The following is a 136,587-nucleotide window of genomic DNA, read 5'->3' on the forward strand; positions in this document are numbered from 1 at the left end:
ACAAGGGATAAGCTGCATGGTGTCCTTGAGTGTGGTTCTGGAGACCTCTAAGCAACCACTGTGTGTGACCCTGGTGGTTCAGTCGGCCAGGGTGACTCTAGTGGGCTTTGGCCACAGTCATCCCTTGCATGGAACCACCAGCTGATTGTCTGAGAATCAGTGGGAGGGAGCCCTGGTTCCCTAAACACAGCTTGAGAGGCCCCTAAACGACAACACCAATGAAACAAAAAGTTTAGAGTCCTCACCTCACTTACACTATTGAGACGCACAGTCTAAGAAACGAGGGCCTACAGGACCAGGTCTGTACTTGATGAAAACTCAGTGCCAGAGAAGTCTAATTAGAGCTTGATAGATTAAAAGTCAGGGATACTCCCACAAACGTTCTCTTGGGTACAATTTGGAGAGCAGCGCATCATTAACTGGTCACAACACAGCTTGAGGCAGGGGGGGTCCAACCCCCAGGGGACTCATCCCTACAGAGCTATTGGAAAAGTGGTTAAAAATCCAAAGCTTAATTCTTAATGAAGACTTTTTTTTCATGTAAGCTGAAAACCAGTGAATTATTTATACAATAATTACAATATACACTAGATGCTTTTTCTATAACAAATACTTTATTTTCATTAGTATCAATGGAAGAAGGAATTAGCTACAGACATTTGGTAGGAAGGTCTTTGAAAAGCAACATATTTCTCTGATTTAAGCTTAACTTTAAGAAAGTAACTTAGAGTCTGAAGAAGAATGAACCAAAATGAAATAATCTGTTCATAGTGCCCATCTTCTTTATGACCATGATATAATTTATCACTAGTCGCCTCTGACTTATTTTGGGGTTAGCTGTCTGGGGCTATTTCCTTTATACACTGTTTCGAAAACAGATTTCCTAAAACAGTATTAGAAAGTTCTTACTTGAGATGGTTGTAAAGATTAACCTTAATTTTGGCTAGAGTCTAATCTTGTCTGGAGCTGGCTCAGTGATCGGACAACAGCTGTGTTTATAAGAGAGATCAAAGTTTTGGGTTTAACTACAATTTAGAAGCAAAGATACCAGCAGCATTGACTATCTTTTACAGGAAAGAAAGAGGCACTTAATCTCACACTAAAAGTGGAGTGGGTAGAAATGCTAGTTCTATACCTCTTTAAATCTACATTGGGTTACTTTTCCGTTCTGTTGTTCATGTGGATTGTATAAACTAATATAAGTGTGACGAGTCCTGGGATAGAGTACTCTGTAAAAAATTAGTTGCGAAGGCAAAATGCTATATAACAAAGACTGAACTTGGAATAAATTTTCAGACAAATGTAACTTTATCTTACATAAGGGCAACAATTGTTTTTATTAAGGTAGTTCAAAGAACATCCTCAAAGGTCAGAAAGTCAATTCAGTGCTTTGGATTTCTCCTGAAGGCTGAATGTATGAATAGGAAAGAAACTGGTTGTGTTGAGCTTGAGTAAAGGATGTGTCATCAAACGTGTATTCATTTTTTCCTTTTGTGACCCAAGGTCCTCAGCTGACATCGTATTTTGCTGTCACTGTGCTGAGTTAACAAGTGCTTTCTATAAATTTGGTATGGTAATAATGAAAAACAAAAATTTCTACCTATGTTTTTCAGGGCATATTTCTTTAAACGTATAATTAGAAACAAATGTTAGCTGTTTTGAAATTCTTTTCCAATGCTTGTTAAAATAAATGTTTTTGAACAGCAAGGTGTTAAAGAAACAGAGTGTTCCTCTTGTCCCTGTTACTGAGAACACCGACAGATTGATAAAGATATATTGGAACAGAACGCTGCTTCTGACATCTTGACCAAGCACTCATGAAGACTGTGAAAAGACTGTGAAGTAAGACCATCAGAAATGATCATTTTTACTTGGCACATTTTAACTGGGCTCAGAGCTAAGGCTCTTACTGTTATGGTATAGAGTTGAGCTGTATTGAGCCTAACTTTTCTAGCTACAGAAAAATGGGAAATAATCTCAAGAAACAACCTTTTTCTCTCCTCAGAAAGTAGTTTTGGGCACAAGACTCTCTCATAACTTCCCAATCAGCACAATCTGGGATAATGTCAGATTTTGGACAATTACTAAAAACCAGACACAAATGTGTAAACCAGATTTCCACTTCTTCTCTACTGACATGAGATTTAAAACAGCAACAGGACCATTTCTAGGTCAGTGTCAATGTGTAGTCACAAATTACCAAAGTAAGTAACAAATTGGAGTACATGGGTGTGTGATTTTGTATTTTGGCATAGGAGAGACATTGAAATATTCACATGTACAAGCCAAATCATAAAAATAAAATGGGACTTATGATTCCATCATTTTGAAAGAGCAGAATTTAGTTTTGACATCTTGCAGATTTGTGATATCCAGACTTTTCCTTCAATAGCCTTAAATAATACAAGTTTTAGAACACAAGTACAACTGTTTTTCTCCCATATTTCTACAATGTTTGCAAGTTAAGCAAACCCAAGGAAAACAGTTTCAACAGGAGAAAAATCTTCTTAGACATGTTTATAAACAAACATAAAAAAGTACAATGGGGACACACACCCCTCTCTGTCCCCCCTGAAACACACACCACACACACAGACACACACCACACAAACAACCCCCTCCCAGTAGACACAAACCCGTTTTCAGGAATCAGAAGTTATGATCAAAATGAATATCCATTTAGACATTTTATTCTAATTAAACATTCATTCTAATTTAAATGTAGCTGACTACAAACAAAATTTACTAAGAACAAATGTACTGAGGACATTAGAATATACAGAATTTCCAGTCTTTGATCACACTAAAATTTAACAACAAAGTAGAGGTTGAAAAATGAATCCATATCTTGATGTAAGGAAAGATAAAGTTAGAATTCTTACTTTAAATTTTTTGGTTTGGGGGCCACACTTGGCAGTGCTCAGGGATGAATTCTGGCTGTCCACTCAGGGAACACTCCTGGTGGTGCTCAGGGGACCATATGAGATTGAACCAGAGTCGGGTGCATGCAAAGCAAGTGCCCTACTTGCTTCAGCCCTTAAAGTTAGAATTTTTAAAAATTAATTAATTTATTTTTTAATTAGTGAATCACCGTGATTCACTTACAGATTTATACATTTTTTGTGCTCATGTTTCCCTCATACAAAGTTCGGGAACCCATCCCTTCACCAGTGCCCATTCTCCACCACAAATAAACCCAGCAGCCCTCTCACCCTCCCCAATCCCTTCTCCCCCACCCCACCCTGCCACTGTGGCAGGGTATTTCCTTTTGTTCTCTTTCTCTAATTAGGTGTTGTGGTTTACAATAAAGGTGTTGAGTGGACATTGTGTTCAGTCTCTAGTCTACATTTGGCACGCATCACCCTTCCCCCACATGGCCTCCAACACATTTTACTTGGTGTTCCCCTGTCTATCTGAGTTGCCCTCTCCCCAGAATGTGAGGCCAGCTTCCAAGCCATGGAGTCAACCTCCTGGTATAAAGTTAGAATTCTTAATGCTTTGCAGAACATAATATATAGTCCTCCTGAAACTAAGAGTTTTAGAAGGTCTTCCTCTCATTTCTTGGGAATATATTATCTTGTAGCCACCACATAAACATAAATGTAGCACCATCATTTTCTTTAAGGTAATACTCCCTGCCTTTCTTTGACCTAACTGTATTTACACCATCACGAGTGATCTTCCCACAGGCCAGCTCCACTAAACAGTGCTACTGGGTCATTCCATTCGACAACTTTTGTTTTGGATAAACATAAACATAAACATACTTTATGAACTCTCAGTCCAGGAAATTTATTTCCTGCATACCCAATTATCCAACATACTTATTTCTTTCTTCATCTTAAATATCACCTATTTACTTCCCAAGTCAAGTTCTCTAAGCATGAGACAGTTTTCAAATATACCAGTACAAAGGATGACTGTCTTTACTTTGTTGAAAAATATTTCCTAGAATGAATTCTTTGATTTGTCCTGGTAAAAATTTCTGTCAAAATTCTTTAAGGATCACTATCTCTCATCAGAGAGATAAGGGGAACCACATCAGAAAAGCATACCCTTTGTCTTTTTAAACTCAAAATATGCTTCATGAAGGCATAAGGAATGATGTTATTTGGTAATAATGTTCTACTATATTAAGTAATTGACTTGGAAATTAGTATGCAGGTTTTCATATATACTTTAAAGCATGTAACAGTTTCCAACAAATATCTACATAATCGCAGCATTTGACTGAATTTTAAAATTAACTATAAGATTTCCTAAATTACTGAATTTTCTGGATTCCATAATTAATACAAGTAGAAAACTTGAGTAAAAGATATTGGCATAATTCACAATCAATGTCCAGGGGCTGGAGAGATCGTTCAGGACACAAAACCCAAGGGGATAGTGGGGAGAAATGACGTGAAAGTCAAAAATAAACATACATTGTAGGGAGCCATTTTACAAGCCTGGCTCTTATCTTCTAGTCAAGTGGAGGCTTACTTGGGATTCCTGTAACAAGGTCGCCACTGCTGACCTTACTGATCTTATCATTTCGCCATTTGTCTCTCACTAGCCAACGCCCATGCCTGATCTGCATTTTACTACTGTTCGTATGGGGGTCCAAGCATGCATACTATACCACCTCCTCCCAGCAGAGAGGTATAAGTATTGTAACTGCAGTAGAATAAACTCTCTCTCTCTCCTCCTCCTTCTGGCTCTGCGTCTGTTCATTTGGCTGCGTCTCCTCCTTAGCCCCGAAGGGTCCTCCCTGCTGGACAGGACGGGACCCCCACAATACATCTTTGATATAATACATAGTCTTGTAGGCATCTGCTTGCTTTTCTCAGGGGAGGAGGTTTGGCTACATGTGGTGGTGCTCAGGGCTTACTTCGGGATGTGCTCAGGGAATCCTTCTAATGGTGCTCAGGAGACTATGTGCTATGGGGACCATGGTTGGCCACATGCAAAGCCTTAAGCCCTGTAGTAGCTCTCTCTGTGCCAACATGTGACCCTCATAGTAATTCCACAAAACACTGATTCCCATCTCCATCTTATCTGAGCGAACACAGCATTAACTTGAAGGAACCGAATTTGTAGAAATGTACTGGTATCTGCACTGGATTGACAACCATATTGTATGTTCAAAGTTCTGAGGTAGCTGCCTTATGAAATGCTAAATTTCAGTGATCTGAGGGAAGGGGACATTTGCATTGCTACTAGGCATCATCTCAAAAACATTTAGATTTTTGCCATGAATCAATGATGAAGGGAAATAGATTGCCTTGAATGCCTCGCACTTATTAAAAACCTTGTTAAAGTCCAGAGATAGTACAAGGGATATAACTCTTGCCTTGTAGGTGGTCAACCCAAGTTTGATGCCTGGTACTCCATTTGCTACTTGAGCCTGCCAGGAGTAATTCCTGAGCACTGGCTGGTGTGAGCCCAAACCAAAAAATAGCACTGTAGCACTGTTGTCCTGTTGTTCATCGATTTGCTCGAGCGGGCACCAGTAATGTCTCCATTGTGAGACTTGTTACTGTTTTTGGCATATTGAATATGCCATGGGTAGCTTGCCAGGCTCTGCCGTTCGGGCAGGATACTCATGGTAGCTTGCCAGGGTCTCCCAGAGAGATGGAGGAATTGAACCCAGCTGGCCACGTGCAAGGCAAACACCCTACCTGCTGTGCTATCGCTCCAGTCCAAACCAAACAGTAAACAACAAAAATTGTATTTGAGTTGGAGTGACAGTGCAGTGGGTAGACATTTGCTTTGCATGGGGCCAACCAGGGTTTAATCTCTGGTGTCCCGTATGGCCCCTCCTCCAGGCTGCCAGGAGTGATGCCTGGGTACAGAGCCAGGAGTAAGCCCCTGAGTACTGCTGGGTGTGGCCCAAATCCCCCACTCCTCTTCCCCCCCAAATATATAATTTTTTGATAAGAAATGATCATTCATAAAAAGCAGAGAGAGAGAGACTGTTAAAGGTATTATGATATAAATCATTTTCAGGGAATGTTTTATCTTCTAGCAGATGTTGTAAGTATGTCCAGCCATCCAGTCCGAAGGAACGTGCATATAGTAAACAGGGCTGAGTAACACAGTGTCACATTTCTAAGAAACTGTAAATCATTTTTATACTGAAATAAAGAATAATCCCTTATAATAACTAAGGAAGTGATAAGATCCTATATAAATATAGATTGCATATACCGACACATGTGACTATAAGCACTTCCAAAAGAACAAACAGAAGAACGTAAAGGACTTTTTCTTTTTTGGTAATGATCTGTGTCCCTGAGGATGAGAAAAAAACAATAAATCTAAAGTGTGTTAGTTGGAGCCAGAGAGACAGTTGGTTAAGGGGCTTGGCTTTTCCCTTTGTGTCCGGGTCACACCCGGTGATGCTGAGGGGTCACTCCTGGCTCTGCACTCAGGAGTCACTCCTGGCAGGCTTAGGGGATCCTATGGGATGCTGGGATTGAGCCCGGATGGCTGAGGCCTTACCTGCTGTACTAACTGTCTGGCACCAAGGTCTTTCCGATGATCACCCTGGTTCAATCCCTGGCACTACATGTGATTGGTTCCCTGAGCACTGTCCCAGATCAGAGTTATCCCTGAACTAGGAATAGTCCCTGAGTACTGCCAGATATGTCCCCACCCCTTTCCTCAATCAATAAAAATTTAAAAAGAAAACTAAGTTTCATATAAAGTATAGAAGTTTGGGGCTGGAGCAATAGCACAGCGGGGTAGGGCATCTGCCCTGCATGCAGTTGACCCGGGTTCGATTCTCAGCATCTCATATGGTCCCCTGAGCACCGTCAGGAGTAATTCCTGAGTGCAGAGCCAAGAGTAACCCCTGTGCATCATCGGGTGTGACCCAAAAAGAAAAAAACAAAGTATAGAGGTTCTATTTTGGATAATCCTGTGATAAAATCAGAAGTAATGTTTCCCTAATCACTTCTCTACAATTGAGTTAAGACTCAATTACATCCTTAAAAGATTCAAAAATGTACATAGAGATGCACAGAATAGAGTTTTTCAAAGCATCAATATTTATTTAACAAAAGTAACAAGGGGGTTTACAGTATATTTGATATAAAAATAAGAAATTCTCCAAAATATGTATTAAAATACAAAGTTTATGGATCTAAGGTATACAGAAAATTTATGTTACATTTCAGTCACCCAAAACAGGAGCTTGTGGTCTCCTCCAATGGCGCACAGGGGCAGAGTTCTATGCCAGGAGAGGCCAGATCCAACAGGTACTGAGCCGGTGAGAATGGGCTACAAAACAGAAAAGAATTAAAGAAGCTCAGTAAATCAGTACAGTTAGTAAATAAAATATTTTTGAAAAAAGAAATGCACCAATAAACTGCTTGTGTTTATAAAGAAAATAAAAAAATTCCTTTATTTATTAAAAATAAAATCTTAGAGGTGAGATACACATCACTTGCAGCTCACAGACATGAAGGATACAGTTGTCTATGAATAAGTGGTACAGCCCACATGCAAATATCTCTGCAGCGTAAACAGCAAGCAAAATTTCTTCATTAATTTTTTGTTTCTGGGCCTCATCCCCTGGTGCTCAGTGCTTACTCCTGTGTCTATCCTTAGGGATTACTTCTGGTAGGGCTTGTCCGATCATATGTGGTACTAGAGAGTGAACCCAGGTTGGCCACTTGCAAGGCAAGTACCCTACCCACTATGTTATCTCCTGGCACCCAAGATTACTATATTTAAATCAATGCGAGAATATAATGGAGAATTAAATGTTCCTTACATGATTACTGATAAAAAAGTATGTTACCACTGGTGATTCAAATATCTAAACAGGCCTTCGCTTTCTAATTTAGTAGAAAGCAAGCTAATTTGGGGCTTTGAGTAGAGGACGCAAACTGAAAAACACACATTAAAAAAGAGAAAAAGAAAAAGAAAATAAAATCACCCAAAACACAACCACACATGTGGAACCAGGGAGAGCGCTCAGGAGGGGGTGCAGAGCCTTCTCAGGAGATGGAGTGAAGCCCTGCATCTGACCCCAGGCCGCGACAATCCGGCACCTCTGCGTGACCTTGATGGCCCCCAGCACCGCACCAGCGGGCTTGGCACGGAGCCTTCTTGTCTAATATAAGCAAGACTCTGGGAGTGGACCTCAGGGCACTGCTTTGGGAAGTGTTCCCCCTCCCCACTTCCCCCCCACACCCGACCGAAACCCAAAAGCCCACCTATAGGGTAAAATATTTCCAAACTACCTGAGTGTGTCCCAAATGATGAATCTGAAATTGGCTTGTCATTTTCCCAGGATAACCAGCCGTTGCAAACAAGTTTTCATTAATTGATGACCACCTAAGAGAAGGATAAAATAAGAATAGTAGTCTAGAGATAATTATGATTTTTTTTCCTTTGAAACAAGTTATTTCTTTTTTTTCTCAAAACACCAAGTTTATGACTTTCGCTAATGTGGTTCCACAGTGAAACTGCGAACTGCGGGGTAACTGTCTACACTCCTGCTGTGACTCTCCAGTGCTCATCATCTGCTATGTTCCACGGTCACATAAGGCTAGCACAATTCCTGTCGTTGTTACTGATATTGTGGTCCCTTTCTATGGGTGGACAGGAGGGGTGGCATGCAGGTCAGGGCCATACGTGAAGGGGCCTGTTGAAAAGGGCCTGGTGCTGGCGACTGAATCCAGGGTCTCCCACATGCAAGTCATATGTCAGCTACACCCACAACCTCAAAAATTCTTTTTTTTTCTCTTTTTTTTAAACTTGCTTTAATTTTTGTATAGGCACCATGAGTCTTCTTTTTTAATCAAGGGGGGTGACAGTGCAGTGGGAAGCATAAACCAGGTATTGGAAATATACGAAATATTTCACAAGATTTAAAATGTGCTCGGAGAGCCAGAGAGATCCCCAACACCCTAACAAGACCGGGGCGGGTAAGGGTGGGGGGAGGAGGGATAAAGAAAAAAGAAAGAGTTCGTTGACAAATAAAACTACTGCAGTGTGTTACTTTTATGTGCAGCGGGCACATGAGTTGCCTGTCCAAAGGTAATCTGTCCTTATATGCTGAACTAAACCCAACTATGTTTGCCACAGTGTGTCCAACTCTGGGGCTGGGACACAATATCTAAGGCGATGGCAGCTATTCTGGGGAAAGGGACATACACCTTCCTTCCTCTCAATTTGTTCTGACTGGTCTGAGGCTGATACCTAGAATGATGGTGACAACCTATGACTCTGAGGATGGGCGGGGCCGGGGCCAGGTCTGCACGGCCCATGGCACAACGAACTAATCAACCAATCCCCAGCCTGTTGTTAATCACCACAGTTGCGGATTTAAATGCATACTGGCCACATTTCTGAAATCAGGATGCATCTTATAATCTATGGCTGTTCATACATTTAGTGTAGGAGTACAAAAATAATAGTTTCCCCAACTTTCATAATTTTGTTCAGGGTGTTTTAAAATATAGTATATAATAAATATCCTATGGGTTTTATTTCATTAGAAAGATTTTCTATTGCCCAAAACTAAAAAGTATCCTACTGACTAGATGATACAATTGAATATTATACAAAAATGAAAAAAAACAAGGTAGATAAGCTGACTTTTTTTAAAAAAAAGTATGTTGCTTTTAAAAAGTCACAGATACATACTATCAAACATGCTGTCACTTGAAGACAATAATTAATTATTTTATTAAATCACTGTGAGATTGACCCTTACAACGCTGTTCATGATTAGGTTTCAGTCACCCAGTGTTCCACACCCACCCCTCCACCAGTGTACATTTCCCAGCACCAGTGTCCCCAGTTTCTCTCTCCTTCCCTGCCCCCCACATCCCAGCCTGCCTTTATGGGCCCAATGCCTTGTGGGTATTGCAGCTTGCACTGCAGATACCTACAGGTTATCAGGACTATCCCTTTACCTACTTTTAACACAGTTTACCTACTTTTAAACTACGTTTAAAGACAACAGTTTATAGGTGTAAGCCTAGGACCAGCCTATATTCACATCTTTCTTAGCACAGACGCTAAGGGAGCAGGTGCCCGGCGTGGCTGGGAGTGCCTTACAGTGGCGGCTTGTTTCACTCGTCATAAAAATACCCAAAGAAAATACTGGAAAAGAAGCCAGTCTCACGCCCAGACCAAAAGACAGAAACAATGGCTTCAGTTAAGAATGCAAAATAACCGTGCACAGAACAATGAGACTGGGAAAGGATTCCAGGTGGCGGCCCAACACAAAGACACCAAACTCGAAAGATCCGGCACAGTGGAGTTACCTGAATAGGCAGGCCCGGTCCACGTGGACAGGTCTCTTATCTTGTGGGTAACTGGAAAACAGTATTTTGCTTTTAATGAATGTGTTAGGCTCAAGTTGAGAAACTTAAATTAAGACTTTAAAGTTAATTTCTTTTTAAAGGACGCAATACTCATTGTCCTCAGACTATGGGAAAATTCAAAGCAAGCACAGGATTAAAACAGATGATAAATGCTGAGGACATAAACATGACTTAGAACTGCTACAGAATACCATCGTTCAATAGGATCACTGTCTGCCTCCTCCCCGCTCTCCTTTTTTCTTTACTCTCTCTGCTCTCCAGCTCTCCCTCCTTCCCTCCCTCCCTCCCTTCATCCGTTCCTTCCTTTCTTCCTCTCTCCTCTCCTTCCACCCCTTTCCCACCCAAATAACTGCTCAGCTCAAAGGTTTCCTCATATTGTTCTTTCTAGGTGACTGGAAGTAAACTTGCAAAGCAAAGGCACCCATCTAGTTTATATAAAAACCCATAAATCTGCCCATTTTACAGGAAAGGAAAGTTTTTCCTTGACAGTCAAGCCCAGTTATGCAATGACTCAGTGGTTCGTTTAGCAACAGTGAATGACTGTTAGTAAGATATACAAGACAAAGGAAGTACCTGGACCGAGTAATATCCCAAATTATCCAATCATTCCCTGCAACAGCTCCGACTTTGAAGGTGTTTTTCAGGCACCAGTGTGCTGACATTAACGGTATCTGTTCTGATTCAAGAGATAAAATCGCTTGTTGGGCCAAAAGATCATAAAACCGGATCGTTCCATTCTTCTCTGCCACCATCAGCTGTAAGACAAAGAAACCCCCCAATTCACTAGCCAAATCTGAAAAGTAGGCAGAAGGTTAAATGGTAAAAGGCAAACAAACATTAGTGTACATTGCGAATGGGAGGTCAAATGCAAAGGGAAAAAAGTTATTTCCATCTACAGAGAAGTTAAAAAACAAAACAAAACAAAAACCCAACAAAACAAAATGATAATGGAGAAATAATTATTTTGAAATTGAGTTTTAACTGGATTACAGAATTTTAATGAAGAGACAGAATTTTAACTACTATATATTTGTTTGGGGCTTGGGGTCAACCTGACAGTGCTGAGGGGCTATTCCTAGGTAGTCACAGAAGTGTTTTTGTTCGGGGGCTACACCTGGCAAAGCTCAGGGGATACTCCTGGCAGTGCTGGGGGACCCTACGGGATGGTGGGGATCAAACCCCATTCTCGGCATGCAGTGCAGGCATACTACATGCTATTGCTCAGCCTGAAGAACAGGTATGATCGGTGATGGTGCTCTGGGGACCATACATGGGGTGGGGATTCAAAGCGGGTTCAGCCACCTGGAAGGCAGTACCGCCTATATTATCTCTCCAAACTGAAACGACTGTTTACGAACAGGTAGAATATTTACTACTAACTGAAAATAGCATAGGGTCAGGGTAAAACGCACAACCAAAGCAGATGAGCTTTACATTCCCTGTATTATTTAATACTCATTACCTGTGTATGAGAAATGAATTTTCTTTTTCAGATGAGGGAATGAAACTCAGATCAAAGTGACTTGATAATGGTTTTCCTGCGAACCTGTAGCAGAACTGGGGATTACCTGGATTGGGGATTACCTGAACTGGGGATTATCTGAACACGGGTCAGAACATGTGTGTGCTGGGGAGAGAGTACAAGTGTTAAGGCATTGCCGTGTGTGTGGTGACCCTGGTTCAATCCCCAGCACCACATATGATTCTCTGGGCAAAGTCAGGTGTGAGCCTGGAGCAATGCCAGGTGGGGTCCTACCCCTCCAAAACAAACACAAAATCAGAACACACGTGCTTCTTACTACAAGCCCTCACTGTGAAGTCGGGTGAGTGACTCAAAATGGGAGACCAACAAAGACTTATAAGCCTAGTAAAAACATTAAAAAAAATTTTTTTTAAAAAAACAAACTCAGGGATTGTTAAGGAGCTCAGTCTACCTGGACACAGATCCTAAACTAGGAGGGACAAGAAAGCACAGTGAAGAAAAGTGCGGACTCCAGAGACGGTGCCTGGGCTGGCCCAGCTCTACTCGAGCAACCTGACTCAGATTCCCACGACACGGCTGAATCACGACACCAAACACTGCGCAGGACTGCAGAGAGAACAGTACGGGTGGACAGATGGACAGCATTAAGGATTCTTTTAGCAGAGAGTTGACGTCCACAAATATTACCTGGTATTACAAGTTGACATCTAAGTGAAACTTAAACTTAAATCTCGCAAATTTTTTGTTATTGTTATTTCCTGTTTTCTAAGGTGTGCTCCTTAGGCAGGTAGGAAGGGGAATCCTGGTGACAGATTTTTGGAGATGGGGAAACTGAGGCACCACCCTGAGAAAGGTGAAACTTTCATAAAAGGAGACATGTTAAGAGGAACTAAAGGTCCTGATAAGAATATGAAAAGAGCCAATTCGAGTGGCTGGTATAGGACTGGCTACCGAGGTCAGAAAAGCTACGATTAATTTTATAGGAGCATTTCTTTCTTTCTTGATTTTTAATTTTTTGCTTTTGGGCCACACCCATGATGCTTAGGGCTTACTCCTTGCTCTATGCTGGGGGATCATATGGGGTGCTGACGATCATTTGAGTTATTTCAATCAATTTTTCACATACAGCCAACATGCAATGAAAAGCAGTTATTTCTTTTGGCCCCAAAGCCAAAAACAAAACAAAACAAAACAAAACAAAAACGCCAAAGAACCAAAACCCCAAGAATTTCAGCAACATAAAGACCCAAAAAGTCAATGTTGTAAAGACCTCTTGGGGGTGAGGGTGGGGGTCGGTCACCCACATCTCAATGAGAGGTGTGCAAGTCCTTTCTTCTACTTTATGGCACAATTTCCATTTTAGAGCCATGCACATCTCAAACTGCTGGGAGAATGGGGGAAGCCCATATTCTCCCTTGAACAATGTGTATCTCTTCCCTCATAATTCTCAAAGTAGAACTATTTTATGAAGGAAAAAACTGTGCTCAATAGTGATGACAGGTGGATGAATGGACGGCAGAAGCGATACTCCTGTGGATACGCTGGATGAAGTGGACTGCGCTGATCCCCATGTGGTCCCCTGAACCCTCCAGGAGTGATCCCTGAGCACAGAGTCAGAAGAAAGCCTCGATCAACATCGAGCGTGGCCAAAAAAGGCCCCAAACAAACAAAGATAGAATAAAATTTAAGTTTAGGAACTGCTGATCTATTAGGGATATTTTTTCTTTAGACTTCCTGTGAATCATAAACCGTAGTAGACAGTGAATCTCTGGAAGGAATATCAGACTGGGTTAAACCTATGTGACCTACAGCAAATTACTTATCTTTCGGTGCTTTAGTTTCTCATCTAAAATGTGGATAAAATCCTATTAAGTTTGGAGTATTTGATGAGAATTAAATGAGAAAATATTTAAAGGACTAGTACAATATCTAATGCTAAGAGAGCAGTAAGCAAATACTTGTTACCTCTCTTCAGTTAGTAACTTTTCTCCTGGGGTCAGAGATGGTCTAAGTCTCAATTCTTTGGATGAATATTATCTTATGCCTGTTATTATTAAAGTCCTAGAAATTGAGCATCCAGATTACCCAGTAAGACCACTTCTGGGAATATATCGTGTGGGTGCAAAAAAGCACAGTCAAGAGGACAGCTGCACCTGTATGTTCACCACAGCACTGTTCACAGTAACCAGAATCTGGAAACAACCCGAGGGCCCAAGAACAGATGACTGGTTAAAGAAACCATGGTACATCTACACAATGGAATATTATGCAGCTGTTAGGAAAGATGAAGTCATGAAATTTGCTTATAAGTGGATGGACATGAAGAGTATAATGCTAAGTGAAATGAGTCAAAAGAGAGGAAAAGACATAGAATGACTGCACTCATTTGTGGAATATAAACTAACATGAGACTAACACCCAAGGACAGTAGACACACGGGACAGGAGGATCGCTCCACAGTTTGGAAGCCTGTCTCATGAGCCGGGGGAAAAGGCAGTTGGGATGAAGAAGGGGCCACTAAGCCAGTGATGGTTGGAGGATCGATCGCTCGGTATGGGAGATGTGTGCTGAAAGTAGACTTAAGGACCAAACATGATGGCTTCTTCTTATCTGTACTTCAGACCATGATGTTCAAAAGTAGAGAGACAGAGAATAAGAAGGAAGGTGCCTGCCACAGAGGCAGAGGATGCATGGGGTGGAAGTGGCGGGAACGATACTGGGGACATTGGTGGTGGAAAATATACACTGGTGAAGGGATGGGAGTTGGATCATTTTATGACTGAAACTCAATCGTGAAAGCTTTGTAACTGTATCTCACGCTGATTCAATTAAAAATAAAGACACTGGAGGTAGAATTGATGCTGAAACAGACTATGTCTAAAACTCAACTACGAATAACTATAAATCATAGTGCTTTAATTAAAAAATTAGTGTTTATTTAATGTTCATAAACATCCATTTTAACAAAGCAAGGACAAGAAGACAGTGACTGAGAGAGGTTAAGTAACTTGCCAGAGACAACATAGCTAGTGAATGGAGGAACTGGAACAGACTCCAAATAGTGCATCTCTTTGTTAATTTTCCCTATTTTAGGTTTTTGAGTTCAGCAGTGGCATAAGGAAACATATTTTAAGATTCATCTAGTGGCCAAGAAATAACCAAGGGATCAGAGGCAGATGCCTTGCATGTATAAGGACTCAGTTTGAAACCTACCACGTGGTCCCGAGAGCACTTGAAGGTGTGGCCTCAGTACCTCTGGGTCCAAGCAGTGAACTGTCTGAGCTGGTTGACCAAGTTGCACTGGACCTGGTTTTGAGTTTCCAGAACACTTCCTGGAAGCCTGCCTCCCCAACATAAGATTGTCTGATTAAAGTAGGTTGGATATGACATAATATAGATACATAGAATCTAATTCTTTTAGTGCCAATTAAAGTCTCTAAGGTGGAAAAAGTCACTGATTTCTCTTCTCTATGCATGTATGTAGTATACATGTAAATATCTTTTCAGCTTGATAAAAGACAGATAAAGTTATAATTAACAACCTTAAAAGATTCCTCAGGATGCCAGCATACACTCATTCCAGGTGAATGAAGAACAAAATGAGCAGTCTGTATACCTTCCAAGTTCCAAATCCTAATAAAAGAATAGGATAAGAAATCAGACATTCTAATATATTGCAAAAAGTGAGAAATTTCATCAGTTTATTCAAGGCAATTACAAGACTAATAGACAACATATATAAAATAATCCACTTAGAAAATGGGCAAATATTAAAGAAACTTGGTACATCTACACAATGGAATACTATGCAGCTGTTAGAAAAGATGAAGTCATGAAATTTGCATAAAAGTATATTGACATGGAGAGCATCATGCTAAGTGAAATGAGTCGGAAGGAGAGGGACAGACATAGAAGGACTGCACTCATCTGTGGAATAAAAAGTAACATAATGGGAGACTAACACCCAAGGATAGTAGAGATAAGGGCCAAGAGGATTGCTCCATGGCTTGGAAGCTGGTCTCACATGCTGCGGGAAAAGGTAGCTCAGATAGAGAAGGGACCACCAAGTAAAGGATGCTTGGAGGGCTCGCTCAGGATGGGAGATGCGTGCTGAAAGTAGACTATAGACTGAGCATGATGGCCACTTAATACCTGTACTGCAAACCATAACACCCAAAAGGAGAGAGAGAGTAAAAGGGAATGTCCCTGCCACAGAGGCGGGGGAGGGGGGGCAGGGTGCGTGGTGGCATAGTGGCTGGAGAGATACTGGGAACATTGGTAGTGGAGAATGGGCACTGGTGGAGGGATAGGTACTCGATCATTGTATGACTGAAATGTAATCACAAAAAAGTCTGTAACTAACTGTACCTCATGGTGATTCATCAAGAAATTAAAAAAAACAAACCAAAACAAAAACTATAAAATTAAAAAAAAGTATTGCATGTGTGTGTACGTTTGCAGAAATACCATGATAGCAAGGGATAAGTGGAAATAATAATCATTAGAAAATGGCTGGAGCGATCGCACAGTGGATAGGGCGTTTGCCTTGCATGTGGCCGACCCTGGTTCGGTTCCTTCATCCCTCTTGGAGAGCCCGGCAAGCTACCAAGAGTATCTCGCTCTCACAGCAGAGCCTGTCAAGCTACCTGTGGCGTATTCGATATACCAAAAACAGTAATGACAAGTCTCACAATGGAGATGTTACTGGTGCCCGCTTGAGCAAACTGATGAGCAACGGGATGACAGTGACAGTGACAGAAAATTGGCATCAACATAACTTGTTCACATTTTCTATTAATAAATTTGATAGTAGCAACAAAATATTTTTCAGAAGCATCTAAAGCACAGTTCATGCACTAACATATACTCTATGCTATCACTTATAATTTGGAAGTGTGAAAAAATCTAATAAATAGGCATAAAAAAAGAAAATGGGCAAATAGTATAAAGAAGTTAATTTTTACATATAAATTGTGGAAGTCACATTTTCTCTAATTTTAACATAGCAAACTGTTAACAATCACCAAATTAAATTACTTATATGATCTTATTTTGTGGGCAGAATTTTGAAGTTTCTAGATCACCAATCAGGTTGCATTCCTATCTAAGTAGTTATCTCAGTTAATATTAATTTCTACCAGGAGTGCATGATTGTGAGTGTACAAGAGCTAGCATGCGTGCACACACACATACACACACACACATACACACACACACACACACTCCTGTTTTTGAAATAACATAAAAAAGGTGCTAGTATGAGAAACTGTGAATAGTACTGTAAATCACAGAACCTTAATCTTGGGAAAAAAAGCTAGTAAGTGGTGATGGGAATTTTGGGAGACAGTCATTTTCTTTTTTGTCTTTGGGGTAGAGGAAGGGGTGAAATGGGAGGGTTGGGTCACACCTGATGGTGCTCATGGGCTACTCCTGCCTCCGCTCACGAATGACCTCTGGCAGTCATCTGGGGACCACCTGGGGTTTGAACCATGGTAGGCCCCATGCACAGCATAAGCCTTACCTCAGGTAGGCTCTCTGGTCTCTGTTGCCTATTCCTTCTGCCTTTGCATTTCTATCCCAGGGCTATTTGCCAGTTTAAGCCTTTTCTGATTCTGTCTCACTTCCCTAGTGCTCTTTCTCATGGAGACACCATGATTGACAGCCGCCAGCTTAGAGGAGGCTGAGGGAACAGTCACCTGGTTCCCTCTCGCCTCCCATCAGTACATCCACATCCACAGTGAGAAGGAGCAATGACATGGCTTTTCCTCTGAAATTCCTTTTTCAACTCCAGAGCGGAGATCAAGACTCTGACTCCCTCAAGCACTACCCCCCACGCAGACTGCTTGATTCCCAGCTCTTGCTTACGTGTAGCCACTGTTCTGTGCCATGAGTAGTACAAAGTAGGGCAGTTAGACTGGTGAGAGAAAGAAGTTAGTGAGTGGTTGGCAAACGCGCAGAGAGTTCTAGTCCCTAAGAAAGGAAATCATTGCCAAGGAAATTGGAGAGCGGGGGATAGGGCAGGGAACAAGGAAGAGGACATGAGGGCACTGGTCACGGGTATTGGACCTTTCCAAGTTTAGAGGTGAGATAACTATTTTGTAATATCAAAACCCTAAGTTAACACTACGGTAAGCACATGACCCGAACTTCAGTGACTTAAACAAAAATTTGCTAAGGAGGTGGCGTGGGACCTTGGATCACTGGTGTCGGACAGTGAAAACCAAATAATGGTTACTTTGTAAATCACAGGGGGAGAAAAGCTGCAGGAGAAAATTCTCTTGGAATTTTGCTTAGAGTAACTGATTTGGAGGTGCAATGGAGCTGGGTTTAGTGAGACTGGCTCACTGTCACTTTCAGAGAAATGATGCCTTATCATTTCTGGGAAAAGTCACAGGCTCAAATTACTGTTTGTTAGGTGTTCATGTTCAAAGGTCAAAGGTTGATGTGACAAAAAGAGGTTTATTCATGGGCAAGCAACCCGAGAAGCTGGTGGGTTCATGTCCCCAAGCCTAAACCATCTTGCCTGAATAGGTTTATGAGGAAAGAACAGGGTAGGCTACAGACCCAGGAGTGGGTGTCAGAAAGACCAGGTCAGTCTCTTCATCTCTCCTGAGACACACTCGGAACAAAGCAGGAGTTAGGGAAGGGTAAACTGAGACCAAACTGTCCTTACTGTAAGATTTGGGCAATGGCATTCATCCTTGTCTAAGGTTGAACTTTGGCCCTATTTCATGAACAGAAAATCCAACTGCGCGTGAAATAAAATACTTGACTGGAATTTAGCGATCAACAAATACCAGATAAATTCTCTCAACAGAGAAAAAAGATGAATGATCTTGCCATGAACTAGAGAATCTTGTATAATTAGCATATAAAAAGGTGGTCAGAGTACATAATTTACTATGTAGATTAATTTATTACTAAGATATTTTAACAATGAAACAGATTGAGTTTTCTGGGGGAAAAAATATCACGAATTCACTGGACCCAGGAATGTGACTCAGTGGTAGAGTTAATGAGCAGTGGTAGCACTTACTGAGGGGAGGGGGGGCCTGGTGCTACAACTCTGTGTACTAGCACAGTGTCCCCCAAGGCACATAATGACAGCATAGAGGAAAAGATAAGGGGAAAGGAAACTCAGTCACTGCAGTGCTCTGGGGCTTTTCCTTCCAGGTTTTATCATTCATGTTATAGGGGACTAAGAAACTATTTCAATAAACTTGAGGAGTGTATCTTTAAGTCTAGGCAAAATTTATTTCAAAGGAAGCAGACATATTTATTGGACAATACTATGATTCTGAGCTAAACTGCATTATTCCAAATATTTCCCCCCCAGTGGAGATGATAGGGTCGCCAATTTTGACATTAACAGTTACATATGAACTAACGCAAGACCTTTTCAAAATGGTCATCTACTTCAGCACTTCCCAAAGTGCAGTATACAGCTGTGGCGGGACCCTGGGCCAAAGGGGGTGGGACACTATTCATTTTTATTTTCAAATTGGGATTTTATTTTTTCTAAAAAGGGGATGGTAGTCCAAATAAGTCTGAGAACCTCCGATGATTAAATAATTTAGAATCATACTCTTTTCACTTGTCACATCAACACTTTGTTTGCTTTTTTATTTGCTATACAAGGGAGACAAATGCAATTTAACTGAAGAGGGGAATAACATTTCCCAAGGATTCATGTAATTATGTTTTACTCTGACAATGAATATGATGATTAATTATGACAATGGATGATTTATTTACCTATTGTTTTATGCATAATACAGTGCTAGGGCCAAGTATATCTTTTGCCACTACTGAAAAACTAGAAACTCTGTCTTCCAAGTTCAGCGAGCCCCTGAGAGAATGGTTTAAAGGCTCTAACCTTTTTTGTTTTTGTTTTTGGGTCACACCTGGCGATGCACAGGGGTTACTCCTGGCTCTTCACTCAGGAATTACCCCTGACGGTGCTCAGGGGACCATATGGGATGCTGGGAATCGAACCCGGGTAGGCCGCGTGCAAGGCAAACGCCCTACCTGCTGTGCTATTGCTCCAGCCCCAAAGGCTCTAACCTTTTCATCTTATTCTAATATGCATTTGATTTTTGGTTGCTGTTATGCATAATGAATACATGTCAGAATATTTCTGTGATTTTCCCCCTTCAAGAGGAGGAAACAATAGGTAGAATAAATGGGTAAATACATATATAAAAAACATCAATGAAGCATATTTCTGTCCAACGAATAAAACTTCAGAGTATTAGTTTTAACAGTATTTTATCCTGAGCAATACCTGACACCTAAAGAAGAATAAGAAAATGAGGGAAGTTAGAGAAGGAAATAAATCAGGGAGGTGGGGGGAAGACAGGAAGCAAATCGGGGGGTAGGGGAGGGTAGGGCATTAAGGGGTCAAGAGGATTCAGGTGTGGGTACATGAGTGGCGTGGAGGAGTGGTATAGTTACGGATCCAGACCATGGAGTCAACAACCTTGAGAACACGAGATCCAAACTTCAACAACCAAAGTTAAAAATGTGTCTGTCCAGGGGCTGGAGCGATAGCACAGCAGGTAGGGCATTTGCCTTGCACGCAGCTGACCCGGGTTCGATCCCCAGCATCCCATATGGTCCCCCAAGCACCGCCAGGAGTAATTCCTGAGTGCAAAGCTAGGAGTAACCCCTAAGCATCGCTGGGTGTGACCCCCCCCAAAAAAAATGTGTCTGTCCGGGTGGCAAGCTGCAGGGGTGGAGAGGGTGGGCGGGAGGGAGCATGGGGACACAGTGGTGGGATTGGTGCCGAACACTGTACATCTAAAACTCAACTGTGAATACCTTTGCAAATCATGGTGCTTTAATAAAATAAAATAAAAACTGGGAAAAATGAGGACACTGGTTCAGATTATGTCACACAGGACTAGGACAAAATATGGCTTATAATTATATGCCTGGTAAATAGTATTGGTGGTTACATAATCCAAGTGTTAAGTAAGCAAATACAATAAATTGTACTGAAATGAGTTATTATGCTGAATTAGCTACAGATGATACAGTCTTAGTTTCCCCTTTGATAGGTTCCATAGTCAAGCGTCTCTTAAATCCTTTTGTGTAATTCGACTCACTTCACTGTGTTTTCACTACATGGCTTATTGAGTTCAAGTTAGTTCTATGAGACAAAGACACATTAATCTTTCATAAATTCTTATAGTATCTTACACAAAAGAATAAGCACAGCTCAGAACACACTGAAGTAGAATAACATCCAAATCAACAAACATTATTTTCAAAATGCTACAAGTTTTTTGTAATTCCTTCCAGCCACTTCTCCTTGTTCCCTCATAAAAGTGCTAATTAATTCTGACTTCTACATCATAGCTTACTTTTGCCTGTTTTGAACACCATAAAAATGGAGTCCAAGTGTGTATTTTCTTGTCCGGGCACAATCAGATTTTGTGAAGTTTACCAAACATTACTGCTTATTGCTGCCCTTTAAAAAATTTTCATTACTGTACACAGTATTTTAGTAATTAAGTAAACCCATTCCACTGTGTAAAGACATTGAGTTGTTCCCAATTGTTGGTCATTACCAAGAATGCCACTATAAATATTCTGGCACCTGTATCTCAGTGAACACTCACCTTGCCTCAATGCCAGCCTTTCTCCCCCATTCAGCTGTGAACCAGCTAGACCATAGCTTATAAACATGTTCAATATTACCAGGCATCATCACATAGATTTTCAGAATGGTCATAGTTCATTTTTTTTCAGATTTTTAAAACTAATCAACTGAAAAAGTCTTAACTTCTTCTGTCAAATTTCCTGACAAAAGCAATCATTTCTTTGAATAGCATAAGGTGTTGATGCTCTAGTTGCTCTGGAGAGATAGTATAGTGGGTTGGGTGCTGCCTTGCATGCCGTCAACCTGCATTCGATCCCTGGCATCCTACCTGGCAACCTAAGAAGCACAGCCAGGAGTAAGCCCTGAGCATCACTGTGCGGCCCTGAAACAAAAACGCAAAACCCCAAATTCTCATATCGTTCATTTCTTGCATTATTATGTATGTATGCATGATAGATGTTTTCAAATGGTAAGGACCAGAATGTATATTATGTATAGTGACAGCTTTCTTTTTCCAAGGCAGGAGTTCTGAGCCACACCCACCGGTGCTCAGGAGTTATTCCTGGCTCTGTGCTTACAGAACCACATGTAATGCCAGTGATTTGAACTAGATTTATGGCTGGCACAGCAACAAGCCAGACAAGTGCCTTACCTCCTGTACCATCTCTCCACCCTTAGTGAAAGTTGTCTTAATTCACCTTCTTCTAATAGACTCTTTGTAGAAGAGATGGGAACAAAAGAATATTTCCTAATAGGGTACATGTGCACTTGCTGGAGGTTTACTAAAAGGGAAAGAGTGGTCTTTGGTCAGCAAATCACTGCTTGTAATTGACAGAAATTCCCGTTTATTAGTGTAATTATATAATTAGTATTACATATACATATATATGCACAGAACACTAATGTGAAAGAGCTGTTATAAGAAATTAAGTTGATGGAAACTAAATACCTACATTAAAAAAAACCACTATTAAATTAGGCATGTATGCGAGTTACACAAGATTAAGAAACAAAAAATAATATAAGTTGAGCTATATGAATGAGGGATGGTGATCAAGTATTTTACCCGTTGGCGTGATTTTAAGGATATTAAGGATGTTAATATTAAGGATGTAGTTGATGCGGAAAAAAAAAAAAAAAGAGGTCTGGCACCTATTAACTCATAACCAGGGCAGAAAATGTCTTGGCCTAACACAAAAACAGCAATACGGAAAAATTTCATAGGAGGTATATATTAAAGCAAGACAAAAAGACTTACAAAGATTATTCCCCGAGCTTACGTGTGTGTGTGTGTGTGTGTGTGTGTGTGTGTGTGTGAGAGAGAGAGAGAGAGAGAGAGAGAGAGAGAGAGAGAGAGAGAGAGAGAGATCTTGGCCATCCACAGCTAGAGGATGGAATGCTGCCTGGGCCCAATGGTGTGGGGGATTACCGTGGCCACCAGGTGATGCGTGGGGGCCTCCAGAAGTGCACCTAGCAATGCTCAGAGGACCATGGGGTGCTGGGGACTGCAAGGCATATGGCATATGTCTTAACCTGCACTATTTCTCTGGCCCCTGGTTTACTGACTTTTAGTCATCTAAGGAACTATGGCTTTAGATCATGTCAGATAAGGGTGTTTACTGTAACATGAAAAAAAAAATCAGACACTTGGGAGCTCATATATTAATATTTTCATGCTTACTGTTAAATAATTTATAATGCCAATTATAAAACCAAGCTCCCGGAAGAGAGTGATACAGAATCTCCTGCCCCCAAGCCAGGCTGTCTTCACCGGGATCCCCTGGATGGGGGAAGGTTGAGTTTCCATCCCCGCCCCAAGCAGAGCCCCGGTAGCTGAAGACCTCCAGAACCCAACCATGGCCATGCTCAAGGCCACTCTCCACACGCTATGATGAGACTCATCCCTGAAGGAACCGACAGAGGAACCCAGGTATGCGGGACCCGTGGCTGAGATCTCCAAGCCTGCCTGGATTGGGACTGAACCTCCTCCACCCAGATCCCAAGTTTTCCAGTAGCTCCCGGAAGAGAGTGATGCAGACTCTCCTGCCCCTGCGCCAGGCTGTCCTCACCAGGACCCCCTGAGAGGGGGGCGGGTTGAGTTTCCCTCCCTGCCCCAAGCAAAGCCCTGGCAGCCAAAAACCCCCAGAACCCAGCCACAGCCATGCTCAAGGCCCCTCTCCACACATTCCGGCGAGCCTCATCCATGAAGGAAGTGACAGAGGAACCCAGGTATGCAGGACCCAGGGATGAGATCTCTAAGCCTGCTTGGATCAGGACTGGGGCTCCTCCTCCCAAATCCCCAGTTTTCCAGTAGCTTGGCAGTCACACCCACAACCTCCCCGCCCCCATATCATGTAATCTCATCAATGGCCAAGATCCAGAGACTATAAAACCAAGCTCCTGGAAGAGAGCGACGTAATTTTTCCTGGAGCACGAGGCCGCATTTGCAGCTGTGAGGCCTCTTTATTTTTCCGGCACGGCAGATCCTGGCAAACTATCTGTGACGTATTTGACATGCCCAAAATAGTAACAACAACATGCTCTTCATCTTCCTAGAGGAGCAGATGCCACTTGACTATACTAGCATGCGAAAGGGATGAATGGAGAGACATTACTGGCGCCTGCTCGAGCAAATTGATGAACAACGGGATACAGTGAATTTATAATACATAAAGCTGCCTAAAAGTTTACTGCTACAGGAGCATACTTTTCAGGAAAGTGGTGTGGTGTATCACAGAAAGTGAAAAGATGTATGAGCTTAAGTTTAATGTATATAGTCAGACACAAGAAAAGGTAATAAAGGTATACCCATATCAAGTTGAACTACCTTAAACAATCAAATGTCAGAGGGAATCTAAAATATTTATGCATGCCTTGTTAAATGTCTTTCAGGAAAATTTCAAAGGAAAAGATTTTAAGACAGAGATGACTTCTGATATATTAAGTATGGACATATCATACTGGATCTGGATCAAACGGTTCTGAAGTATAGACAGAATCACTTGGTAAGTAAAATAAAATGACAATTTGACACATTTTGACCACTTAAGAAACGTCTCCACTCTTCTCTGCTCCTATGTAAAACTCTAATAGCTATAAAAAACACAGATAAAGAGCAATCTAGATCTAAGATTATGACTTACACTTACTTTACCTTTGGTAGACTATTGCTAAAATTGTTTCTTTTCACTTTGAATGTTTTCAGAACATTAAGTATCACAACCATAGTGAAATAATTCCATTTAATCCCTAAAAAGTTCCTGTAAATTTGATGTTGGCATGCTGAGGAAACCTTGACATTCCGATATTTTTTTGTTTGTTTGTTTTAATTGACATGTATTAGGGAGAGATGTTCCCTGAGAATTCTAGAGTAAATTTCCTGGGCAATACTCTGTTCTTTTTAATTTGTTTGTTCTCTGTTTTTAATTGGCAGCTCATTGTTTGTTAGGAAGTTCACTGCAGAAGCAAAATTCTGCTACCAAATGTGTCTGACAACAGAGACAAAAGAAGAATGGATGACATTAAATGACACATCTGTATCCATTTGGTCCTCATGGCTAAAAAGAAAAATATGGGCCGCATTCTTTCTGAAAGATAGGATAGGCTCCCATGAATCACTGTGTTGATTTTGTGAAAGCAAGAACAAAAGTATACTGAGATGTGGTTACAAAGATGTAAGGCAGCTAACAATGTTATTGGGCGAGGGAGAGTGACTTCCAATGTTCTGCAGTAAGAAATACAACTTTTTTTTTTTTTTTTTTTTGCTTTTTGGGTCACACCTGGTGATGCACAGGGGTTACTCTTGGCTCTGCACTCAGGAATTACTCCTGGCGGTGCTCAGGGGACCATATGGGATGCTGGGAACCCGGGTTGGCTGCGTGCAAGGCAAACAACCTACCTGCTGTGCGATTTCTCCAGCCCCTAGAAATACAACTTCACTGAATTTGTGATAGCAGAATAATTTCCCCTTCTCATTTTGAAGTAATCAATTAGTAGGTTATTCATGGTGCAATGAGGGGTTCAAGAAGAGCAAAGACGTGTGTGTGTGTGTGTGTGTGTGTGTGTGGTTGTGTGTGTGTGTGTGTGTGTATCTTGGTGAACATAATAGGAAGAAAGGTGAGACAAGTTACAAAATTTAGAGCAAAAAGGAGCCTGAAGAGTAAAAGGAGTTCAGAGATGTGAAATGATATAATTAAGAGTACAAATCGAGAGTAGGTGGACAAATCTCAAACCCTGGGTATGGCAGATCAGAGTGGTAAAAGAAACTTTGCTTGTGATTAGACTTTGAAGAAATTTTAAAGTTAGACACCAACTTTAATAGCAGGAGCAATAAAATGATACAACAGTGTCAGCTAATTCTATACAGGATACATCAGTATGCGTCACTGTTTCAAATATATCAAAAATGAGAGTAGTTTTGCTTTTTTTAATGACTGGAGATTACTAAAGAAGAGATACTGATGTATTGATAGTATTAATGATAGAAGACATGGATTTCCTTAAGTTTTACTGGCTGGAGAGCAAGAAGAAATTTAAGGGTGAAAATGAGAGTTCCTGCATATTTATTAGTTCACCCTTCAATGTTTAAAAGAAACGAGTCAGGTAAGTAAGCCAATAATCAAAGGTTGTAAGTTTGTAGGACAGGAAAATGAACCGTCGGAAACATAACCAACACTAATAAACTAATTATACGTTCCAAACAGAGCAACCGGGGGGGCTGGGAAATGGCTCTTTGGCGCTGATAAGTGCGAGGCTGCGAGTTTGAGCCTGGTGCCATCACATGCCCCGAGTGTGATCTCGGTAGCTCTGCTGTCCGTGATTCCCAGGGCTCCACGGGACCGTGACACTGCGGCCAGAACTCTGTGTGAGCACAAGCAAACGAGCAAGTACAGGCTGAGATCTCTGGGCAGCCGCGTGAGTGAAACACAGTGCAGCCCCTGCAAGGGACCGTGAGCAGAGCAGCGGCGCTGACTCCCCACTGCCTACCCCTCCCCCCCCAACAGCACCAACAGGGGGAAGGGCCAGGAACCCAAACCCAATCTGCCAAAGCACAGGGGTGGGTGGGGGAGACTGTGTTTAATGTACATGGTGTTGCTTCCTTTTCTTCTCCTGACATGACAAATGGAACAAAAATGATGGCAGGCCTGAGGATAACGTGTCCTGCTGCTATCACGGGGATGGGGCCTGATTCCCTGCCTGGGCCACGCTCTGGGTGGAGTTTGTATGTTCTTCCCATGGCTGTGTCTAACTGTCCCTGCAACATAAGGGATCCTGTGTCCAGGGTGGCCCTTGTATGCCTTGAGCTTACAGCACAGACCACCCACAACCCTGAACTGAAACAAGCAGGTTGGAAAATGAACGAATCAATGAATGAAATAAAGGGTGGGCTAATACTAGAAGTGCTTGGGGGACTTTATTTTCACGTCATTTTTGTGACTAGAAACATCTACAAAGAACTCCTGTTTCCATCATTAGCCTTCAGCTAAGGCTGCTCTTGCTCCCTGCACCAATCAAGGATGTCAGCAAAGATTTACTAGAGTTACTGCAGTGAGAAACTCCTGGGGGTCACCTAGAGAAGTTTCTATGTCTGTCTGTCTATCTCCCAAGTGGTGCTCAGGAGGCCTGTGGCTCCCTCCCAGCAATTCAGCTAATTGCACATCAGTATTAGAGTTATCTGGTCCACAAGGGCTGTACGCTGTACCCTGGCAATACTCAAGGGTCTGGATGGTGATGGGTTTTAAAATGGCGCTGGACTCTTACATAGCCTGAGCTTTAGCCTCTGCACTTTATCTCTTGCCTCATCTTATTTTTAGATAGGCAAACATATATATATATATTTATTTATTTGTATATATATATATATATATATTTACTTTTTGGGTCACACCCACCTATGCACAGGGATTAATCCTGGCTCAGCACTTAGGAATTACCACTGGCAGTGCTTGGGGGACCATATGGGATGCTGGGAATCGAACCCAGGTCGTCTGTGTGCAAGACAAACACCCTACCTGCTGTGCTATCACTCCAGCCCCAAACATAAATTTTTGAAGAACAAGAATCATTTGAAAATTTGTTACACTTGAAAATAGAAGCTCAAAATAAAATTCTTTGATGCAGAGAAACCATATAGCAGTTTTCAAACAGATTATATGTAGTAATTTTATCTTTAAGAAATTCAGAGTGAAAGATATTTTTTTTTCTTTTTTAAAGTTTTATTTAAGAAATATGAGAGGGAGTGGATAAAGGAGAGGATCACAAGAAGACAGTGGGAGAGTTCCAAAAAGCCAAGGAAGAGAAATTACACTCCCATTATCTAATCTGGGATATGGGTGACTTAAAAAAAGGAGCATGCCAGAATTTTTTGTTTAACTAATACACCCCTTAAACACAAACATCAGAAATACCACCCAGGAGTCATCAGCATTTCATATGTACAGAAAAAACTTGATGTACTTTACAACTTACAATTTGTTAATAAGCTATTAATGAGGAAAATTACTATTTATTCACGCAGATGGATTTTCAAAACTGCCAAGTGTTTATTAATATGCCTCTCATACAATTAACTGACTATAATTAATAAAATAAGCTTAAATTACTGCAATCACTGATATGGTAATGCACTTTATAAAATATTTTTATATACATTTTGTAAAGCTAGAAGGTTTTCATTGAAACTTATTTAGAAAGATGTGAGGGGAGAGAGAGAGAGGGAGAAACGTATGTTCGAGAGAGAACACAGGCTTCTCCAGAGTGGAAAACAGCACGCAACGAAACATGAAGACAAACAAGCGAGCTTGAGGTGGGGGACATTGTGGTCCCTGTGGTAGCAGCACCCTGGGGCACTTGGGAGGGCACTTTCTGTTTGTTTGCTCAAAGAAGAGGGCCAGGGAGGGGTTGAGTCATCTTTTTCTGAAAAGGAGGTAGTAGGCCAAGTTTGGGAGCAAATTCATTACTATAGTGATTGTAACTAGTATACAAGCATATACATTTTATTATTATTATTTTTCTTTTTGGGTCACACCTGGCAATGCATATGGGATGCTGGGAATCGAACTGGGGTCAGCCGCGTGCAAGGCAAACGCCCTACCCGCTGTGCTATCACTCCAGCACTGCATATAAATTTTAAGAACCTCCCTTGATTACTCTAAAACATACTAAGATATTTTATTTCTTTATTTTGGGTTTGGGGGCTGGAGCAACTCAGGGCTTACTCCTGGCTCTTTGCTCAGGGATCACTCCATGCATGTACGGAGGCCCATAGGTGGTACTGGGGATGGAGCTGGGGTCAGCCATGAGCAAGGCTGAGTGCCTTAACCTCTGTCCTACCGTTAGGGCCCCCCAAATCTCTATTAATATTTCACTGTAAAATCAAATAAATGTTTGCCACTGTGAACAATAGTCTTTAGTGTAATTTTTGTATAGTTCTTACAGAATCCTTACCTTTACTTTATTGGGAATCTATCAACTGAAACTTAACTTTATTCTTCTTTTCAGAATTATGCAATAAATGCTCTTGATTCACAATGTTACAGAAATTAGAGGGAATTTTAGAAGACAGGCAAAGAATTTTGTTTCTTGCTTTATTTGCCCCTAACATTATAATAATAATATATATATATATATCCATACATATATATATATATAAATTCTTCAGACTTTCTTTTGTACCTGCAAATACTTAGTGATGGCTAATGTGCTTCGAAATGTGGACTGCCGTCTTAAGGAATGCTTCTCTGTTCTGCGTTGAGAAGGACCCCACACTGCCCTTTTTACCCATTTTTATTAAGAATTATTTAAAAACAGGTCACAAAATTTGTGATTGTGACAGGAATCAACATGGGTTCCTGAAGACTTTGAAATGTACATGGACTGAAGTTGGAAAGACCCCCACTTGTATGGAGGCCACAAAAGTGTTTGATAAACATCCCTTTCCTTATATAATTTTTTCCCAAAACAGTACTACTGGCTTAGTGAACAGCATAGGAAATTTAGTATTCCCTTATCCAGTGATTCGGTTACATTCATAAAAAAGAAAAAAAAATCCCCATCCTATTCTTTCTTATATTCTATCCCTTCTCCCGTTCTTTATAAAAACGATGACAGCAAGAACATGACAATTACTAATATCCTGTGCTTTAGAGACAGAGTAAATGGCACATTACGTGCCTCTATTATTATAGTCTTAAACTAAGAATTTTTTAGTTTCTAGAAGCCAATTTTCCTTCACCATAAATTTTTATCTAATATTTAAAAGATTATAGGAGGGATGGAGGAGGAAAGGGATTTACTTCTGACATCCTTTGTACAGTGAGTAGTGCTAAGTCTTCTATTTCTTTTGTATCCCCTAAAGTACTAAATGTTGGCTATACTGAACGTGTTTAATAAATACTTGTTGATCTGACTTGTTCTTACAGAACAGTACTGTTTCTAATATACAAGAACATCTGTTGTTTGGCACTGACTGGGAATGAGATGTTCTCTATTAGTGAGTTTTTAAAATAATAAGCTTAACCCACTGAATACTTAAGCATCATTTTTACCTATCCTTTGGAGGCAGGGGAAAATTTATCTTTGTCATGAAAATGTACTCATTTACCTCAAGTATGATATTACATATTACCTCTCAATTTTTATAAAAAGGGGTATCTTTTTATAAAAATAAGAATGTCACTTTTCTTTCTCACTCACTGCATACCCACAAGGGTATCTCTGAGATGCTCTGCTAGAGACAGGCAGTAAAGTAGGACTAAGCCTCAAAAGTTCCTTCTTAGTGAAGTGACCAGCGCAGTCCACTGTGGGGTGACTTTCCTCATCCTCCAGAAAAGCTTGTTTCCCGTTACCTTTCTTTCCCGCCTGCAAACAGTGCTGGTGAAGTCTGAAGAAGGAACACGCCACTTTCATTTCGACAGTGGTACTTGCAAAATTAAAAAAACTGTAAGTACCTCACAAGCAGGTGACAGACCTGCCGTGGACGGGATTCTATAGCACACTCCTATAAATTTTATTAAGCCCGACAGCATGCTTGATTTTGACCAGAAAAACAGGTAATACAAACACCTGCCTTTTCAATAATATAAAAAGGTAGAGACTTCCTAAAGAGCCTTTTCTTTAGGAGAGGAGAGGTCTGTGAGGTGAAAGGATTCTGCACACCCCACGTTGGAATGTAGGTGATCCAGAACAGTAGAAGAGAACAGGGCTGGAGAGAGAGAGCACAGGACTTAAGGCGCATCCTTGCATCAACTAGCCCTGGAGCACTGTTCCAGTTCCCCACCAACCCACTGGCCCAGCTGGCTGAACACTGACGGGAACTTCAATGCCCCCCCCCCCCTCCAAAAGCCCCAAACCTAAAACTCCGCTCCCCACCTCTGCTAAGGAAACCAGAATAGAGTGCACTTTCAAGGCTGACTGCCTACAGGACTACTTAATCCACATAAAATGTTTAGAATAGTACCTGGTGATAGTACTATTTTTTTTTTTTTTGAAAGGGTGTGTGGGGGAAGGGCTGGGCACATCCAGTAGTACCCAAAGCTTACTCCAGTCATGGCTCAGGATTGAACCCTGGTCAGCCACACTCAGGGCAAACGCCCTACTTGCTGCACTGTCGCTCCAGCTCAGCTGGTCACGTATTATTATCTAAATCATTACGGAATTCCAATATGGGATTACTTTTGACTGTTCCACCGATTGGAGTGTTACAGTCATTCAGTGCATGAGAACCAAGATTCCATATACTTTCTATGACCTAAATATATTCAGTAAATTTTAGAATTAACTTAGAAAGTAGAGGATATCTCAAGAGAGGAAGATTTTTTTGTAGTCTTTCCTGTTTCTTGTAGTCTTTCCATGTCGTCCATGGCATAACAGTAAATTATTTTGACCCTATACATGTAAAAACTGGCTCATTTGCAAGGATATTGTTTATCCTTATTTTTCAATGTGACATACTATAACTGTAATTATGCTATTTCTGTTTGGCTAACATTCCTTCCCTGTATCTCTTTTCCTCATTTATATTTATTTTTATGAGTTTTATTTTAATAGTCCTGGTTTGCTCTGGGCCATGTTACTGCAGAACTCCAGATGGCACTATTTACACTGTGCTATATACAGGTCATAAACCTGGAAGGAGACTCGACAGTCGTACCTCTGCTTTACATAAGCTGTCACCCGATTATTCTGATACTGAAATGTAGGCACTATAAAAGGGGCTAAGATTTTCTTCTAGAGGTATTATAAAATATTTTAACACGGGGGTATTGGGACTGGTAAAGAATAAGTGACTTAAATGAAAATTCAGTTTTCTTATGAACTTTCAGATGACAGGATACTGAAACTAGAAGGAGTTCTAGATAAAATTAACTTTGTCACAGTCTGTAATATTTCCAATTTGAATAGTACCCAGACTAATTAATTCATGAAGTTTATATTACGGAATGTAGAACAGTTAGAAGTGGACACTGTCAGAGAACTTTCTTCTGTTCTTTATAGTACAGATGTTACAATCGACCCCACAGGACTGACAGTTCATATAACACAGTACCTTTTATATACGTGTACTAGTGTAATACTCCTTTGCATAGGCTCTAATATTTTACATGATAAAGTTTAGAATTCAAAACATTTCATTCATCTACCTTATTCACCCTTTAAGCCATTTCTAACGTGTGCAAACCAGGGGCTCTCAATAGATTTACAAATGTGTACAACCACTATAAAGTTCTAAAACATTCTCTTCATCTCCCAAAGTTAAATCATATCCATGACAAAGTCACTCCTATTCTCCCCATCTCTTAGTCTTGGCAATTGCTAATCTGTTTTCTATCTGTATGAATTTATTTAGTTGGGATATTTTCTTTAAAAAAAAAAGTGCTATCCCATTATATTTTATGCCAAGCACAATTAACAATATGTTTTAAAGTTTTGTGCATATTGTAGCACTTACACACTTCTTTATAGAGCAAAAAATATTTCAAAGCAATATTATATCTACATAATATTTTAAAGTTACAATTATACCACATTTTTGTTTATCCACTCATCAATGTTTATCTATACTGATGGCCATACTATTTTTTTGCTACTGTAAATAGTAAAACAAAAATCTACAAATTTTTTTTTTTCTTTTTTGGGTCACACCTGGCGATGCACAGGGGTTACTCCTGGCTTTTCACTCAGGAATCACTCCTGGTGGTGCTCAGGGGACCATATGAGATGCTGGGAATCGAACCCGGGTCGACCGCGTGCAAGGCAAACGCCCTACCCTATTGTCCCAGCCCAAAAATCTACAAATTTTTTTGCACTGTTTTTAATTCTTAGGGCTATATACCTAGGAGTGTGCCTGTTTCACCTGATTATAAAGCTGCCAAACTCTTGTTAAAGGAACTGTCAAAAGTGTTCTATAGTAGCTGTATCATTTCATATTTCCACAAAGTATGAGAGCTTCAATTATCTACATTCTTGTAAAGACCAACCATTTTCTATTTTTTCATTATTTTCTCCTTTTTAACAGCTACATGAGAGTAAAGCAGTATTTTATTGAGGGGCTGTTGATTTGCGTGCTACTAATGACTGATGACATTCAGCATGGGTTCATTGGTTGTTCATATATCCACTTTGGAGAACTGTCTATTCAACTCTTCATCCCATTTTAAAATTGAGTTTTAAAATAAAAGTATTTTTATTGCTGACTTATAAGGGTTCTTTTTTCCTCTTTTTCTTATTTTTATTGATATAACATTGATAGACAACACCATTTAAGCTTCCAGACTACAACTTCACACCTTGGCCAAAGTATAAACCACACCACAGTCCCCAGCAAAGGTATAGTTAAGAGTCCAAAGAGTCAATTCCTTGGTTATTCTCATTGTTCTTAAGTTCATGAGCTCTTAACATAAACGGAATCTCAGATTCTTATCAAATGTGGACTGGTGCGACAGCACAGCTGGTAGGGCGTTTGCCTTGCATGCAGCTGACCCGGGTTCGATTCCTCCGTCCCTCTTGGAGAGCCCGGCAAGCTACTGAGAGTATCCCGCCCGCATGGCAGAGCCTGGCAAGCTACCTGTGGTGTACTGGATATGCCAAAAACAGTTACAAGTCTCACAATGGAGACGTTACTAATGTCTGCTCAAGCAAATCGATGAACAATGGGACACAGTCCTACAGTGCTATCAAACGTGCTCTCTACAAACATTTTTTCACCCATCCTGTGAGTTATCTTTTCACTGTTCTGTTTTGTTTGCTTTGGACCCACACCCAGAGGTGCCCAGGGTTTGCTCCTGCTTCTGTGCTCGGGGATCACTTCTGATTGTGCTCAGGAGGTCATATGGGATTCTAGGGAAAGAACCCAAGTCAGCCAGGTGGACAAATGCCTTGTCCACTGTACTATCTCTTCATTCCCTGTCTTTTTTATTATCTTGACAATGCCCTCTGGTGTCTAAAAGTTTTAAATACCAGAGTCCAATTTATCTGTCATACGTACTTTCAGTGTCATATTTAAGGAGCCATTGCTAAATCCAATGTCGTGAAGAACCATTATATACTTTTTCTAGGAATCTTCCAGTGTCTGATGTCGAGACTTTTTGTTTATATATTTGTAAGGAATACTAGTCTCCAGTTTCTTCCTTTCATGTCTTTGACTAGCTTTGTATCAGAGTACTACTGGCCTCGGAGATAGTACAGTGAGCAAGGCACTTGCTTTGCATGTGGCCAAGCTGGTTTAACCCCTGGCATCACAATATTCTCCAAGCACCACCAGAAGTGATTCCTGAGCACAAAGCCAGGAGTAAGCCTGGAATACCACTGGGTGTGGTCCCAAAACAAACAAGTATGGATACCAACAAACTGTGATTTGCTACAAAGTAATGCTGGCCTCAAAGAGTAAAGTAGCAAGTGTTTCCTTCTATTTTCTGGACATATTTCAGAGGCTAGTGCTAATACTTTTTCAATGTTTGGACAAATTCACCAGTAAAGCAGCTTGTCCTGGTCTTCTTTTGTTGAGAAGTTTTAATTACTGTCGAAACTTTTTTATTTGTTATAGGCTTATTCAAATTTCCTATTTGGAATAGCTTACTTCTAGAAATTTGTTAATTTCATCAAGGTTCTCAAGTTGGTGTATAACTATCACAGAACTTTCCTAAAATTTTTTAATTTCTCTAGGGCTGTTTGTATTATCCCTACTACCTTTACAAATGTTAGTAATTCAAGTACTCTTGTGTCTTGCTAAGGGACTGTTAAGTTAGTTCTATCTTCTGAAAGAACCATTTTTTTGAGGGGGCTGAAACTGACTCTTGTTTTCTAGTCTGACTTGCTTAGGTCTACTCTTTGCTACTTCCCTGCTTTGGTTAAGTTTGGGTTTCTTTTTTTTTTTTTTTTTTTATCTTTTTCACAATTCCAGGGACTGAGCCTAGAGACTCCCACATGCAGGGTGAGCACTTTACGGCTGAGCTATTTCCCCAGCACTTCTTTCATTTCAGTGTCTATTGCTATCTTCCCTTTAAAGCCTACTTTTGTTGCATCCCAATAATTTTGTTTGGTGTGTTTTTATTTTCACTCTTCTCCAAGTATATTCTAACTTCTCACGTCTTCTTCTGATGTTTAAGAGCGTGATGCTTGGGGCTGGAGAAACAGTGCAGCCAGTAGGGCAGCTGCCTTGCATGAGTCCAACTCAGGTTTGATCCTGGGCACCCCCTATGGGCCTCCAAAGGTCACCAGGGGTGATCCCGGAGGCAGAGACAGGAGAAAGCCCTGAACAACACTGCCAGGTGTGGTCCCAAACCCCAAACCCAAACCCAACCAAACAGACCCCCCACAATGACAAACAACAACAATTAAAAAAAAAAACAAACCCAAAACAACCTTACCAAAAAAATCCAAACAAATAACAACAAAAAAATCCCTAACCCAAACAAGAAAGCCTGGTACATATTTGTAGATGTTCCAGTTTTACTTTTATTACTGATTTTTACTTTCATTCTATTATAGTCAAAGAAGACATCTCATATGCTTTCAATCTTTTAAAACTTATTTAGACTTGCTTTGAGGGCTAACATATGGCCATCTGAAGTATGCGCCATTTGCACTTGAGTACAGTGTGTATTCTGTTGATGTTGGGAGTTTTGAAGTGTTTTGTATATGTCGGTTAGGTCTGGTTGGGTCATGTTGCTTATAATGTTCAAATCCTCTGTTTCTATATTGATTTATCCTATTTAGTCTAATTATTCTGTTTTGCATTTTTCTTTTTTTTAAGCATGGTATTGCCTACATGTGTGTGGGAAAAAAGCCTCATCCAGGGTTAGAGGGAAGGTCAAACGGAAAACAATATGGACACTTATCAGCAAAGAACTGAGCTTTCATACAACCCAGCAATTCCACTTCTTATTCTTAACATCTATCCCCAAAGCCCAAAGACACTATTTGGAAAAGCCGTTTGTGCCATGTTCATTGCAGCACTATTCACAATAGACAAAATCTAGAAATAACCTAAATGTCTAAGAAGAGATAGCTGGATAAAGAAACTGTGGTATATATCCACAATGGAATGAATATTACTTAGCTGTAAGAAATGATGAAATTGTACAATTTTCCATCACATGGGTGCAACAGAGATTATAATGCTGAGTAAAGTCAATCAGGGGGAGAGGGACAGGTCCCAAATGAGCTCTCTCATATGCAGATATGAAGTAACATAGTGAGGGAGCAACAAATGGCCAAAGACAAAGAACCAAGCACTGGTGTGTAGAAGTGAGTTTACCTGGATGGAGGGTGGGGTGTAGCAAGGGTGGGAGGGGTCCCGAAGGCACTGCTGATGAGTGGTGCATTATGTTGGAATGATGCTTGCATGAAATTACCTTTGACTGTATTGTAAATCATGGCACATCAATAAAAATAAGAAGAAAAATACAAAACCCAAAAACATTCCCAAGATGATACAGATTTTGACTATGATTGGACAAAGACTCACTATGTACGTTTACCACCACTATGCCAACCAGACTGTGGTCCGTGTTACATTAGTATGGTGGCAAGAATGATCTCTGAGATGTGAATGGTTGCTTCCCCGGCCCCAATCACACTACTGCCGTTGGTTGGTATTATCTTTGTAATATGGCAGTTCCATACTTTGAGTTACTGAAGTTGTACTATTGTTTCAGAATATCAATTTTCCTTTGTTACCCTGACAGCATTATACTTACTACTCTCTTACTCTCTATTTCTCCCTTGAGGACCACAGCCTGTGGTGTTCAGGGGACCAAATATGGTGTTGGGGATTTGAATCATGTTTTCAGTGACAGATGTATGCAAGGCTAGTACCTTAACTGCTGCTCTGTATTATCTCTCTGGCCCCTGCTTATTCTCAAAACGATTAATTTACTTTATCTTTTTTTTTTCCCCAACCACAGCTGGTGATGCTTAGAGGTAACTCTTGGCTCTGGGCTCAGGCACTATACCTGGCAATGCTAAAGGAACCATATGGGATGCCAGGGATCGAACCTGAGTTGGTTATGTATAGGACAAAGGTCCTACCCCCTGCACTACCTCTCCAGCCCATGTTTTTTGAAACTCTTTTTTATATATTAGCTTTCAGTCTGAGGATGATTGACTTTAATAGTCAATCAGAACTGTCCTTTATAAATAAAAGTTCTATTTAATAATGCCAGATGGGTCCATATGCGCTCCATGTTTTTCTCCTTCTAAGGTCAGTAAGTAAGACATACACAGCAGAAGACAGAGGACAGTATGTTAACACAAATCAAACAGTAGAAGTGGCTGCTTACATCACATCTGTCAACATTACATTAGCTACATTAACTCCCATGGCTTGGTGCCAGAGAGACAGGCACTTGATAAGGCCTTATTTGGGATAAGGGCAGTCTAAGTGTTAGAGAATTAAATGTCATTATTTCTATTGATCAAATAAAATTTTTGCCTTAAAAATGATATCTTTTAGGGTTGGAGCGATAGTACAGCAGATAAGGCATTTGCCCTGCACATGGTCAACCTGGGTTTAATTCCCTGGTACCCCACTTGCTCCACTGTGCCCCACTAGCGTGGGGCAGAGACAGAAGAAGCCCTAAGCACAGCTGGTGTGGCTCAAAAACAAAACCCTCAAAAACACAAAAAGAAAAGAAAAAAATATTTCATTTACTCTCCAAAACTCTATATGACTTGGTTTTTTAACACTTGGGACTTTAGAATTTTAATGTCATGAACATTTTTGTATGTCCCTTACATAATAATTTCAACAGGCAGTACATAAGAATAATGGCTTATGATTTTATACATTTAATTTAAGTTAGCTTTTAGTGTGAAAGGATACTTTTTCAAGTTTGATATGTATACTCTATCAATTTGTTTTTTAATGCTGACACTTTCTATTTCTGTTTCTAATTTGTTTTATTAAACCTTCAGAGATGTATACTATTTATCAGTGTTTACTTAATTCTGGGATTTTCTTGTATCTTTTTAAATTTGAAAATTCATATATTTTTTCTTTAATATTAAAAATATTTGTGGAGGAAAAAATGAAGTTTAATATGTACAACCTGTTTATAAATCCTACTGATTTTGATACAGACTTGTCAAGCATTAAAACCATGCAAAAGCTTTTTTGTTTTGGCTTGGAGTATGTGAAAACAGATGAAGCAATGGGTATTCCTCTAGGGACTAATTCACCTGATTCCACTGCACTCTTGACTCCTCAGCTCAATTTTACCTTGTACATCTTCATCTTGTTCTTTACTTATGATATTTTCTGGCTTTAGGAAGCAGCAAAATGTTATACACACTTCATCTGTTACCAACTAGGAGTACAGCAGTACACTGTGATACTGAGTACATCCACAGGAAACCTTACGTAGCAACTCAGGAAAGTAAGAATAGATTACACTTCCCATGAAGCTTGCTATAGGCAAATATTTTTCAATGTGGGTCATACTGGCCCTGGGAGTGGGGACATAGGGGTTCAGATAGAACATCTTGGGTGGCACTGACCTAGGGTGCATTTGGGAGCATTCGTTTTTCATTTGCTTAAGTAGATTTTCAGAGGGTTGGTCATTTTTTTCCCCCTTAAAGCTTCAGGCACCTCAGCTAAAATAAATGAGCTTTGCAGTTCATTATTAAACACCAGTTTATGATATGACAATCCAAGTATGATATGATTTGTAATCCAAGTAATCTTGTCTATATTCAATAATTTAACCCCATATGGATTTAAAACTCTTATAGATCAGTTTATAAAGTACTCCCTAAAAGTGCAGAAGACAGAGGTACCCAAAAATCAGTAAGAAGATTCCATTAAATAGGATGAGCACTTAAATTGACCAGTTTTGAAATTCTTGCTTGTGCCATATTCACAATTTAAATAATGTGTCTTGCCCTCTCACCTCCCACCCACTACACACACACACACACACACACACACACACACACACACACACACACACACACACACACAAACACACACTTTGGAGAATATACAGAATTTATATTTTCTCTAGTTTTCAAAATAGAGTTAAATTAAAGATAAAAATTCAAAAACGTATTCTGCATTTAAGCAACATACCTGCAGGTATGATCATCACTCACACTTGCAATTTCTTGGCCTCCTTTGGGATCAAACACCAAACCATTAATGAAATCAGAATGGCCTTCTAAAATCTGACACAAAGAGAAAAGTTAGTACAACACAGGAAAATAACCTACAATATTCCTACCTAATTTTTAACTTCACTACCTTAAAAAGCTTTCACTGCATGCTTCTCTTTTCCATAAGTATTTCTCAAAGTAGTAATCTGCTACTTTTTTAAGTTTTTTGTTTTTTGGGGTCACACCTGGCAGTGCAAAGGCTTACACCTGGTGGGCACAGGGGCCCATATGGGTGCTGGGGACTGAACTTGTGAGCCGTGTCAAGGCAAGCACCCTACCCTTTGTACTATCACTCTGTCCTGCAATCTGCTACTTTTAAAGCCTGATTTATGTACATACTTTTCTGGAAGGTTTGTCTTAGAAAGAGGCTGATCATATGATACATTATCATAATCATCCTTTTCTAGTACTTATTTCATATAAAAACATACTTTTAACAGCATTTGTCTTTATATCACTTTCTGTCTCACTTAAGATATTATATAAAAAAAATTGAACAAAGAATGTCTACAAACACTGAAACAAAGGCAGCCTCTTTTTTTTTTTTTTAAGCCTCATGCTTTCTTCTGTGAAAATGTGTTGCTACCTAATAAACAATACAATAGGGACTTCACCTTCAAAGTCTTTATCTACTTGCTCAATGTAACTGCCAGCAACAGAGTGTAATAAGCCCTTTATCACAGCAATCCAGAAATTCTCTTTGAGCTAGAGAAGGAAACAAATTAAGAACTTGCAATTGGAGGACTATCTAAGCAGACAGGTTCAATTAGTCCATATCTGTATTGTTAAAAACCCATAGGTACATCTGGATCAGAAACTCAATTTTGTTTTATTATTACTGTTAATGGGCTGGAGTGATAGCACAATGGGTTGGGTGTTTGCCTTGCATGCAGACGACCTGGGTTCAAGTCCTCCGCCACTCTTGGAGAGCCCAGCAAGCTACCTTTTATCTTGCCTGCACGGCAGAGCCTGGCAAGCTACCCGTGGCATATATGATATGCCAAAAACAGTAACAACAAGTCTCACAATGGAGACGTTACTGGTGCCTGCTCCAGCAAACCGATGAGCAACAGGATGACAGAGACAGTGATATTACTGTTAATATTTTCTTTTTGGCCACAACCAGTGGCGCTCATGTCTTACTCGTAGCTTTGTGCTCGGGTATCACTCCAGACAATGCTCAGAGGACCATACAGAGGGCCAGGTCAAACCAGTGTTTGTCCCCCTGGTGCTTTCTCTGTCCTTTAAAGAAGACATTGCTGTGGTGCTTATAGCTTCTAGCATTTTGGGTTAGTCTCTAGTTAGATGAACTGGGGCAGAGTCCACAATAGAGTAGGATCATATGTGTCCCTGGACTAGAACATTTCATTGTTTGTGGAAGAAAACCATGATTGTCTCATGAACCCTGAAGGGCCTCTGGCCTTTCTGTTTCTTTACTGATGCTCTGATGCAAACTAATTTTTAAAATTTAAAAAAAAATTTATTTTTATAAAGTTGTTCACAATAAGGACTGGAGCGATAGCATAGCGGGTATGGCGTTTGCCTTGCACGTGGCCATGCCGGGTTCGATTCCTCTACCCCTCTCGAAGAGCCTGGCAAGCTACCGAGAGTATCTCGCCCTCCGGCAGAGCCTGGCAAGCTCCCCGTGGTGTATTCGATATGCCAAAAACAGTAACAAGTCTCACAATGGAGACATTACTGGTGCCCGCTTGAGCACATCCATGACCAATGGGACGGCAGTGCTATAGTGCTTTTAAAAAATTTTAAACATAGAAACATTTATGCATAATTCAATCCAATCAAGCAAATAGGAAATGGGATTAACAAAGGGGGAGTGTCCCCCCAAACCATGTCCCCAAGGCATGATGGTCTCTACAGCAGGACCCCAGGACCCCTGAGGGCCTCAGTGGCTCCCGCTTGCACTCCAGCTGCTTGTTCTTCCACCCCCTCGCTTGCTCGTGTCCCCCACTTCCGCCTCCCCGACACAGCACCAGCACATGCGGACCGGCTGCCCCCTCAGGTCTTGGCCGCCCACTCCTCCTCGTGGGTCCCATACTCCACCAGGCCGTAGCCCTTCAGGTAGTCCCTGTTTTACCTTAATAAAAGAGAGCAGATTTGTAATCTGCAGTCCTTCCTAAGGACATAGTTTCTAAAAATCTACTACAGAGTAGGAGCGACTTAGAGTACATAAAGATCATCGCGCTAACTCACTCTGGGGCTGAGGCTAAGCCCTAAGGGTAGACCGCATGCCTGGCATGTTTGAGGCTCTGGGCTCAATCCCTGGCACTGAAAGAAAAAAGTCATTTTATATGGGGATCAATCCAATCAGGAAAGAAATAAATGGGCTGGAGATAGAGCCCAGTGGGCTGGGAAGCCTGTTTCATGCGTGGGAGACTCGGGTTCGATCTCTGGCACTGTATGGGTTCCACCCACGGGTGGGAGCCACTGCAGTACAAGCTAGACAGAGCCCCCAATAGCCACTGGGTACGGCCCAACCACTCCCACCCTGTTTTAAAAAATAATCAAAACGTGCTTTAAACTAAAAAAAATTATACATACTTTGTATTCGTTTTTCTCCTGAAGATCCGAAGTAAATAATCTAATTTTCAAATCAGCAGCTGAAGTACAAAATCTGGAAGCAAACAAACAAACAAACAAGTCCAAATTCTGAGCTCTGTAAGTTTTCCTCACACTCCAATCACCAAAACTATTAATATAACTCATAACCATGTTTTTATTTATAAGGGAGGGATTTTTTGAGGGAAGAATGCTGTGATCGTTGTTAAAATGTTATGTTAGAGAGATGTTGGGGTTCTTTGTGGAAGAAGGTGAGTACATTGGTAATAGGTTTAATGTTGGAATTTTGTGCGTGAAAAAGCTTTTTTAAAACAAAACAAAACAAAAAAACCCCTGATGTACAAGGTTATCCACAGTACAGCTGTTTCAGGCATCCTCTGTTCCAGGAGTACTCCCACCACCAGTGTGACCTTCCCTCCCCCAGGTTTGCCCCATCCCCTTCCGGCCTCCTTGGCAGACACAATTTTATTTCATATTGCTGTTTACAACAAAATAGCAAACGGAATCATCACAAAGATAGGTCAATCAAAGTCAATCTGAGAGACCTATTTTATCTCAATGGTGTTACTAAAGTCACTGAGGATTTTCTGAGTTGGCCGAGCCTTTTGTGCAACTGTTTGCACTCACTGAGTTTAGTGGGCTTCTAAGCAACTTGCCCATCAAATTTACTTGCTCCTCCGAGGCTGTTACTACTGTGAGATCTGGAGGCACTGCACAGCTGCACTCCGGGAGCTGTGACGCTGGGCTGCTGATAGGTTAGAAGTCACCCGCGGCTGCTCTTGGGCCTCTCTGGAAGGGAGCCGGATCTAAGAGTTTTCAATCTACCTGGGATGATTTAGTGGCTTGTAGTCTAATTACTGCATTATTGCAATACTGTTAATAACGGTTTCTCATTGTTATCAAGAAACCATTAAAAATAAGAATACATTATTGACAGAATTGTAAGTCACAGAATCTCAATCAAAAAAAAATTAAGCAAAAACTATTACATAAAAGGATGGATTCTTGGGGCTGGAGCCATAGCACAGCGGGTAGGGCGTTTGCCTTTCACTCGGCCGACCCGGGTTCGATTCCCAGCACCCCATATGGTCTTCCGAGCACCGCCAGGAATTATTCCTGAGTGCATGAGCCAGGAGTAACCCCTGTGCATTGCTGGGTGTGACCTAAAAAGCAAAAAAAAAAAAAGAAAAAGAAAAAAAAAAGGATGGATTCTTAAAATATCTTCAGGGGCTGGAGAGATGCCACAGTGACTAGTGTTCTTGCCTTGCACATGGCTGACAGGGATTCAATCCTCATTATGTACAATCCCTGAGGCCGGTTAGGAGTGAACTCTGAGCACAGAGCCAGGAGGATAAGCCCTGAGCACCACTGGGTGCGATCCCCAAACCAAAAACAAACAACCAACAAAATAAACGTATCTTCATTTTACCCAGGTCAATTATTAACATAAAAATACTGTTTTGGAGCTGATGCAACAATACAGCGGGTGCCTGCCTTACATGTGGCTCCACAGTACCCCTTGTGGTACCCTGAATCTCACCAGGAGTGATCCGTGAGTGCAGAGCCAGGAGTAAGTTCTGAGTACTGCTAGATGTGGCCCCAAAACAATACAAAATACTGTTTTTATAAAAAAAAAGACATAATAAAAATATTTTTTAGTTTAGTAATTAATCTTCCCACAGCAGATAAAGTAATTATTTCACTAATTCCCTGGAGAAATATAAAAACTAAAAAAAATACTGAATTAAAATAAGAATTGTTACTGACAAAGAAGAATTAGTCGAAGTCACACTTTTGCATTAACTAGGTTTTCCATGAGAACATATCTTTTAATCAGATACATACAAAAAAAATTGATTATATTGAGGGATGGGGACTTAGCACAGGGGTGCAACAAAACTATCAAGAAAGAAAATGGTCGACTGGTGGAAATGTCACCTAGTCCAACCTTTGTGACAAACAATATGGAGATCTCTCAAAGAAGTAGGAACGGAGCTTCCATTTGACCTGGCCATCCTGCTTCTACAAGTACATCCTAACATACACTATGTTCACTATTGCTCTTAGAGCAGTAGCCAAGATATGGAAGCAACCCGAATGGTCAACAACTGGTGCATATTCACAATGGACTACACAGAGGCCCTAGGGAAAATAAAGTTATGCAGCTCATGGTCACTCCAATGCAACCAGAGGGTACCCTGTGAGTGAAATAAGCCAGCGGCAGAAAGACAAACACAGGATGATCTCACCCCTCAGTGGTACACAGAGAAACAAAGCCAAGGTTTTAGATGATACCCATCAAAAGCAAACCAAAAATATAATAAAGCAATGGTTGGGGTGGGGGGAGGACACTGTAGGCCTGCAAGTGACACAGGGATGGGGAGGACCGCGAGCACTTTGGTGGCAGGGATGTAGAGTAACTTCACACAGCAGTATCAGAGGCTTGAACACTATTATGACTTAAGATACCTAACTACAATTTAAAAAAATAATTAAAGAGAAATGAGTGGCATAATAATTGATTCTCACAATTAAGATTTTAAGGGAAGGGAAAGGACTGATTAGGGAGGACACATGGGGAACTCTGTTGGGAATGTTCCATTTCTTTGGGTGTGTTTGTTTGTTTTTCTTTGGGGGCCACACCCAGCAATGCTCAGGGATTATTCCTGGCTCTGCACTCAGGACTTACTCCTGGTGGTGCTCAGGGGGACTGTACAAGAGGCTGGAGATGGACACTGTGCAAGGCAAGTGCCCTTGCCGCTGTCCTATTGCTCCGGGCCCAAATGTTTCATTTCTTGAGTTAAGAGATCACTATACCGGGTGTTTATCTCATAAAAATAATGTAAACTACATATATTTTCCTGTGTAATTTTGATATACTCACTATATTTTACATTTACAAGTAAAAAGTAAAAATAAACTTGAAACAAAACTTTATTCTGTTTAATTCTTCTCCTTCGACTTTGTCCAGTACTGTTCTAGGTGCTCACTATTTCTGCAGTCAGAACAAATCAGTCACAATAAACATTGCTAATGTGAGGGTCTCCGAAAGAAAATTACTAGCGTGAGGTGGCTAAGTTCAGTAAAAATATCAGAGAAGAGGTAGTGACCAGAATCTAAAAATACTAAGAAAAAAAAAACTAATTAAAGAATCTTACTAGGATTTCTCCACCTTCCAAAAAACAAGAGAAAAACAAACAAACAAACAAACAAAAATACCCAACTTTATGGACAACACTGTGCTATTCCACTTTTCTCCAAATCTTTACTACTTTCATTTATAAGTAGGAGGTACTGAAGTCATCCTTTAATTAACCCAGAAAACTCCAGAGAACTGAAGTAAGGTGAAGTTTATTTTCTTGCCCGTAATAAAGAAAAGCAAGTGTGATTAAGAAAAGAGGTGAATGATAGAGAGCAAAGAATATTCAGTTGTCTTAAGGCAACTAAACACCAAGAGCAAACAATTAGGAGGGTACCTATAGATGAAGATAATAGGTACTATAGACTAAGCTAATGGCAAAAGATACACAAAGTAGTCCAGTGATTTTGAAAAACTACCATCTTAGTCATGAAAAAAATTATCTTTAAAATACTATGGAAAAAATAATAAGGTAAAATCAGTAGTTTTGTAACTTAATAAAGTTTAGCTGTAATTATATATAATCATTCCCCTGACCCTGAACAAGACAGGGACAGATGGGGACGTTACTGGTGCCCGTTTAAGCAAATCGATGAGCAACGGGATGACAGTAATACATGTAAAATTATAAAAAAATGAAAGTATTGAGTATATAATTGACATTTTAATTTTTATATTTCTGTAACTAAATTCAATATAGTATACTATTTTTATAAAAAATATATAATTTATTTGGAAACAAAACTGTGTTGTCAGCTTGCTCTAAAAATATGGCCTTTAAAATTAATGGCTGGTTGATGTTTTTAATTCATTATTTATATTTAGATAGATCCAAAAAGGATAGAGGTAGCTAATCAAAATGCAGCAACAACAAAAAAGATGAAACAATACAGCAAATCCATTAAAAGGAGGACAGGAAAACAGGCGCCAAGCAAAACTGGGCGGAAGAAAATGATTTCTATAGCTTTCAAAATCTGCTGGGGAATGCAAGGAGGCTGACTTTATTTAGTTCAGGATTCTGTGGGCACTTCCTTTTTTAACATAAATGAAAATGAACAGTAGTGGCTACTGACAAGAACTTATGTATGAATGTTGACAAGATTTTTATATATATCAAAGGTCAGTTAGTTATGACCTATGAAAGTTATAGAAAATAACAGCACATTTCCACAAACTTACAAAAGTTTCTTAGATGGAAAATAAAGCTCACAAGCAAGTACTCAATATCAGTAGTCATCACGACATGGTACAATTCAGAATAGTCAACATTAAAGAGATTGCTAATAATAAATGTTAAACTATGTGAAGCAATTTGAACACCCTTAAATTATTGGCGGGAATATAAAATAGGAAGACCATTATGGAAACTGGTACTCTCTTAAAATGTTAAGTATGTCTCTACCTCGTGATTTAGCAAGTCTACTCCTAAGATAAATGAAACCATATATCCACTAAAAGCTTTACAGGGGAATGCTTTTCAACTTTGGTAGTAATAGGTGAAAACTGGGAACTTTTGTAGAAGAACTGGTTTATACAACGTAATATTCCTCATAAATAAAAATAATTAAACCTTTTAATCTCATAATTAAAAAATAATTATGCATAAATGTGGATATACATAATATGAACAAATCTCATTGAGCAAAACACAAAAAACATGAATGACCTCATAGATATGAAGTTTGAGAATAGGCAAATCTATGATGCTTTCATAGAAGATGGGCTACAGACATGAACTAAGAAGCATGAAGAATATTTTGGGGTGACAATTGCCATATAATCCCAATGTAATATATGATTTACACAAGCGTACGCATTTTCAACACTAATTAAACTGAATTCTCAAGGTCTGAGAATTTGATTATATGTAAATTCTCTCTCTCTCTCTCTCTCTCTCTCTCTCTCTCTCTCTCTCTCTCTCTCTCTTGTTTGGCGGGGGGTGTCCACACTTGGGGATGTTCCAGGATTACTCCTGGCTCTGCACTCAGGTATTATTCCTGGTGGTGCTCAGGGGGCCATATGGGATGCCGGGATGTGTACAAGATCAATGACCTATCGTCTGTTCTATTATTCTGGCCCCTGTAAATGACCTCTTTATTAAAAAACAGATTTAGAGCTAACTTATGTTTGCTAAATACTGTTCACCAAAATAAGACATCTCTTGTAGACTTGCTATTGTGGATGTAGAGTTAATTTTGCAACAAATCTTAAATAATCTGACATTACTGCCCTTGTGAAAGCCTCAGAGGTACCCCTAAGCTTTTGTAAAATAGCAGTTTGTTTCAAAAACTTTCACTGAAACTAAAGCCAAGGATTAGAAGTATCGTTTCGTGTACCACATTAACCTTGAAAATGTGATCTTGGCTTATGCGTGGAGACAATATGCTTGAATAGTAATTCAACCAAAAGAACTGAACAGAGCTGTACTTTTCATAAGTGGTTATGTCACTGGAGAATATATGAAGAACTCAAATGATTTGGATGAATTTCAGAAAGAACTCTGTAGTGAGGTCCAAACACATCACTGCTTTTGTTGTAGATTTGTATCATAAATCCAGACAATATGCCTAAGTCACAAAGTGTCAAAGTATTTAATATCTGACGTTTGGAGAGAAAATGCAAATGAAAATATGTCCCCGTGATCCAAGGCTTCAGATCACTTAACACAAAGGATATTAATAAAATTTTAAAAATAATCTGAAACCTACTTGACTACTGGAGGCAGTGCATCAAGTCTAGTCTCTGGGCTCCAAGCTATGCCATCAACTCTGACCCCATGCTGGAATGTCCGCAAAGTCTTATATCGAAGTCCTTCAATGTCTGCTTCTTCCTCCTGAGCGGACACAGTGAATGTTTTAATAATGACAACAAACAAGACAATGTATTTCATTATAATGAACAATTTACCACGAGGCCATATATATTCTTTTCAAAAGTTCAAAAGCAAATGAGAAATGAAGATTTAATGAGTTCACTGACCAACAAGCAAATAAATTAAGCCTCACAAGAAAATCTATCCAAGGCAATGGTTTTCAATGGCTGGTCTATGCACTGCTAGCTGTCTGCAGATGTAGAAAGAAGGCTGAAAACTACTGCTCTAAGGCACTTGCAAACAGACAATATGTTATACTTTGTCTTAATTATGGGGCATTTACCCAGAATACTCAATGAAACAAATGATTCTACCTGGATTATCAACAGATAGTCTGATAAAATACTGTAGCACTGTAGCACTGTTGTCTTATTGTTCATCGATTTGCTCAAGTGGGAACCAGTAACGTCTCCATTGTGAGATTTGTTGTTACTGTTTTTGGCATATCGAATATGCCACGGGTAGCTTGCATGGCAGAGCCTGATAAAATACACTAAGTGAAAAGTTTTGAGAATGTCCAAAGGTACTCTATTTGGGACTTAATTATGCCATGGCCCATTAATGAATATCAGTGATTTTCACAGTATTTCATATTACTGTAGCACTGTCATTCCATTGCTCATCGATTTGCTCGAGTGGGCACCAGTAACGTCTCCATTGTGAGACTTGTTGTTACTGTTTTTGGCATATCGGATATGCCATGGGTAGCTTGCCAGGCTTAGTACACATTATATAAGCACTATGTACTTATATGTACTGCTGTATATAAGCCCAGTCTACAGATATGAACATACAAATAACAATATAATTAATTTAATCTGGTGGGTACTTGGACTCTTGGTACTAAGGAGCTTAATAAAAGTCAGTTTATTAGCTTGGTTCAGTATGACTAAAATGATTTCCTCAAGGACAGATAAAGAAAAAAAAAGAATCTTAAAATTCAAATCGCCTATGCCTGGCAGTATGAACAATAACCTGAGAATCTTCCCATGACAAAAATACAAAATCCTACATTCACATAAGCATCTCAGCTTTGAGGCAGCAGCCACTAGACGGCCACCATCTACCACCGATAACTGACGGCTTCAGCTGACAGGCTGAGTGCCTGGTGCAAGGGAAGATGCCGGTCACAGACCCCTGCATGGCTCTAGCACCTCCAAAGGTGACGACGCAGGGAAGAATCCAACCCCAAACAAAAACTGCTACGGAAAAGATGTACCATGGGTGAAAGTTAAGAAAAGTCTCTGTGAGAAATCTCAAACCATTAGCTGGTCCTAATGTGAGTTTGGGACTTGAATCCACTTAGCTATGTGTTTCAGAAAATGACAATTTATTAAAAATGGTCGGTCAGGGGCTGGAGCAATAGCACAGCGGGTAGGGCGTTTGCCTTGCATGCGGCCGACCCGAGTTCGATTCCCAGCATCCCATATGGTCCCCTGAGCACCGCCAGGGGTAATTCCTGAGTGCAGAGCCAGGAGTAACCCCTGTGCATCGCCGGGTGTGATCCAAAAAGCGAAAAAAAAAAAAAAAGGTCTAAAAAAAATGGTCGGTCATACATTAGGAGTTGGTCAAGTTTTTGACAAAGATTACCTCTTGTGGGTGAGAAAGAATGGCACTGAAGTAAGAATAATCAGAGTACTTAAAAAAAAATTGCCAATGCTCCATTTCCATTTCTTAGGCAGCATATACAGGGACTGATTTTATTATTATTCTTTATGCTTTTATATAAATAATGACTAAAATATTTTATAAGCTTAAAATATTTCAATTTTATAAACACAGCTATTGTTATTTAATTCAACTTTGGGTCTGAAGACTAAACAACAATTTTTATGACAAACTTATTCAAGGAGTCTTCTGTACTCTATGACTACAATGACCTTCTAAAACAATTTGTAGGCTATGAAATATCATCAGGGGAAAAGAAAAGAGCAAGTAAAACTTAGTATTTAATGGAATAAGATAGGAATTATCTGAAGGCTGTTCTGAGAATTCCAAACAGCCTGATTCTAAATGCAGTTTTATAATGTGAATTTTTAACAGAATCCTAGTGGATGTATTGATTTTTCTGGGATAGTCTTTGAAATTCGAGCAAAGTCATTTCAGTGTTTTACACAAATCTTTCTCTGCATAATTCACATCACCCCTTGAAAATTACTTCAAATTCCAGGTGAACTGAAGAGTTAACATCAGAACATCTTTCCAAGAATGAGAAAATAGGAATAAAAATACATTTATCAAGGAAAGAAACACACTGTCAAATTTTATTACTTCATAATTGCATGTATAAGAACTGCATAGCTAACAGCCAGATACGCCAAGATAGCAACCACTAAGCAATTTAAAAATAAGTTTTTGAGCCTAATCATAGCTGACTTCATAGCTTGGGTTACATCTACTTTTCCACACTTGACAAATCAATCTTCCGAAAATGAAGTTTTTAACCATCCAAAGACATTATTTTGCTACTGTAACAATGGTGTTGACAATTAGGTACTATGACTGGTAAAAATATTGGGTGGTCATGGGGATAAGAAATCCCAGGGCCTGAACGGCCCTAAGCTTTAGGTATTAACAGTGAAAGCTTTTTTTCCTGGCACCAGTGCCTGCCATTGGAGCCAGACTAAAAGGCCAGGGTGTGTGTGGTATAGGCAGAGATGAATGCTATTTTGGGTTTAGACTAGGGTGTAGGCAGTATTGTATAGGCAGGAAATTAAGATACTTTGGAAAACTTGCCATAACACAAATTACACAAGGTTCCAGCATATTTGAGGTTGGGGCAAAGCCAGGTTGAAGAAAGGGCTAGCTTCAGGGTTCGGCAAACTTTCCCACCACATTTGTTTAAAGAATTTTCTTTAAATAGAGAATTTTTAGATGAGACTGTAAAATTTATCTATTCCACTTTCGTCTAATGTTCAGTTCTCTTAGAACATTTTGCATAAGTTTTCTCTGAATGCTTTTAGTATGAAGAAACAGGCTACTTCTTGTGAAGAACTTACTCAACTTGAGGGTGGTTCTAATTATTAGAAGAGTTCTCCTAAAAAGTAAACCAAAATCTATTTCCGTATAAATTATACTCAATGCTTGAAATTCTGCTCTCAGGAGACAAAGAGAGCTCAGTCTGCCAGGGAGGGTGACTGTCTGGCAACAGCCGATCTTGTCTGGGTAAAGATTCAAAGAAGACTCGGCACTAGTTTTAAAGCAGTGCAAGTGACAACTCTAGTCACAAAGAAATGACAGCACAAGATCTGTGTTACTACTCTAAATCAAATCCTCTTCAATTTTTAAATATTTTAATATCATCCGGAAATTTGTCTGCAAAAGCATTATCTCCTTTAAGTCAGAATGTACACCAGAGTCCTGAACACGAACCAACCCTGTCAATTCAGGGGATAGAGAGCTGTGGAGCCCAGTGTAAGAGCTAGTAGCTGAGATCTGTGTATTTTATGACTTATAAAATGCATTTATCAAAGAAAGGAACATAGTGTCAAATTGTATTATTCATAATTCATGTATTCTACTTTATGATCGCAGATTCTAAAGACTTAGTATAAGAAATATAGGTCAGTAAGGGTGGGTGGTGGTAGGAGAGAGTTTTCTAGGCTGGAATGCATGCACCCTTTGCCCACATCAATCCCTGGCACATGGTCCCTTGACCACCACCAGGTGAACCCTTAAGCAGAGCTGGTAGTAGGCCCTGACACTGGATGAGGCCCCAAATGACACATTCTTAAAATAATTTTTTCTACTGGTTACATTGGATCTTTTTGAACATGCTGAGTTAAAATTTGAATTATCAAATTATTTCATCTGGGGCTCAAGGGGCTAGTGTATGCTTTGCATTCAGGAGTCCTGGGTTGGATACCTGGTACCGTTGGGAGGTACTCTGGAGTAATATGCTGTGAATAACCTCTGAATACCACTGGGTGTGGGCCTTTCCCCCCAATTATTTCACTTTTCATTTGTCATTTTCCCTCTGACTTTCACTTTTTCTCCTCCCCATCCATCATCTCTGCCTTTCTTTTCATTTGATTTTTACCTCTTTCTTGACTTTACTCCCCATCAATATTTCTTAGCTATGCATAACGTAGACAGATAGTATATTTTTTCAGTATTTAAGAATGTATTTCTACATTCACAGCTATTATTTTTAAAAACTAGGAAGTTAATAGTGAGCTTCACCTATACGGTACTGCTTTATTCTTTTGTAGGCTAGTAGCCCCCAATAGAAAAATGGCTTTCCTTGTCTTTTTCAAAAATGTGTTTTATTATTCCTCTTAATCATGTGATTTAAAAATAAAAGATCCTACCCTGGGCATCCGGCTAAAGTCAAATTGAAAATCCTATTTAGCCTAAACACTAAAAATATTCCAGCCTAAAGAGACATTTTTACTCAGATACTAACAAATGAAAGACTTTTCATACTTCCTCCTTTGGATAAATATGACTGCAATCCAATGTATAACTTCATACATTAACTACACTACAAAGTGCAATTAGGCAAACTGCATTTATATGAGATGAGATCCTGAATGTCTTCCAAATGATATCATATTCTTGAGTTATTTAAATTTTTTGAAAACTATTTGTGCAAAAAACTATTTTGTGCAAATTCATAACTCATCTCAGGATGAACACAACTTAAGTCTAATGTATAACTTTATATGTTATACTGCATTTACATGGCAAACAGCATTTATATCAAAATATTGTAAGGCACTGAACTGCTTCAGTAATATAATGCTCATATTTCTTTAGTGATAGTTATTTTAAATATTTGAAAATTAAGCTTTCATTTCCTTGATTTTCACATCAGAGCCAATTAGGTTTATTGAGGCATGGTTATTGCCAATTAAAAATTAAATCTCTGAAAATTGATCACTGTCAAATTAGCTCATTGATGCTAGTATTTAAAAATATTAACTAATAGAATTGCAATATTATAGAATTAAAATAATATGCCTTGAATAATATGTGATTAAACTGCCTATCCAATTATTATGATTCTGTACTTTCTATACTCTAGAAGTATGCCTCAGATATACACAAAATAGGAGAGCAAAATAGGAGAACTGAATACCATAGTACAACTATTAAATTTTCTAGAGGATTATTTTTAAATTTCCTATATGGACTTATTTCCTATGTCAAAGTGGAAAGTAGGAAAACCGGATGAATTAATTATTCTTCTTTAACTGGTATTTTCCCTGTAATACAATGTTTAGTCAATAACCTTCAACTAACAGAATATTCCACGACTTCAAGGCAAAAGAAACCTTAGGTTCTTTTTCACGAGTTAACACTCACACAAATCTCAGACATATTATTATACTGGAAATGTATCTCTCATATATTCTTTTTCTTTAAAAAAAGAAAAAACATTTAAACTCAACATCCTATCAAAGTTTAGCGAAAGCTTTCCAAAATTTGTCTAATTTTTCATTTTCTTATCCATGAAATATCTTCAATGTCACTCACTTTAGTTTTGTACACTAACCTGAAATGTACATGTGCCAACTACCACATAATTATTGCCACCATAGGCAATAAGGTTTCCTGAATCCCCACTCTCAAAGGGATTAAATTCTACCACATGCACGTAATCTTCACAATCCACTGTGTAGGTAGCATTTCTCATAGCATCTTGCTTCATCTTGTAGGTCAAAATTCCAGCAGTTCGAAAAATAGGTGGGTCTTCAGGAGGGCTGTGGATTAAAGCACAAGACACAAACAGTCAAAGTGTTGCTAACTTTCAGCAAATCAATCCATACGGGCATGGTACTGCAAACGTCACAAAGAATTCAAATAAAAATTGGTCTTTAACTTTGTGAAAACGTGCAGAATGAATGACCGTGAAGTTCCTTGAGATGGAATCGTTCTATTAGAAAGTATATTCGTAAAAAACTAATGACAGTTAACAAGTGTTATGGTGCAACTCCACACTAAACATTTAACCAAGAGTTTTCCACCTAAGTTTTGCACAAATCAAAGCGGGAGGCATGGACTATGACCCTCATTCTATCCGGGGTCTGGGGGGGGGGGCGGGGGAGAGGGGGGAATCGAGACTGTAGGGAGTTGACTCTGGCTATGTTTCTGAGTAGGGCCAGGATTCAGAAGGCTTCAAGGTGTTGGAAAACGATGCTAGAGAAGAAAAACTCAGTCCTCTGCCTTAAAGGAGAGTAGGTTGAGTCATGATTCTGAGTGTGAATCAAAATAAAAGAACTGGAGGAAGGAATGCCAACACGTGAGACAAAAACATTCCCAACAGGAGGCACAAAACTTCAGCTAAGCCGTGATGGGCTACTGCACACTCTGAAAGTAAGCTTCCTGGGAGAGCCTTAGGGAGGCTAAGTGCTAAACGCATTTTGTTTTTGTTTTTTAATTGGATGCAGCAATTGTCTCGAAAGCAAACGAGCTAGGTGAACAGGTCAAACACCTGATGAGTATTTGAAGCACCAGATGTGCCCAAGATCGGGGAGTTCACACACTGATCATCTTCTAGGAGAGGGCATCGGGGACTGGTCCTGCCTGAGGGGTGACCGACCGCCAGGGGACACGCCTTCAGAGCGCTGTCAGGACTGCGGAAGGGTCTAGGCCAGGTGGACTCGGTGACCCCCCGCCTCCTCGCTGCCCGTTAGGGCAGTGCCCCATGTCCCCACGATCTCGGCGTCTCGGGGTGTGCTTGGACCGACCCTCCAAGGGCCTAAAGGCTCAGGTGGCAGACACCCAGGCAAGTCCCCGCGCCCAGCATCCCCGACGCCGGCACCCGGCTGCTGGGGCGGGGGTAGGGAGGGGGTCAGTGCCGCGAGACCCCGCTACCACACCTCCCCTACCCCGAGCTCTGCGGGCAAAAAGGGGCGGGACACTGCTAGAGGTCGGGAGCGTGGGGCGGCCGGCAGAAAGGCAGCTCCGGCCCCGAGACCTCCCACGCAATACGCACCCGAGCGAGCCAGGAAGCAGGTCCAGGGGGAGCAAGCGCTGGCAGGAGGCGGTGGCCGGCCCGCGCCGGGACTGCTTCCGGGTTAGAGGGCGGGCGCCGTGATTGGCTCCCTGACTCTCCCGCGATATTTAAACTGTACCCCCGGGACTCTTCCAACCTGCGGGATGTCACCGCGGGGCTGAACCTGCTTCCCCGCCCACCCGCCCACCCGCCTGGCCTGGATTCTACGCTTTTCTGCCCCTGGCCAGGTCAGTATGCTCCGCTTTCTTCCACACTTAAAGAGATTCGACCTCAGCTTTGGGGGAGGGCTTTTGGGTGACAGCAAAGCGCCCTGTGACCATCCGGGACTTAGGGCATTCTATGGGCAGTGACCTCGAGTTGCAACTAGGTTAGGTGGCAAACAGAATGTACAGGTTCTGGGGATGGATGGAGCTGGAAGGTACTGGGGGGATCAGCTGCAGACTGCAAGACTGTGGACCATAGAGGCTTACTTAGGTGCATTAGTTATGCAGGAAAGCAGGCAAAACCTTAGTCTTGACATTTTTTGCCTTCTCCCTACTCTTATTCTCCCCCCCCCCACCCCCCTTATATTCTACCAAACAGCATACAGGATCTGCATTCTGACAATAACAGTAAGGAGAAATGACCCTTTTAAAAACAGCACCTACTAAGTGCTTGGGCACTGGATGGATTATTTATCCTACCTTACTTATGTCTTTTAATGGCACGAGGCACGGGATATATGTCTGGTTATCAGAGAATATAAATGCAGAGCATACAGCTAATAAATGGGAGAGCCTGGATGTGAGCTTGGATGTCTTTCTGTCTGGCTGGCTCAGATGTATAGTTTTTTTGGTCTTTTTTTTTTTTTCAGTAAGTGTTTATGGTTGCTGTTGCCTTCTCTTATGGTTTTGTATAGTATAGCTTGGCATTTGGGGTGCTTGCATACTCATTGGTTCCTCTAGCCTGCTGGAAGGTCTTAGTCACTATTTTCTGTGTCATGACAGCTCTATGGAGATAGTGGTGTGTGTGTCTGTGTGTGTGTTTGCTGGAGCTATAGAAGAACTGACAATAGGATGGAATTGGCAAACCTGAAGTCCGCTTGCTTTGCCTGTTATATGTGCAGCCAGCTCCTGAGCTAAGATAGGAATTTGAATAGTTACGTGGTCATAAAATCTCAAAAGAATAATAGCATTTTATGACGTGCGAAAATTACATGAAATTTAAATGTGATTGCAATTAAGTTGTTGGAACACACTCTCTGGGGGTGTGTGTGTATGTATTGTCTGTGCACACTGCAAGTTCAAGTTACGTCATTGCAATAGACCTGTGGCTAGCAGGCCTCACACAGGTTTTGTTTGGCCATTTCCAAAAAATGTTGATCCCTGGATGAGACTTGATTTTAATGTGCTCGGCACTGTTCTAAAAGCCTGGTATGTATTTCTGTCTTTTATTTTTCACAGAACTGAAGATAAGAACTATTTTCATTTCCAGCATAAGGGAGTTGAGGCAGGGATTAGGCACCATAGTTACCAAGTCTCACAGCTGGTAAATCAGGGATCTAGGATTCAGACAGTCTAATTCTATATTGGTCTTCATGTTTAGCAGTTTGGCCTCATGAACTTTTGTGTTTGTGTGTGTGTGTGTGTGTGTGTGTGTGTGTGTGACCAAATCCACAGCCTTACAGTTGTGAAGCATGTGCTCTACCTCTGTGCCACATTTTAAGCCCTGAGCTCATAACTTTAAATAGTACTTGTAAATAATTTACCACTGAAGATTTATTTCAGGGAAACCGATCATATGATTGATGATTTTCTTTTTTGATGTTTTGTTTCTAGTTTTGTGGTGTCAGGAGCTAGAACCTAGGGCCTTATACACACAAGGCTAACATTCTGTCGCTGAGCTACATCCCCAGCTCCACTTTTTCTTTTAAGAAATTAGAGTGATACTTTGAAGAGAGGGCTGGAGCGATAGCACAGCAGTTAGGCATTCGCCTTTCAGGCGGCTGACCTGTGTTCGATTCCTCCGCCCCTCTCTGAGAGCCCGGCAAGCTACCGAGAGTATGGAGCCCGCATGGCAGAGCCTGGCAAGCTACCCGTGCGTATTGGATATGCCAAAAACAGTAACAATAAGTCTCTCAATGAGAGACGTTACTGGTGCCCGCTTGAACAAATCGATGAGCAACAGGATGACAGTGACAGTGACTTTGAAGAAAAGATGAATATTCCATTGTTATGAGGAATTATATTTCTGTATTTTAATGTACAATCTTCTACCTGAATCTTTAAACTACAGCACTCATTATATCTATAAGTAATCATTTTGTAAATGTTATTACCCTTTTCATTGATCATGCAAGCTCAGGATATCTAGTAAACAGCTGGACTTCTGTTTATGCCACATAAAAATGGAACAAAAAGATAACAGAAAAGTAAACAAATGGTACATAGGTAGTGTGTATATAGTAAAATACTCAATAAAATAATACCCTGTTAATATTATATAGAGAAGTGTCTATCTGGGGAACTTTGGGTCTCAGTCATTGGGCTTTTACCAAGGGATGGGAAGGTAGGTATCCTTGGATTCCGGATTTTTAGGTTCAGAAGGAAAGCATGTGCTCAGCCTAACTAATGTTTGGAAAGACAGGTCCATGAGCCCCTCGGACTGAAAGCCCTCCTGAAATCTTAAGAGCCAGCTGCCTAGAATAGACAAGGAATAACTAAGAAAATGATGACTGGAGGAATCAGTCGGGATGGGAGATGTGTGCTGAAGGTAGATAATGGACCAAACGTGATGACCTCTCAGTGTCTGTGTTGCAAGCCATAAAGCCCAAAAGTGGAGAGAGGGTATGGGGAATATTGTCTGCAATGGAGGCAGGGGGAGGGTTGGAAAGGAGGTACACTGGGGATATTGGTGGTGGGGAATGTGCACTGGTGGAGGGATGGGTGTTTGATCATTGTGTGATTGTAACTCAAACATAAAAGCTTGTAACTATCTCATGGTGATTCAGTAAAATTAAAAAAAAAAAAGACCAGCTGCCAAGCAAGGGCCGCCCGCAGGCCTGTGAAGGCCAACCTCAGAATTCCCGTGTGGGTATTCTTGTTAGATCCGTTAGATCTGAATCCAGTCCAGATTCAAAGGGGTGGAAAAAAATTAAATACTCTCTTTTGGGACTTTGTTGGAATGGGGGGAAATATTATGGCCTTTTCTTTTCTTTTTCTTTTTTGCAACCTACCATAGATAGTAGTCTCTTATATCAAAACTATTAAAAAAATATTCATTTGCTATGTCCATGTCTATATGTTTTCATAATTTGCATACCTGTTTTATCTAAATTTTCAGATCCAAAGATACTTTGTTAGTTCAGAGGATTTGACTTAGAAACCTAATGCAGAGGAAAATTCACATTTCACATTTTCAAAATTCACATTTTCGGGCTGCGACAGCCCGAAATTTTCTATTTCTATTTTCCTAAATTTCATTTGAACCGTTTTTGGTAAATTAGAATGACCCCTCATTCCCTACTTATTTTTCTCTAACTCTGCCCGTTGCACACGGTAAATGTTAGTTTCCAGTGAAAATAAGGCGTGTTAACACGGTATTCTGCCCTGCTTTCCACAGGATGGCTGTGCTCAGCCAGAAGTCTGTGCTGGATATGATCAAAGAGCTCAGGAGGAATTGGCACACGCTCTGCTACTCCGAGAGGACCACTGTCTGTGGGGCGGACGCCATGCTCTCCGTACTGCAGCTTTCTATGGCTGAGAACAACAAACAGGTCAGTTTCGTATTTTTACGATACTGTTTCTTTTTCTTCTTTTTTTGCGATGCTGGGGATCAAACCTAGGGCCTGACACACGCGAGGCACACACTCTGCTGTCGAGCCAGTCCCACGTTACCCCTTTTCTCTATTTATTTATTTGCAGTTGGATTTTGATGGCCGCACATCTGAATAAACTAAATTATTTTCTTTGCAACATATGCCCTCCTACGATAGCATCAGAATATTGTTTTCATAAATGTGTCCATTCTATCTAGCAAAATATGATTGGATTGGAAAGGATTTATTCCAAATTGGAGTCTTCTTATGTATAATTTCACAAATGCCACATAAATTTGATGTTTAATTTTGAAGTCTTAAGATAATACTGCTATTATTATTATTTTATAAGGGGTCTGGAGTGATAGCGCAGCGGGTAGCGCGTTCACCTTGCATGTGGCTGACCGGGTTCGATTCCTCTGCCCCTCTCGGAGAGCCCAGCAAACTACCGAGAGTATCTCACCCGCTCAGCAGAGCCTGGCAAGCTCCCTGTGGCATATTTGATATGCCCAAAACGGTAACAACACAGTAATTCACAATGGAGTATGCCAAAAACAGTAACAACAACAGTATGCCAAAAACAGTAACAACAACAGTAACTCACAATGGAGACATTACTGGTGCCCGTTCGAGAAAATCGATGAGCAATGGGATGACAGTGATACAGTGATACAATGATTTTATAAGGCATTTTATTAAATATTATAAATGATTTTTATTTAAATATAGCCAAAGAATTTGGCAGGGGGGGTGCTTAGGTCACAGTCAGCAGTGCTCAGGAGCTATTTCTGACTCTGTGCTCAGGAGTGACCCCTAGTGGTGCTTGGTGGACCATATGTGGCGCCAGGTATTCCAACTGGGGCGGCTGGGTGCAAGTCAAGTGCCTTACCTCCTGTGAGTCAAAAGAATTTTATGACATTTTAGACTCTGGTATAGATTCATACATTGATAGATTCATTATTCCTAAACCAGGTAGTCAATGACAATCTTTTGATTTCTTGATCGTGATGAATGTAGATTGGAGTAGTAGACAAGGTTTCTTGGTGTACAAATACATGCATGTGTAGACTTTGCATATTACACACATGCAAATCTCTTATTATTCCTCTTATTGTATGAGCCATTCAATATTATCTTTGATTCCTTGGTGTTATACTGTCACTGTTATCACTGTCATCACTGTCATCCCGTTGCTCATCAATTTGCTTGAGCAGGCACCAGTAATGTCTCCGTTGTGAGACTTGTTGTTAATGTTTCTGGCATATTGAATATGCCATGGGGAGCTTGCCAGGCTCTGCCGTGCGGGCGGGATATTCTGGGTAGCTTGCCAGGCTCTCCGAGAGGGACGGAGGAATTGAACCTGGATCGGCCGCATGCAAGGCAAACACCCTACCTGCTGTGCGATAGCTGTGGTGTCATACAGGCTGTGGTTTTGACAAATGTCCTGCTCTTACTAGTGTTGCACTGAGAAGTTTACGGCATTACATATTCTATACTCTGCCTCTTCAGACTTCCCACTCCCCAGGTACTTGCAGTTACTGATCTCTGGATGGTCCCTGCAGTATAACCTTTCCTAGAATGTTATAGAATTGCAGTCATAGGGTTTGTCGTCTCTTCCAGTTGTGTCTCTTCCCTTAGTGATGTACATTGAAGGCTTTTTCACGAATTTTTCTGGCTTGGTAACTCATTTCTTTTCTAGCAGCGATATTTCTTTGTATGAATAGCTTAGTTTATTATTTTTTATCTTGTTTGACTTTCTCCTAATTGATATTTAGTAAGATATTTAATACTTCATTGTTTTTTATCTTAATTGATTGGATTGACCAGATTTCTTTTTCTTTTCTCGCCATTATCTTCCAACAGCTCTGATTTGTCCTCTCTAAACCCAAAATCATGTTTTTGTTTCGAAGGTATCATGTTGTCTCCTCTGAGAATATTAGTATTTTGTTGAGGTTTTTTTTTTCCTGTGTAATGTTTTCTCCATGTTCTTTGTTTTTCTTAGTTTTCTTTGGGAAGAATTTTCTATTAGAGACTTAGTTCATGATGGCCTGTGGCCATCCATATATACGTGTATTGTTATAGAGTGCCCAGATGCTCATTGGGAACTCTGCATGTAGCCTGGTCACACGAGTGACACTTGTGTGGCTGATACCCCTTTTGGATACACAGGTTCTTTAGTGGAGTCTTCTTTTCTCTTGCAATGTAAACTTGAGCTACCCTAGTGTTGGCTGCCTGAAAGGAGTTTCAGAATTTAAAATTTCAGCTGTCATGTGATGTCTGTGGCTCATTAGGATACTTGTCTCCTGTACTTGTGCAGGTCAATAAGTGTTCTACCTTTTATTTTGGCAGTATTTAGTTATTTGGCAAAAATCTAAATTACGATTCCCCAGAGAGGTAAGAATAACACTGAGGCTGCCTCAGCAATCTCTCCACTGGCGGGTATCTCTAACATTCCCTCCTGCTGGGCACATTTTTTTCTACTGGGCAATCAAAGTACATTGCTCTTTAGGGGTTATGGTCTTATTTAATATTTTTGATGACTAGCATGTTTAAACATCCTTTAAAATTATTATTTGATTTAGTACAGGTAATGTAATGTTTTAAACTACCTTCCTATTCTTAACTATTTTACTGTAAAATTCTGTCTCTTACTGTTTGAAAGTGTTCTGTGTGTATTTTAGATACTCTTTTTCTGCTATTCACTTTGCCTCCTAGTATGTGCCATTTTATATACTCCCAGAATGTCTCTTGGATTGTTTTCACCAGTGATTATATACAAGTCCTCTTTCCTGATAAGTCTGCTCTGGTATTAAGTACTCATGTATGATTAAGTACTCATGATTAAGGACCTTTTAACTTGCTGTCGTGTTAGTGCCCATCAGTTTCAAAAAGAAAAATCCACTGTTTCTTTCCTCAACCAGTTTTCTTATTCATGTTCATCTTTAAAAAATATTCTGCATTTGGGCCACACCTGGCTATACTCAGTGCTAACTTCTGACTTTGTGCTCAGGGACCACTCCTTGCTCTGTGCTCAGGGGACCTTCTGGGGTGCCGGGGATCTAACCAGGGTGAGCTGTGTGCAAGGCAAGTGGCTTCATCCTCCTAGTCATGTTCTTGTTTTTGCTTTTGGGCCACACCAGGCGGTGCCCAGTGCTGACTCCTGGCTCTGTACTCAGGGTTCATACCTGGCAGTGCTTGGGGCACCGTGTGGCATTCTGGGGATTAATCCTGGGGCATCTGGGTGCAGAGCTGGTACCTTACCGTCTGAACTATCTGTCCAACTTTGACTCCACTCATCTTCTTAATCTCAATGCTGTGTACCATTGTTCACAGCCACTGAACTAAACACACAGGGACAATTTGGTGTCTTTTTCCTTTGTTCTCCACTAACTCCATATTCAAGTCTTGTCATTTTTACTACTCGGGGGACCATAAGTGGTGCTCGGTATCAAACATGGGCCAGCCACATGCATGTCAAGCACCTTGGCCACTGTGCTCTCTCCAGCACCTAAACCTTTCTTTCTTTGATATTGGCTTTATATAGTTCAAATCAATAGTAATTATGTTGTTAAGACTATGGCTCACCTTAAACAGCTTTGAGAAGGTTACAGATGTTCTTTTGGCTCGAACAGAGGTGTTCATCTTGTTACTTCATGGTCGATAAGCACAGCACCTCTGAGGACCTGGCAGATTTGAAAGTGACTGCACTCTAACAAATAATAAGAAGCAGTTTTTTAAAATTGTATTGTGTTTTGCGACAACACTCTCCCCCCCCTCCCCAGCAAATACTTGATTCTGAACAAGCAAAGAAATGAATCTGGCATTTTGGTTGCATACCATTTATCAGATGTCATTTAATCTTTGCTTATGTACCTCACACATGAGTGAACATATTCTTGGACCACTTAGCCCATTATCATGAAGGGAAATATATATATATATATATATATATATATATATATATATATATATATATATATATATATATATATACCTCTCGGAGAGCCCAGCAAGCTACCGAGAATATCCCACCCACACAGAAGAGCCTGGCAAGCTCCCCATGATGTATTCGATATGCCAAATACAGTAACAATAACAGGTCTTATTCCCCTGACCCTGAAAGAAGCCTCCAATCGTTGGGAAAACGAGTAAGGAGAGGCTGCTAAAATCTCAGGGCTGGACTAATGGAGATGTTACTGGTGCCCCCTTGGGTAAATCGATGAACAACGGAATGACAGTGATAACAGTGATATCGTGATGTACTATTTATCAGATGTCATTTAATCTGTGCCATCTCATTTTATAACCAAGGAAACTTAGTTCTAGGAATTTCTGTATTTTCTCCAAAAGCACAGAGCAAATGAATGTCCTTAAGAAGTAGATCTTTGTCCTTTTAATAGCAACAGTTTGTTAGTTAAAAAAAATTAAGTTTATTTAAAAATTTGAATTATTATGAAAATAACTTTGGTAAAACATGGAAAGTCCAACTGCTCTGAAGAATTGTAACACGCACCTTTTTTCTCATTTAATTCATGTGAAATGCAATCCTTCTTATGTTCATCAGAGAAGTAGAGGGTTGAACATGTTGAACTTCCTTCAGATGGTGGCCAGCTGGCACGCTTTCCTAGCAAAACAGTTTCTGATTTGACCACAGACCTCCTCAATCAGTTGTTGCTGGTTCGAATAATAGGATCTGCTATCAGAAGGAGCACCTGATCATGGAAATGGATATCTGGAGCGCGTTTTTACTTGGCTTTAAAATGTTTTCACAATCCTAGTATAAACACTGCGAATCTAGTCAAACCTCTTCTCACAAGAGCAACAGCTTGTATGGTTTAACTGGTTACTGTCAACAGATAGAGAAGAAGTGGCACCATATACATTAGGCAAAAGTCTGCACTTATTTCTAACATGAAGGATGCTATGCCAAAACGCTTTCAGAATTTCTGAAGTAAAGCGAGGCTTGTCACTCTAAGTAAACTGGATATATTTAACGAAAGTAATATTTGGAAATCCCACCGAAATTTTGGGCTTGGACTCCAGGCTCAACGAGACCCGGAAACAAGATCCTCTGTCTGTCTCACCAATCTCCGGCGCCCCAGGGATCAAACCCAGACGACCCACCCTGCCCGCGCCAGATAAATACCTCATGGGCTGACCTCCACGACCTCCACTACCCAGCAATCACCACGCTCCAGGCTGCTTTCCAGGCCACAAAAGACACTTAATTCCCATTTTCCATAATTTCCGCACCATATTTGATGGGGTTCAAATATGGTGTGAACCATGGGAACATCTTTAAGGGTGATTGGAGGCCACCCTTAAAGCCTCCATCCCTCTCGGAGAGCCCAGCAAGCTACCGAGAGTACCCTTCCCGCATGGCAGAACCTGGCAAGCTACCCATGGTGTATTCAATATGCCAAAAACAGTAACAACAATGGGACTCATTCGCCTAACACCAAAAGAGCCCCCAACATGGCAGTGTTAAGAAGGATGAGCAAGGAGAGGCTGATAAAATCTCAGGGAAAAACTAGGCTGGCAAAACGAAGAAGGACTAAAATGACTGCGATCATTCCTGGTAGTTCTGGGGGACCCAAATGTGGTAATGGGGATTCAAATGGGGTTAGTCCCATCCAATCCACCGGTACTATCTCTCTTGCCCTAGTATTTGTAGCTGAATTAGGACTGGCATTTTTAGGAAGGCACTGTTATTATCTGGGATATTATGTAGGAATAGAATGCAGCCAATTAAAAAGAACTTTAATATGTCTACTGGGATAATCATATTCAGAGTAAAGAAAGAAAAAATTTTACAACTTTTTTATAATTAGTCATATCTGACAACTTATAGTAAAAAAATTTGTTCATTATACTTTAATGTGTCTGTGAACAGGGAAGAATTAAATTCTTCTCTGACCTAAGATTTTAGCACGGGCACTGTGCTTTCTCTAAAATAGTCATGAAATGAAACAGTATTTTAAAGTTTAATCTTTATAAGTTTATGATTTTAAAGACGAACAACTGGAATTATGTTTTATGTTAGAATTATGTTTTATTGATGATTTAAAATGAGAGATTAAAAATATATTGGCTTGCACGCGGCCGACCCAGGTTCGAATCCCAGCATCCCATATGGTCCCCTGAGCACCGCCAGGGGTAATTCCTGAGTGCAGAGCCAGGAGTAACCCCTGTGCATCGCCAGGTGTGACCCAAAAAGCAAAAAAAAAAAAATAAAAAAATAAAAAAAATATATATATATATTAGCCAAAAGTACTAAAAAGAATTAAAAATTGGCACAAGCAGATATTCTTCCAATAAGTAGTACCTAAATATAGGTCATTGCATGCCTACCCTCACTTTGTGAATAAGACAGTGATGATATGTTTGCCAGTTTTGTCATGTACAAATTGTCATAATCCATATTATATAAAATCATGAAAACATTTTTTATATCTGTTTGTAAAATTATTCCACAGCTCAACTTGGATATATTTGTTATGTTCAAAGGAATTCATGTATAGTTACTATAAAAAAATTCAATCCTCACTTTCCTTCTCAGTGATAAATTGATGATATTTTAGCACTAACTTTTAATTTTGCGCATTATATCTTTCAGCATAGTGGAGAATTTGAAGTCTCTCTCAGCGATGTCTTATTAACCTGGAAATACTTATTACGTGATAAATTGAACATATCAGTTGAAGATATGGAAATGACTGACCATTATGAGGACATTCGAAGGACTTATGATGATTTCTTAAAAAATAGCAACATGTTAGATCTGATTGATGTTTATCAAAAATGCAGTGCTGTAGTTTCTAATTGTGAAAATAATACCAGCATATCCCCAGTAAGTATGTTTTAAAAATAAAATAATTCTATCATAAGTTAAAATTGAGGTAGATTTATTTTTTTCAACTATAAGGTCAGTATTTATAGTAATTTGATAAACTTTTGCTTTTCAACTTGTGTTGTGAATGGAAAATTTATCCACCTGAAAGCTAGTCATTACCTGAAATAAATGTTAGTAAAATTTGTTTCAATTGTCTTATTATTGTATGGTTGAAATATCAGAACAGTTTCTTATGATATATTTTAAAAAACAGAAATCAGTCCCAAAGTTTAGATTTTTATTTTGCTTTCTTGGTTTACTGTACATATACTTATTTGACATGTGTTATATAAATTACTGCTATAATGCTTTCTATGGATTATAAATATTTGACTGAGATGGGACAGACTTTTTTTCAGGTGATATTGAAATATATATATAGTAATAAACTATTCTTTTACGTATAGTTATTGCCCTATTGTGTAGTATAAAATGAAAGATTAATGGGGTGATATCTTTTATAGTTTGGTTTTGTCTACATTCGATTTAGTAAACTATTTTAAGATAAATTTGGATCTAACTAGTTTGTTTTAAAATATTGAAAATATTTTTCCTTACCTTGACATTTAATAAGTGCCTATAAAGTATTACTTTAAGGGACCAAAAGCTAAATAATTTTAGCTATAATTAGAAGAAAATGTTTATAGTATATTGTGAGATATTAAAATATTTTATAAATATTTCTGGGAGTTGAGAATAATGTTTGGGCTTGTTAAAAATAGAAGCCTCTACATTGACAGTGGTTTAAGAAAATGGAAATATATGTTTGGCTTCTCTTGGGGGTTACTTACAGTGGTACTCAGGGCCTCACAGGCGATTCTCAACCAGCTGGGCCATTGGATGCACGCCAGGCAAGTGCCCTAAACACTATTATCTCCTGGCTCCAAAATCAAAGTATAGTTCACCATTTATAAAAGATGTGTAAAAGTAAGTGTCAAGGACAGATGTGATAGCTCTGTGGTCATCAGAGACTCAGACTTTTTTGTCATTCTGCTCTCTTAGTTACTGACTTCTGTCCTCAAGATCACCTGTGGTCCAAGAGAATTCTAAGAGCTCTAGACAGTATTGCATTCTTTGTAGCAGGAAGAACTGTATTCTCTTCTTCTTTTTTTTTTTATTGGGAGAGTGGGGAGGGGTGCTGAATGGGAAATGACAAGTTGGGCTACACCTGGCAATGTTTAGGGGTTACTCCTGGCCCTGCACTCAGGAATTACTCCTGGCAGTGCACAGAAGACTATATAGCTTGCAAGGCAAGTGCCCTGCCCATTGTACTATTTTTTCAAGCCCCTCTCTCTTTTCCCATTTTTTTTTTGTTTTCTGTTTATTTGGTCACATCTGGCGATGCACAGGGGTTACTCCTGGCTTTAGACTCAGGAATTTCTCTTGGCAGTGCTTAGGGGACCATATGGGATGCTGGGAATCAACCCTGGTTGGCTGCGTGCAAGGCAAACGCCCTACCCACTGTACAATTGCTCCAGCCCCTCTTTTCCTTTTATATACAGAGAGAGGCCACACCAAGATACTATGGATGATGGAAATGTAGTCTTTATTCTTGGTAGTCATGTATGTATGGAAATAAAACTAAAGCTCTCTTATGAAGGAAATGCTAGGAATGGAATATTGGTAATTAGTTTGCTATCTTTGTCTCAATGGGCTATCATGCAACCTTTGTTGCCTTGTAACTTTCACAACATTTGCATATACATGTAATTGCACATCTGAATATATGTAATAGTGGTGGTATTTTTTTCCTTACTAATTTCAGTTGCTTGCTTACAGAAATGTTTTTATTGTATACTTTTCACTAGCTTAGAGAGGCTTAACAAATACAATAAACTAAAGATTGTAGGAAGAACAAAGATCTTACTAGCCAATGATAGTATCCAGAGGTTTGGGGGCCCATAAAAAATTGCTATCCATTGCCCCAGTCTATATCTTTTAATAAATCTCTTCATTTAAGTGAGTATATGTGCAAGTGTTTACATTTGGGGGAGTTCTGTGTCTCCAAATACCAATAGTTTTCTTCTGCAAAGATATGGAAGCTGCTTAGATGGTTGTGAAGTACAAAATTTTCTGTGTTTAAGCCTTGGAAGACTAACAATGCTGAGACTTAAGTTTGCCTAAGTAAATTCTCAGTGATGGAGAAATGAGCATAAGAATATATTCCTAGATTGATTCATCCAAAATTCCCTAAATACAGCACCAATGCATCTTTAAGAAACATTTTGGCTTGTTAAAATTTTAACATCTTATGAATTTCATGATCTTTAATTTTTCTTGTTTTGTTTCTGATTGTGGACTAAATGAGAGCAGAATTATGAGGAATTAAGATAAAGTTAAATTTGGATCACCCTATCTAGAATAACAGTATTTAAAAGCAGGAAAAGAAAGAAGAAAGAGTACATGAGAGAAAATTTTGAAATCTTAGGGTTAGATCTAGAACCTGTGGGCTGGTGTGGGCCAGTGCTGGTCTGTGGGAGTTTCCTGGTGCTCAGCCCAAAATATTCCCATTGGTCATGTGAAGCTCTAAGCAACAGCACACTTCACGCTGACTAAAGCATGCACTTTTATAACATTGGATTTAGTAAGATATCTGCACAGGTTTTTATTTTTATTTTTTAAATTTTTTCTTTGTTTTTGGAGTGGAGCTATAGCACAGAGAGTATTCCTCCCGAATGGCAGAGCCTGGCAAGCTCCCTGTGGCATATTCGATATGCTAAAAACAGTAACAACAAGTCTCACAATGGAGACGTTACTGGTGCCCGCTCGAGCAAATCAATGAACTACAGGACTACAGGACTACAGTGCTTGGACCACATCTGGCAATGTTCAAAGGTTACTCCTGGCTCTGCACTCAAGACTTACTTCTGGTGGTGCTTGGGGGACCATATGGGATGCTGGGGATTGAACCTGAGTCGGCTACATGCAAGGCAAGCACTCTGCCTGCTGTATTTTCACTCCAGTCTTGTTTTTTTTTCTGTCTTAGTCTGCTACATATGTCTATTCTCTTTGGTACACAGATGTGAAAAGTTGAAGAACGTTGATCTGTAGAGCTTTAAAAGTAAAAGGTATCCCAGATGTAGAAGAGGTCATGCTTAACTAAATAACACATTTGTTATAATTGTATTTATTATGATAAAAATAATCCCTAAGCTGAAAATAAATTTGAGTCTGCTGATTAAGAGTGTTTGTGAGCACCCAAAAGGAGAGAGAGAGCAAAAGGGAATGCCCTGCCGCAGAGGCGGGGTGGGGGGAGTGGGAACAGGGTAGGGATGGTGGTAGGGATGCTGGGACCATTGGTGGTGGAAAATGGGCGCTGGTGGCGGGATGAATACTTGACCACTGTATGACTGAAATGTAAGTACAGAAGTTTGTAAGTCTATAACTGTACTTCATGGTGATTCACTAATAAAAAAAAAAGAGAGAGTGTTTGTGAAGTTCCTAACTGTATTGAGGAGAAAGGACTCATTGGTGAGCTTAGCCTGGTAAATTTCTGATTTCTTAATATTAGAGATGAATATTATAAGTTTCTGACAGAAGTAACAGAAAGTTAAAAATATAGTTCTGAAAGTAGGAAAAAATGATCTAAGAACCTTAAACTCAGTTACGATGTTTATCAACCCAGGTAAAGGATTTGTGAAGTTATGCAAAATTGTGGAAACTTTTCTCCTCATCCCTCACTTTGGAGCTTATTTTTCCAATTATCCTAATAGTTTAACAGATGAGTTAGAACAGCTTTCTTTATAAAGGAAGATGGTGGTGAGCAATATAATTTGGAGCATGCTCATGTGTGCATGGTGCACACATTCTTTTGTGTATATTTAGTTAAAATGAATAGATGGAGTATGTAGGTGCTAAAGTGGGGAACATTAATGGAGAACCCCCTTCATTTATTTAGGATGAAAACAGCTAAGCATTGTAGTATGTTGGAATAAGAAGTTGGCATTATTACTTTTGAATAATAATAGAAAATTATGGGTCTGATATTTGAATCCAGAGGAAGTGAAGGTAACCATCAATGAGGACAGAAAGTGTAGTGTGTCTGTCAACTTAATGAAAGGATAGAAATAGAGAAGCACCTTTCCAAATCAATAAAGTCACACATGAGTCAAATTAATAGCATTTCAGCAAGTGCTTTTGTTGTGATCTTTATGCTTGTCCCAGAAGACTTTATGCTATATGATTGAGAGTCTCTGTAAAAATTCTATGTTCCAGGACCTCTTTCAGTAGTTTTTCTTTTCTTTTTTGTTTCTTTGAAACACATCTGACATTTGGGTTCTACTCCTAGCCATATGCTCTGAGATTGCTCCTGACCATGAATGAGGTGCCAGGGATTGAATTTAGGCCTCCCTTATGCAAAACATGCACTCAACCTATGGAGTTATCGCTCTGGCCCCAGAACTACTGTGGTGCTCATGGTTTACTCCTGGCTTTGTACTCCATGATCAACACTCCTTGTTCGAGGACCATATGTAGTGCTGGGGATTGAACCAGGGTCAGCCGTGTCAAAGGAAAATATCTTATCCACTGTAAGATCTCTCTTTCCCCAAAGCTTTTCCTTTTTAAGAAGTGTTTGTTTTTGATAAGTTATAGATATTTTAATCATAATTCATAACAGTGAGAGCAAGAGGTAAGTATTTCCATTGGGTTTTGCTAATTCAGTTTATACTTTCTATTTAGATCTACTCATTGGGTAGTGTGTGTGTATGTGTATTATAGTTTGGTCCTTGTAATGAATGAAATCATGTATGGAGATGTTTAAGAATGCATCAGAGTGCTTAATAACTTTAATTTATTTTATTCATAGAAACTATTGTTTTGAATATTGTGCCTCTTAAGTCATTAGATTTACTTGTATCTATTTATCTCTATATATTCCAACATTAAGCATTTGTTATAGACCTTAGGTAAGACTTATAAATAATAAATAATAAAGGCTCAGATTAAATTTCCATGGTCATCTTTTGACTTTGAATATAGAACTATAAAGAGGGTATATTTGGAAAGAGATTGAAGTTTTATGTTAAGAAATTTAATTTTATGTATGCTCATTGATTGCTAACAAAGATTAGATAATTAGGTACTAAACATTGAAACATCAATAACATTAGATTTAAGTATGAAATAAGTTTAGTATGGCAAATTTGTTAGTTATTCTTTGTTTCCTATAGAGTCAACTCCTGGATTTTCTGTCTGGAAGTCAGAATGTGGTAAATGATGAAACTGATCCTTATGTACTGAGATCACCAACGAGTAAATATAACCAAGATAATGAGAAGGTAACTATAATGAAAAAATGAAATGGACAATGAATTGATTAAATTAAAATTCAGGGTCTGGTCCCCTTCAAAACACTAGAATTTAATTGTAACTTTAGTTACTATTTTTATTGGGGGGGGAGAGGGAGAGAGAGAGAGAGAGAGAGAGAGAGAGAGAGAGAGAGAGAGAGAGAGAGAGAGAGAGAGAGAGAGAGATAGAGGGAGGGGAAGAGAGAGAGACCAAGACTCAGTGGTGCTCAGGGCTTACTGCTGATTGGAGGGTTTGGAGGACCATATGTGGTGCCAGAGATTGAACCCAGATTGACCACATGAGAGGCAAGTTTCCTACCCACCGTGCTATCTCTCCAGCCTCTGAGCATCAGTATCTTAGTGATTTGGGACTGAGACATTGGGCAAAAATAGGTTTCACTCTGAGAAAAGTAGCTTAAAGGTTCAGACTGTCAGAACTTTTGGCCTTAAAACTTTCTTAAAAATTGATTTACATTATTGCCCATGCTTCTGGAGTGCTTTAATATATATCTTCAAAATAAATTGCCATACCATACCCACCAGCAAGCAGCTGAAAAAAATTTTTTTTAAATTTTATTGAATCACTGTGAGATAGTTACAAGCTTTCATGTTAGGGTTACAATCACACAATGATCAAACACCCATCCCTCCACCAGTGCATATTCCCCACCACCAATATCCCTGGCATACTCCCCCTTTCCCACCCTCCCCCTGCCTCCATGACAGACAATATTCCCCATACCCTCTCTCTACTTTTGGGCATCATAGCTTGCAACACAGACACTGAGAGGTCATCATGTTTGGTCCATTATCTACTTTTGGCATGCATCTCCCATCCCGACTGATTCCTCCAGCCATCATTTTCTTAGTGATCCCTTCTCTATTCCATCAAGCAGCTGAAATTCTTACCATCTATGGACCCCTCCATATTACTTTGTATTTCCACTCCTTCAGCAACCTCAGTTCTGCAGAATCCAAAGGTTGTTCTTATCCATTTCCATGCTTTGTTCCTTTATACTCATCTCACAGATGAGTGCCACTATTATTTTAATGAAAGCTTGTATAATTAGTAGAATCACCCAACAACAAGATCAAAGTTCAAAATTCTTGGTAAATAATTTATATTTGATGTCTTTATTTAAAAAAAAAATTCTTTTGGGGGGGCCACACCTGGCGTGCTTAGGGATTATTTCTGACTCTGTGCTCCTGTTTCATCCCTAGCAGTGCTTTGGTTACTCAGTACAGCTGAGAATCAAACTGGAGTTGGTCATATGCAAGGCAAACACCTTATCTTTCTGGCCCTATTCAATGTATCTGGGGCAAGGGACACATTTCTGGCTCTGTGCTCAGGGCCCACTCCGGACAGTGTTCAGGGGACAATATGAAGTGCTGAGGATTTAAGTTAGACACTTAAGCTCGAGTCATTGCTGTACCTGCATGCTAGGTAGAGTCTTAACTCCTGGACTCTCTCATGCCATTCCATATGTTGGTAAAGTATGACATGTGCAAGGCCTCGAATATACCTTCCAGAACTAAAGTTGACTCATTTGGTGAATCTTCTTCATTTGAGTTTCCTTCAGTTTTCAGGAAATATTGGTAAGATAGATTTTTCTTTTGTGGCTCATGTTACAGAGTTTGAACTTCTACAAATATATTTTATCAAGCCCTGAAAGAAATGCCTATTTACTTCCCAGATTCACTTAATACTATGATTTTTATGATTTAATAAAAAAGAAAACCTCCTACTATCTTTTACTATCGTCCATAATCAAATTTTTCCATTTTTCCATCCGAGGGATTTTTTTTGTCTCTTAGAATTTTATTCCTTCATTTGACCTCCCCCAACCTGCCCTTTTAATTTTATTTTTACTTTCTAAATTAATTTATTACTGAAATTATTTAATATGTTTCTTCAGTAACAAACTGGAAATTGTATCTAAAAGTTTGCTTCTATTGAGGTTTAATTTTTTGTAACTTTGTAACTGATGCTGAGCATTCATTTTATATCACATCAAGATACATAAATTCAGTTGTCCTGAATTGCCTCATCTCTTCTTTAGGAAGATACAGCTAGCTTTCTCTTTACTGTCAGCAAAGATTTCTAAGGGTGATTTTCTGAGACTGTGTACATATCCCATTTCCCCAAAACCATTTGCCAAATGGTCTTAAGCATGTGTTAAGGATCCCTGTCTGCAGCAGGGATCGTTAGTTTGCAAATAAGTTTCTAACCCTATTATTATTTTTTGTGTGTTTCTAATCCTACCATGACTTTGTATTAATTAACTATCATTTCTCAGTGAAGAAAAACTGAGAAGATGAAGTTCTTTATGGTAACTGCTAAAATTCTGTTTACTGTTGAGGTGATAGTGACTTCTGGGAGACAAATTATATATATGTCACTATCACTATCACTATCATCCCATTGATCGTCGATTTTCTCGAGCGGTCTCAGTAATGTCTCCATTCGTCCTACCTACCTCTGAGATTTTAGAAGCCTCTCTTTACTTGTCCTTCCCAATGGAGCCTCATTGGAGGCTCTTTCAGGGTCAGGGGAATGAGACCCATCATTGTTACTGGTTTTGGCATATGAATACGCCCTGGGGAGCTTGCCAGGCTCTCCCATGTGGGCTACTCTTGGTAGCATGCCAGGTTCTCCAATAGGGAGAACTAGGCTGTAAGATGTCGCTTGGTTTTATAGTCTCTGGATGTTGGCTGTTAATGGGATTACACAGCACCAGGGGCAGTTTCTGGGTGTGACTGCCTAGCTCCTGGAAAATGGGGGATCTGGGTGCAAGAGGCCCAGTCCCGATCCAAGCAGGCTTGGAGATCTCAGTCCCGGGTCCCACACACCTGGGTTCCTCTGCCAGTTTCTTTATGCGTGAGGCTCGTCAAAAGTGTGGAGAGGGGCCTTGAGCATAACTGTGGCTGGGTTCTGGAGGTCTTCGGCTGCCAGGGCTCTGCTTGGGGTGGGGAAGGAAACTCAACCCACCACCTCTGAGGGACCCCGGTGAAGACAGCCAGGTGTGGGGGCAAGAGACTAATATTTAAAAGATTTTGTCTTTAAAAAAATTTTTTTGTGTCAGTGGGGAAAATTATAAGATATAAGTATTTTATCAACTCAATTCTGAAAAAGTTTTTTCAAATTGAGATTAAATGTTTGCATTTATAGTTAAGGGATTGGAAAAGATACTCAGAATTGTCACAAAGTTTAAGTAAAATTGTTCAGTTCCTAAGCAAATATTATAAATACTTTGTGGTATGGATAGAATCAGTTTATTAAACAAACAGAACAGTATCTTTATTTTTGGTATCTCAGCTAAAGCTTCAATCTTGTGGATTATTTCAATTTAGGCCCTTGTTTCTGGACATTGTAACTGTATTTATGTGGACTACTTTTCCAGAGAGCCTCTTTAAAACTCACTTACAAATACAAGAGCAGGGAAACCATAACTGCCATGTTATCTGACCATAATCACAGGGGTAGATTTCCAGCTGCAGCTCCAGTTCAAGAAGCACTCTCACTCTGAGCCCTTCAAGATGCTTGTCATCTCACATGACAGATGAGGACAGAATTAATTTGTCTTAAAGAACGAGTTTGAGATTGGGGGGTTAAACCCTAGTTATCTTCCTAATAAAGAAAATCTGGAGATGCTGGTAAATCCTCATGATTTTTTTGTACAGTAGATGCATGGCATTCAATTAAGTGTAGGAGTAGAAAAAAAGTCTTAGATTATAGTGTGGGTGTCACTTTTCCTATGCCTTAATTTTTGGCTTAGTTATGTTGCTCTTCCCAAATGCCAAAGGGATGAAGATGACACTGGTGTTTTAGAGGGATTACAGAGGTTAGGATGCAAACGTTGCATTATAGATTCCTATATTGCCATGACATATTTGATATATAAGCAGGAAATGGTTATGCCTTATTTTATAAAAGTTTAGGATAGATCTCAAATGATGGTTTTAACTTAATTGTAACCTAGACCAGTGTTTTTCAGCCTTTTTCTGACTGTGGCCTCCTTCTGACCTTGTTTTCTTCCTGTGGCCCACCTCTCTTATTCGTTTCCCAGTCTTTGTCATCACCCCCTTTTTGCATAATTTTCTTCTGTGACCTTTTGGGATATCTTGGGTTTTACTAGGAGTAGTAGAGTCTTCTATTGAGAAATTCTGCCCTAGAGTATTTATAAAGGCAAAATACTAAGGACATACGAGCACTTATTTGATTCTAGTAAATTTATATTTACAGAATTTCAAATCCCTGTATTATTCCTTTTGCCATTCAAAAGTGAGCCATTAAAAAAGTGAGTTGGTTGCTTAATTTGTTTCCAGTCATTATCCTAGATATATATCTAAGATAATGATATCTTATGTCATTAATATGTATCTTAATATATATCTGAAAATATATATCATTTGTTCGCTTGAAACTCATGAAGTAGTAGAGAGATAAAGAAAATAAGCAAAACATCAGAAAAATCTGTGCAGAAAATTTTACCAAAGACCAGAAGGGAAGTATGTGAATCACTACTTCAGTTTTTTTTTTTTTAATTATTGGATTTCTGTAAATTTCGGGCTTGAGCGACAGCACAGTGGGTAAGGCGTTTGCCTTGCACGCTGCCAACTGGGGTTCGATTCTTCTGTCCCTCTTGAAGATCCTGGCAAGCTACCGAGAGTATCCCGCCCACACGGCAGAGCCTGGCAAGAAACCTGTGGCGTATTTGATATGCCAAAAACAGTAGCAACAAGTCTCACAGTGGAGATGTTACTAGTGCCCACTCGAGCAAATCGATGAACAACGGGACAACAGTGTTACAGTGCTACTGTGAATTGCAGAATTACAAAGTTATTCGTGATTGAGTTTCAGGCATACAACTGTTCCTTTACCAGTGTTTACTTCTCTTTACCAATGTCCTCAGTTTCCCTCCTGTCCCCTGGCCAGCCTCTATGGTCAGCCGTATTCCCTGCCCCCCAATTTAAGCACTGATAGGATATCATATTTTATTTTAGTTCCTTTCAGCAGCTCGTCCTGGTCCAGATGTGACCACTTTCTCCTGTCACTGTCCTGGAAGTCACTACCTTAGATTGGGAAATCAAGGAGCTTCCCTGCTAAGGTTTCAAGTTCATGTTTCAATTTTACTTTCTGTTTTCTTTTTTTGTGGGTGTGGGGTGTTAGGCTGTATTTGGTGGTGCACAGGAGTGCCCCTGGCTATGCTTATCGGACCATATTTAATGCCTGGGAGCTAACTGCATCAGGTTCATATAAGACAAGTAAGCACCTTATCTTCTGTGCTATTTCTCAAACTCTTCATGTCCTCCGAGGTTTTTAAAAACTGGCTCTGACTGGGGCTGGAGGGATAGTGTCTAGTACCACATGGCCTCCTGAGCATCTCTAGGTGTGGCCCTGGAGAACCCCAAGCATGGTTGCATGTGACCCTGGTGGGCGTCAGCACCATAGTGCTTGGGCAGCACCCATGGGCCCTCACGCTGAGCTGCTGGCCAATTGGTCGAGAACCACCACGAGTGACCCAGGCCTCCAAAGTACAAAAATCTATAAAATTGCTCTGAAGGTATACATAAAATTAAGAACCTCTTAAAAATTATCTATAGGGGGACTAGAGAGATAGTACAGATGGAAGGGCGTTTGCCTTGCATGCTCCCGACCTGGGTTTGATCCCTGGCACCCAACATGGTCCGCTAAGCCCCACCTGACTACAGAGCCAGGAATAAGCCCTGGGCACAACCAAAAAGGAGTAAAGTGTGTTGTCTGAGGGTACCATATAAGAAACTTAACTTTAGTGAAATATAATTCGTTATTTTCCTATTAAGAATTGTATTTTTGGCATTGTGTGTATTTACTTTTAATTTACTTAAGCTTGAAGACTGATTTTCCTCCTATGTTTTCTTTTGAAAGTTTTAGTTTTATGTTGACCATGTAGTTCTATGATCCACTGAGTTAATTTTTATAATGTGGATGAAACTTGGGTTGAGAGTCATTTGTTTTGCTAATTGATAACTTAGACACCAATTGTTGAAAATACATTTTTTCCCTCAATTGTGTCTTTTGTAGAGATATCAAAAATCAGATGACCACGTGTATAGGTCTGTTTATGAATACTATTTTGTTTCATTAATTTAGGCATATTTCCCTTTGCAAATACTGTACCTGTATAGAGGTACATTAATAGCTAACATTTGTGAAAGTGTGGATATATAAAGTAATACTAAAGGCAGAATTTAACTTTAAAAGAACTTCAGTAAGAATGGTAAGAATTACAAGCTTGTAGTTACTCAAGATAATACAAGTTAGAGCAATAGGGAAGAGCTTGTATGATTGCAAGAATGGCCACAGACAACAAAAATAAAATCTGTCACTATCACTGTCATCCCGTTGCTCATCTATTTGCTCCAGCGGGCAACAGTAACGTCTCCATTGTGAGACTTGTTACTGTTTTTGGCATATCGAATATGCCTCGGGTAGCTTGCCAGGCACTGCCGTGCTGGTGGGATACTCTCGGTAGCTTTCCGGGCTCTCCGAGAGGGATGGAGGAATCGAACCCGGGTTGGCCACGTGCAAGGCGAATGCCCTACCCACTGCGCTCCCTGGATGGAGCTCTGCCTTCTCTCCAGGCGAGGGGTGGTGTTCTCTCGGGCCTGCAGCCTGCTTTCTTTCTGCCCTTCCCTGGCATACACCAGCACACTAACCTACCCTGACATGCTCTGACATGCTCTGACACGAGACCCGGCTGGCCCCTCAGGACTCAGGCAGTCCCCAGGGGCCTCCTGGGAGCAGAGGCTGCACCTCCCCTGCATGCATGAGGCCCCCCCGCTCTGTCCCACAGGACCCCTGCCAGCACCTCGAGCATCCTGGTCCAGCTGCCGGGCCTCTGGCCCTGTGCACATCTGGGGCCTCCCCCAAACAGTAAAGAACAGGCCAGTGAGACAGCCCAGGAGGGCCCTGCCCTGCTTGTGGCTAGGTGGCTGCGACCCGGGTTCAAATCCCTGAAAGATAAAATATTAAGTTAAAAAATGTAAATGTGTTTTAGCGACACTGGAAAGTATCTAGAACATTGAAGTGAGAAGAATATTTATTTCTAAAATGCAATTAGAAAGATAGGACTTTAGTTTATGATGAATTTGTGCCGGGATACTCCCCAAATCACATGACTGTGGTTATAGAAAAAGGAAGTAGAAATCAAAGCTAGAAAAATAGCCAGAATTTAAAATTCTCAATTTAAATTTCCTATTGCCAGGAAAAAAACCCTGACAATCGGAGACTCCAGGGGATCCATCAAGAACACAGAAATCAGAAATTAGGTATTCTAGGTGGACTCAGTGATTAGGAAGCAGAGCTATGAGTTTGAAAGTTAGCTCAGCTAAGTGCTTTCCACAACTATGCATATAGCTTATGTGAGCTGGACAGGCTTGGAGTGTTATGCCTTCAGAAACTGAACCAGTTAAAAAACAAATTCAGAAATCCCCGGGGAAAGAAAACTCCAAGGAAAATAAGCTGCCGCTCTCCATCTTGGCTGAGTGCCAGATTTGTCAGGCAGAGGGAAGACCTACAAAAGACAAGAGAGGACCAGAGAGATAGTACAGGAGGTAAGTGGCTGACCCTGGTTCGAATCCCGGATCTCCTTATTGTCCCTGAGAACTGCAAGGAGTGACCCCCGAGACTAGAGCTGGGAGTAAGCTCCAGCACTGCCAGCTCTGGCTCACCCATTTCCCACCCAAATTACTGTACAATTACAAGACATAGATGCTGTATTTATGTTGTTATCTTTTTGTGTTTTTTGTTTGTTTGTTTGTTTGGTTTGTTGCTTTTTGGGTCACATCCGGCAATACACGGGGGTTACTCCTGGCTCTGCACTTAGGAATTACTCCTGGCGGTGCTCAGGGGACCATATGGGATGCTGGGAATCGAACCCAGGCCGGCCGGGTGCAAGGCAAACGCCCTACCCGCTATGCTATCACTCCAGCCCCCTATGTTGTATCTTTAATCCTATTTTCTAAGAGCCATTTCCAACAACTCTGCTAGTTTCAATTTACTCACAGGTTCTCACTGGTAAAGAGTTAATTGATTGTGCAGCCCGAACTTTTAACTTAATGCAGTTCTTTAATCCAGATAGCAAAGTGAGATGCTGACATTGAGTGTTTCATTTGTGTATGAGAGAGAAAAAAAAAAAGACCCATCATGGATTTAAGATAACCTTAATGAAGAAAACATTTTTTTTTATTGCACAGGTACAGTTATTAGTGAAGAAAATTATCTGCTCCTATTTAAGTCTGCTAGTGAATTCAAAGAACGATCTGGCTCTGGCTCATATTCTGAATATTCCTGATAGAGGGCTTGGGAGAGAGGCATTCACGGATTTGAAACACGCCGCTCGAGAGAAGCATTTGTCTATCTTTTTGGTAAGGACAAGTTGCATTTCAGGGGATTTGTATTTCCCACACCTGGTGGTAGTTGGGGGCTGCCCGGGCACTGTGCTTGGGGATGGCTCTGGCCGTGTTTGGGGGACCCAGCGGTACTGGGGCTGGAACTGGGGCCTCTTGCATTTAAAGCGTATGCTTAAGCCCCATGAGCTACCTCTCCCACGCTCATGTTTTTAAAGACTCTTTGAGCGTGTGTTTTATTTTATTTTATTTTTTATTTTTTTAATAAAAATTTTATTGAGCGTGTATTTTAATTCATGTACTCTAATGTTAAGTATACTCGTAATGATGATAAAGTCATTTTGAAATTTTTAGCTTTTGTTCTGCTTTTATTTGTTTCTTCTTCTTTTGGCAAGGGAGAATCTTTCTAGGATAGTATTTTCCTCTGTGTGTTGTATGGAATTCTGACCTTGCTTTATGTCTTCTTGAATATATATTTCCAAAGTGTGTGTGTGTGTGTGTGTGTGTGTGTGTGTGTGGGCACATGTGTGTGCATATAAATGTAATCCCCGTTAAATGCTTCTTAAATAAATGTTTCTGAAGTAAAAAAAGTTGAAGATTGTTTATATCTTTATTGGCAATTTATAATTTCTATTTGTGTCTCAACAATTTTGCGAAGTCTTGCCATTAAAATAATCTGCTTAAGTTAGCCTTATTATGTAATCATCATTTCCTATATTATTTGGACAGTGACTTTCTTCCACCCCCAATTATTCATATTGCATGAAATTTATTTTTCTTAGGAAATACAGTGAAAAATACTGTTTTAGAACACTTTATTTTGATGTTCATATTATTATTATTATTTATATGTACGTAAGACATGTATTTTATATTTATAAAAGCAAGATCTTTAATTTTACATGATTGAATAATCCAGAATATGAAAGTTAGGTGGGACACTATGATGATCCAGCCCAAATCTTCATTTTATAAATAAAGAAGCTAAGACATAGAAGAATGCAATTGCTTGCCAACTTGAATAAGCCAGCATTTGACACTGTTGACAATGAGAACCCTTTTGTTTTATATAACAGTTCTGGGAACCGGTAGACATATAGAACATATTCACAAATGAATTCTCTGTAGTCAGTGATATACTCATGAATATATTGGTTTGCCCAACTTGGCTCTCAGTGTCCATCTCCATTGCTCTTACCTTTGCTAGCATGAATTCTGCATGGCACCTCTTTCTTTGATTATTTGCTTTTGAGTCAAAGCACAGGATGAGTTGTAAACAGTGCTTTACTTTATCTGCATACCCTGAATTTTATAAATATATCTAATTTTATAAACTATAATTTAAACTTACTTGTAACTCATTATACATAGCTAAATCATTTGTTTTCATTTACAGGTTGCCACATCTTTTATTAGAGCACTGGAGCTTGGAGGGAAAGGATATGCACCATCACCATCTGATCCTTTAAGGACACATGTGAAAGGATTGTCTAATTTTATTAATTTCATTGACAAATTAGATGAGATTCTTGGAGAGATTCCAAATCCCAGGTATTGACTTCAGAAGTCCTTTCTTTCTCTTCTTTCTTTCTCTCTTTCTTTCTCTCTTTCTTTCTCTCTTTCTTTCTTTCTTTCTTTCTTTCTTTCTTTCTTTCTTTCTTTCTTTCTTTCTTTCTTTCTTTCTTTCTTTCTTTCTTTCTTTCTTTCTTTCTTCCTCCCTCCCTCCCTCCCTCCCTCCCTTCCTTCCTTCCTTCCTTCCTTCCTCCTTCCCTCCCTCCCTCCCTCCCTCCCTCCCTCCCATCCTTCCTTCCTTCCTTCCTTCCTTCCTTCCTTCCTTCCTTCCTTCCTTCCTTCCTTCCTTCCTTCCTTCCTTCCTTCCTTCCTTCTTTCTTCCTTTCTTTCTTTCTTTCTTTCTTTCTTTCTTTCTCTCTCTCTCTCTCTCTCTTTCTTTCTTTCTTTCTTTCTTTCTTTCCTTCCCTATCTTTCTTTTATTTTTTTTCTTCACACGAGCATTGCTTATGGGCTCTTCCAGACTCTGTATTCAGGAGTGACTCTGGCAGAGCTGGGGGTCACATATGTGATACCTGGTATATGAACTGGGTATATCACAAGGTGCATATCACAAGGCATGCACTATCTCTCCAGTCCCTTATGTTTGCTATCAATCTATCTTTAAAATTTCAGAGAATCAATGATAGGAATTTAAGACTATTGAAATGACCAAGGATCTGATCAAACAATAGGGAGAAGCAGCAAAATATTAAAGTGAATTTTCATTTTGCCAAAGTCAAAGTTTTTCTGTGGGCTGGAAATGGCCAAACAAATTCTTTAAACTTTTTATTTTTCAATAAAGGGAACCCATACCAAGAAATAAGGAAATTGACACAGATATAACAAATTCTCTATTCTATTTTCTAGTAGTTTAAAAAAAATTTTATGGTATACATTTTTGATGCATCTAAAATTGACTTTGGTAATAGAAATAAGACAGAAAAATTGGATGAACTCCTATTTATAAGCATATTGGATAACGAATCATTTTTAGACTGATTTAGGTGGGGGGGAGATTCAGAAGTAAGTTGTATATATACTAGCAGTCACTGTCAGGTTTGGTTGGTATATCACAGCACAGGGCTCCTTCAACATTTCCGTCTTGTGATCCTTTTTTAATCAAGAGATGGAACATGGTGAGCACTAACAGACACACCAAGGACTCATGGCACAGTTCATTTTTGAATTAATTTTTGGCTTCTTACTTTCAGAAACCTTTTACCATTGCCAGGTTTTTCATGCCCCTCACATTTTAAGAAGTTGGGAAATAGCATAACATTGATTGAAAAAATAGCTGTTACCTACTGAATCCTTACCATGTGTCAGACATTGTACTGACCTCTTTTGGGGATGGTCATTGATTGTGATAGTGAGCTGGTGTGACAGTTATTATATAGTACCCTATATAGACAGGAAAGAGCTGGATCATTGGAACCTAGTCACATCGTGGTAACTAACAGAGCTGTAACCTTACCTCTGTTCTGACATTGGAACCCATTCTCTTAACCACTGTATCTTTTTTTTTTCTTTTTCTTTTTGGGTCACACCTGGAGATGCACAGGAGTTACTCCTGGCTCTGCACTCAGAAATTACCCCTGGTGGTGCTCAGGGGACCATATGGGATGCTGGGAATCGAACCCGGGTTGGCTGTGTGCAAGGCTAACACCCTACCTGCTGTGCTATTGCTCCAGCCCCAACCACTGTATCTTATTCCATAAAACATATTTAGTTTTAAAGATTTCAAAAGAAGATTCTTTTTAGAATAGGATTCTGAACTGCATCCTTCTGTGTCTGTTGTGGATACCCATAGTAAAGAAGTAAATTTGGCAGAGGATTTTAAATATGACTCACACTCATTGTCAGTGACAGCTTCTGAAACTTCAGATAACATATTGGCAGGTAGTAGATAATTAATTTTTAAAAATACTTTATTTTTAATAAAGCAACATAGGTTTTTTAAAAAATGTTAGAGTCAAATGATGCTATAGACATGGTAAAAAAGGAACTCTCAGGGAAATTGACTAAATGTTTATTTTTTGCTGCTTTTTAAAAAATATTCTTGTTTAAATGAAATTTTAATGTGGTTATTTTTGATTTTTCAATTTTAAACTTATTGACTTCCTGTGATGGGAGAAGAGGATTTGCAACCTCTTGCCAAACTCTGAACAAACTCTGAACACCTCCCGCCACTACCAACTACACAGACCATGCATACACATCTCTGCCATCCTCCTAGAATATTGCAATTTTAGTTTAGGTTGTCATATTTTAGAGTTTATATTATTACTAAATATTATCTACAATTAAACTATATCATGTACTATGATTGTAGATTTTTGTTTCTTTTCTCCTCTATAGATAATTACCTACTTTCCACTTCCTATAATATTTATCATTAATAACTTTAGTAAGCTTGTAATGAAATGATGCGGTCTGGCTTTACATTTTTTTGGTTGTAATTTTGGTAACGTGGTTATAATAGTGTTAACCATTATAGTGTAGAAACACAAAGTCACTTCACTGTCACCATCACAAAGGGCTAGAGACCCTTCACCACTGATCTGCCTTCACCTTCCACCACTGGCCCCCCATTCCTTACCATCACTCCCTCACCCCACTAGTAATATGACTCCTGTAATTCAAGGCCAAAGGTTTGTCCTCATTTGATATTATCTGTTCCCTTGTTTTCTCTCAGCACCACAGATAAGTGAGACCACCTGGTACTTGTCCTTCTCCCTTTGACTTATTGCACTTGACATGATGGTCTCCATTTCCATCCAATTTGGCTAACTGCATGATTTCATCTTTTCTTATATCGGCTGTAACAACTTACCTTTTTTCCATGCCCTTTCCCCTCCTTCTCTCCCTTCCCTTCCTCTTCCTCTTCCCTCTTTCCTGTTCATACCACATTCTGTGATGCTTAGTGCTTAGAATCACTCCTGGTTGTGCTCAAGGAACCATACAGTGCCAGGGATTGAGGCTAGCTGCACAGAAAACTGGTTCTAACACATGCAATTCTCTAGCCCTTTGAACCATCCCTCTGGCTCTCATTATTTCTTCTTAATATGAAATCATCCATCATGCCTGGTTTTTCCCTTTGAGAGTCTATGCTGACCTGTTTTAGAGGGGCAGCTATGAAACTTACTTGTCATGTTGTGAGTTATCTTTGTCTCTGCCTTGTTTTATTTTCTAACTTTTTAAAATTTATTTTATAAAGTAGTTCACAATACTTGGTTACATTTAATATTCAAACACCAATCCCACCAACATTACACCTTCCCACCACCATATTTCAGGTGTTTCCATCCCGAACCCCAATCCTTGCCCCAAAGCAGAACTGAAATAATATATTTTGTATTGTTTGCTATGAACACCCCCCCCCCCCCCGAAAATGCTACCAAAAAGTATCCTTAGAGGAAAGAGTGTGAAGATTATTGTATTTCACCCAGGGATCATTAAGCCCTTCTACAAGAGATAACTGACGTGTTGTTAAAGTTTGAGCCTTGTGTAGCCTTTGCCTCATTTTCTGGATTGCATGACTTTACTTGTAGTTGGCAAATGCTTTATTTTGCTCAAATAGTTTTCTAAGGGAATGTAAATGGGAGGCAACTATTTTTGTTTTAGTCTCACGCTTCCTTATGTAAGATCCTATTTTCATGTTGGTCCTGGAGGCCCTTTGTCTTAGCTGAGTATTTTCCTTTTCATTTGGTTCTCTTCCATAATTGTGCTGCTTTTTGTATTTAAGAAGGAGGCCCTGGGAGCCTGTGGAACATCTCTGTGCAGTGAGCTTCAATATTGCACAGTGGCCACTTGACTCGGGCAGGGATCCTCCAGCTCTTTGTAACAGTGGGTCTTTCGTTCAGGCTTTATACAAAATTCTACAGATGGGCTGGATATTTGGCTCAACTTGTAGACTACATGCCTTGCCACGTGTGAGATCCTGGACTCTAACCCCCAGCATCATATGGCCCCCAGCAAGATTGGTTTTTTTTTAAATTATTTTGGTTTTGGGTCCATACCCGATGATGCTCAGGGGTCACTCTGGCTTTGCACTCAGGAGTTACTCCTGCCGATGCTCGGTGCCCAGGGATCAAACCCAGGTCGGCTGCATGCAAGGTAAATGCTCCACCCTCTGCACAAGTATTGCACCAGCCCAGCACAGTAAATTTCTTAAAACCATAAAGGCGATCTTCAGTCTCCTTCTGAGGGCTCTCTACTCTAGGCTTTAAGGAAATGTAGGCAGGTCCTAATCCCCCACTCAGGATGCAGACTTCTCACAAAATCCCTCCATTCTCGGTCCATGGTACCTCTGGTTCTGGAGCTTCTCTGGACTCCTTTCTCCAGAGTAATCCCACTCCGTGCTGAGAAGAAGGGAGAGCCCGACTGCTTGGAGAGGGGGAGGTTGACGGTAGACCATCAGTCAGCTCCTGGCCAGCCCCACCGTCACCATAGCTGCCAGTACTGCTTTGAACCCCGAGAGTTTCTGAGGTTGCTGCATTTTCAGTGTCTCTCTGAGCAGTTACTTAGGCTTTTGCTTCTCTGTTCTGGGTCGTCAGTAGTCCTTGTGCATCTGCTTTTCATTTTTTCCATTCTTTGCTATATCGTTGTTGTAATTGGCTAATGTCATCTTCCATTCCCCTTTTCTTTGTGAATTTAAAATACCTTCTTGCCTTTTTTTGTCATTTAGTGGGGTTTTGTGGGGGAGTAAATATGATGATGTAAATGCATATGTTTATTAATTTGTTATGATTATTTTCCCTCTGGAGAAATTTCTTTTTGGTATAAATCATCAGTGGGATAGATAAAAGTACATTTATATATGTGTTTTTTGACTGCACTATACAATGCTCAGGAGTTACCCCTGGCTCTGCCCTCAGGAATTACTCCTGGTGGTGTGCAGGGGACCATATGGAATGCCGGGGATCGAACCTGGGTTGTCCAGGTGGAAGGAAACCACCCTATCCACTGCTCTATCACTCCAGCCCCCATGCATATATTTTTGTAAAACAGGATATTAGTACATTTTATTTATTTATTTATTTATTTTTGCTTTTTGGGTCACACCCAGTGATGCTCAGGGGTTACTCCTGGCGGTGCTGGGGGACCATATAGGATGCTGGGAATCAAACCCAGGTCACCCGCATGCAAGGCAAATGCCCTACCCACTGTGCTATCGCTCCAGCCCCTCCATTTTATTTATTTATTTATTTATTTATTTATTTATTCATTTATTTATTTATTTATTTTCGCCAGCCGAGAGTAAGAGTCTCAGGAATAGTTGCCTGGAGGGCTGTTGTAAGGTTGAAGTTGGAAGAATTATTCAGCAGAGCAAATAAGGGTGAAAAGAAGCTCAGGTGGTGAAAGTGGGCAAAGTTATTGGGGCATTGTTTCATCAGTTAATTCAAAATTCATTACATAAAATTAAAATTTTATTCTGTGTCATGACTTCAACTTCTATTTAGCAAATTAACCATAGTCTATGACAATCATAATCAAAAGCAGCAAATCATTGCCTTTCTTTTAAAGTTCTCTCTTCTTTGCCAGCTCAATTGCTTTGTTGCGGGGGGCAGCCTGCTCTTACTTCCACTTCCCAATTGCTATTTAATCTGTTTCTTGCTGTGAGGACTGCATTGGTTTTCTGCACTAAGATTCTCTAGCCCTGGCTCAGAGTTTGATTGTGGGTCTTCTTAGTGTTGATTCGCTTGTCTGCACTTAACTCACTTTTCTACTCTTCTAAGATACTTTGCACTGTACTCTTCTAAGATACTTTGCACTGTTATAATCTTCTGGTTGTCATAGTCTTTGGTTTCTTTGATTTCTCAAATGAGATAATTTTTATCTCTAGAACTCTTTTCCCTATGACTTCTGAGATTTTAATCTCTTCCTTTTTATCTTGCTTCATGTAGTATGGGGTCTGAAACAATTTTACTGAAGTGGAAACATCTTCTGAGTTTCCAAAATATTTTTTTCAACTGCCTATAGGTTGTTACTTTTTTATTTTTAGTATAAATGCATCTTCTTTTATTTTATTTTATTTTTTTCTTAACATTAAATAAGATGTGGTGGGGGCCTGATTCCATGGAATTATTTTCTTTTTAAATTTATTTATTTTTATTGAATCACCATGTGGAAAGTTACAAAGCTTTCAGTCTTAAGTCTCAGTTACACAATGCTCAAACACCCATCCCTTCACCAGTGCACATATTCCACCACCAAGAACCACAGTAAACCTCCCCGCCAACCCCCACCCTCACGAGCCCCCCACCCCGAAGACTTTAAAGACAACTGAAAATATGGCCTGAATGTAGTCTTTATCTTCTGTTTTTGTTTTCTTTTTTGGGGGGGTCACACCCAGTGATGCACAGGGGTTACTTCTGGCTTCTGGCTCTACACACAAGAGTTACTCCTGGCAGTGCTTGGGGGACCATATAGGATGCCAGGGATTGAACCCAGGTCAGCCGCGTGCAAGGCAAATGCCCTACCTGCTGTACTATAGCTCTGGCCCCTGTAGTCTTTATCTTCCTCTGCAAATCTCCCTTACTTCCTGAAGTGCCCTTCTTTGCTGTTCTACCACCAAAGCAGAAATCTGGAATATATCTTAAATCCCTTTTCTTCTTTCTCTATCTCATCATTCATGAAGATTCTTAAGCTCTTCCATTTTTGAAGTCCTTTTTTCTCCTATGGCTATTATTTCTATTCTTTAGACTTCCTGTTGTTAGACTTTAATTCTTTCTTCTCTAGAATTAAATTTTTTTTTTTATCCATCTCTGAGTTGTCCATTCGACGTACAATCTTGATTTGTTCTGTCCTGTTCTCACTGCTGTCAGTAATCAAAACACAAGATCTCGACTCTGTGATTAAAATCCCCTCAAGATTCTGTATTAGGTATAAGATAGCACTCTAGAAATCTGAGAATGATATATTTGATCTCTATGTTCTAACTCCTGCCAGTCTCACTTTGGTCTTCTTGTTGCTCAACGTTAAAACTTAGAGATCAAAATGTACTTAACTCTTAGAACCTTGGATAAGTTTATACTATTCTCTGGTTGACAGCAAGGTGGTAGGGAATGGCAGTGATCTCTGAGTCCAAGAAAGAAGGAGAATGCGTAGAAGTGAAAGAAATCAAAGAAGAATCTCTGCTCACTCTTGCCTCCCCACTGTTACCTTTCATCGGACCATTTTATCTATAGTTTGGCTGCATTTCTACACTTTGCCAGTAGGTGCCACCATAAAATGCATACTGTGCTTTCTTCTGAGCAGTTTTCAACACTTAAAACGTTTTCCTGATATTTAAATGTTTAAAATTGTTTGAAATTCCATAGCTTATTAGCTAACATTTTTAAATAGTGTGCATCCTGTAAATGATCTAAACTATGTAAAATGTTTACTGGTGAAAATTACCTCATCTAAAATTCTCATGCAACTTTTTGTCATTCAAATATAAATAATTAAAAAAAAATTAAGATATCAAATAAGATTCAGAAAAATGGGGCCAGAGAGATAGTTTAAGGGTTAACGAGCATGTCTTGCATGAGGCCAGCCCTACTTTGACCCTTAGCACAACATGGTCCCTCTAAGCATTGCCAAACCCTGCATCCTAGAGCCATATTCACTACATTTTACATAGCACCCTTAATTATATATACATATATATATATATTTTTCCATCATGCCTGGCAATGCTCAGGGGTTACTCCTGGCTCTGCACTCAGGAATTTCTCCTGGCAGTGCTCAGGGGACCATATGGGATGCCGGGGATTGAACCCAGGTCAGCCGCATGCAAGGCAGACACACTTCCTGCCGTACTGTCGCTCCAGCCTCCTCTTAATTATATTTAAAATTTTATAGTATATTTTAGCAAATGGTTATCAAGTTCTTGAAGAGGTAAGAAAAAAAACCAATCATTTCATCAACTGCAGTGATGCTTGCTAAGGTATAATCCATCATTTTTTTTCTATACTGTTATTTATTGTCATCTTTCAGTTTGTTCTGGTACAAGCGTGAAGATTTCATTGTGTTCTTTTCCTACTTGCCTCCTTTTCGTCCCGTTTCTGTGCCAGGACTGAGATGTGATGTTTCTTACTCAAATTGACTTCTTCATCATCTAAGTTTTCTCTATTAATGTTTACCCTGGGAGGCTTTCTCAAATCCTCCCCTTTTCCCTTAGTCTCTACTCAAATACCTGCTGCAGGATCTCATTGTACCAGATAATCATTTGTGCTGTTTCTCTGAAAGAGTTTATTCATTTTGTATTCTAAGTGCTTCATGTTAGTATATCTTGGAGTGATTTTTTTTTCCAAATTTTTTTATTAGTGAATCACCATGGGGGTACTGCTACAGATCCTGGAGTGATTTGAGTTATACTTCAGGGGTTTCTACTCTTAAAGGTGAAAGACTTTGAAATATATCACCTTGTCACCAAATACATATTAGAAGTACTAATAGTGCTAGTAGTGAGTGTATAGCAGTAAATAGTCTGAGTACTGACTGGTGTTTGGGAGATTTTCCCAGGGGACATAATTTCAACTTTGTCAGGCAGCTGAAATACAAATCATAAATTCTTTTCATAAATATAATTTATCAGCCTCTTATATCATCTTTAAAATTTGGCATATTTGTTCCTGAGAAAAGGGGATAGCACAGTGGTAGGGAATTTGCCTTGTACGTAGCCGACCTGGGTTCGATTCCTCCACCTGTCTCGGAGAGCTTGGCAAGCTACCAAGAGTATCTCGCCCACAAGGCAGAGCCTGGCAAGCTACCAGTGGCGTATCCGATGCCAAACACAGTAACAACAAATCTCACAATGGAGACATTACTGGTGCCTGCTCAAACAAACTGATAAGCAATGGGATGACAATGATATATCATATATTTAAATAAATGATTTGTTGGGTCTCTAGAGATACTACATCAGGGTCAGACTTGCAAACTTTGCATGCGGCCAATCTGGGTTCGATTCCTGGCACTCCACAGAGCCCCCTGAGCCCTACCAGGAGGGATCCCTGAGTGCAGAGCCAGGAGTAAGCTCTGAACACAGCTGGGTCGGGCCCCAAATCAAACAAAACTAATGATACTTTTTGTTCTTCAAATTGACATCAAGACAATCTTTCATGCTTTATTAGATTTTAAATCTTTAACAAAACTCTTCTGTTTAAGTCTCAGAAAAAAAATGCATATAGCATTTCTATTTTGACTTTGACTACATGTTAGCAAATTTTCTGTGCTTTTGATAGAAAGTTAAGAGAATAAAGTGAAAATCAAAGTGCCTATAAATGTAAAAGAACTATGGAGTCCGAGTTCTGATTGCAGAGGATGGCCGGCTGGGCACCCTGATTGCCCCTCTATTTTCATTGAAAATTATTAGCATTGCTCAATAGAGTTTTTATTATTATTATTATTATTATTATTATTATTATTATTATTATTATTATTATTATTATTGTGGGGGGGATTTGAGCCACTACTGGACAGTACTCAGGGATCACTCCTGGCAAGTGTGCAGGGACCATATGCAGTGTCTGGGATGGAAGTCCTGTGAGCCACGTGCAAAGTAAGCGCCTTTGTTGCTATCTCTTTTGTCCATAAGAATGTATTTTAAAAATGTTTCTTAAATGTACCAGGGAGTTGGCAAATTAATGATGAAAAGAGGCCAATGAAGTGTGGGGAAGAAGAACAGCCAGAGAGGTTAAGTCCATGAGGAAGGAGAACTTTCCCTTTGGTATCCTTTATTGAGTGTGGAGATCTGGACTGACCCGGATATTTCACCACTCAAGTCTGCAGTGACCGGACACAAGAGGGTAGGGTGGCTACTCTGCGGGGCTGCCCCTCAGTGTAATGTGAACTAAGGAATAAGGCCTTTCGCCCAAGATAGGGATTCTCGGAAAACCATAGTGGCCAAACATTTCAGCATCCTTTAATTTTCAGGTTTCGATCCAGCCAAGAGTTCAATTCTTTCTAGTGTAGCATTGGCTGTCCTGCCCAGTCCAGTTAGCCTTAACTGGAAAGAGAAGAGAAGATAGAACGATCGAGAATGAGCACAACCCCTAATTACGTGTTCATCTTATGGAATCTGTGGAAAGTTCTAAGAATTTAAAGGCAAATTATTCATATTAGTAGGAGAGTTTAAGAACTATGTTCGGCACAGAGTTAGTAAACATAAAGAAGTTGTATTTATAGAAAATAGGAAAATGTTAAGTTCAGCTATAAAAGATATAGCATGAATTTAGTAAATGCCATGCTGGCTCCTTGCTCCTTGGCAAGGGCAGATTCAACGAGAGTATTATTGCCTTTTCAAGGGCTCCAGGTGTCCATAGACATTTTGGGAATTCCACTCATCTTGCTTGCTTACCACCCAGCACTTCAAGCTCTAGTTTGTTTCTCTTTTGAATAGTGGGATTGGGTGTTCAGTTTGAGGTTTTTTTGTCTTTGTTTTAGGGCCACACCTTATGGTGTTCAGGGCTTACTCCTGGCTCTGCACTCAGGGATTACTCCTGGTGGGGCTTGAGGGACCATATGGGATGCCAGGATTAAATCCAGGTTTGCCCTTTACAAGGCAGTTTATTATTTGGATACTATTGAATTGGGTTTTAAGATTAAGTTAAAATAATAGCATTACATTTACTTTAGTTGTATCTAAAGGTATTTATTTTAAACAATTTTGAGTGTCTAGAAGTACATATATGGACCTGCTAGCTTACCTAGCACTAACTTCTCTTTGGCTTTCAAATAAAGGAATAAGTAATTTACTTTGTGGAAGTGACTTGCTTTCATAAAAATTTGAAGATGTTGTTTCTGATCATTTCTGATCCCTCCCCCCCACCCCCATATGATATTGGTTGTTGTAAGATCAAAGCTATATTCTTTGAAAAGTGTTGATTAACTCTGAGAATTATGTTTTCAAGCTTACAAAAACATTTTTGTTTATAATCCTATGATAAAGATGATCTTATTTCTATTTTCAGCATTGCAGGGAGTCGGATACTGTCAGTGATAAAGATGCAGCTGATTAAAGGCCAGAACAGTAGGGATCCTTTTTATAAGGCAGTAGAGGAAGTTGCTCAGAATTTGGACTTGAGGATTAAAACTATTATCAATTCTCAACAAGGAAATGTCACTGTGAGCACCACTGACATCAGTCCTGCACGGGTAATGAGCTTTTCATTCTTCATTATACGCCTAGACATGCCATTACTTCTTCTACTTGTAGAAATGTTTGGCTTTCATTACTTAAGTTAGAAACATGTATTTCTTGTATTATAAGATGTTGAAACATTGTAGTGTCTCAATAGGATTATGTAGGATTATGTTTGACTTGGGCAAATCATAACAACTTTGAGCCAAATTGTATTTATTAAAGTAGGGAATTGAGGAATCCTCAATATTCTTTGCAACACTCCATATTTATAATTCTTAATGGATGTGAAGGAATTACTATGCTTTAGTAATTATTCTTATAATAGTTATTTTCCTGTTTGTTCAGATAGAAAATAAAAGCCTGATTTTTCTAATTCTGACTCAAGTATTAGGCATTCTCCTGAACAACAGAAATAATTTTTGTGAATTTTTCTTTGTAGATGTTTTCTATTTCTGTGGTCCCTTATTTTCTACGTACATCACTAACCTATTACAAATATTAGGAGTTAGTACTTAGAATTTATTTATTTATTTATTTTTGTTTGTTTTATGGGTCACACCTGGCGATGCACAGGGGTTACTCCTGGCTCTGCACTCAGGAATTACTCCTGGTGGTGCTCAGGGGACCATATAGAATGCTGGGAATCAAACCCGGGTTGACTGTGTGCAAGGCAAACGCCCTACTCTCTGTACTATTACTCTAGCCCCAGTACTTAGAAATTTTTTTACTGTGTAGTTTCAGAACATTAACCTTATTATTTATAATGAAATATTATGCATAGCTATTGAACTATTGAGGAGAAATTGCCTTTAGTTCTAGAGCAGAATTTTGGGTTATGTATATAACTATGTTTTGCAGTTTAATCAAGTAGCAAAAGTCCCCTATTATTAGGTGTGATTGTGATAGCTTGTGTATGAAGAAAGACTACTTATTTTTTATTACTCATTTATTTATTCACAACCTCTTGCTACTATTTTTAGCTATTTGCCTATAGCAGTGATGTCTTTAGGCTAATTTTTCTGAGCTTGCAGGCACATCATGAAGATTTAGAATTGTTGCTCATATTTTTAATTTATAGTAACACTTGCTATAAGTATTCTGGTCAAATAACAGCTAGGCTATTACTATAAATATCAATACAGAACTGTCACATTTCACATGATTAAGAGAAGCAAGAAACCATCAAGTAATTTTAACATGTAAGGAATATTAAGGCAATGAGAGAGCTTATTTCCAGTCAGAAGAAATAAAGATACTACCTGGTTCTTACTTATATGTTTTCAAATTTAAAACTTTGCAAAACTTTGGGATCCTGTGATTTTCAAGGAGGTTAAAATTAAAATAAAACTATAGACTTCTCTCCTACTATGAAAATGTATGTTAAATGTCACATAGTAAGAGATATTTTGTTATAAGACCAGTGTAGCTATACAATTCATTATAGTTTGCCCAGTAGCCAGGATTGGCCAAGTAGAAAATGGTGGCCAAGACCATGGTGATGAAAGCTGAGGAATATGGCACAGAGTGAATGTGAATGTCACCCAAAGGGCAACTCTGATGATTCAGCAGTGACCAGCAACTTTGTCGCTTAGGTACATCATCACCTCTATTTATCAGCCAGTGTAACTTAAGCTCATTGAAGTAAAATGATTTTTCCTTAGTTACACGGCCTACATATTTAGTTATATAGTGTCAAATCCAGTCAGAAATGCCTTAATAATTCAATCTATAAATGTATATTTTCTATATATGTATATGTATAATGTTATATTTTCCTTTATTTAGTCACTAAATTTCTGCAGCTCTTCCCTTATTATCTGTTTTTTCTTATTTCCACTGCTGTATCTTAGTCCAGACCTTTTTTATTGTGTTGTTCTGTCTCCATAATGGTTAGTAATCTTCTCCTGGAATGTATTGTACACATTGCCATCATTTGTCTAGAATCTAAATTGCATCATTTTACTTAATAAGTAAGAGATTGGAGCTTAGTAACAGATGGGCTTCTTTGCATTATATATAAACCTTCCCTAGGCTCAGATCACCCTACTTACTCTCTGTTACCGGGTCTTATAGTCATATTATACTCTTCGCTCGGGGGAAGTGCCAAGGTCCTGTGTGTGTGCTCCAGGGCATTGTCTTATATCTGAGGGGAATTGATCATTCCCTCTCAGGAGCCCCTTACTGTGCCTCACATACATACTGTTAGAATGCTCTTGGCACTCTACAATGAAATATTCTTACTTGTTTATCTTATCAAGGAAACTGGGGCTATTTGAGACAGTGATTTTTACCTTTGCAGCTGTACTTCAAGTACAGCCATTGGCACATGATTACTAACGATAATATTGAGTATTTGTTAACTGGTCTTTTATTTTTTGCATTTAATCTGTTCTTTGGGGTTGGTGTTCAGATTGCTATAACCTGATCCTGCTTTGCTGTAAAAGATTACACGGGGAATTTAATTCATGAGACTGAGATCACATTGGGAGGTAGTGGCTAAATTTTCTGACTTTAAGGTCTGTTTTGGTTTTTCTGTTGTTTTTGTATCACACCCGGCAGTGCTCAGGGGTTACTCCTGGCTCTGCACTTAGGGATGACTCCTGGTAGTGATCAGGGAACCATAAATAATGCCTAGGATTGAACCTGGGTTAGCCATGTGCAAATACTCTACCTGCTATTTTATCACTCTATCCCCAATGGTCTAATATTATTCTGACCAGAATTTACTATCATTCATTGGGGGATATGTGTGTGTGTGTGTGTGTGTGTGTGTAAAATATAGGGATGTGTGTATGTGTGTGTATATATGTATATAAAATATGTGTATATATAATATGTATATATATAATGTATATTAGAAACACATATGTATTTAGTGTTTCTGGAAGTAGATAATGGTGATTTTATTTTAAAATTTTTTTAATTAAAATTTTTTTCAATTCATGATTTTTTATTACATGTACATTGTTAATGTAATGGATTTTTTCCATAAATCCCATATATATATTTTAATTAGTGAATCACCATGAGGTGCAGTTACAAACTTATGAACTTTTGTGTTTGCATTTTAGTAATGCAGTAATCGGTTACCCATCCCTCCACCAGTGCCTATTCTCCTCCACCAATGTTCCCAGTACCCCCTCCCCCCTGCCCTCCCCCCCCCGCCTCCCTCCTCCCTTCCCCCCCTCCCTCCTCCCCCCCCCCCACCCTGCCTCTGCAGCAGGGCATTCCCTTTTGTTCTCTCTACTTTTGGATGTTGTGGTTTGCAATAGAGGTATTGAGTGTGGTACTTTACACTAAGTGGGAAAGACTAGATGATTGATTCAGTCGGAGTGGTGATTACATTTCCTTAAGACTGCTTTTTGTTCTAGCCAAAATCTTATACCATAAACCATGGCACGGCATACTGTGGCAGAGATACTGTGAAAATGTTACTGGTTCTCTTGGATGAAGAGGCAGCCAGTGCGCCTACCAAAAACAAAGCAGACCTTTTATATGATGACGAAAACGCAGTTCTTCCTAATGGAATTTCTATACTTACACTTTACAGGTAAGTAATATGGAAGCTGTAGATGTGTAAAGGTAACCCTTGTCCAGGACGGATTTTTGAAAGAACACTGATTATAAAGGAAATAACTGTTGTGGTACAAAAGATGGAAATTCAAGAACTTATAAAGACTGAAGACAGAAGTTAAAGGGAGACTGAACATTTCAATGTGAAGAGGTTACTTATGAAAAGGTAACATTTTGGAGAATATGGCAGGTATTTTTAATTAAAAAAATGATTTATTGAGGGGCTAGAGAGATAGTACAGCGGGTAGGATGCTTGCTTTGCACACAGCCAACCCAGGTTTGATACCTGGCATCTGTATGGTCCCCTGAGCGCTGCCAGAAGTGATTCCTGAGTGCAGATTCAGGAGTTATCCCTGAGCCTCTCCAGGTGTGGCCCAAAAACAAACAAAAAAAAATTTAAAAAAACAATTAATTTATTGAATCACCATAAATTACAAAGTTACCAAGTTATTCACGATTGAGTTTTTGGCATATATCAGTCCCTCCACTATGTTCATTTTCCTCTGCCAGTATTCCCAGTTCCCTCCCTGCTTCTCTGGCAGATACTTTTCTTTTCTTTTCTCTTTTTCCTCTTAGGTACTATGATTTATAATACTATTACTGATGGGGAATCATGCATATTATTTTACCTTCTTTCAGAACCCAGCCTTCATCCAGAGGACTTTCTTTTATCATTTTCTTTTTAAAACTTTAACACTGTAGTTTACAAAGTTGTTCACAGCGCAGTTGTTTTGAATATTCGATGTCACCACTAGTGTGACATTCCTTCCACCATTGTCACCAGTTTCCCACCCACCCTGCAAGCCTGCCCCTGTGGCATGCACAAAATAATTTATTTTGTATTGCTTGTTTAAACAGAATGCCAAGTGGGAGATTAAAAACTAGTTCCATAGAACACAATTTTGTGAAAATTGTTATCTCACACTGGGGTTATTAAAGTCCTTATCTGAGGGCTTCCTGAGCTGTTCGCCCCTGGTTGAACCTTCTGTGTTGCTGTATTTGTTAGCTTAGTTGGATTCTATGCTATTTTCCTATCCAGTTTGCAGTGCTCTAGCTGGGATGTCAGTATTGAGGAATTCAGAGGTGTTGTGTGGCCACAAATGTAACCATACACCCCAGGAGCTCCAGGATCTGGGGAATTGGGATGATTCTTGTCCCATCCACCTCCCAAGGAGGCCCCAGAGCTTCAGTCCAAAGACTGGTGTATCCTTGGGTTACATTGGCTTGTGAAGCCGGCCATTGTTTTACGTGGCAGCAGTTGTGGGATGTGACTGTGGCCGCAGAGACATCTGGCAGGATGAGGGCTAAGGGGAGGCTGCCCACTCCCACTTTGAGAAGCCCCCAGAGTTGTCAACCTGACAACTGTACCTGTGAGTTTCCTAGGCTTGGAATCTCTGCAGAGATCAGTTGCGAAGCATTGAAGTTGAGCCATTTGTATGGTGACGGCTCTGGGGTATAGGTAGCACTACTGCGACTTTGGCAGAATGGGGATTTGGCCAATCTCCCATCTCAAAAGGGCTCCAAAGTTTTCAGCCAAAAACCAGTGTACCCATGGGGGGCACTGGCTTGGCTTGGCATCTCTTCTGAGACTTGTCTTGGAGCTCTGAAGCTGGGCAGTTGTTTTCATGTGGGATGTGGGTGTGGCTACTGAGGCTTTTGTACTGGGGGGAGGTATCATTTACTATTTAGTTGGGTTTGTTTGGGATCCACACCCAGGAGTGCTCAGGGATGACTCCTGGCTCTGCACTCAGGGATTCCTCCTGGCAGGCGGTGTGTGTGTTGGGGGAACCATATGGGATGTCGGGGATTGAACCTGGGTCATCTGCATGTAAGGCAAACATCTACATTCTTTTCCTTTCTTTAAAAATTTTTTTTTTTAAATTAATCACCATGGGATACACAATTACAAAGTTGTGTATGATTGAGTTTCAGTCATACCATATTATATGACTTCACCAGTGCACATCCCTTTACCAGTGCACATTTCTAGCCACTAATGTCCTCAGTTTCCCTCCTTCCCACCTTCTTGCCTCTGCAAACTGCCTCTATGGCACACACTTCTCTCTCTCTCTCCCCCTCTGTTTCATTTTCCTTTAAAGCAATGTGATTTGCAATAGTGTTACTGAGTGAGTACTTTTGCATATCACTTTACCTCCTTTCAGTACTCAGTTCTTGTCCAGAGTGATCATTTCCAACTATCATTGTCATAGTGACCCCTTCTGTGTCCTAACGGCACTGACCCTCTTTGAGGCAAGTTTCTTACCATGAACCAGTCCTCCTGACCTTTGGTTCTATTGTCTTTGGGTATTATTTACATACTATTATATATATGTGTATATATACACATTATTATATTATATATTATATATATATGTATATATACATATATATATATGGAAGGATTTTAAAAAGTTGGAAAAAAAAATCTCTGCTCTTTGTGTGTGTGTCGGTGATCAAACTTGGCTTTAACCATGCAAGATATGTTTCTCTTTTTTTCAGGTTTTTTTTTATTTTTTAAAATTTTATTGCATAAAAATTTATTGACCGTGAGATAGTTACAAGCTTTCATGTTTGGGTTACAATCTCACAATGATCAAACACCCATCCCTCCACCAGTGCACGCTCCCCACCTCCAATATCCCAGGTATATGCCCCCTTTCCCACTCTCCCCCTGCCGCCATGGCAGGCAATATTCCCCATACTCTCTCTCTACTTTTGGGCATTATGGCTTGCAACACAGACTCTGAGAGGTCATCATGTTTGTTCCATTATCTGCTTTCAGCATGCATCTCCCATCCCAACTGGTTCCTCCAGCCATCATTTTCTTAGTGATCCCTTCTCTATTCCATCTGCCTTCTCCCCTCCGCTCATGAAGCAGTCTTCCAGCTATGGGGCAATCCCCCTGGCCCTTGTATCTACAGTCTTTGGGTGTCAGCACAAGATATGTTTCTCTCACTTAGCTGTGTCCATAGCTTCCACATCCACATCAGTTTTTATTTATTTATTTATTTATTTGGGGGGGGGGGTCACACCTAGCAGTGCTTAGGGCTTACTCCTGACTCTATGCTTAGGGATCATTCCTGTTGGTGATTGGGGAACCATATGTGGTGGTGGGGGGGTGGTGGGGGGTTCAATGGGGATTGAACCTGGGTCATTCACATGCAAGGCTAACTCCCTACCCTCTGTATTATTGCTCTGGCCCTACACATCCATTTTTAAAAGGTCTTCTTTTTCTGCTCTTAGTCATGTGGGGCAAACAAAGTTCAATTATTTACTATTACTGTAGCATTTCCAGTAGTGTTACCATAGGGAACTGCCATGAGTGGTAAAATAAAACTGTTGTGCATTGAAATGATAAAGGATAGTGTGATGGATAAACATACATTAGAGTAAGGTTATCAACTATAAGGTTATCAACTATATAAGGTTTTCAACTATTTTTTCTTGAATATATGGTATTACGAACAACTAGATTCACTTGTCTTTGATCTAATAACTGCTTTTGGGTAGAGAAAGGCTAAAAATTAGTTCAAACTCTATATCACATTAAATGAAGCAAAGCCTGAAGAAGGACAAACACAGGATGATATCACTTATATGTGGTATATAAGAGTTACTGGATGAGCAAAAGTAATTGTTTAAAGGAACAATGACTAGGTCACCCTCGGCTCCAGAGTTTAGGGAGGAGAAAGAAAGAGAATGAAGGGGAAAGGGAGAAGAGTTAGATGAAAAGCAATGGGGCAGAGGTCAAGGGAACTCAGATAAGTGGGTGATGTCAAGAAATGATAGAGCTAAGTACCCAACCACAGAGTCAAGAATACTGAAATCACGAGACCCAAATTTTAACAGCCAGATTTAAAAGGTGTCTGTTAAGATGGCAGGCTAGAGATGGGTGGGGGGACAGGACAGGGAATCTGCAAACACTGGTGGGGGGAGGCTGACACTGGTGGCGGGGTTCTTGATGGACCAATGTATGTCAAAAACCCAACTATTCACAGTGTTTTATCCAAATAAAATTTGGGAAGAAGAATCATAACAACAGAAAGATGGCAAATCCAAGGGGAACAAGATCTACTTTATAATTTTTTTCCTACTTTATAAATTTTTACTGTTTCTGTTACATAGGTCTCCCACGCAAGTGAATAATTTATCCATTAAACCCCTAAGAGAACGCATCCATGAGTCAGTTCAAGAGACGAAAATTAAGGTAGGATTTAATGTGCTGCTATGAAAATGATGAAATTGTTTTAGAAGAAATATATATTTAAAACTGAACTCAATATTATAAATGTACACGTAGATGGGGCAATAGGAATTAAATAGAAACTGATTCATGCCAGTTGACATGCAAAACATTCTTTTGATTTCATCTTGATTAGTCTATTTCTGGCTTATTTAATGGACTGATAACCTAAACAAGGAAAAGGAAATAAAATTTACCTGCTTGGATAAGTTTCAGTAACTAGGTGTTCAATGAATAAAGGGGAAAATAAGGAAGATATATATATTTTTTAATTTACATTTCTCTGATCTTCAACTGAATAATTTTTTTTCTTTAAAGAATTCTTCTCTACTAATATCCACGGCCAGGGAAAACAGGGACTAGGAGGACTGGGCAGTGGTTGGCATCAACCACAAGTGTGTGTGGGGCGGAGGATAGGTAAGATAGAGAAGGGACCAGCCTGACAATAATACCTGGAAATGATCATGTTAGACATGAACTGAGTGATAAAAGTAGGTAGAGGGATATTCTTGATAACCTTTCAGTATTTTATTGTAAATTGCAATGCCCAAAATGGGGGGAGGGGAGAGGGTAAGGGAGAGAGAGAAAGAGAGAGAGACAGAGAGAGAGACAGAGTCTGCCATAGAGGCAGAGTGGGTGGGGGTGAGGGGTGATGGGAGGGGTGCTGGGGAATGTACACTGGTGGAGGGATGGGTGTTGGGACACTGTATGACTGAAACCTGATCATGAACAGCTTTGTAAGGGTCTATTTCACACGATTCAATTCAAATTTTTTTTAAAAATATAAGAATTCTTTCCCTATCTCCACCCTTCTTTCCTTTCCTTTTTGTTGTTGAGCTGAGTGGGGATTTCACACACACACACACACACACACACACACACACACACACACCTGGCTCGGGTAGTGGAGTTCAGGGAGGGGAGCATCCTTCAGTTGCGGTGCTTACCGCCGTGCTCTCTGCATTCACTTTCTTTAGTTGTGGCCCTTGTGCACTTTCTGGTCTTTTGCTTGCCCCAGGGATGCTGTGGTGTTCACTGGTGATGGAGCTTCCTGGCTGGGCTGCTCACATACTTAGATGTAGGGCTTGCCAGGGACCCTTTGTAGTTGTCCTCACTCTGCCTGATTGTGGTGTGACCAGAATTTGCTTGTGATGTGTGACATCACGTGTAATAGAGCTTCCAGCCTCAAACACCTGAATGGCTTGGGTCATCCTTGGCGGCTATGCCCGCCCTGACCTCACACTTGCAGGGCAGACACTCGAAGCCTCTGAGCTAACCCCTGACGCTCAAATCCTGAGATGTTATAATTCTGGTCTGAAAATTAGTAGAATAAGTTTAGATTTGAGACAGGAGAACATTGCTTGTTGTGTATTGATAGCACCAGTTGTTTATATTTTCATTTGGTTTGGACTGTTTTTTTTTTGTTTTCATTTGAAATACGTGGGCCTATAAGTAGTCAATAGCTTGTTTTTCAAGTGTTTACAGTTTCTTTAGTCTTATTTTTCAACAAGAAATTGAGGTGTAGCTCATTCTTTTATTTGCCAGACATTCAATGAGTATCTGAGCAGATGCAGGGCACTGTTCCGTGGCTGGGAATTCACTCACTTAATTCAACAAATTTTTTATGTAAAGTTTACAATGATCTGTGAATTATCTTATATTTTATTCATGTCAATACAATTTTGAAAATTAATTTGTGTGCTCTTTATATTCTCATTTGGAAAGTCCCAATTAGCAAAGCTTTTATTTATCATTTATCTATATGCCTGAAGTTCATTTAGTTCATTCATATTAATAAGTCTCGTCTTTTTTTGATAGCAGTTGTTAGTAATTAATAAATCATTGAGTTTTTTTCTTCTTTTTTTTTATTGAATCACCATGTGGAAAGTTACAAAGCTTTCAGGCTTAAGTCTCTAGTTACATAATGCTTGAACACCCATCCCTTCACCAGTGCAGATATTCCACCACCAAGAACCACAGTAAGCCTCCCCCTATCCCCCAGCCCCCTCCTCCCCCCTAGCCCCCCACGCCGCCTGTGTAGCTGATAAATTTCACTTTACTTTCTCTTTACTTTGATTACATTCAATATTTCAGCATAAAACTCACTATTATTGTTTGGAGTTTCCCGCCCCCCCAAAGTCGGACCTGCTGGAAAGGAAGCATTTGATAATTTGCTTTCCATTGCTGAGAATGAAGAGATAACATCATTGAGTTTTATGTGATTTTTCTGTGAATGCAATTTGTCAACTGCTACATTAAAATAAGTAAGTCCTTATAGCCAAAGCATGACATTTATAAAACAAAACTATCCCTTGGATTTGGTTAGAAGCAGGAAAGGAATATATACTTTTTTTCTTTTCCTTTTTTAAAAATATTGAATCACCATGAGATAGAGCATTACAAAGCTGTTCATGATTGGTTTCAGTCATACAGTGTTCCAACACCCATCCCTCCACCAGTATACATTTCCCAGCACCCGTATCCCCAGGTTCCCTCCCACCCCCCTCCCAGTAACTCCCCAAACCCCAGTCTGCTCTATGGCAGGCATCTCTCCTCTCTCTCTCAGAATATATAATTATCTGCATTTAAATATTTAGATATATTTAGAGAAATCAAATATTTAAATATTAAATCAAATATTTAAATATTAAATCAAATATTTAAATATTAAATTAACTATTTAGAGAAATATTTAAATATTTCTCTCTGCTAATTCATATTGATAAACTTTAATCTTTTTATTTAATAAGTTTTTATTTTATTAGGACTAAGCATATCAAAATGAAAAAATCTAAATAAAAGTCCCGAGAAAGCACAAGATTTCGTGGCTACTATAATTTTTTTTTTCAGTGTGCAGAAGCCATGGTTTAAGAGATTATAATTAGATTAACTTCTCTTAATAAATAGTATAGCTGGCTAAGTCTTCATAAAACTTTGAAACTAAATGGCTACAGAGAAAGGAAGCAATTGGTGTTTATGATCAAATTTTATAGTAGGGTACATTTTATAAAACTAAAGTGTGAAAATAATTAGTTTAGCCAGGTATATATATATAGCTAAACCATAGCCAAGTAGAGTACTGGTTGGAATAGCAAAAATCATTACTAAATATTTGCTACTAAGTAACTATGGAAAGTAATTTAGCAGTTTATTACTATGTTATCCTATTACCTTTGCTCTTTTGGCATGTTAAGTCATTTTAGTCATGGAAAGAATATATGATGTATGTGTAAAATACTTTCTAAAAATAACACTTTAATGGTAGGAAATATTAGGGAACATTAAATTTTAATGTCACTTGAAGATATAAGGACATACAGAATTTTAATGCCATAAATGATGGTTGGTTGTGGAATATTTATGGCATGATATAGGGCAGAGTGACTTGGGTTTTAAGTTTTCCCATTTATTAATAGAAATGGGAATTCTGATCACAGGGCCTCTGTAACTACTTTGAAAATTTATGTAAGTCTGCAAGGTCTATTTCCTACTGTGATGTATTAAAAACCTATCTACGAGGACCAGGAAATCCACTCTAAGGAGGTTAGGAGGTTCTTCCTTAACGTTTATGGTCTTGATAGGAACCTTTGGTGAATGCTTTCTTCCTATTCTTACCACAAAGTTTCCAAGCAATTTATACAAATCCCCTTTTGCCTTTTCATTAAAAGACTGTTCAAGGAGCTCCCTGCCTTCTATCATCCCGTAATTGCATTCGTTTCAGTCCTTTCAGCTTGTCCTTTCAGCATTTTGCTCTTCAGGCATAATTGGAAAGTCATATGTGCAAGTCATTTCCGTATTCTGAGTCTAATGTTTCCCCTCATATTATATGTATGTCAGAACAATCAGCAGCGTTTGCTGACTTAATAACTTAAGTCGGTTGAGCAAGAAAGCCCTGGATGTTTAAAGCATGGAACTGTGGACTTTGGGGCTTAGGGTATTGTGAAGAAAGTAGACTGACTCCTACTCAGAAGCCACTGGGCAGATCTGTGCCCTTACTGAGGAAGCAGTTCTTCTTTATTCTAATTCGGCTGTTAGAACACTTGGGGTATGTCTCGTTTAAGAGGCTGATTAAGTTTAATACATAGAATTTCTTTCCTTGATCACTGTCACTATTTCACTGTCATCCCATTGTTCATCGATTTACTTGAGCGGGTGCCAGCCCTTCTTAAAAGATTTCATCTCGAGCCTTCATAGTCCCTTTATGACTATTACGGAGCATGTAATAAAATGTACTGGATAAAGGAGGAGATAGGAAGATTTGTCCTTTAAAACACACACACACACACACAGTAGAGACAGACTCATAATTGATCCCCGTAACAGAATTAACTCACAAATAATTGAGTTATTTATAAATGAATAATATAAAATATAAAAAATATAATATAAAAATGAATAATTATGTTTTTATGTTATAAGTTAGTTCACAATATTTGATTACGTTTAATATCCAAACACTAATCCCACCACCATTATATCTTCCCACCACCAAATTTGGGACGTTTCCTTCCCAACCCCAATCCCTATCCCAAAATACAACCGAAAGAATATATTTTGTATTGTCTGTTATGAAGAACTGCTGAACATGCTTACAAAAAGTGTTCATATAGGAAACAATTGTGATTGTTCTATTTTGTCAGGAGCCATTAATACATTCTATAGGGTATCACTAACATGTTGTTAAAGTTTGGGTGATGTGAGCTTTGGTCTATATATCTAAAAATATGTTTATATGCATTTATATATATATATATTTCCCTCTCTGATTTTTTGCCTACTGTACTGTTGCCTACTGTCTGAACCCCATCAAATATGGTGTGGCAATTATAGAAAAAGGGTAGGGAGTGTCTTATGATGTGTCACGCGGCCGCCAAAGCCAGGAATATGTTCACTCATATGTGAGGCTCGGTCCAAGCGAGTGGGGAGTGGCCTGGAGCATGGCGGTTGGGTTGAAGAGATCGGCTGCCGGAGCTGGGTCCCTTGGGGCAGGGAGGGCGCTCACCTGCCCCCCTCTGGGGCTCCTTGAGTGAAAACAGCCTGGTGTGGAATCTGGTGGCATGGCTACAGGGGCCTCATTTTATGTTCCCTTCTGGGAGAAGCAGCAGTGTGATCTCAATAATTAAATATTTTTCGACATGTAAAATTAATTAGAGGAAAAGACAGGCAAATAGATTTAAATGGGGAATTCTAACTGAGGTTTAAGGTCTGTGGTACCAATAAACACTTGGGAACTGTTGAAACAAAAAATTAGGAACATAATAGGTCAATTTTAATAGTAGGTCACACACTGGAGTGGGCAGCATCAATAGACGTGAAGATAGGTTGATGGAAAAACCTCTAGACTAAAGCAAGGAGAGAATAAAAAATAAGTGAACAAGAAAATGAGAGAAAGTATTTCAAGTTGAGCGGACAATCTGATGAAAGTATGAGTTTGCCTTACTAAATATAAAGAGAATGTGTTTTAGGTAATTGTATAGAATAAGTAGAATAAATCACGTGAGCAAGGTCAATGAAAGTGGTGTGCATGTGTGTGTGTGTGTGTGCATGTGTGTGTGTGTGTGTGTGTGTGTGTGTGTGTGTTTGGTTTTAAGAGACAATTGTAAGGATATGTGCATGAAAACCCTAAAAAGGCGGAAAGTTTGACTTGCACATGAGAGAATGGGCCTTAAGAACACTAGCTGCAGTACATACTGTACATACATGAGCTTTTCTCTTCAGTCATACGCCCCTCTCCCCCTTTAGCCACATAATTTCCTTACTCTTTTGAACTGAGCAGTTTACTCTGCACTTTTCTGTCTCAGAGCTTTGTTCTTAGGGTGACTTAGCAGTACTTTGCCCATCTACTTCCTCCTTTCTGGAGCATGTGGCTTCCTTCCTCTCTCTTGACTATTCTTTACTCTTTTTTCAAGCTCCACCGTTTTGCTTATTCATTGTTCTGTACTCTTGTACTTGCATCGTCTGTGATACACTGAATGTAACAAACACTTATTAATCGCCACCTGCATACCAGTCTCTGGCCTAGGCATTAGGGATGCATGAGGGCATGAGTAAACCAAACAGACCAACGCTGCTGCTCTCAGGGACAAGTTTCCCTCATCTGTTTATTGAGTTGGCTACAGGACTATAAATGGCAGCTTCTAGACTCTCTCTGTAGCCCTGTCAACCCTAATTTTGTCCCATAGTCGTAGGGACCCTCCACCAAGAGCGTGGCACACCCAATACTCTATTACTCTGCCCTTGATCTTAGAGGAGAAGGCCAGTAGAGCCAACCCCTCGAGCAGCTTGAGCAGAGAATTCTGGGGTCCCCTTGGCTCAGAATGGAATAGAAAAAGGAGGCCCTGGTGGCCTATAGTGGCTGTGTCATACACCTGGTGACTCCTTTTCCTGTGGGGAGGGGAGGACCACAGGAGTTTCAGGGTTGCTGAGCAGATGCCAAACTAAGGGCTTTTATGATTATGATGAGGTGATAAGTTATCAATAATATCAATTTTGTTTATTTACAATAATTCTCATGTGATAAATGATCAATAAGAGATTAAGTGGCACTTACGTTTTAGTGGGGAGAGGAGATGTTAGACCAAACAAACAAGAGTTATAATTGAACGGTATATTGTGGGATGGAAAAAAGCGGCAGAGAGTGACTTTTTCAGTGTCTTTGGGCCCTAAATTGGATGATTTATAGAGATTTACATTACGCAAAGACATATGGGATGAACTGCACCTTTTTATTATTATTAGCACCACGCTCTAACCAACTGAGCTAACCGGCCCCCTACTGAACTGCACCTTTTTAAAGAATGAAAATGGAGTGTTTTTGTTTTAGACAGCTAGAGTTGGACTTGTTTAGACTGAAGGGATAAGGTTGGGACTTATTTGGTGTCTACTGATTGCCAACTATCATATGAGACCTTTATATACCAGTTAGAGACCCCTTGTTTGGCTCTGGAGGGCATCAGTTCCTAGACCAGATAGCTGGCAGTAGCAGAGTCTACATTTAATGTAAGATTTCAGATACTGCTGTTGCCAATGAGTCAATGAGCAAAGACATAATGAATATAATGAGGAGTTATAAAACTGCAGTGCTTTGGTTGGAAATACTTTGTTTCTATTTAGTAAAATCAATGAAATTTCACAGATGAAGAAATGAATCGTTTGAGACAATTATATGCCATTAGGGTGCAAAGCTCTGTTCTTTAGAAAATGTGATAGTATAAGAATGAAAAGTTAAATGTAGAATATTTATTCTTAGTTCAATGTCTAATAGGCGTATAGAGTAATGTCCCTCAATGTATTTGTCAATAGAAAACGGGGCTTAGGAGCTGGGTAGGGCGCTTGCCTTGCATGCAGCTGACCCGGGTTTGATCCCCAGTACCTCATATGGTCCCCTGAATCCCCCAATCCCATATGGTCTTTCTGAGTGCCGAGTTAGGAGTAAGCCCTGAGCACCACTATGACCCAAAAACAACAACAACAAAAAAGGTGGTGGGAACTTAAATCTTTCATTTTTTTATTAATATAGCTCAGTCTGACTTTTCAATACTTTGACTCATTCATCTTAATTTAACCAGGAACAGGCTTTCCTATATGAAGTATAATTTTCCTCCAACTGGGAACCTACTAATAATTTCATTTTAAAAGGAGCTAGTGGCAAAAGGACTTCCAATTCTTGGCAGGTTTGAAAGCCACTGCAATTTTACCATGGATAGAAATCTTTCCGAAGAGGTGGGGAGTATGACTTTACAAAGGAAACGTTCAGTCCCTTTCTCATGTGACTTGAACAGAAAATGATTTTAGCAGCCATGAAACTGAACATTATGCTTAGTTATTTAGTATTTTTAAAAGCATTTTCAAGAGGGAATTATTCTACTTACTTGTAATTCCAGATCAAATACATAGGGAGATTTGGGTGATTTGCAACAGAAAGTAATCTTAAGAGTCGTCACTAATCTTGTATAGGATAACAACTTTCATTAACAAAGGAGAAGCAACTTCTTTAAAGTTATCTATATAACTTTATTCTATTTTAACATAGTATGTTGTATATTTAACCAGGAACAGGCTTTCCTATATGAAGTATAATTTTCCTCCAACTGGGAACCTACTAAGAATTTCATTTTAAAAGGAGCTAGTGGCAAAGGACTTCCAATTCTTGGCATTTCCCTTGCACGTGGCGGACCCAGGTTTGATTCTTCCGCCCCTCTCAGAGAGCCCGGCAAGCTACTGAGAGTATCTCACCCGCACGGCAGAGCCTGGCAAGCTATCTGTGGCGTATTCGATATGCCAAAAACAGTAACAAGTCTCACACCTGGAGACATTTCTGGTGCCCACTCGAGCAAATCGATGAGCAACAGAATGACAGTGACAGTGACAGTGATAACTAGTTGATCTTTTGGATATTCCATCATCACTATAGAGCTACCTGGCCTTATCTTACATTTTACTATGTTTATAAAGACTATGTCTTGGTCAGTAAAGGTGGTTAGCTACTTTTCTTTCACATCTGGACCCATTTCAAGTACGCATTGCTGGATCTCCAAGAAGAGTAAAATAGAGTCGTAAGGTGGTTTGTGCCCTGTGCTCTTTTGTGATTGTATTTTCATAGAAAAAGAAAGATTTTTGTTTACCCAGATGCTAATAACTTACAGATATAGCATAGCTTTCTAAACATTTTCTTTTTCATTTATGTTGAATATAAGGTTTGGAAAATATCAGATATTCATATTATTTTATTTATTTTTGTTTCATATTAAATAATACGATTATTGTAGTTTTATTTAGGGTATTTTTTGGGTGGTGTAACTAAAGAATTTGCAGGGGAGGCTAAAGTGTGCCAGGCCACCTGGAGTTCCATTACTATTCAAATGCTATGGGAGGAATCCTAACCAGCTCAGTTCCCAGTATCTACTTGTCTTCCTGGGCTGACTATACTCTTTATAGGTACTTGATTTCAAATTCTCTGAGTGGCAACTGGTGAAACGAAAGACATATTGTATAAAAGGAGACAGTAGCAACTTTTAGTAGTAGTTTTTCAAATGGCTATGAAATATTTGGTGGCTGCTACAAATAATGATATCATGTATTGTTATGTAAAGTTTGTTTATTAACAAAATTAACTTGACTAATTTTGTCTGTTGCTTTGATTCTCTATAAAGATTAGTTGAATTCAGAAAGGGCTAACTAAACGTTTTTTTGAGATATTTTATTTATTTATTTATTTATTTATTTATTGAATCACCATGAGATAGTTACAAGCTTTCATGTTTGGGTTACAATCTCACAATGATCAAACACCCATCCCTCCACCAGTGCACATTCCCCACCACCAATATCCCGGGTATACCCCCTCTTTCCCACCCTCCCCCTGCCTCCGTGGCAGATAATATTCCCCATACTCTCTCTCTACTTTTGGGCATCATGGCTCGCAACACAGACACTGAGAGGTCATCATGTTTGGTCCATTATCCACTTTCGGCACATATCTCCCATCCCGACTGATTCCTCCAGCCATCATTTTCTTAGTGATCCCTTCTCTTTTCCATCTGGCTACTCCCCTCCGCTCCTGAAGCAGTCTCCCAGCTATGGGGCAATCCTCTTGGTGAGAGGGCTAACTAAACTTCCAGGGTCAAAGAAATAATCCAGGGGATGAGGGAATTGCATTCTTGCATGTGGCTGACAAAGGTTTGATCCCCAGTGCTGAGCACCACCTGGGATGATCCCTGAGCTCAGAGTCAGGAGTAAGCCCTGTGCACCACTAGCTGTAGCATCCCCCAAATGAATAAAACCTACAAATACATACGTGGCCTGTGGAGAAAAGTGTTTGGGCCGTACACAGCAGTGCTCAGGGCTTGTTCCTGGGATCCATGTGGTGCTGGAGTTTGAACCTAGGTCAGTCTTCGATTCTAGTCCCTTACTTGGCATCTTTTTATTTGGTGGTAAGAATTAACTCAATAAAGTAATCATATTGTTTAATACAGATAACTGTTTTCCAAACCTCATGTTCAATACAAATGAACTTCACTTTATAGTTTTCTCCTAAGTATGATATTTGAAAATGCATGTAAGAGTATATTCTGAATTTTTTCCCATTTAAGTTCAGTTGGTCAAATAAAATCTTCCTGGTATTGTTATATTTGAATCTCCTCTCATTTTAAAAAATATATTCAAATGTGCACTGGGAAGGGATGGGTGTTTGAGCATTGTATAACTGAAACATAAGCCTGAAAGCTTTGTAACTTTCCACATGGTAATTCAATAAAATAAATTAATTAAAATTAAAGTTAATATATATATATATTCAAGTTGTTAATCAGGAAATAATGTTTTCTACTCACATTTTGCTTTTTCTTTCAACTTGCTTTAGTTTTCTATTAGTTTTACTTTTACCCTCTCTCTTTTTTAGTGTTTTTCTCTTTCTTAATTTGTAAATGCCATGTTTTTATTCCTAAATAAATATATTATATAATTCTTAGAATTCGCATGTTTTTATGATTTTATATTATTATTAAACTTATACTAAAATCACTTTATAAAGAAGCTCTGATGCAGGCTGTGTAATGAAAGTCTTATGAAGAGTCTAAAATGTAATTTTTTTAAACAGCTACAAAATACATAACAATATATATGTATAAAGCTGATATTATTAAAAAGAATAAAAATGCAAAAAGCAGCAGTAGATGAGTTTGTAAACTTTGTGTGGGGGGTACTGTAGCACTGTAGCACGGTCATCCCGTTGCTCATCGATTTGCTCGAGCGGGCACCAGTAACGTCTCCATTGAGAGACTTCTTGTTACTGTTTTTGGCATATTGAATACTCCATGGGTAGCTTGCCAGGTTCTGCCATGGGGGCAGGTTACTCTCGGTAGTTTGCCGGGCTCTCTGAGAGGGATGGAGGAATCAAACCTGGGCTGACTACGTGCAAGGCAAACGCCCTACCCGCTGTGCTATTGCTCCAGTTCAACCGGTTTTAAACTGGTTGTAAACTTTAAGGGGTTAAAAGTTCCCTACGAATTATTGAAAAGCCGTACCCAGTGATGCTCAGGACTCATTCCTGACTGTTCAGGGACCACTCCTGGCAGTGAGTGAGGGACTGACCATATGTACTGCCAGATATTTGTCAGTGGGATGCAAAGCAAGTACCTTAACTTCTATCTCTTTGGCCCAGAATGATTGAATTTTTGTGGGAAATTCGATAGATTGATTTCACAGTGTTTTTCTATCTGGATGGAAATATAAATAAGAATAATGGATTGCGTATCTTTTTTCTGTTACCAGATGAGACAAACCTTAATTAGATCTCAGTTTGCTTGTACTTACAAAGATGACTACATGATAAACAAGAATAAACAAAATAATGTTGATTCCGCATCAGAGCCTTCGAATGTTCTTCACATGAAAAATGACCTTTCTGGTAATTGACCTTATTTGAGCAATTAATTATTATTTAATTTTAGTCTTCTGCAAGTTGGTCTTATGTTGAGTAAAATGAGAACTTTTTTAACAAAATATGAAATATAGTATGTAAAAATCTATATATATTTATTTATTTATTTTTTTTTGCTTTTTTGGGTCACACCCAGCGATGCACAGGGGTTATTCCTGGCTCTGCACTCAGGAATTACCCCTGGCAGTGCTCAGGGGACCATATGGGAGCTGGGAATCGAACTCGGGTCGGCCCCGCATGCAAGGCAAATGCCCTACCCGCTGTGCTATCACTCCAGCCCCAAATTTATATTTTTATATTAAAGAAAGTACTTAAACTTAAGTTTGGGCTAAAACAGTTTGATTATTTTTTCCATTTATTATAATTACTGTATTTTTTCTTTTGTCTTTTAGGTAACATGGCTATAATAGTGTTAATGTTTGTAGTTTTGTTGTACAAAACTGCATTTTGTTGCATCTTCACCACATTCACCATCACCCAACTGTAGAAAGGACAGTTTGATTTAACTAAATGCATTTTAAAAATAGTTTCTAGCATTTAGTACTGGCAAATGCTAGAAATTTCAGGCATGTAAACAAAGCAAATATTGCTTGTAGGAATGAGAGGTGATATGGTAAAATTAAAAGTAACATATGGGAACACATATGAGGTACACAGTAATGTGTAAGCAATACGTTCTAAAGTAGAATTATGTCTGCATTTGTTCATTGTGTAACAGAATTATTTATTGCATATCATAAGTTCTTAATATTCCTGAGGCCTCTTTGAAGTTTATTGTAAACTTCTTATGTATAATGATAACTAAACATTATATAATTTCTTTCCTCTTTTCATCTTGCATAACAGAGAGTGTCAGTTCCTCTGTTGGAAGACCCACAATTGGATCAAACTCTGGAAATGTCCATCTGGACAGAAGTAAAAATGAAAAAGCAAGAAGACCAAGTAGTCAGACAGGAAATAAAAGCTCAAAAAGGAAACAGGTGGACTTGGATGATGAAAATATTCTGTGTGATAACGGAAATGAACCACCTCAACATAAAAATGTTAAGCTCCCTAAGACTTCAAAAAATTTGCAGAATAAATTGGATGGCAAACTAACCAAAATTGCAAGAAGCAGCAAGAGTACCAGCAAGAACAAATTGCTTGCTGGCCAGACGAAGTTAACTCAGTTTTTCAGACTGTGAATTTGTCTTGTGTATGCTTTAGATTTATATCTAAAATCATTCACCAAAGGCTTGCCCTTAGTTTTTAAGATATCAGTATGTAAATTATGGTATTTTATTATTTTCGTTTGAAGCATATAGAAGACTATAGATATGTTTAAAAAATACTAGGAAGTCATAATTATGCAGAATATTCACAGTTTAATGCACAAATAAAATCTTTCATTTATTAAGAGAAGACATATCTTAAAACTTTCTTTGTCATCAGACATTTAAAATAACCCAAGTCACAGTAACATTAAGGGCTTTTCTTCTAACAGACACCTAAACGATTTTGTTTTCTTCTGACAAGATGATGTGGACCAACAGGTATCAGACTTGCCAACAGGGACGATAGACTCTTCCCAGCATACACCTGAGCACTGCAGGGGGGAAAAACATCATGTTACTTAAACTAGTCTCATCACATAGAATTTATTCTAAAAGAATACATCTTATATTCTAACAAAGAAGGTAATTTATTCTAGTAAATGTGACTAATTCTAAGTAGATCAACATTGCAATGAATATTTAAATGTTTCTAATCCTATGTGTTTTGCTGAGGTCATTTAATATTAAATCTAAATGAAGCATAGTCTTATTTTATCCCAATACAGTTAAATTCAGAGTTATATTTTGGATATTAAGAGAGAAGTAAATTTTAAGAAGGCCACTCACTGTCAAAATCTCTCCTTCCTATCGGAAATTTAGCTGAGTTTTCTTCATCTCCGATTTCTCTCTTTTCTTGTGTTGATTCAATGTTCTGAACTCCATTCTCAGCTGGAAAAGCTACAGATCCTTTTAGTGCAAGATAAGGTTTTATAGCCATATTCAGTGGTAGACCATGATTTAAGAAATTGTGCTTGGCAGCTGCATTCTGTAAAAAAAAGGTTGATCCGTGGTTTAGTGATCTTACAAGAAGTGGAAGTATAACACAATTGTATAGTGACTGTATTGATCAACTTAAAGATGTAGACTCTTTAGAAATACTTAGGCAAAAGTTTTACCTTTGGATAAAAAGTATTGTCCCAGATGGAACAACCTGGCATTTGTGAAATGTCATCAGTTGCCCTTGTGACTATTGCACATACTCTATTTGCAAAGCCAAAGCACCAACTAACTTTCAAAGGATTAATAAAAATAATGCAGATTTCTAATGAAATAAGGTAAAAGTCACAGTCACATTGCCACTTACCTTTGAATTTTTGTTTTCCTCATCATTCATGAAACTGGTCTCGTCAGTTTTATATTGTTCCAGAGAAGGAGCAACCACAGATTTTTCTGCATTATCTTCCTTCTGAAAGGCTTTCCCCAGCCTGAATGTATTAAATACCATGTCGTCTTCTAAATTTCTTATGGGCTTGGATGCTGAAAATAAAATGCCATGAGAAAGCAGAGAAAAAGTTAGTATTAATACATAGGAGGAGAGATTCATTTTTGCCATTCTTGGTTTGATGTTTGCATCCAGGCAAACAGACTGTCTTGAATGAAAGTTTCTCAGTCAGCCTGCTTTATAAATGATACCCACCTTTATATATTTTCCAGCTTGAATACAAAGCACTTCAAATATACATTCATCACTTTAGAAATGACTCATCGGAGACTAAGCCTTCGTACAGCTGTTAATACCCACATTGTTTTGGGTTTAGTGTCATCTTGTTTATTTTGAAAGTGAATTTTCTCGGAATCTGATTAAGATCCTTGATAGAAGCTTTCTGAAGAGTAGAAACTCTTGAAATATGGGTTGTTATTAAGTAAGACCACAGGACACCAGGCTCTCCATGTTCTTACTGTTCCCTCTGCTCTATTTTTCTGATTAAGTTATTAAAACTCATGTTACTTCATTCAAGGATGTCAAGGATAAAAGTTGTATTTACTTTTAATCCTGATTAAATTGGAATAATCTTCAAAGGAAGTTTCATAATCTCTGATGATTAAAGTATTCATGCCTGTCAATATAAACAAAGTCATTAGCACTAAAATTGACATGTCTGGTGGGTTTTTTCTGCAAAAGGATATTACTGCTACTGATGAATTTGGAAATTAATGGGTAAGACATATGAAGACAATACTTATATACTCATCACAAATATTAATTTTGGATGGTGAATTTGTTGTCTGACTTCAGTGGGGTGAGGGGTGGACCATTCTTGGTTGTGCTGGGGGTACTTCTGGCTCTGCTCAGGGGCCACTCCAGGTGGTGTGTGTGTGGGGGGATCAGATGTGGTGCTGGGATCAAGCTGGGGTCAGCCACATGCAGAGTAAGCACCTAAATCATTGTGCCATATCTCTAGTTCTATTGTCTTATTTTCAACTGAACATTTCAGTTAATTTCTGATTTTGACTCCACCAGGTAAGCATATACATTCTTCAATATTTGCCTTCTGGTACATAGTGCGTGCATTTTTCTAGAGTATGGTCCTGGGCATTGAGTTGCTGTTACTATGTGTGTGCTCAGCTTTACTAATGCCAAAATATCTGTAGATGGCATAGTTATATCCATTGCTGTGTGTCCTAACCACAGCTTTCTGTTTTATTGTGCTTTGGATTTGCATTTCTCTAATTACCAGAGGTTGAATGAATGTCTTTCCATGTTTACGAGCCATTTATCTATTCTTTTCTGCGGAATATCCTTTTAAGAATTCTTCGTTCATTTTCCTAGCTGATTATCTTTTTTTTTTCTATTTCATTGTCTTTTTTTTTTCCCTATTAATACACTGGGATGGGGGAATGGGCATTTTGGAAATGCCTATACCTGATAATTGTGCTGCTGAGTTGGGGTGAAGGGGATATCAAGACAAACTTTACAGCACCAGTATTGCAAACTATAATGCCGCAATGGAAAGAGAGAGTTAGATAGAGAGAAACATGAAAAATGCCTGCCATAGAGGCAGGCTGCAGGGAGGGTGGTGGGAGAGAAACTGGGTCATTGGTGGTGGGAAATGTACACTGTGAACGAGGTGACGGGGCATTGTATGACTGAACCCCAATCATGAACAACTTTGTAACTGTGTATCTCATATTGATTTAATAAAAAAATAAAGGGAACTATTCTATTTAAAAAAAAAAAGACTATACCTGGATTGCTGGGACCTGGGGTTGGACCAGGGCCTTGAACATGTTATGCATGTGTGTGTTTTATATGTGGGTCACAGCCCCTTGGCTTTTCATGTTAACCTCTCAGTGATCTCTTTGGGTGAACTGAGTTGTTTCATTTTAATGTTTTTTTCCTCTTTTATATAAAATAATTTTATGTTGCTTAAAAATCTTGCCCAGGGCTGGAGCGATAGTACAGTGGGTAGGGCATTGTCCTTGCTGCCTGCCGAACCTGGTTCATTCCCCTGCATCCCCTCTCATTCCCCAAGCACCGCTAGGAGTAATTCCTGAGTGCAGAGGCAGGAGAAACCCCTGAGCAACACTGGGTATGACCCAAAAAGCCAAAAAAAAAAAACTTGCCCAATCCTGAGTTTTAAACATAACTCTATTCTTTGGAAATGTTTAAAGTTTTGACTTTCACGCTTAAATTCTTAATTCGTCTGAATTTTGTGTAAGACTTTCCAAATATATTGATGCATCTCTTGATTAATGTGTTAATCTGCAATGCTTTTCTGCAGTATGTTAGATTTCTTTATTGGTGACGCCTCTTTCTAAACTACATTCCATTGTTTATCTGTCACTGTATCATTGTCATCCTGTTTTTCATCAATGTCCTCCAGTGGGCACCAGTAACGTCTCCATTCGTCCCTGCCCTGAGATTTTAGCAGCCTCTCCTTACTCCTCTTTCCCAACGATTGGAGGTTCTTTTCAAGTTCAGGGGAATGAGACTGTTATTGTTACTGTATTTGGCATATCGAATATGTCATAATTATTTTCACATTAAAATAATTTCTGATATGTAGCAGCTCAAGTTTTCCAGCCTGCTACTCCTATAAGTTTTTCTTACACAGTCATTCCCTTGTCTGTCTTTCTTTCTTTCTTTCTTTCTTTCTTTCTTTCTTTCTTTCTTTCTTTCTTTCTTTCTTTCTTTCTTTCTTTCTTTCTTTCTTTCTTTCTTTCTTTCTTTCTTTCTTTCTTTCTCTTTCTTCCTCCCTTCCTCCCTCCCTCCCTCCCTCTCTTCCTTCCTTCCTTCCTTCCTTCCTTCCTTCCTTCCTTCCTTCCTTCCTTCCTTCCTTCCTTCCTTCCTTCCTTCCTTCCTTCCTTCCTTCCTCCCTCCCTCCCTCCCTCCCTCCCTCCCTCCCTCCCTCTCTCTCTCTCTCTCTCTCTCTCTTTCTTTCTTTCTTTCTTTCTTTCTTTCTTTCTTCCTTCCTTCCTTCCTTTCTTTCTTTCTTTCTTTCTTTCTTTCTTTCTTTCTTTCTTTCTTTCTTTCTTTCTTTCTTTCTTTCTTTCTCTCTTTCTTTCTCTCTTTCTTTTCTTATTGAATCATCATGAGATACAGCTACAAAAATTTCATGTCTGCATTTCAGTCATACAATGACCAACCACCCATCCCACCATCAATGTCCCCAGTACCCTCCCCACCATCCTACCCTTCCCCCTTCCTCTATGGCAGACAGCCACCCACCCTGCTCTTTTTTGTGTTGTGGCTTCACACTCTTGGAATTCTAAAATTTTAGATAATTAGTGTCTGGAGAAATCTTTGCAGTGAGCTGCTCCATTCTGAGATTCTTTTGTGTGTCTCTGGATCATGGCCATCAATGTGCTTAAATAGCAGCCAGAGGCAGTTTGTGGCTGTGACCTCCAGGGTTCCATAGGGACGAGGAGATGAGAAGGACGGGTTCATCCCCTACCCCTTGAGGCCTGGAGTTTGCTGTCACTGAACCCGCCTACTTGCACTTCTCATTGGATTTCGGAAGTTGGCATTCTCAGGGCAGGTGGAGAGATGACCTGTTCCCGTCTTCCCTCGCTATTCTTATCTACTTCTTTCTCTTATAAATCTTAAAATTAACTTGTCAAATTCTATTAGGAAACAGTAAGCTATTGAGGGCTGGAGCAATAGCACAGCGGGTAGGGTGTTCGCCTTGCACGCGGCCGACTCGACTTCCATTCCCAGCATCCCATATGGTCCTCCGAGCACTGCCAGAAGTAATTCCTGAGTGAATGAGCCAGGAGTAACCCCGGTGCATTGCTCGATGTGACCCAAAAAAGAAAAAAAAAAAAAAAAGAAAGAAACCAGTAAGCTATTGAGAAAAGTTACATATTTTCTGTAGATTAATTTTGGGGAGAATTTGACATCTTTAAGATGATTTATTTTCTTATTTACAAACCAAGTACTTTTCTCTGTTTAGATATTTAATAATACTTTTTTAAAAACAAAGGTCTTAGATTTATCTTTTGTTGAAAAAATAACTAACTTAGTGATCCCCTCTCTTTTCCAGCTGCCTTCTCACCCAGCCATAGCCTCTCGGTATCTATATTGCAAAACCTCATGCCCTGAGAGAGAGAGAGAGAGAGAGAGAGAGAGAGAGAGAGAGAGAGAGAGAGAGAGAGAGAGAGAGAGAGAGAAAAGAGAGAGAGAGAGAAGAGAGAGAGAGAGAGAGAGAGAGAATGGGGGAAATTGTCTGCCATGGAGGCAGGAGGAGGGTTGGAAAGGGGGGTATACTGGGGACATTGGTGGTGGAGAATGTGCACTGGTGGAGGGATGGGTGTTTGATCATTGTATAAAAGTCAAACATGAAAGTTTTGTAACTATCTCATGGCGATTCAATAAAAAAAAGTGATAATTATTTTAAATTTAACAATCAACTCATTTTTTTTGTTGTTATTATGAATGGTATCTTTAAAAACGAATGGTAGGGGCCGGAGCGATAGCACAGCGGGTAGGATGTTTGCCTTGCACGTGGCCGACCCGGGTTCGATCCCCGGCATCCCATATGGTCCCCCAAGCACCGCCAGGAGTAATTCCTGAGTGCAAAGCCAGGAGTAACCCCTGAGCATTGCTGGGTGTGACCCCCCCCCCAAAAAAGAATGGTAGCTGTGGTTACAATGCTATTTGCGTTTGTGGTGGTGATGTGCACAGCTGCTGTTCCTCACCACCACCGAAAGTGCCCCTGACTCCACCACCGTCCTGGTATCTCTTTTAATCCTTCTCTCCCACCTCCTCCACATCACTTGCCCCAGCTTGATGGCTTCGGTCTATTCATGTTTACTTAATATACACTTCTTGGTGATAGTCTAAGAATTGTACTATGTTAAAATGAAAAACTTGTTCTTTCAAAGGTGCTATTCAATGAAAAGATAAGCTACAGATTTCAAGAAAGTAGTTGCAAAATACGTATTCCATAATGACTTGGCATTCAAAGTTCACAAAAGAATTTTTTAAACTCAGTAAGAAAATAGCTTAGACAAGCTACTAGTGACGTATTTGATATGCCAAAAACAGTAATGATAGGTCTCATTCCCCTGACCCTGAAAGAGCCTCCAGTCATCTGGAAGGATGAGTAAGGAGACGCTGCTAAAATTTCAGGGCTGAGTATAATAGAGACATTATTGGTGCCCGCTCGAGTAAATCAACGAACAATGGGATGACAGTGACAGAAGAAGATAGCTAAATGAAAATATGGGCAAAGATCTGAGGAGATGCTTCGCCACAAATGATATAAAGATGACAAAGGAACTTAGGAAGAAATGCTCAACATGGGCCAGAGCGACTGGACAGCGGGGAAAGGGCTTGAACTTGCTCAACGCCGATCCGGGTTTGATCCAGGATAATTTAAAATAATTATCACTTTTTTTTATTGAATCGCCATGAGATAGTTACAAAGCATGGAATCCTGCGCTTTGCCAGACCGGTCCACAATGGCTTTTGTCTGTATTAAAAATGCAAGTGGGATCTTTTTAAAATTAACTTTCTAATGTTACTGCAGGTTCATACATAGGTTCTGTGTGGTGCTTTTCTTTATCAGTCACTTTTTACACTCTTAAATTCTAATAGCTTACAAATATTATTTATTTGGGAATTATCATGAAAGCAATTGGTGTGAATAATAATTTTAAAAAGCACCATTTTTGTTTGTGTGTTTCTGCATGCACTCAGACTGAAGCATCTCTGTAAAAGCTGGATATGTAGGTAACAGACATCTTGCAGTACTACTGATTTTACAGATAATCTAATGTTTCAAAACCATGAACATGAAGTTCTAGGTTTTTCATACACTCTTTAACCTGCTGATCATTTTTATCTATTTCTGGCTACTCGTTTTAAATTTCGTTTTATTTTTCAAAATTTTAGAATTTTAAAATTTTATTTTATAAGTTAGTTCACAGAATTTGATTACATTTAATATTCAAACACCAACCCCACCACCATTATACCTTCCCACCACCAGATTCAGGATGTTTCCATCCCAAGCCCCAAGCCCTGTCCCAACACATATATTTTGTACTGTCTGTTATGAAGAACTGCTGAACATGCTTACAAAAATGTTTTCATATAGGAAACAGTGTGAAAAATTTTTCCATTTTGGTAGGAGCCATTAAGACATTCTATAGGATGTCACTAACATGTTGTTAAAGTTTGGGTGATGTGAGCTTTGGTCTATATAACTGAGAATGTGTATATATGCATATATATATATATATATATATATATATATCTCCCTCTATGTTTTGTTGCCTACTATCTGAACCCCATCAACTATGATGTGGTAATTATGGAGAATGTGCAGGGAGTGTCTTACGATGTGTCAGGCATATGTTCACTCATATGTGAGGCTCGCCCAAGTGTGTGAGGAGCGGCCTTGAGCATGGCAGTGATTGGTTTGTGGAGGTTTTCAGCTGTCGGAGCTGGGTTCCTTGGGGCGGGGAGGGCTCTCACCCGCCCTCCTCTGGTGTGCCCAGGGTGAAACAGCCTGGCACAGAGTTCAGTGGCATGGCTATAGGGGCCTCATGTATGCTCCCTTCCAGGAGAAGTAGCCGTGGGATCTGAATGGTGGCCGGTGATGAGATTATCTGGTGTCGGCAGGAGGTGGTTTATGGGCATGACCCCTGGGTCGCTGGAAACTGGGGGAAGTGGACAGAAGATCTCTGCTCCTGATCCCGTTGAGCCCAAAGTCCAAGGTCACAAAGTTCTTCATTATCTGGGCTTTGTAGGACTTCACTCATGTGTGAGGCTCGGCTAGAGCGCATGGGGAGTGGTCTTGAGTGGGCAGCGGTTGGGTTGTGGAGGTTTTCAGCTGCCAGAGCTGGGTCACTTGGGATGGGGAGAGCTCTCACCCGGCCCCCTCTGGATTGCCCCATGTGAAACAGCCTGGTGCAGAGTCTGGTGGCATAGCTATGGCGGCCCTCAAAATTTTATTAAAGCACCATGATTTTAAAAATTATTCATAGTTGAATCTTAGACACACAACTTTCCTCCACTAGTGTTCTCAGGTTCCCTCATAATCTCCCCCTACCCCCTTCCCAGCCTGCCCTCTTGACAGGCGCCTTTCTAAGTTTGGTTGTTAAAGTGTGGGTCTTTTGATTTCAATGTTGTTGACTGTGCAGTTTGGATATTTGGCTCTGTCATTCCGTCACAGCACCTTTGTATCTTAATCCCTTGATATGGCCCCCATTGCTTCTCCTCTGTCTCTTCTCTCTCTCCCCTCCACTCTTTCCTTCTTCTCCCTATGTTCTAGGGCCAAGGTTGTTGGGGGCATTCCCCCTTTTAAAACACTGCCTTCCCATATCCAATTATTCTAAATACCACATGTAAGTGATATAATTTTGTGTTAATCCTTCTTCTGGCTTACTTTTTTAAAAAAATTCTTTTATTATTACTTTTTTTTTTTTTTGCTTTTTGGGTCACACCCAGCGATGCTCAGGGGTTACTCCTGGCTTTGCACTCAGGAATTACTCCTGGCGGTGCTGGGGGGACCATATGGGATGCCGGGGATCGAACCCAGGTCGGCCGCGTGCAAGGCAAACGCCCTACCCGCTGTGCTATCGCTCCGGCCCCTTATTATTACTTTTTTAATTGAATCACCATGAGAATAGTTACAAAGCTTTCAGGTTTAAGTCTCAGTCATACAATGATCCAACACCCATCCCTTCACCAGTGCACATGTTCCACCACCAAGAACCCCTCCCCCATTCCACCCCGCACCCTGCCTGTGTGGCAGATGATTTTCACTTTACTCTCTCTTTACTTTGATTACATTCCATTTTTAATAGAAAACCCAATATTATTATTTGGAATTTTTCCCCAACAATCAGACCTGTCGGAAAAGCATCATTAGATCGTTTGTTTTCTATTGCTGATAATGAAGAGCATATGATGTTTCACGGCCGCAACAGTGGCATATGATGTTGCACAGCCGCGCAGTTTTGGAATTCTGGTATTTTAGTAATTAAGTCCAGAGTTATTTCTGCCAGCAACCACTGTTTTCCGAGATTGATTTGTGTACGTCTGGTCTGGTTTACTTATTTTAACATGATGCCTTTCAGCCCATCCATGTTGCTGCAAATTGCATAATTTTATCATTCCTTACAGCAGTGTAATATTTCATTGTGTATATATACAACGTCTTCCTGATCAACTCATCTGTCATTGGATATCTAGGTTGATTCCAAATCTTAGTTATTGTACTGGGTGTTGCGGTGAATAATGATATGTATACATTCTTTCAAATGAATGTTTTACTGTCCTGAATGTAGAACTCGAAAGTGGAATTACTGGGTCATGTGGGAGCTCAATTCTGAGTTTACAGAGTACCCTCCATGCTGTTTTCCATAGCGGTTGACCAGACAGTATTCCCCTTCTTCACCACATCCCTGCCAACAGATTGTTCCCAGTACTTTTGATATGTGCCATTCTCATTGGTGTAAGATGATATATCATTGTTGTCTTGATTTGGATTTCCCTAATAATAGTGTTGTGAACATTTGTTCATGTGATGTTTAGCCATCGTTGGTCTTCTTCAGAGAAGTGTCTGTTCATTTCTTCTCCTAGTTCTTGGATGAGGCTTTTAGATTTGTTGTTGATGTTGACCTTTGTGAGTTCTTTATATAACCTGGTTATCAACCCTTTATTTGATGTGTTGAGTGCAAATATTTTCTCCCACTCAGCTGTTATTTAGTTTTAGCCCATGTTTCTTTTGCCCTACAGAAACATTTTAGTTTTTTTTTTTTTTTGCTTTTTGGGTCACACCCAGCAATGCTCAGGGGTTACTCCTGGCTTTGCACTCAGGAATTACTCCTGGCAGTGCTTGGGGGACCATATGGGATGCCGGGGATCGAACCCGGGTCGGCCGCGTGCAAGGCAAACGCCCTACCCGCTGTGCTATCGCTCCGGCCCCAAAAACTTTTTACTTTTATATAGTCGATTTTTTTTAAATTTTTTTATTGATTCACCATGTGGAAAGTTACAAAGCTTTCAGGTTAAAGTCTCAGTTATACAATGCTCAAACACCCATCCCTTCACCAGTGCACATATTCCACCACCAAGAATCACGATATACCTCCCCCCCCCCACCTCCCCAGCCACCCACCCCGCATATGTAACTGGTAAATTTCATTTTACTTTCACTTTACTTTGATTACATTCAATATTTAAACAAAACAATTCACTATTATTGATTTGGAGTTTCTCCCCCCTAAAGTCGATCTGCTGAAAAGAAAGCATTTGGCAATTTGTTTTCCACTGCTGAGAATGAAGAGATATGAGGTCAGGAGGCCACACTAGCAGCAGCATAGTTTTGGATTTCTGTATTTTAGTAACTAAGTCCAGAGAAATGTCTGCCAGGAATCGCAACATTGTAAGCTTGTACCTCCAGCTACTTTATATTCCACATATGAGTGCAATCTTTCTATGTCTGTCTCTTTCTTTCTGACTCATTTCACTCAGCATGATACTTTCCATGTTGATCCACTTATATGCAAATTTCATGACTTCATGTTTTCTGACAGCTACATAGTATTCCATTGTGTAAATATACCAGAGTTTCTTTAGCCAATCATCTGTTTTTGGGCACTCTGTTTTTTTCCATATTGTGGCTATTGTAAACAGAGCGGCAATGAACATGGAAATGCAGATGTCATCTCTACTATACCTTTTTGCCTCTCCGGGATATATTCCCAGGAGTGGTATTGCTGGGTCAAATGGGAGCTCAATTTCTAACTTTTTGAGAATCGTCCATATTGTTTTCCAAAAGGGCTGGACGAGTCGGCATTCCCACCAGCAGTGAAGGAGAGTCCCTTTCTCCCCACATCCACGCCAACACCGGTTGCTTTTGTTTTTGGGGATGTGGGCCAGTCTCTGTGGTGTGAGATGATATCTCATGTGCCTCTCAGCCATTCGGATTTCTTCTTTGGAAAAGTTTCTGTTCATTTCATCACCCCATTTTTTGATTGGGTTGGCAGTTTTCTTCTTGTGGAGTTCAACCAGTGTATTGTATATCCTTGTTATCAACCCTTTATGTGATGGGTACTGCATAAATATCCTTTCCCATTCTGTAGACTGTCTTTGTATTTTGGTCATTGTTTCTTTTGAGTTGCAGAAGCTTCTTAGTTTGAGATAGTCCCATTTATTTATCTTTGTTTTCACTTGCTTGGCCAGTGGTGTGTCAGCTTTGAAGATACCTTTGGCTTCAATGTCGTGGAGGGTTTTGCCAACCTTGTCTTCAATGTACCTTAGGGATTCTGGTCTGATGTTGAGGTCTTTAATCCATTTTGATCTGATTTTTGTACATGGTGATAGATGGAGGTCTAAGCCCATTTTTTTGCATGTAGCCGTCCAGTTTTGCCAGCACAATTTGTTAAACATGCTTTCCTTGCTCCACTTCACATTTCTTGTTCCCTTATCAAAGATTAGCTGATCATATATTTGGGGGTGTATGTCAGAGTATTCAACCCTATTCCATTGGTCTGCAGCTCTGCCTTTGTTCCAATACCATGCTGTTTTAATGAATAGTCGATTTGTTTTGTTTTAATTATGTAGCCTTGTCAAGCCTTATTGAATCCCTCTTTTGCATTTTAATCTATGCAGTTGATTGCATCAGTCTTTCCTTATGGTTGTAATTTTGTGAGCAGGTTATTCTCATGTTAAGTCAATAATATGTTCGTAAAACTTAAATAAAATTGGAGTCCCTTTAGTTGGATTTAGTTAGTACATTTTGCATTTATCATTGAGTGATAGTCGACTTGATTTCCCTTATAGCCTTTGGCTTGTATTAAGATAACTCCTTTTATGAAATGAACTCGAGAGACTGGGGTTTTGAGGACCCTGGTCGATCCTTAGCATCATATGGTGCCCACACCCCAGCACTGCTGTTGGCCCTGCTGAGGCACATCTTCTGGATTTAGCATTCAACCCTTAGTGGGCTTCGCCAGGTATCTGTAGAATGACTTCCTATTACCCAGAACTGTTTGAGAACACTATCCCCAAATCCTCCATCCTGTCCCAGGATGACTGAAAATGCAATCGTGTACAATTTTGTAATGCTCTAGATCATGATGATTCGGTAAAAATTAAAACATTTTTTTAAAAAAGACTTCAGGTGAGAGAGTGCTAATACCAAACTGAGTATTGCATTTGTCACTAAAAAGTCTCAGGATAATTATTCTCTTCTGCTCCCCACCACCCCTCCTTCCCAGAACCATCTGGACATAGACACCTTTCCTTCTGCTAGCCAGATTTAAAGAAAAAAATTTTTTTTTTATTACGGGGTTTCCAGCTTTGTGTGGGAGTTTCTGATCTGACCTCTCATTTTCTATGGAGCGTAAACTTTTTCTTTTGTCCCCACACATTTAAGCCATTAAAACCAGGTGCTAGGCCACCAGGAACTCACAGACTCTCTTAGCGAATACTAGCTTGAATGTTTGTTAGCTCTTATGCAGTATTGCACTTTCTTTTTTCTGACCTCCTCTGGTTTCCCTTAATTTACCACCACTTTAACTTTACTTCCCCAAGGATTTTTCCATTTACGTTTCCATGTGGGCTTTGCTGAGAGACACCCTCTATACAAGTGGTCTGCCATCTGATGAGGACTTATTCCTTTTTTAATTAAAGAAAATTGTATTGAATCACCATGAGATATAGTTACAAAGCTTTCATGTTTGAGTTTCGGTCATACAATGATTGATTGAACTCCCATCCCTCCACCAGTGCACATTTGTATGATCACTTAATCTTTGATAAAGGAGCAAGAAATGTGAAGTGGAGCAAGGAAAACCTCTTCAACAAGTGGTACTGGGAAAATTGGACAGCTACCTGCAGAAAAATGAACTCTGACCTCTGTCTAATGCCTCACACAAAAGTCAGATCAAAGTGGATAAAAGACCTCAATATCAGACCTGAATCCATAAGGTACATAGAGGAAAATGTAGGCAGAACTCTCCATGACATTGAAACTAAAAGCATCTTTTTTTAATTTATTTTTTTTTATTGAATCACCATGTGGAAAGTTACAAAGCTTTCAAGTTTAAGTCTCAGTTATACAATGCTCGAGCACCCATCCCTTCACCAGTGCACATATTCCACCACCAAGAATCACAGTATACCTCCTCCTACCCCCCCACCTCCCCAGCCCCCCCCACCCCGCCTATGTAACTGATAAATTTCACTTTACTTTGATTACATTCAATATTTCAACAAAAAACTCACTATTATTGTTTGGAACCAACTTAGATATCCAATGACAGATGAGTCGATCAGGAAGACGTTGTATATATACACAATGAAATATTACTCTGAATTCTTTATCGGAGAGCTCAAGTTTGTAGGAAACGTCTATTGAGGCATTTGGACTCCTTTCATCGTCCTCTCCTTGTGGCAGGGATTTGCGCTGTTTCTTCATATTGTTGTGGTGGTATGGAAGAGGGACCTTCAAGTTCACCTCTTGTTGCTAAAAAGGATACTGAATGAGCTTGGTCAGTGGTGGTCAATTTCTTCTGTACCCCCTCTAGAACATGTCCCTCTCTGATGTTCCTCGTTCTTTATGTGAGGCTTCAAGTGATGCTTTTTGAGAATGTTCTCCTTTACCTTTGGCTTGAAGAGCTTCTTATATTCATTGGAATTTTTGAAAATTGAAATTAGCTAGCAACCTATTGGCGAACTATTTTTGGGACAGCTAAGTTGATACTCAGGGACATAGGTGATGAACACTGAGATGTACCAGATAATTGGAAACTAAAAGCTTCTTTAAGGATAAAACAGCACTGACCATGCAAGTGGAAACAAACGAATGGGACTACATTAAACTAAGAAGCTTCTGCACCTCAAAAGAAACAGTGACCAAAATACAGAGAGAGTCCATGGAATGGATAAGAATATTTACCCAATACCCTTCTGATAAGCGAATAATATCTGGGATATACAAGACACTAGTAGAATTGTACAAAAAAAGAAAACCTCCAACCCCATCAAAAAATGGGGAGAAGAAATGAACAGAAGCTTCCTCAAAAAAGAAATACAAATGGCCAAACGGCACATGAAAAAAATGCTCTATATCACTAGTCATCAAGGAGATGCAAATCAAAACAACAATGAGATATCATCTCACACCACAGAGACTGGCACACATTCAAAAGAACAAAAGCAACCAGTGTTGGCCTGAATATGGGAAGAAAGGGATGCTCTTTCACTGTTGGTGGGAATGCTTATTGGTCCAGCCTTCTTGGAAAACAATATAGGCATTCCTTCAAAAATAAGAAATTGAGCTTCGATATGACCCCACAATACCACTTCCGGGAATATATCCCGAGGGTGCAAAAAAGCACAGTAGCAATGACATCTGCAATTGCATGTTCAATGCATTGTTCACAATAGAGGACTCATTATTTTTTTAAAATATTCCTTTTTATTAGTTGCAGATATGTAGTTTCCATCTCTGGATGCTAGATATGGTGGAACCATCCTTATGTTCAAAAAAAAAAGGATGCTTTCTTTTTTTTAATTTATTCTTTTTAATTTATTTTTTTTTAGTGAGTCACAGTGAAGGTACAGTTACAGATTCACACCTTTTCGTGCTTGTTTTTCCTTCATGCAATGTTCGAGAGCCCATCCCTCCACCAGTGTCCATTCTCCACCACCAATGAACCCAGTATCCCTCCCACCCACCCCCCATCCCATTCCCCCCACCCCACCCCGCCTCTGTGACAGGGCATTCCAGTTTGTTCTCTCTCTCTCCTTTTGGGTGTTGTGGTTTGCTTAACACCACATTTTACTTGGTGTTCCCTTATCTATCTGAGCTGCCTTTTCTCCCAGTATGTGAGGCCAGCTTCCAAGCCATGGAGCAAACCTCCTGGTACTTATTTCTACTATTCTTGGATGTTAGTCTCCTATTCTGTTATTTCATATTCCACAGAGAAGTGCAATCTATCTATGTCTGTCTCTCTCTTTCTGACTCATTTCACTTAGCGTGATACTTTTAGAGGACTTATTCTTATTTAGAAAATCTCTATAAGGGCAATTGAATCCATTTCTGCAACATGTATAGCTTTCATATAGTAAATTCTTTCCATTTGAACACTTGTGATGGGGCTGTATTTCCAATTCTTATTTGACACTAATATTTCTCTTAAGTATATTTTGCTTTAGATGGGCATAGTCATCTTCTATTGGGGATATGTTTAGCTTAGTAGGAAAATGTTTTCTGAGAGTGTACTTATAAATAAAAGTCATTGGAGTTCTTTGACTTCTTTTCTCTTAGAGTTTCCTCCCTCCCTTCCTTCCTCCCTCCCTCCCTCCCTCCCTCCCTCCCTCCCTCCCTTTCTTCCTTCCTTCCTTCCTTCCTTCCTTCCTTCCTTCCTTCCTTCCTCCCTCCCTCCCTCCCTTCCTTCCTCCCTCCCTCCCTCCCTCCCTCCCTCCCTCCCTCCCTCCCTCCCTCCCTCCCTCCCTCCCTTCCTTCCTTCCTTCCTTCCTTCCTTCCTTCCTTCCTTCCTTCCTTCCTTCCTTCCTTCAATCCTTCCTTCCTTCCTCCCTCCCTTTCTTCCTTCCTTCCTCTCTCCCTCCCTCCCTCCCTCCCTCCCTCCTCCCTCCCTCCCTCCCTCCCTCCCTCCCTTCCTTCCTTCCTTCCTTCCTTCCTTCCTTCCTTCCTTCCTTCCTTCCTTCCTTCCTTCCTTCCTTCCTTCCTTCATCCCTTCCTTCCTTCATTCCCTCCTTCCTCCTTCCCTCCCTCCTGCCCTTCTGCCTTCCTTCCTGTGCGCTGACTTATTTTCCATGGTTAGAATCCGCTTTGGAGATGGCTGTTTAATCTTCAAGTATTCTTTAATCACCCATCCCTATTTTTAGCTGCTCTTCTTAAAGTGTAATAAATATTAATAATTGTGTATTTTGTTTAAAATTTCCATGGAATTAACTGGTTTGGCTGATCTTCATCCCAAATTGGTACCAAATTCAAAACATTTTGATAGTTTAGAGAAGTTAATGTTTTCCTTTATTTTGCTTAAATCATCTGAGCACCCTGAACATTAGGAGGTTTTCCCATGACCATTTAATGATGGAGATAGTTTCCAATTTTTTTAATAATAACTTATAGAAAAAACATGTTTCCTCTGATGTGCAGTGAAGCATAGTAGATTACTTTCCCATTGGTGCTGAAAATTTAATGTCCCTAAGTGGTAGAAAGGAACTTTATAGTGTGTGTGTGGGGGGGGGGGGTTGGGGGTAGAATTTTTGGGGGGCACACCTGCCAGTGCTTAGGGTTCACTCCTGGCTCTGTGCTCAGATAGTACTCCTGGCTGTGGTCAGGGGACCCTGTGCAGTGCCTGGGATGAAACCAGAGTCAGCCATATGCAAGGCAACTGCATAACCCCTATAGTATTTCTTTGGCTCCAGTAGAAAGAAACCTTATAAGAGAAAAACTATTTCCAGAGGAGCACAAGTTCAGGAAAGTTTCAGAAGGCAAATATTTGTTTCAAAAGTGATCTTCTTTTTAACTTTTAAAAATTAGTTGAGGTTCTGTGAGTTACAATACTGTTAATAATGGTTTCCCACACACATAATTCCAGTTTCACACCCATCACCAATATACTCACTTCCCTCCTTGGCCCTCAAAAATCCCTCTTTTTCTACCTTGTCTTCATTTTCTGAAGAACTGCTACTATAACCAAACGTCTCTTTTCTCCAATTTACGTATTTTTGCTATGTGATGCCAGTAAACTTATTTAATTTAAAATTAATTTTTGGTTTTGGGGGATCAAACTCAGCTGAGCTTGGTGCTTACTCATTGCTCTGAACTCAGGGCTCACTCATGATGGTGGGACCAGGTGGGGTAGTGGGGGATTAAACCAGGGTCAACTGCTGGCAAGGCAAGTGGCCTACCTGTTTTACTACCACTCTAGCTCAAAAGTCAGTGAATTCAAAGCACCTTAACTACGGCTTGGTCATTGGTTTACTGAGAACAGAATTTTTTAAGGACCAATGTAATGAATCTTAACACCAAGATTTCTCACTTAAAATAAAGATACAGGAAAATTTAGAATTTTTTTCTCAGATTTATATAATAAACAACGTAGGCATCTCTGCCTACACCTGCCATTCATATTTTTCTATATTTAATTAACCTCATTTCTATCACTTTAAATATTCTTTGATCACAGCGAGATTAGATTAGAAACCAGTAGCAAACGTATCTTAAGACAATCTGTAGATACTTAGGTATTAAACAATAGATGTTTGAATAATGCTTGGTGTTTAATCTCCAGGCATCTAGGGAGGCCCCGATGTCTCTCCCCCTTGCTGCCCGCCTGGGTTGGGTGGTCTTGGGCCGCTCGCCCAACTGGGGTGGCCTATGCCATTGGGCAGACAGAGGAGGAAACGAGGGTCAAGTTGGTTGATGGTCAATTAGTGTTTGTTCCGTTCTCCCCCCACACCTGTTCCAATCTCTTTGAGCCTCCCATTCTGCTCTCACACTGCTCCTCATTCCCGTCTCCTCCTGTCTCTCCCGCTCATCTCTCCGCGCTCCATCTTGCTGCCCTGCTCTCTCCCTCCTCTCCTCCAACTATCTTGTCTCACCACCGATAGACTCTACACCCAGTTCCAGTCCGTAGGAAAATCAACATAAGAAAGCCCTTCCTGAGTTGGCCTCACCTTCTGGGGAAAAGTCAGCTCAGTTAGAGAAGGGAACACCAAGTAAAATGTGGTTGGAGGCCACGCGGGGGAAACATGCTGAAAGTAGACTAGAGACGGGACACAATGGCCACTCAATACCCCTATTGCAAACCACAACACCCAATTGGAGAGAGAGAACAAAAGGGAATACCCTGCCACAGAGGCAGGGTGGGGTGGGGGGAGATAGGATTGGGGGTGGGTGGGAGGGATGCTGGGTTTATTGGTGGTGGAGAATGGGCACTGGTGAAGGGATGGCTTCTCGAACATTGTATGAGGGAAACACGAGCATGAAAATGTATAAATCTGTAACTGTACCTTCACGGTGATTCACTAATTAAAAAATAAATTAATTAAAAAAAAATAGAAGATCCTTAGAGATCTTCAAGAACTGCCTTTCTCAATGCCTTCCCGCCAGGATATTCCAAGGGGACAACAAATGAAAAATCACATAAGTAGAGGGTCACAACCCAAGACCACAGCCCAACTTGTGGGACAGGGCAGGGGTGGGTCTCAGGAAAAAAACAAGGTTGGAAGGGGGTGGCCATCGTTGAAAAAAGGATGTGAAACACAGTTCTCAAAGCTGAAGAGCAGAGTGATTTGTGAATTGCTGTTTGTGAGTAGATTTTACTTTAATGAGAAAAATAAAAGCTGTGTAATCTTTAAAAAAAAAAAAAAAAGCCCTTCCTGACTGCCCATCAGGCTCAAGGGCCAAAACACCACCTAGGCGTGTTCCTCTTCTCCTTAGTCCAATAACTTAATTAACATCTTAATTCTACTTCTTAATATTAGTTATTTTTGTATGGACACAGAGATACATTGAGGCTTGTATGGCAGCTCTCCTGGAAATATCTTGCCACAGATTCAGACTACAGTACTCAGGCCAGATTAATCTTTCATAATGCTAGCAGGGTCCGAATCTAGTTATTACTTTTGGAACATGACAGAATTTGTCCATCACCATGCTCTTAACTTACAATTAAGCATTATGGCACTTTGGCCAGGCCCATTTCGATGCCAGGGTAGCACATAGCTCACCACTTGCCCTGGGTCCATCCAGTTCCTCGTCAGGACACCTGCTTTGGGGGTGCTAGGAAGTAAGGGCAACTGAGGCTCAAGTCAAGAGAACAGATGTCCAGGAGGTAAATATCATACAGAGTCATTTAACTCCCAAGTTACAAAAGCATAGCGTGAACTGTCTTCCTGTGTCCATACATAAAGGACATTGCTCTGAATTAATTATGCAAAAGACTTAAGGAGAAGAGAAAAACAATATTTACAAGTTAACAGAGCATAAAGAAAGAAGTTACAAATAAACACAGAGGAATGGGAGCACTGTGATGGGAGTAACCCAATAAACCTAAGCTCCCTGAGGCAAGGCAGAAAGGACAAACCAATGTTATCCTGCAGCATGGTTCAAGAAAGCAATTACTACTGAAACTAGAAATTTGAACTGAAGGTCAATGAAAAAAAAATAAGTGTTTTTGGAAATTCAGTGAAGGCAGTTTTTAGAAGGAAATATGTAGCTCTAAAGTGCATATTTTAGTAAATGATGTTGAAATACATATTTTTAAAGCAGAAGCACTGTCGAGATATGCACTGCACTGTAGCACTGTCGTCCCATTGTTCATCGATTTGCTCGAGCGGGTACCAGTAACGTCTCCATTGTGAGACTTGTTGTTACTGTTTTTTGGCATATCAAATATGCCACAGATAGCTTGCCAGGCTCTGCCGTGCAGGCGGGATACCCTTGGTTGCTTGCCAGGCTCTCTGAGAGGGACGGAGGAATCGAACCCGGGTCGACTACATGCAAGGTAAACGCCCTACCCTCTGTGCTACTGCTCCAGTCCTTAAAGCTAATATATAAAGAAAGTAGAAAAAAACCAACAAAATATGAAATGATTAAATATAAGAGCAGGAATCAAAACAGAAAGCACTGGTGTAATAGAAAAGTTTATTAAGGCTGAAAGATTAGTAAGTGATTCATAGCAAGACTGATAAGAAAGGCAAAACAAGATACTATAGTAATGTAAAAACAGTAGTACTGTAAATCTTAAGAGACAGTAAAAAAGGTTGAATATATTGAATATATTGCCTTTTTGCTGGTAAAATTGACAATTTAGATGAGATGAAATCAGGATTGACAAACTATTTCTACAAAGAACTAAATAGTAAATGCTTTAGGTTTTATGGACCATGCAATTTTATATGGTTAGACATAGTTTGCTGATCCCTGAGATAAATGATACAGAGGAAAATACATAGGTTTGATAGAAGAGAAAATAATCTAAATATTTCTCTATCTATTAGAGAAATTAAATCCATAAAGAAAAAAACAAAACAAAACTTGTGGCCCAAAAGAAAAGCTTCACTGGTCAATTCTTTTTATTTTATTCTTTGTTTATTTTGAAACCTTCCCAGTAGAGCTCAGAAGCCCAGGGTAATTTCTTAATAATGTGATATTCAACCCATATGCTGGCCGGATGGTTCAGTTCTTGGGGTGCATGTGGTACCAGGGATGGAACTTGGGGCCTCACACATGTGATATAATTATGCCATCTTTCTTGCATTTCACTGGTAAAGTCTTCTGAATTATATTATCAGAACATATGTATATGGATACCTATATATATAGAGAGAGAGCATCATATATACAGAATTAATAAAATTGCTTGAGATAAGTGAAAAGCCAATTTCAGAATTATGCATCACCCATATTTAGAGCTTAGATAAATATCTTGAGTGTTGCTTTAAAACCTTAATGCCAGAAATCCAGATATGAGTAACACCAAGAGTTGCATGAACATACTTGAAATGACGCTGGTAGTTAATGTTTTGCAAAAGTGATTCTTGGATGCTGTTTTGAGTTTTAGCCATTTTGGAGCCATCTGATAGCATGTTTGCAAAATATCTACCTTCTATCTTTCAACATTGGGTTACAACCCCTCCCCCCCAATGATTGATATATTGCAGACATTGATTTGTAATTTTAGGTTTTCTTTACATTACTATCAAGTCTTCATTGTTGGATAAGCTAGCTTTCTTGTTTCTACTCTCTGTAGCTTTCCTGAGGCTCACACAGAATATGCTAGCCTCTCAAAGCATTGGGATGCAGTGGTTTCTACTGTCAGGATGAAAATGAGATTCCTTTGTTCTGTTTTATTTCCTTCTGTTTGTGATAGAGATAGAATCAGCTGGAAACCTTTGATATTGGTATTACATGCCAGTGTTTTCATCATGTGTATATGTAGAGCGCTCATTTCTCCAACCATTATTCTGCTCATAGTACTCTGCTCTCAAAAGTCCCTCACTGACAGACATAGAAAGATTGCACTCATCTGTGGAATATAGAACAACAGAGTAGGAGACTAATACCCAAGGATAGTAGTATGTAATACCAGGAGGTTGGCTCCATAGCTTGGAAGCTGGCCTCACACACTGGGGGAAAGTCATCCCAGATAGAGAGGGGAACATCAAGTAATATGTGATTGGAGATCCTGCGCGGGAAGGGAGATGCGTGCTGAAAGTAGACTAGAGACTGAACAGGATGACCACTCAATACCCCTATTGCAAACCACAACACCCAAAAGGAAAGAGAGATATTAAATTGGAATGCCCCGACACAGAGGCGGGGTGGGGTGGGGGGATGGGATTGAGGGGGTGGGAGGGATACTGGGCTCATTGATGGTGGAGAATGGACACTGGTGGAGAGATGGGCTCTTGAGCATTGCATGAGGGAAAAACAAGCACGGAAATGTGTGAATCTGTAACTGTACCTTCACTGTGACTCACTAATTAAAAAATAAATTTCAAAAAAAGACAAGAAAATTTTTAAAAAAATGGTAACTTCCAAGGAACATCTAAAAACATGTGGCCAGATAGAGCTTAACGGGACAAGTGGATGCAAGGTCTCAAAGGGTGGATACATAGATAAGCCTGGATCCTCGACTAGAGAAATGAGAAAGGCGGGAAGGTAAATTAAGGCTGAAAGGAAAAAGAGGTGTATGGGAGGTAACAAGGGCCGGGGCATATCAGCACGGTAGAAGAATGAGGATATGTCTAAAACCAGAGAATCAGCAACACTGTAAGAGGGAGACACAACTCAAATAACTGAAAGCATGCCTGCCAAGGAGACAGGCTGTGGGGTCTGTGGGGTGGGAGCGAGCCTGGGATTGGCAGAGGGGAGGTCACCCACGTGGCCGGACCGGTAGTCAAACACTGGATGCCGAGAGCGCTGTTGTGAACAACTGTGTAACTCACGGTGCCTTACTTAAAATTACATAAATTTAAATAATTTTTTTTAAAAGTCCCTCACTGGGACCAAAGGGCTTTTTCATTCAAAAAGCCTTCAATCCAGCACCCCATGGTTCCTCAAGTATTAAGTAGGAGAATGGGGGTATCCCATGAAAAGTTTCTCCACCTTATTCTTCTGCTCATTTAAATCTATGGTATTTTTTCAAGAAATTTCTCTTGGTAGTTTACTCTGAAGATTATATCCAGATCCTTTTTTCTGAACCCCTGCAACATTCATGATATTCTATTTTGAAAATATTTACTTCTCATAGTCAGTGGTTCCTCATGACCAAACATATCTGCTTTAATGTGCAGAAAGAAAGATCGGAAACCCAGAAATGTCCAACACCCCAAATATGTCTTTGGTGACTTCAGTTTTTCATTAATCCACATTGCCATGGATGTAATTCTCACGCCTGCCTATTCTTTGACTCTGGTCAAGGCAGGTAATTGGCTTTACTTAAGGAGATATTGCCAGGTATCTTTAAAAACACAGGCTTGGAATAAAGTTTCACATTAGGAATTTTCTCTTAAGCTGCTATCATGATAGCCCTGGTAGCCTGCTGGAGGAAGAAACATGTGGAGTAGAGCTCATACTGCCCTCATAGGGCGTTCGCCTTTCACACGGCAGACCCGTGTTCGATTCCTCCGCCCTGTCGGAGAGCCCGGCAAGCTACCGAGAGTATAGAGCCCGCACGGCAGAGCCTGGCAAGCTATCCATAGTGTATTGGATATGCCAAAAACAGTTAACAATGTCTCACAATGAGAGACATTACTGGTGCCCGCTTGAGCAAATCGATGAGCAACAGGATGACAGTGACAGTGACAGTGATCATGCTGGACCAGCAAACATCTACTCAGCCATTGCAGTAGAGAGAGTCCAGCTGATCGCAACAGAGATGCCTTACTAACTCACAAATGAACCAACATGCACAAGCACTAAATAGTAAATAGGACAGTGTGTGTGTGTGTGTGTGTGTGTGTGTGTGTGTGAGAGAGAGAGAGAGAGGAGAGAGAGAGAGGCAGAATTATTGTAGCAATAGATAATTGATGCAAATACCCTCCATAATCTGGCCCATGCTTTCCTTGCTCACTTTATTTGTTACTTTTCTCTCCCATTTCTCATTGGCAGCCATATTGGCCTTCTTTCTAATCTTCCAATATACAAAGATGATTTTATTTGGTGCTAGGCTCTTGCCTTATTATTTGCTCTGTCAGCGTCTTCCTCCTGTTATTTTCTTTAGGGGGACTTTTACTGCTCATCTTCATGAGACATGGCGGACATGTTAAAATTCTGAAAATTGCCACTTCCAACAGGAGCCTTCTTCCTAGTCATTCCATAGTCCAGAACAAGATTTTCTGCACTATTCTGATTTTCTGAAGTTTACATTTTATTATCCATCTTCCCCCATACCATGAGGATAGAGATTTTGTTTATCTTTTTATTCTCACTATCGACAACAAGGGTTGGCCATCCATAACAAACCTTTAAAGAAATGAGAAATGTATGAATAATTGGTTATTAATTGAGAATTAGGTTCTGGAATTTGGTAAGAATTGTATATGTATTTTTGAGGGGTGCTTCAACAAATTACCCCAAATTTGGAGGCTTGAAACAACATAAATGTCTTTCTCAAGCTTCAGGGGTCTCTCAGGTTAGTCTTTACGTGTTCCTTACTTTTATGTGTCTTTCCCTTATGTATTTGTCTCTGTTTTTCCTCTGTCTCTTTCATGACTTATGGGTGGCATTTAGGGCCACTGAGATAACCTAGGGTTACTTCATCTCCAGTTCCTTCATTTAGTCAAGAAAGATATTATCCACTGATTGCCAGGATTTGAATGTGTAAGAGTTTGCATTATGGAACCAGAGTAAGTTTGAATCTCAGTTTCGCCCCTTATTAAATGAACATGATCATGTTATTTGACTTCTTCCTCTCCAGCAAAAGGGTCCTTCAAAAGGCTGCTGGGAGAATTGATATCGAAACACGGAAGCGTTGTTGGGACATAGGATGTTTTTAACCAATATTGTACTTATAAAGCAACACCTACTGGGCATGTTCTGTCTGCAAGGATTTTTCTGTCCTCAGGACATTTTTTGCTCCAGCTGGTTCAATCCTCACCACCCCGAGAGAGACAAAGCTACTTACTC

At 39.7% G+C, this 136,587-nt stretch overlaps 3 protein-coding genes across 19 annotated transcripts; 1 reads left to right on the forward strand and 2 right to left on the reverse strand.

Moving 5' to 3' along the window:
- Nucleotides 1-7,024: 7,024 nt before the first annotated feature.
- On the reverse strand, nt 7,025-54,649 carry NUP37 (nucleoporin 37). Its single transcript, XM_055118281.1, has 10 exons — nt 54,593-54,649; nt 53,150-53,357; nt 47,489-47,613; nt 41,624-41,696; nt 38,982-39,076; nt 15,354-15,444; nt 10,902-11,083; nt 10,269-10,319; nt 8,235-8,328; nt 7,025-7,266 (listed from the first exon to the last, which is right to left on the reverse strand). The coding sequence occupies exons 2-10, from the start codon at nt 53,303-53,305 to the stop codon at nt 7,153-7,155; spliced, it is 981 nt and encodes a 326-aa protein (XP_054974256.1). The 5' UTR covers nt 53,306-53,357; nt 54,593-54,649; the 3' UTR covers nt 7,025-7,152.
- A 3,565-nt stretch (nt 54,650-58,214) lies between these two features.
- Nucleotides 58,215-112,105, forward strand: PARPBP (PARP1 binding protein). 17 transcript variants are annotated; one of them, XM_055118315.1, is made up of 11 exons: nt 58,215-58,367; nt 65,026-65,259; nt 70,473-70,580; nt 78,828-78,998; nt 80,377-80,531; nt 91,493-91,676; nt 95,037-95,215; nt 99,101-99,106; nt 99,364-99,445; nt 110,753-110,888; nt 111,768-112,105. In XM_055118315.1, exons 1-11 carry the CDS (start codon nt 58,215-58,217, stop codon nt 112,103-112,105), a joined length of 1,746 nt encoding a protein of 581 aa, XP_054974290.1. The 17 variants fall into 17 exon arrangements, with proteins under 17 accessions (XP_054974290.1, XP_054974289.1, XP_004602830.2 ...); XM_055118314.1 differs by lacking the exon at nt 99,101-99,106 and adding an exon at nt 110,611-110,613; XM_004602773.2 differs by lacking the exon at nt 99,101-99,106.
- Nucleotides 112,106-112,238: 133 nt separating this feature from the next.
- Nucleotides 112,239-113,614, reverse strand: PMCH (pro-melanin concentrating hormone). The gene is made up of 3 exons (XM_004602774.2): nt 113,319-113,614; nt 112,802-113,000; nt 112,239-112,506 (listed from the first exon to the last, which is right to left on the reverse strand). The coding sequence occupies exons 1-3, from the start codon at nt 113,565-113,567 to the stop codon at nt 112,457-112,459; spliced, it is 498 nt and encodes a 165-aa protein (XP_004602831.1). The 5' UTR covers nt 113,568-113,614; the 3' UTR covers nt 112,239-112,456.
- Nucleotides 113,615-136,587: the final 22,973 nt, after the last annotated feature.

The sequence above is a fragment of the Sorex araneus genome, chromosome 10 (genome assembly GCF_027595985.1).
Source record: "Sorex araneus isolate mSorAra2 chromosome 10, mSorAra2.pri, whole genome shotgun sequence".
Classification (NCBI taxonomy): Eukaryota; Metazoa; Chordata; class Mammalia; order Eulipotyphla; family Soricidae; genus Sorex; species Sorex araneus.

Excerpts from the sequence above, each read along its gene's own strand:
- NUP37 (XM_055118281.1), bottom strand. The coding sequence starts at position 53,305 with ATGAAGCAAGATGCTATGAGAAATGCTACCTACACAGTGGATTGTGAA. Across the intron at positions 47,614-53,149 it reads TTGGCACATGTACATTTCAG|GAGGAAGAAGCAGACATTGA; the intron begins GTTAGTGTACAA and ends GTGTCCGCTCAG. Across the intron at positions 41,697-47,488 it reads GCACTGCCTCCAGTAGTCAA|ATTTTGTACTTCAGCTGCTG; the intron begins GTAGGTTTCAGA and ends GTTTGCTTCCAG.
- PARPBP (XM_055118315.1), top strand. The coding sequence starts at position 58,215 with ATGGCTGTGCTCAGCCAGAAGTCTGTGCTGGATATGATCAAAGAGCTC. Across the intron at positions 58,368-65,025 it reads TGGCTGAGAACAACAAACAG|CATAGTGGAGAATTTGAAGT; the intron begins GTCAGTTTCGTA and ends TATATCTTTCAG. Across the intron at positions 65,260-70,472 it reads ATAATACCAGCATATCCCCA|AGTCAACTCCTGGATTTTCT; the intron begins GTAAGTATGTTT and ends TGTTTCCTATAG.
- PMCH (XM_004602774.2), bottom strand. The coding sequence starts at position 113,567 with ATGGCAAAAATGAATCTCTCCTCCTATGTATTAATACTAACTTTTTCT. Across the intron at positions 113,001-113,318 it reads AGGAAAACAAAAATTCAAAG|AATGCAGCTGCCAAGCACAA; the intron begins GTAAGTGGCAAT and ends TTTTTTTTACAG. Across the intron at positions 112,507-112,801 it reads AGGAAGGAGAGATTTTGACA|TGCTCAGGTGTATGCTGGGA; the intron begins GTGAGTGGCCTT and ends TCCCCCCTGCAG.